Source organism: Hylobates moloch, unplaced genomic scaffold (assembly GCF_009828535.3).
Source record: "Hylobates moloch isolate HMO894 unplaced genomic scaffold, HMol_V3 SCAFFOLD_21, whole genome shotgun sequence".
In the NCBI taxonomy this organism is placed as follows: Eukaryota; Metazoa; Chordata; class Mammalia; order Primates; family Hylobatidae; genus Hylobates; species Hylobates moloch.
In genome coordinates, this window is record NW_026652296.1 from 27,606,773 (window position 1) to 27,732,750 (window position 125,978).

At 49.8% G+C, this 125,978-nt stretch overlaps 5 protein-coding genes and 1 pseudogene across 8 annotated transcripts in view; 2 read left to right on the forward strand and 4 right to left on the reverse strand.

Moving 5' to 3' along the window:
• BPIFB3 (BPI fold containing family B member 3) overlaps positions 1 to 10,380 on the reverse strand; it is a 19,714-nt gene extending 9,334 nt beyond the window's left edge. Inside the window, exons 1-8 of the mRNA XM_032143077.2 lie at positions 10,257 to 10,380; positions 9,108 to 9,264; positions 6,647 to 6,751; positions 6,098 to 6,238; positions 4,273 to 4,335; positions 2,438 to 2,499; positions 1,566 to 1,657; positions 1,269 to 1,448 (exon numbers count right to left, since the gene is read on the reverse strand). Coding sequence (XP_031998968.1) covers positions 1,269 to 1,448; positions 1,566 to 1,657; positions 2,438 to 2,499; positions 4,273 to 4,335; positions 6,098 to 6,238; positions 6,647 to 6,751; positions 9,108 to 9,264; positions 10,257 to 10,380 — 924 coding nt within the window. The remainder of the gene's footprint in view (positions 1 to 1,268; positions 1,449 to 1,565; positions 1,658 to 2,437; positions 2,500 to 4,272; positions 4,336 to 6,097; positions 6,239 to 6,646; positions 6,752 to 9,107; positions 9,265 to 10,256) is intronic.
• Positions 10,381 to 17,600: 7,220 nt separating this feature from the next.
• Positions 17,601 to 18,289, forward strand: LOC116461369 (pseudouridine-5'-phosphatase-like; annotated as a pseudogene).
• A 3,439-nt stretch (positions 18,290 to 21,728) lies between these two features.
• BPIFB6 (BPI fold containing family B member 6) lies at positions 21,729 to 34,128 on the reverse strand. Its single transcript, XM_032142833.1, has 15 exons — positions 34,032 to 34,128; positions 32,676 to 32,775; positions 31,469 to 31,573; positions 30,851 to 31,000; positions 30,619 to 30,682; positions 30,091 to 30,151; positions 29,227 to 29,318; positions 28,028 to 28,204; positions 26,810 to 26,863; positions 26,253 to 26,426; positions 25,461 to 25,528; positions 23,763 to 23,808; positions 22,899 to 22,962; positions 22,410 to 22,486; positions 21,729 to 21,761 (listed from the first exon to the last, which is right to left on the reverse strand). Exons 1-15 carry the CDS (start codon positions 34,126 to 34,128, stop codon positions 21,729 to 21,731), a joined length of 1,362 nt encoding a protein of 453 aa, XP_031998724.1.
• Positions 34,129 to 41,870: 7,742 nt separating this feature from the next.
• BPIFB2 (BPI fold containing family B member 2) lies at positions 41,871 to 57,755 on the reverse strand. Its single transcript, XM_032142385.2, has 16 exons — positions 57,699 to 57,755; positions 56,775 to 56,917; positions 54,354 to 54,447; positions 52,574 to 52,678; positions 51,525 to 51,671; positions 49,993 to 50,053; positions 48,387 to 48,447; positions 47,139 to 47,230; positions 46,667 to 46,852; positions 46,373 to 46,426; positions 45,761 to 45,931; positions 45,117 to 45,184; positions 44,925 to 44,970; positions 44,191 to 44,254; positions 43,758 to 43,834; positions 41,871 to 42,232 (listed from the first exon to the last, which is right to left on the reverse strand). The coding sequence occupies exons 2-16, from the start codon at positions 56,881 to 56,883 to the stop codon at positions 42,191 to 42,193; spliced, it is 1,377 nt and encodes a 458-aa protein (XP_031998276.1). The 5' UTR covers positions 56,884 to 56,917; positions 57,699 to 57,755; the 3' UTR covers positions 41,871 to 42,190.
• A 3,281-nt stretch (positions 57,756 to 61,036) lies between these two features.
• On the forward strand, positions 61,037 to 81,719 carry SUN5 (Sad1 and UNC84 domain containing 5). Of its 4 annotated transcripts, none has more exons than XM_032142556.1 (13): positions 61,037 to 61,207; positions 62,556 to 62,614; positions 62,815 to 62,889; positions 64,289 to 64,355; positions 65,423 to 65,484; positions 67,866 to 67,915; positions 69,177 to 69,211; positions 69,804 to 69,912; positions 75,836 to 75,914; positions 77,744 to 77,859; positions 79,618 to 79,785; positions 80,325 to 80,411; positions 81,543 to 81,719. In XM_032142556.1, the coding sequence occupies exons 1-13, from the start codon at positions 61,131 to 61,133 to the stop codon at positions 81,696 to 81,698; spliced, it is 1,140 nt and encodes a 379-aa protein (XP_031998447.1). In that variant the 5' UTR covers positions 61,037 to 61,130; the 3' UTR covers positions 81,699 to 81,719. The 4 variants fall into 4 exon arrangements, with proteins under 4 accessions (XP_031998447.1, XP_058289067.1, XP_058289069.1 ...); XM_058433084.1 differs by having other exon boundaries at positions 61,053 to 61,207; positions 77,744 to 77,847; XM_058433086.1 differs by lacking the exon at positions 80,325 to 80,411 and having other exon boundaries at positions 61,053 to 61,207.
• A 22,281-nt stretch (positions 81,720 to 104,000) lies between these two features.
• Positions 104,001 to 125,978, reverse strand: part of EFCAB8 (EF-hand calcium binding domain 8) — a 108,381-nt gene continuing 86,403 nt past the window's right edge. The window contains 6 exon segments of the mRNA XM_032143267.2: positions 104,001 to 104,020; positions 104,023 to 104,473; positions 105,441 to 105,539; positions 105,620 to 105,824; positions 107,041 to 107,170; positions 121,910 to 122,078. Coding sequence (XP_031999158.1) covers positions 104,001 to 104,020; positions 104,023 to 104,473; positions 105,441 to 105,539; positions 105,620 to 105,824; positions 107,041 to 107,170; positions 121,910 to 122,078 — 1,074 coding nt within the window.

The window sequence follows — 125,978 nt, forward strand, 5'->3', positions numbered from 1 at the left end:
TTCTTTCTTTCTTTCTTTCTTTCTTTCTTTCTTTCTTTCTTTCTTCTTCCTTTCTTTCTTTCTTTCTTTCTTCTTTTTTTTTGGGACGGAGTCTCGCTCTGTTGCCCAGGCTGGAGTGCAGTGGCTCAATCTCGGCTCACTGCAAGCTCCGCCTCCCGGGTTCAGGCCCTTCTCCTGCCTCAGCCTCTCCAAGTAGCTGGGACTACAGGCGCCCGCCACCACGCCCGGCTAATTTTTTTGTAATTTAATAGAGACCGGGTTTCACCGTGGTCTTGATCTCCTGACCTCGTGATCTGCCCACCTCGGCCTCCCAAAGTGCTGGGATTACAAGCGTGAGCCACCGCGCCCGGCCTTCTTCTTTCTTTCTTTCCTCTTTCTTTCTTTCTTTCTTTCTTTCTTTCTTTCTTTCTTTCTTTCTCTTTCTTTCTTTCTTTCTTTCTTTCTTTCTTTCTTTCTTTCTTTCTTCTTTTTCTTTCTTCCTTTTTTCTTTTCTTTTCTTTCTCTCCTTCCTTCCTTCCTTCCATCCCCTTCCTTCCTTCCTTCCTTCCTTCCTTCCTTCCTTCCTTCCTTCCTTCCTTCCTTCCTTCTTTCTCTTTTTCTGAGACAAGGTCTCATTCTGTGGCCCACACTGGAGTGTAGTGGCGTAATCACAGCTCACTTCAGCCTTGACCTCCCAGGCTCACATGATCCTTCCACCTCAGCCTCCCAAGTAACTGGGACCACAGGCATGCACCACCATGCCTGGCTAATATTTGTATTTTTTGTAGAGATGGGGTGTCTCCTGGGCTCAAGAGATCCTCCCACATCAGCCTCCCAAAGTGCTGGGATTACAGGCATGAGCCACCCTGCCTAGTTTTCTTTTCTCCCACTCAAATCTGCGCTTGAGAAAGCAGTGGAGATGTTAGTGGTTCACACTTTAGTGCTTACACTCTAGAAAGGCTCATCTGATACAGGGATGGAAAGTGGGCTTCATTCCATATGTCAGTCCTGACCAATTGAAAGTGACCTCCTGGAGTGCCAAGTTGAGAAGGATTCAGAAGTCCCAGTCAGGTTTAACCAGGTAGAGGACCACGATCGATTAGCAATGTCTCCCCTAAGTACAGGAGTGGATGACAGCAGTGTACACACTCTAAACTTGTTCAACTCCCTTTTATTATAGAGAAGAGGGCTCAGCAAGTGTTGACCTCAGGGCCTAGGTCAACACTAGCAATGCCAAGGCACAGCAGGGCAAGGAGCCCCCATCCCCATCCCCCGGGCACCACACTCACCAGCTCAGGGGTGATGTCCATGTGGAGGGCGCTGTTGGTCTGCAGGAGTCCAAACACGGTGTTGAAGAGGTACAGAGGCACTGTCACCTGGGATGTGTGGTCTTTCTTGGGGGGCACCTTGGCTGGGGCACGGGACTTGGGGAAGTCAATGATGTCACCAGCTACACTCTTCACGATAGGCTGCAGGGGCAGGAAACAGGGCCAAGGAGGGTGTTGAGGTGCTCGCCCACCTGCCTTGATCTGGCATTCCCTATGTAGCCACCCCCAGCAGGAGGAGAGGCCCCTCTGCTTACTCACGTTGATGTCCAGTTCTATGTACTGGTTGGAGATGAGAGGCAATGTGGCCAGAGAGAATTCCAGGGACCCAAGAGCCCCAAGGGGCACCAGGCCTGCATGGGGAAGGGGGGGCAAGAATGACCCCATAAGCCCAGTTCCCAATCATAATAGCCCCTATTTCCATTTCTTGAGTGTCTGCTGAATGCCTAGCACTCTACTAAGCATTCACTTGGCTGCTACTGTCATCCCCATTTTACAGATGTGGAAATTGAGGCTCAGACAAGGGAAGTCACCAGGCCAAGGCCACACAGTCACGGCGTTCAAAACCAGGATTCACGTTTTCCAGAGTTGGTGCCACTAACACACTGCTACCCTGCCTGTCTTACATAACACCACCTGTAGAGACATACCAGCCCCAAGTTTTCTATTCTTTTCCTGGTTGTGCTTTTTATATTTTCCCAAACCCATTTTATGAACACAGAGGGCACTTGTGTCTCCATAAGGCACAGGGAGACTGGGGTCTGCTGTGGCTGCGGGGCCTTGGGTTCCTTACTTGAGCTTTCTGGGCCTCAGTCATCTAGTCTGACCAGGTAATCATCGTATCTTCCCGCTGTTTCTGACAGTGCCAAGCGCACACCAGGTGCTCAGTAAATGTTGGTCTGCAGCATCCAACATAGAGAGAATGGATGGTTCTGGGTCTGTATGCCCTGCTAGGCGGCCTCAGCTCAGGCCTCCTCCATGAGGCTCCTCAAAGGGGCAGCCTGTCAGTGTGAGGAGGAACTGAAGGACCCCGAGATCCTGCCGCTTCCAGCTCCCCTTAGTACCCTACCCCACTGGGGTCATACAGAGAGGGGTAGAAGGGGCAAAGAGGAGGGCATTGAGCCCTAACTTACCCAGCACAGCCCCCAGGAGCTCATTCACCACACCCAGCACACTGTCCACCACGGGGCACAGTTGTGTCAGGGAGACAGATGTTACAGGGCAAAGAAGAGCTCGCTGTGAGGACAGCTGCATGTTCTTTAAGTGCTTTGCTCTCTGCTGCTATGTGGTGCTGGGGACCAAGGCAAGGCAGAAAGCAGAGACAGACAGAAGACACACAGGTGGGAGGCAGGGAAGGGGCTGGAGTTTGAGGTGTCAGAGGGTTGAGTGGCCCCCAAGCTGTCTTCCCTTAGTTACAAGAGCCCCATTAGAAAACCCCTAAAGGTGGCTGGGGGACAATGGGAGACATATTTCAGGGGCTGGTTTGGGCATGTGGACAAGGCCTTCACCTGAGGAGGCAAAAGCGGCTTTGGTTCCCCATAAACTCACAGGCCATCCCCTGCCATCCTACATGGGCACTGGGAAGCCTAGGATCAAGACCCCACAGAGGGGCACCTCCTCTTCTCCACCCAGAGAGTCAGGCCTGGATCTGGAATGTCCATTCTGCATATCACCACGTGTTCGTTCCTAACCCCTGTGCTAGGAGAACAGGGAGCAAGTGGTTCGACTTTCGGAATCCAAGTCAGGGAATCACAGAACCGGAATCCCATAGCCCACTGGAGTGGGAGCCTCAGAGAGGATGCAGTCCAGCCCCTTAACCTTCCAGCTGAGGCCAGAGAAGAAGGTGACCTGTCCAAGGTCACAGCTGTATTCAGAGAGACGAAAGAGGGCTGTTGCATGTCAAGTGGGGGCCCCAAACTCCAGGACTTCTGGGGTCAGGCAAGCCACAGAAATGAGAGGAGACCAGAGGCGCTCTGCTGGGGGTGGAGAAAGCAAACCCTCTGAGCACCAGCTGGGAGGTACCAGAGGCACTTCCCACTTACAGGAGGGAGGTATCAGGCAGCCAGGGTGGCTGATTGCACAACAGAATCCAGAAATCTGGACTGTTACGAGAAATCTTTAATGCTGAATGTTGGCAATGAATGCTCATTTTCAAAACGTCTTTGTATCACACAAAACCTAGCTGCTGGCCAATTGCCCCAGAGACTAAGTTAGGGGCTGCAACTGAAATGCACCCTCATGCCCTGGTGGAAACCTGCCTGACATGGTCCTGCCTGGAGGCCCCTCCTCCTGCTAAGCTGCTTTTCCCAACTGGCTTCCTCAAGCCCAGGGCAGTTTTGCCAACCCTAGGCTCCCATTCCTCTGCTGCCCCCAGCAGCGTTCACAAGAACGCACAGGGAGAGCCAGCCAGGCCGTAGGGTCAGGAGGCCTGACTGCCCTTTGCTGTCTATGTGGCAACTCCCCTCTTTCTCGGTGATATGGGGTTTGGGCCAGACCAGCTCTCTGGAGTGTGGAAGCCAGGATGTTCTGGGGCAGGCCATGGACAGGCATCCTTTAATCTGAATATGTTTAATTATGATGTAGGAATAAAGGTACATGTGTTTTTCTAGACATGATTGTCAAGCACAGGGCTCAGTTTAAAACCATCAAGTGATCCAATTTTCATTTCAAGCTAATTTAAAGAAAAACATAAAGTCAGTACTAATACAAATGGCAGAAACAGAACAGGGGGTAAGAGGAGACTCTGATTTGGGAGCAGGGGACCCAGGCCAAAAGGATCGTGTCATCCACCCCCAGACTAGCAGGCGCTCCAGGAAGGCCAGTCAGCAGGCCCGGATGGGATTACCGGGTGGGTGTGGAAGGGAAGTACAGCCTAATCCTGCCTGGCGCCGAACTTTACCCAAAACCAGGGGGGGAAGAGGCCCAGTCCTGGGAGAGGGCATGCTGGCCCACAGCCCGCACACTCACCAGTCCCGGAAGCACCTTGAAGAGCATCTGTTCCACGACCCCAAAGAGTGGCGTGGGCAGCAGCCTGAGCAGAGGGAGACACGTGTGGGTGAGGATGCCAGGTGGACGGTTCAACCCAGATGACAGGGTCGGGTGGACACTAGGGGCTCTGGATTTCTCCTGTCTCTTCTTTTGGGGGTGGGGTTGGCTGGGGCTTTGGAGACCTGAGTTAAATCCTGGCTCCTCCTCCTGAGGGGACCCAGGGGATGGCTTCATTTTCCCCAACTGTACAATGCCCACCTTAGAGAGCTGCTGCTGCCCGGGTTACATGGGAGTGTGTATATGGCTGGTGTAAAATCTGTGCTTGACAAATGTCTGTCTCCTTTGTCCCTCTAACGTTTGTAGACAAGAGACATTTAGGCCTAGGACAATGGTTGTTATTGAGCCCCCAGAGTGGGGGTTCAACAAGTATTTGTTAGATGAATGAATGAATGAATGAATGAATGATGGCCTGAGGATAAGTGCATGTAGAGGGGCTCAGGTCTGTTTGGAGACCATGGGGGTGCAGGATGGCAACCACAGAGCCCCAAACACAGGACACCAACACCATCCTGGGCTCCACTCCTCCCCAGGGCCCCTCCATCCCAGAGGAGCAGGACGGAACCACTGGAATTTAAGGAGCCCAAAGCCCTTGCCTGGAATCCCTTTCTTAGGGCCCTCGTGGAGACAGGAGCAACCCAGTTACCCTGTTCCTGGGAGCTAACGCAGAACTGCCTGATGACCCCCCACTACTCAGAGTTACCCAACAAAGATGGAGCAGGGGCTGGGATTGGGCCTGGAAGGTGGACACAGAATGGGGAGACAGAAGTGGGAGGCAGCTGTGGGCTGGCTCAGAGTGCTGGTAGAGGCCTTGGACCCAGCCAGAGCACAGCCCCTCTCCATCCCTGCCGGATCCGTGTGTGTGACCCTAGGCAAGGAGACTTCTGGGCCTCCATGGTCCCATGAAAGTGATGATTCAGAGGCCAGACATGGTGGCTCACACCTGTAATCCCAGCACTTTGTGAGGCCAAGGAGGGTGGATCACTTGAGGTCAGGAGTTCGAGACCAGCCTGGCCAACATGGTGAAACCCCGTCTCTATTAAAAATACATAAATTAGCATGGTGGTGGGCACCTGTAATCCCAGCTACTCAGGAGGCTGAGGCAGAAGAATTGCATGAACCCGGGAGGCAGAGGTTGCAGTGAGCCGAGATGGTGCCACTGCACTCCAGCCCGGGTGACAGAGTGAGACTCTGTCTCAAAAAAAAGAAAGAAAAAGAAAAAAATGATGATTCAACAAGGTGTAGGGAGGGCCACCTGGCCAGCCCCTGGGAAGAGACTGATGTCATAGCCCCTTCCAAATCATCAAATCCAGCTCCACATATACAGATGGGGACATGGGGGCCCAGAATGGGGAGATGGGGAGTGGGTCTCCCTGAGGTTACACAGCAAGTCAGAGGCAGAGCTGGGTCTCATGGGCTGAGAGCAGGGGCTGAAATCCTGCAGATGGAGGGATCCCAGCAGACCCTGGGTCCGCTCTAGGGGAGAGGGCATGGCAAGATCCCATGAACCAGACTAGGGGAATGCCCAGGAGTGGGTGGCACAAGCTATGGATTAAGCTGGAGTCCCTGTCAGTGGTGGGACTCAATCTGTCGGTCTGTGCAGCAGGTTGAAACCGGTGGGGCAGGCGGGGGTAGGATGAGTTCAGGCCCACGCAGCTGGCAGCTCCAGGGAGACCCGGGAGACACCCAGATGGGTGCGAGATGATCCTGAGCAGGTCAGGGTTGCAGGCTGGAGCCTGCAGACTCACCCTGAGAACAGGCTGATGTGGCCCAGGAGTGTGCTGCAGCGCTTGAGGATAAGGATGGGCGTGCCCCTTGAGCTCACGCCCAGAGCCACCCGTGATGTCACGTTCACCTCCGCAGCCAGCTGCAGAAGGGCCCCAAGGGGGCTGCAAGAAAGGACGCTGGGGGCATGGCCAGGCAGCCAGCCCCCACCCTTGGCCCTGTCCACCAGGGTGGCCCTGCGAGTGGCCTGGGCCCTGTGTCCCCTTCTCAGCCTCTGCCTCCCTGCCCCATGTTGCACTTCCCTGCACCCTCTTCCCCGACCATCTCAGGTGAGCCTGAGCAGTGGGGTCCGGGTCTGGAGGAAGAGCGAAATGGAAGTCCCTGGGGAAGGGCAATGTCATAGGATCCACGGGGGAATCGGTAGGATTGGGAGTCCCTTGGGGAGGAAATAGGGTGAAAGGAAATGGGGGGTACAGAGGGGTGGGAGTCGGGGGACAGCAGAGTAGGAGTCTCCAACAGGGCAGGGGGTGGGATAGGAAGCAGGAGGGTAGAGGTCCCCAGGACACACTCACCCAGAGCAATGCATGTACACTTTGGTGTGCAGGTTCAGCTGCACCCCAAATCCCGGCAGCAGCTTCAGCGACACCTTCGGCAGCGTGAGCTCCTCAATCTTCAGACTGGGATGGGAGTCAGGGAGAGGGTTGCTCACTCCCAGACACCCCCAATGCCTCCACCATCCCAGACCAGGCAGCGCCCAGAGTGGCTCTTGGTGGTGTTCCCTATCTCACCTCAAACCCACAGAGCCAGCTGCGAGCCCTTGGCCCATCACTTCATCTCTCTGGGCCTCAGTTTTCTTATCTGTAAAGTGGGGCGATACTAGTTCCTGCCTCGTGGGGTTGTTGCAAAGACAAGTGAGATAATTCCAGTGCAGAACCTGGTACGGTGTGTGCTCAACAAATGTCCTATCATCATCACCGCTAGAGGCTCAAGGAATTAAAGTTTTTCCCACTCCATCCCCACAGTCTCAGCTCTGGTTTGGTTTCTGGCCTTGACATTGCACCCAGCTATACCCCCGCACACTCACACAAATGCAACCCAAGTGGGTTCTCAAACACGACTCCTCACAAGTCATTACCCTCTGTCCTCTGGGTCTTTGCCCAGGCCATTTCCTCTGTCTGAAACACCCTTCCCTTGACCCTTCTTCCACTCCGCATCCCTCTTCAGCTTGCTGACTCCTCCCAGTTCACGTGCACTCCTCTAGGAAGCCTTCCATCCTGGTTTTCTGCCTCGGGTAGATGCCCTCTGAGCGCCTGTGCCACCCTGCCCGGGCTGCCTCCATCACTGCCCTGAGCCCATGGGCTCTTCGCTATCAGACTCCACCACCTATGAGGAGCTCTTCAAGGCACGAACAATGCCAAGCTCCTGTCTGAGACTCCAGCCTCACTGAGAAAGCGGATTTCAGAGGGGAGGGAGCGTGAATATTGTAATAATAATAATAATAATAATATCTATCCAACACTTACTCTCTCCGGCTGTATTTCAGCTGCTTGGCACAGATTAACTCACTGTCCTGGCAACCACCCCATGAGTAGCTGCTAATACTGCAGCCAGTAAAAGGTAGATGGTTCAAACTCCAGCTCTGCCACTAACTGACTGGATGGGCTTGGGCAAATCACAGCGCTGCTGTGCCTCAGTTTCCCCATCTGTAAAATAGGGACATTGACAACACCTACCACAGGATGACACACAGCGAACCTCAAGCAACATCACCATTTACCAGCCCGCTTTCCGGGCATTATGTTCCGTTTAGGGAAGTGAACACCCATCAGCCCTTCTTCTGCTCCCAGTACCCCATCGCCTGCTGTCCAGTGACTCTTCTCCATACACTGGGCTTCAGCCTTGCCTGGGCCCTGTTGTTTGACCTTCCCCTAATTTGTCCACCAGCCATAGACTGGTTTCCACTGGACTTGACCGGGCAGTATGGGCTGTGATGAAACACACGGACACATTCCCCTCTCCTACCCTAGCTGGGTGACCTTGGGCGGGTCACTTCACTGCCGGGAGCCTCTATCTCCTCACCTGTTAAATGCAGTTCATAATAGTCCTACCTCTGGGCCCAGTGAGATAATTCATTTACAATGCACAGTGCTAGACACATAGAAAACCCTGAATAGGTGGTCATTGAGTTAGTACATATTAGCTATAATGTGATGCTCTTCATTCAAAAATACTTTTTGAGGCCGGGTACAGTGGCTCACGCCTGTAATCCCAGCACTTTGGGAGGCCGAGGCAGGCAGATATCCTGAGATCAGGAGTTCAAGATCACCCTGGCCAACATGGTGTAACTCCTTCTCTACTAAAACTACAAAAATTAGCCCGTCGTGGTGGTGGGCGCCTGTAATCCCAGCTACTCGGGAGGCTGAGGCAGGAGAATCGCTTGAACCTAGGAAGTGAAGGTTGCAGTGAGCCAAGATCATGCCACCGCACTCCAGCCTGGGCAACAAAGCAAGACTCTGTCTCAAAAAAAAAAGGAAAAAAAAAAAAGGCTTTTTGAGCATACACTGTGTCCCTATTTATGATCCCGGGGACACAATAGTGAACAAGCCAGACAAAAATCCTACCCCTCCTGGGGTTTATAGTCTAGCAAAGGAGACATAAAATAAACCTGTAAAATGTATGGTGGGGATAAGAAAGGGTTAATCAGCGCACACCTCTTTTGAGCAGACACCTGGAGGAGGTGAGAAAGGGGGCCGTGCAGATAGCTAGATTAGCCCAGAGAGACTAAGCAACTTGCCCAAGGTCACACAGTGAGTAACTAATGTTGACCCCAGAGCTGGAACCCTCACCCACAGCGGCATTCTGCTGTTCTTGTCCTGCCAGGCGTACAGTAGAGTCATCATTTTTAGACCTGGATCACGACCCTCCCACACCACCTTCACTGCCTATTGGACAAATTAAAAAGATCCAATCTCTCCTCAATTCCCGGAAGCAAAGCCAAGTCTTCCTGTAGGGCATGCAGCAGGTGGGACTCACCCAGAGAGCTCCTCGACAACGCCAAAAATCCCTCCATGGCCCAGCAAGCCGCCTCCTCCAAGCGGCCTTCCTGAGCCCAGGAGGCCCTGGTTCACGGCTGTGACCGATCCCAGCACATTCTGCAGAATGGGCCCCCCAACCAGTGAGTTCTGGATGGCTGCAGAGAGAGTGGAAGTAGGAAGGTACTTGAAACTCCAACCGCACCCCCAGGACTATGGCAGCTGCCTCCTTCCTCCGAGATTGAGTAGGCTTCTTTTTAAAAATGGAATTAACCCAGAGGTTACACTCAAATGGTGGAACCCACTAAGCCATAACAGCCTCTTACTCCTGCCGCAGGGCCTGTGGCCACCCTCCCTGCCTGGCACATGGGAGGTACCCAGTAAGTGTTTGGAGAATGAGCAAATCTCATGACAATCCCTTCATTTTACCAGTGGGAAAACTAAGGCTCAGAGAGGGGCAGAGACTTGTCCAAAGTCACACAGCAAATTAAGTTGGGGTCAATAGTGTAACTTGGGCTCCTGATCCTGGACTGCCCTACAGCACTGAAAGGGAGGGCAAAGAAGGGCGAGCTTGCAGCCACCAGGGCTCAATCAAGTTGGAGGAGATGGTCCCTGCTTCTCTCCTGGGCACTCCAGGCCTGACTCTGTGCAGACTGTGGGAAGGGCAGGATGGAGGAACGGCCCTGTAGAAGTAGGGGCAGGCCAGAGGGCCTCCCTGAAGCATTTCCTGCCCATGACCGATCTACTCTATCCCTGAGACTGTCACCACAGGCCACTGGACTCTGTAGTGCCAAATGCCAAGTACAGTTCCCCTACCCTAGTAATGTGAGGCAGAGACACTGGCCCAGCTAGCACCCTCCTTTCGATCTCTTCAACCTCACCCTGTCCCTGTCCCTGAGCCACATGCAGTCCCCAAACAGCCTCAGCCCATATCACCCAGTCCACCTCCCGTAAGAGGGAATTCATCACCCATTCAAGCCTGCAAGGGAAACTTTCACTCCTGCACAGCTACTCCCAGGAGAATGTGCTCTCTAGGCAGCTGGGAATCACAACCTGCTCTTATCTGCTCTTAAAGCAGATGCTCTAAACATATAGATTGAGTCATTGACATTGCAGCAGCCCCCTCACAGACTGCCCACCTGGGGCTCACCTTTGCTGAGTTCATCCTTGTCAATCCGAGCGAGCGTGCCCACCGTCTCTAGCAGCCCTTGGCATGGAGTCGCCAGGCCCCAGAGCAGAAGCAGGGACCACAGGCCCAGCATGGCTGGCTGCATACCTATAAGAAGCAGAAGGAGGAACTCTGAGACCCTTCTCCTGCTCAAGCCTTTCCCCTCTCTGTTCCCATTATCAGCCTTCCCCCTCCCTGCCCACCTGGCACAGCCCAAATTCAGCTTCACTCCCAGGAAAGCCTTCTCCTCCCAAATGGAAGCACAGCTAACACACAGGTGGCACAGTGCAGCTGCCAATGCACTCAAGTCTCCAAGGCACTTTCCAAGCATCTCCCTCATTGGGTTCCATTTCTCAGATGGGAAAACTGAGACCAAAAGGGGTAGGGGACTAGACCAAGGCCACAGAACTAATCAGAGACAGTCAGAATTCAAGCCTGAGTCCATCTGACATAAAAGTCTTCGTCCTCAGAGGCCCAGTGACCCTGGCCGGGTGTCTGGAGTGACAGCTGTAGACAGAGCGGCTTCCCCCTCCAGGACAGCAGGATGAGAGCTTTGTTTCCAGGAGCTGCTTCCCACCGGCTCATGAGGCTGTTTCAGAAGGTCTAGCTGACTGGGGACACCCAACACTTAGACTTAACATGTCCTATCTTTCTCCTTCCCCCGCCTCCACCCCAAATCTTGTTGAAGAAGGGAATGGGGTGGCAGGTGGGGTCATGGCTAATCTGCTAAGTTCAGAGAGTGGGATTTTTCTTTAAGCAGTTCCCTATTTGCCCACCCAATCACATATCCATCTATGCCCACCTGTCACTCCTGCTTAAACCTTTCAGTGGCTCCTGGCTATCCTGGGTTGAAACCCAGGCTTCTTGCCATTACCCACAAAATCCCTGCCTGCCTCTTTGCCCTCCTTGAGCTTAAACATGCCAGGCCCCTTCCCACCCCAGGGCCTTTGCACATGCAGTTCCTTGTTAGGAAGGCTCCGCCCCAGTTCTTTGCATGGCTGACTCCTTATCATTGAGGTTCCGGATAAACATTGCCTCCCTGGAGAGGCCTCCGTCCTTCACTTTGTCTAAAGAAATCCATCTGTCACTAAACATCACCCAGAATATTTATTTTAAGGTGCTGATCTCCATTTGCAATTATGCATCTATTTGTGTCCTCATTTCTCTTCCCTGTAAACTCCACGAAGGCAGGGACCATGTCTAAGGCCTCTGTGCATGGTTGTGTGTCAGAAGGGGTCCCTGCTGAGAGGGCAGGGGATAGAAATTCAGCAGCATGTCACTGGCCAGGAGAAAAATGGGCACTCCCGTAACTCTCCTCCATAGGATCATCCTATGGACAGGGATCCCCTGCCCACCCCTCTGGCTGTGAATGTGCACAAGTCTTTGCCTCTCTCTGGGCCCCAGATCTGTAACATGGTTTTTCTCTTCATCCACCCTCTTGGTACCCCCAGTCTCCTCCTAGGGTGAGTTCTTTCCATGCCCGTCATTCATATGGGAGGGCAGAAGGCGGTGGGGTCAATGGCTGGGCTTCAGGACAAGAGCAGGGCTGCCTCAGGCTGTCTTACCCTCGCTCCTGCAGCTCCACAAGGGGTAGGTGGGGGCTCCCGGCCTCCTGTCAGTTCCTCCACCCACCCGAGCTGAGGGGTGGCCCTTATATGCCCACGCGGCTCTGAGGACACAAAGGGGCCACGGCCGCCAGAAACCCGTCAATATGTCATGTCAGAAGCAAATTGCGGTTTTCCCTGAGGGCCTGGGCTAAGCCTTCTTCCTTGGAGGCGAGTAAGGGGACTGGGGTTGGTGCCCAGGAATGGGAGTGAAGGCGTAGGGGCTGCACAGGCAGCCACCTCCCTCAGAGCCAGGGGTGAGGTATGGGGCCCTGCCACCTACCCATTCAGCCACCTATTGGGCTCCCTCCAAGCCTCCCCAAGAGCCATTCCAATGGCACAGAATCCACCCTGCCTACCCCGCCGCTTCCCCTGCAAAGGCCTAGGGAGGGAAAGAAGGGACTTAAAGCTGCTGGGTCTTCTACCCTCCGCCACCCCCACCCCAGGCCTCACATGGAGAGGGCTATGGGCCTGGAGACAGGGACTCTGGGCATACTTGGGGGAGGGGCATCAACTCCATCCCGACCTCCCAAGGCTCAGTATCCCCAGAATTCCAGAGCTTTGTCCCCTTTCCAATGCTGGTCCAGATGACAGCGATGAGAAATGCATCCATTCATTCACTCCACTGCAGGCATTTGTGAGGCACCCACTGTCTGCTAGATGCTGGGGAAATAGCTGTAAATAAAAGAGACAAACTCCCCTGCCCTGAAGGAGCCGACTAGTGGAAATGGAATGCAATTTAAAACTTTCTAGTAGACACATTTTTTGAAAAGTAAAAAGAAACAGGTGAAATTAATTATAATAGTCTAGTTTATTTACCCCCACCAAATCCAAAATATTCTCATTTAACATATAACCAACAGAAAACTATGAATGGGGTACTTTACTTTTTTTTTCTCATACTAAGTTTTCAAAATCCACTTACAGCACACCAAGATTTGGATTTGTCACGTTTCAGGCAATCGCCATGTGTGGCTATTGGCTGTCATATTGGACAGCACAGCTCTGAAAGGGACAAATAAGCACATAACACAGTAAGTCGGGGCTGGGCGTGGTGGCTCACACCTGTAATCCGAGCACTTTGGGAGGCTGAGGCAGGCAGATCACAAGGTCAGGAGTTCAAGACCAGCCTGACCAACATAGTGAAACTCTGTCTCTACTAAAAATACAAAAATTAGCTGGGCGTGGTGGCAGGTGCCTGTAGTCCCAGCTATTTGGGAGGCTGAGAGAGGAGAATGGCGTGAACCCGGGAGGTGGAGCTTGCAGTGAGCCGAGATCATACTCCAGCCTGGGTGACAGTGAGGGACTCTGTCTCAAAATAAATAAACAAATAAATAAATAATATACATATATATACACACACACACACACACACACACACACAAATTAGCCAGGCTTGGTGGCGCACACTTGTAATCCCAGCTACTTGGGAAGCTGAGGCAGGAAAATCACTTGAACCTGGGAGGCGAAGGTTGCAATGAGCCGAGATTGCCTCACTGCACTCCAGCCTGGGCGACAGAGTGAGACTCCATCTCAAAACAAATACAGTAAGCTGGAAGCTAACGACGAAAATAAAGCAGGGAAGGGGCTCGGGAGTGTGGGGAGTGGGTGCCATTTTCAATACAGTGGTCAGGGAAGGCCTCATATTGGAGCAGGGGTGACTTTTCACCGGAAGGAGAAGAGGGAAGGAGTCAGATGGCTGTCTGGGAAGAGCCTGCTGAGCAGAGGGACCCCTACACAAAGGCCTAGGGTGGTGTACTAGGAACAGCAGGGGGGCCATGTGATTGGAGGGGAGTGAGAGATAGGCGGCCAACAATGTGTGATGAAGCTCTGGAAGCCACTGTGTGGATTTACAGACTTTGGCTTTCATTGGCAGTTCTTCTGAAGGCACCAGCTCAGGCATCTCTTCCTCCAGGAAGCCTTCATGAGCCCCAAGCTGCATGAGGTATCACCTCTGAGCTCCCACAGTCCCCAGGGATTTCCTCACTCAGAATCTGTGACATGCCAAGCTGTCACTGTGTCTGTGGCTCTGTGAGTCTGTGGGTCTGTCTCCTGAGTGGGGCCCTGAACCTCTGCCTGCTAAGATGGGGAAGAAGGATGGCATTTGCCTTGTTTACCTCAATCATCTCTAAAGCCCTCACCCTACAATGTTCATTCTGATGACTTTGGGCCCTGGACCAGGTTACTCAACCACACCACACTTTTTTAAAAGGTAAACTTTTTACTAAAATCTAAACCATGTACACAAAAAGGGGCACAGATCACAAGTATACAGTGTGATGAATTTTTACAAATGGAGCCCTCTCAAAGCCCTCTTTGTGTCCCCTCCAAGTCACTGCCCGCCTGGGGGTGGCCACTGTCCTGACTGCTAACTCAGTGCTGAGTCCAGCGTGTTCCTGGGGGTCACTAAGCGCAACTGCAGTGTGCTTTATGTGCGTGGCTTCCTCGCTCCCATTGTGTGAGGCAATGACTCGGTCTTCTTTGCTGTGTACTACTTGATTGTGTGAATCCCCACAGTTTGTTTGTCCATTTTCCTGTCCAGAGGTGCCTGGGCTTTCCAGGTGTTGGCTATTATGAGTGAAGCTGCTATGAACAGTCTTGTTTGTGGACATTTTTTTTTTCTTTGAGACAGAGTCTTGCTCTGTCACCCAGGCTGGAGTGCAGTGGTGTGATCTCAGCTCACTGCAACCTCCACCTCCTGGGCTCAAGCAGTTGTCCTGACTGAGCCTTCTGAGTAGCTGGGATTACAGGCATGCACCGCCACAGCTGGCTAATTTTTGTATTTTTCATAGAGATGGAATTTCACTATGTTGGCCAGGCTGGTCTCAAACTCTTGAGCTCAAGTGATCCTCCCACCTCAGCCTCCCAAAGTGCTGGGAATACAGGCGTGAGCCACCACCCAGCTTGGGCCTATGTTTTTATTCTTCATTTCTGTTGGGTAAATAACAAGGAGCAGAATTGCTGGAGCACAGCATGCATGTGCATGTTTAGCCATACTCTCTATGGCTATGGTTCCCCCAAGCATTATGCCATTGCACGTGGTCACTGCTGCTACTCCACAGCCTCATCTGTGCTGGGTATCCCCCGTGTTTTTAAGGCATTTGTTTGAAGGAAGAGGAAAGAAAACTAACACTAGCATTTACTGAGCACATACCGTGTACAAGGCACCTGCTGTATGTGAGCACATCTAGTCACCACAAAGACCCAGTGAGATCAGTGCTGTTATTATTTCCTCCTCTTACACTCAAGGAGCCAAGTCTCAGCAAGGGTAAGCAGCTTGCCGGACGTCACACAGGAGTCCAGCCAGACCGTCTAACACTCGCTGTCTTAACCACTGCCCAGCCTAGCCTCTTGGAAGATAGGAAAATGCTACCTAGTTGTTTCTGGCCTGCCTCGTCTCTCCTCCTCCTTCCCCATCCCCACCCCACAGGGGACTCTGACACATCCGTAAGCTCCCCAGGCATCCCCATATCCCCTCATGCACCAAAGCCAGGTCAGGGATTGGGCCTGCCCACGGGAAGGGATTCATTAAAATAGATATCTCTTGGCCTCACCTTTGGCAACCCTGATTCCACTGACAAACACCTAGGGGGACGTTTAACCAACCCCCAAAGGCAATATGATATGCAGCCCTTTTGAGATCCCTGGTGAGGGTGATGGGGAGCCAAGGAAGGGATTAGAGCAAGGGAGGGACTTGATGAGGAGAAATACCCCTAGGCATTAGTTGCTAGAGTAAAGGCTCTGGAGCCAAAATTTCTAGGTCCAAATTCTGGCTCTGTCACTCACAATTGAGTGACTTAACTCACAAAGCCACAGTTCTCCCATCTGCAAAATGGGCTCATATTAAATGTGGCCCCCCTCACCTAATTGGTATGGCCATGAGGACAGCTATCCTAGAAATGAACTTTAAGGCATCAAGGGAGGGGCGCCAAGGGTGCAGATGGTGGTGAGATCCCTGGGAGGCCTCCCCATGCTACTCGAGCTGAGAGTGGGCTGAGAAGGGAGAAAGCAAGGTAGGTGGGTACTGGCATGAACACAGGTGTGGGGAACATTGTGTGGTCTCCATTTTCCCAGGGTGAGGCTGTCTGGCAGGTGCTGGCGGGTCAATAGCCATGGGCCCAGAATTGAAGACCTCACTCTGCTCTTTTCTGACTCTGTGGCCTTGAGCCTCACTTTCTTGAAAGAAGTACACTGCATTCCACTGCTGAGTGTGGTGTGAAGGAGCGAGGAAGAGACTTGGACTCAGGAAGATAGGGTTCAAGTCCAGCTCCACGTGTGCCATGTGCCCTTGGGCAGGTCACTTCATCTTTCTGGGCCTCTACTTTCTTATCTGGGATTGGAGGAGTCTGGGAGGTGATCAGTGCCCAGCAGACCTCCTGTCACTGCCTCCCCAGGGAGTGGGGTCATGGAGTAGGGCTCCCTTGCCAGTCCAGCCCCCATTTTCTGCTCAGGGTGAATCTGGAGGAACTGACCACTCAAAGACTGTTGACATCACATTAGAGGTCAGAGCATACAACCCCTTCCTTACTGTAAAGATGAGTAAACTGAGGTTGAGAGAGGAGCTGTGGCTTATTCAAGGCCACACAGTACCCAAGGCCTGGCAAGAAGCCAGGCCTTCAAACCCTAACAGCTTGTGCCTTGGTTTCCCCATCAGCACACTGAGCCTGGAGAGGGTGGCAGCAAGGCTTTAGGTAGCCATAAGTGTGCTGTGGGAACATCTAAGGGGGGGTTGGGGGCAGAGGGGCATCTTTGGCATGCTCAGGGCCAGGCATCAGCAGCCCATGGATTACCCCAGCATCTGAACCTGCCAGGCCTCCCTCAAGGCTGCCATTGTCCCAGAGCTGGGGAGACGATGAGTGACGGGATTAGAGCTCATGGTGAAGGACAAGGGAACGGCCCTGGCATCTGGGACGGGGCAAGAGGGGCCCTCCCTCCTCTGTGGCATGGGCCTGGGCCAGGCTGGGACAGGGTTTACCTGCCAGGGCCCCATGGCTAGGGGAGCACTGGCCTGATCAGGCCTCTGGCTACACCACACCACCCACAGACACATGCATGTGCCCAGACACAGACCCACTCACAAAGATGCCCCCAATCTCCCACATCCAGAGCCTCACCCCGGGGAGACAGATATTCTCACACACACACACACACACACACACACACACACACACACGCCAACAGACATATGGACACACATAGACACCACCCCCATAATTTCCAGGGCTGGGGCACCAGCTGATCATAGGAGGCCCCAATTACATTTTTCTACCCATAGTTAAAGTTTTTTTTTTTTTTTTTTTTTGATGGAGTCTCGCTCTGTCACTCAGGCTGGAGTGGTGGTGTGATCTCAGTTCACTGCGGCCTCCACCTCCCGGGTTCAAGCTATTCTCCTGCCTCAGCCTCCAGAGTAGCTGAGACTACAGGTGTGCACCACCACACCCAACCAATTTTTGTATTTTTAGTAGAGATGGAGTTTCACCATGTTGGCCAGGATGGTCTCCATCTCCTCATGATCGGCCCGCCCTTGGCCTCCCAAAGTGCTGGGATTACAGGTGTGAGCCATTGCACCCAGTCTAGATTTTTAAAAAAGACATTAAGCAAGTGACACTGATTTGTGGGCTCCACTTAGAAGTCCTTTGCAGGAACCCACAGTGCGTGTGCAGGGCTGGTGGGTGCACGCGCACCTCCTGGTTGCCCCAATGCAGCCCAAGGCAGAGGCATCATGGCTGTACCCCTGCGGCCCACCACCCACCTCCTCTTCAACGTGGATGGCCTGCTTCTGGACACTGAAAGGCTCTGTTCAGTGGTGTTTCAAGACGTATGTAATCGCTATGAAAAGGAATACACCAGGGATGTGAAGTCCCTGGCCATGGGTAAGAAGGCATTGGAGGTGGCGCAGGTGGTCATGGAGGTCCTGCAGCCCCTGGTGGTGTCCAAGGAAGAGCTGTTGGAAGAAAGCCAAGTCAGGCCGAGGGATGTGTTCCCCACCGCAGCGCTCATGCCAGGGGGCTGAGAAACTCATCCTCCACCTTTGGAAGCACAACATCCCCTTTGCCGTGGCCACCAGCTCACAGTCCGCATCCTTCGAGGTGAAGATAAGCAGGCACAAGAACTCTTCAGCCTGTTGCATCACATCGTGCTGGGAGATGACCCGAAGTGAAGAGTGGCAAGCCCGACCCTGCCATATTCCTGACTTGTGCCGGGAGGTTCTCTCCGCCTCCTCCCGTGGAGGAGTGCCTTGTCTTTGAAGATGCACCCAACGGTATGGAGGCAGCCCTGGCTGCCAGGATGCAGGTGGTCATGGTTCCAGATGGAAACTTTAGCCAAGACCTGACCAGAAAGGCCACCCTGGTGCTGAGTTCCCTGCAGGACTTCCAGCCCCAGCTGTTTGGTTTGCCCCACTATGAGTGAGAGGGAGTCTACATGGTGGTCCTCCTAGGCCACTCTCATGGTCAACACTACTGGGGGAAAGAGAGAGGAAGTTGATAACTCCCACATTGCCCCCTACGTCACTAGTGATTTTAGCCTCCTGAAGTCTGTCTTTTCATCCGTGTTGCCTTGACCCACTCTCTAAAGTATTGATAAGACGTAACTTGACAGTTGAGAGAAAACACAGTAGCCCAGAACAAAGATCAAACTTGAATTACCATCTAAAAAATCAAACGGATGTAGCATATGATAAAGTGAATGTACATGCATACATATATATTAATATGCATGTAGGCATTATATATATGTATGCACATATATATGTAAAATATATGATTTTCCTAAGACAAAATAATTATATTTGTCCTAAGACAAAATAAAATTATATTTGTGTTTGTTTCTTTTTTATTTTAGTTTTTCTGAACACTGCCTGGGAAATGTAAACTATCCATATATGTATACACTTTATGTGTGTATGTGTGTATATATATACACACATACACATATATTTCTGTCATATACCGCTTCCTCTTCTTGGTGTTAATGTTAACATTGGATAGAACTGATAAAGTGAGATGGTAGTTCTATCTGATTTACAAATAAACCTGAGTGGGAAAGCCATGTTTTTGATGAGCACTAAGAAATAATTTTCCTTATTAACTAGCATTAAAGTTATTTTGTTATCTCAAAATATCTCTGGATCTTTACTCATTGCCTGACTCTGAGCCGTATCATCAATAGTGTATTTTTCAGCTACTTTTCAACTCTGGAAGCTATAGATGAACCATAGGAATGCATGTGAAGGGCAGAACAAGCCTCTGGCAAATTCGTTTCCACATCCCTGATGGCTTGTGTATGTGTCTGCACTTTGAATTCTCTTTCAAGCCAGATGCAACATCTTACTGTTTCCTTCACAAATTGATTTAGTTTAATCTTTTGACAGAATTTTTTTTAAAAAAGAATACATTTAAGATGTATTTTAACTTGATTACATGTAAACATAATTTTTGTAAAAAATGAGTCAGTTTAAAGAATAGCATCAGTGTGAATCCCAGGAGAGGCACTGGGGACAGATATGGCAAATGTCAGGGAGCTGATCCTCACATGAATGAAAGACATAGAAACACCCTTGGCACAGACTATGTGCAAGTGAACATGGGAACACAGACACACACAGACACGGATGGACACCAGGGGCCTTTCACACACAAACCTCCACTCTTGGCCCTGCCTCTGCACAGACCCTCCCACCAGGTCACTCATCCACAGGCTGTTTATACAGTGAACTGGTTCAGGGCCACGTAGTTACCTGCCCATACACCAACACAAAAACACTTGTACACATCTCTCTGACTCAAAAACCCACCTGCGGCTAATATTTGTTGAGCACTTACTCTGTGCCAGGCACTGTACTAAGCACCTTTTAAGATTTCACTCATATGATCCTCACAACGACTCTGCTGAGGTTGGTACTGAGGTTTATCGGGGGAACCAGCCCCCAATATTTCAACGTAGGTTCTTTTCTATTTTCCCTAAGTAAAAGAGAAAGAGTACAAAAGAAAGCAATTTTACAGCTGGGTCTCCAGGGGTGACATCACATGTCGGCAGCTTCCATGATGTCCCCGAGCTGCAAAACCAGCAAGTTTTTATTAGCAATTTTCAAAGGGGAGGGAGTGTATGAATAGGTTGTAGGGTCACATAGATCACATGCTTCAATGGCAATAAAATATCACAAGACAAATGGGGGCAGAGCAAGATCACAAGGCCAGGGCAAAATTAGAATTACTAATGAGGTTCCATGTTCCACTGGGCACACATTGTCATTGATAAACATCTTAACAGGAAACAGGGTTCAAGAGCAGACAATCGGTCTGACTAGAATTTCTCCAGGCTGGAATTTCCCAATCGTAACAAGCCTGGGGGCGCTGCAGGAGACCAGGGCGTATTTCGTCCCTTATCTACAACTGCATAAGACAGACACTCCCAGAGCAGCCATTTTAGAGACCTCCCCCTGGGAATGCATTCGTTTTTCCAGGGTTATTCCTTGCCGAGAAAAGAACTCAGTGATATTTCTCCTATTTGCTTTCTGAAAGAAGAGAAATATGACTCTGTTCTGCCTGGCCCAGCAGGCAGTCAGAATTTATGATTATCTCCCTTGTTCCCTGAAAATCACTGTTATCCTGTTCTTTTCAGGGTTCCCAGATTTCATATTGTTCAAATACACATGCTTTACAAACAACTTGTGCAGATAACACAATCATCACAGGGTCCTGAGGCGACATACATCCTCAGCTTATGAAGATGACAGGATTAAGAGATTAAAGTAAAGACAGGCATAGGAAATTATAAGAGTATTGATTGGGGAAGTGATAAATGTCCATGAAATCTTCACAACTTATGTTCAGAGATTGCAGTAAAGACAGGCATGAGAAATTATAAAAGTATTAATTTGGGGAACTAACAAATGTCCATGAAATCTTCAGAATTTATGTTCTTCTGCCATGGCTTCAGCCGGTCCCCTCCTTTTGGGTTCCCTGACTTCCCACAACAGAGGTTGGTACTGCCATCATTCTCATTTTACAGGTGAGGAAACTAAGGCTCAGACTGGTGATGTGACTTGCCCAGGACACACAGCAAAGAGGAGGCAGAGGAAGGATTTGAACCCAGGCAAGCTGGCTTCACAGCCCAAATTCCAATCCCAGCTCTGCCTCCTGACTTGCCAGGTGGCTTAAGCCAGTCATTCCACCTCTCTGAGCCTCAATCTCATCAGTGAAATGGGGACCTTTCTTACCCCTGTCAACTGCTGTGAGGATTAAAGAAGGTGACACAGGGAAGGCTCCTGGGGTAACAGGTTCCAAGTGAATACAGCCATCCTCAAGTTGCCAAGATTTTGCACATAGCTAAGGTGGGAAGAGCTTTGCCACTTGCTAAACTATATGACCTTGGACAAGGGAGTTGGCCTCCCTGTGCCTCAATTTCCTCATCTGTAAGGTGGGGATAACACTTGCCCTCCACCCATAGAGTTATTGTGTAGATTAAATGAGACGGTACAAGTAAAGCCCTGGGCATGGCATTGAGCAGGTACTCAACATGTGCCCAAGAACTCCCCCAAGCTGTGACCAGCTGCCCTCCAGATTCCAAGCTGGTCTTAGACCCCAAAACCCACCAAAAGGAAAGAATTGCCACACACAGATTTGTCACTTAAAAAAATAAAGAGACCGAAGCATCAGATATTGGTAAGAGCCTTTCTCCTGTTTATTGGCAAGGCTCCAGCCTGGGCCTGACCCATTCACTCCTTGTCAAAGGAGGCAGCCACCAGTGGTAGGGGGCCAGGCCCACTTGGCTCCAATCAGCAGGTGTCCTCCATGGGGTGCAGGCGGTTGGTGGTAAGCAGGCAGCTGGCAAGGGAGTTCTGCCATGGTCAGCCCAGCTTCAAGTCCAGCATCAGGGCATTCTGGCAAAAGGCAAAGGGGTAGGAGAGCAATGACCAGGGACCACCTAGGCCCAGGGATGGAATGGAACTGGGCCCCTTGTCAGGAAATGGAAACCAGTGTGGTGTTTAAGCAAAGGTTGAAGTAGACTTGCCTTGTGACCCTGGAGAGGTCCCTTCACCTCTCTTACCTTCAATTTTCTCAACTGTTAAGTGAGGACAAGCACCCCCACCTCCCAGAGTAGAGAGATCAGATAAGAAAAATGTACATTTACCACTCCAAGCTCAAAGGCTGGCATGCAATACAAAGCTAATATTTATTGAGCACTTACTATGTGCCTTTAGGTAAATGATCTTAGTGAAGCATAATAACAGCTCTATGAGGACAATATCTGTATTATCATCTCCATTTTATGCACCGGAAAAAGGAGACACAGACAGAGGTGAAGTAATTGGCCCAAGACGGCGGAACAAGAGAGTAGCAGAGTCCAAGTATCCTTCTATGGAATCCCTGGTCAAGGAGGGTTCTAGGTTCTGAGGGGCAGGATTATACTGATGGCCACCTGCCCTCCCAGGCTCTACCCCTTCCAGTTTGAGAGAGGTAGGCTCTTGCTCATCACTCATTGGCTGACAGTGTTGATTGACATGACCTCCCCCAGCCCCTCCTCTCACCTCCACTATGTCCAGCTCAGCCAGGTTGTAATTCATGGCCAGAAAGTCCGGGAGTGGGAGCCCCACTTGGAGCACATCTGAGAAATAGAGTAAGAGTCATATCAGCCTGACTGCTGTGCAGTTGATTAAGGAGTGGCAGACTGGGGTAGGGATAGTGGGAAATAGTGCAGTGATTGATTCATGATGCCTGCCAGCTGTACCAACAAAGAGCTAATAAGCCTGATTTGCGATGTATTTACATCCCAGGTCAAGATGTGGGGTTATGATATGGGGTCAAGTGTCAGAGCCCAAATTGTGGGAGAGGCATTTGTCTTCAGACAGGTGACATTAAGACTATATTCACTTCAAAGATACAGCAATTATCTTCCACTCCCTTTTATCTTCCCCCATCTGGGCCCAGTGATAGGGCTTTGAGACCACCCAGGTGGCATCCCTTATTGCTTAAAGTGCTTCTTGGCACCATAGTCCAAAGCCTTTTGGAGCCCTCACCATTGACAACTGGGATGTAGGCTTCTTCGAGATAGCTGGTGATGAAGCCAGTTAATTCCTTCTCCTGGAGAGAAGAAAGAGAAAACATCCGCATTCCATTCAGTCCAATACCATTCAACAGATCTTTTCAGCCCTCTCTGGCTAGGCCTGGGGACCACAGAAGTGAATATTGGACATCAAATGGTTTGTCCAGCTGGCATCAAAACTGGGCCTGGCCTTGGCTCTATTTGGACTGTAGATTCGTGTCCTTCATCTCTGCTTAGTACCTATGACATGTGGGGCTTTGGGCCATGGTGCAGGAAGAGGAAAACTCATGAGACAAGAGGTGGCTCTGTGTACCCCACTTCTGATCCTACAGAAACTCAGTAGTTTGCTGAGTCACTCACTTACCACTGCTCTATAGCTGAGTTTCCCCATCTTTGAAAGTGAACTATAATTGCACCTGCTCCCAGGGTTTCCATGAGGATTAAAAGAGTTTGGGTAAAGCACATGATCGCAGAGTAAGTGGTGGTGGTGTTGGCACCTTCTGGGGTCAGGTTCTGTGTTGGGCCCTGAGGCTACAGAAACTAATAAAAATAACAGTTTGGCCAACCAAGGTCAACCCAGGCTGCCACTGTTCATGACAATGTTTTTAAAACCAATCCAGGGAGATGTCCAGATTCTATCCAGAAAAGGAAAACAGGGATTCAGAGAGGCTAAGGGAGTTTCCTAAGCTCACACGGCAAGTCAGGTGCGCCACGCCTCACAGTGGCCTTGCTCTGTTCATCTGCCTCCATTTCAGGGCCTCGGCCCTGCAGTTCCGAAGGAGAATAGGCCCAGTCTTTTCCTCATGCCGGACCAGGCAAGAGCACTTGGGACACTTACATTGAAGTTGCCAATTGATGAGGACTTCCGGGACAAGCTCAGTAATCTGTGGGGGAGTGGGGAAGCAAGCCAGGCGGGGAGGGGAAAGAATGGTCAGAACCAGTGGCCCTGGCCCTGGAGAAGGGGGTCCCAAGCACCCCAACACCTCCCTGATGCAGGAGTCCCCTCCACAGTCTTCAGAGCAGGTGTTCCTGAGTCTGCTTGCCTGCTACCTATGATGGGACACTCACCACCTTTCGTTACAGCACATGATTTCTCAAAGCTCATATCACTAGACTGGTCCTGACTCTTCCCTCTGGGACCCCCATTCGTGTCTATTGCTCCTGCCCAAGGCCAGCTATGCAGAGGTTTACAGCCCAACTGGGCAGTCTCAGATCCTTGCAGGACACAGAACAGGAGCCCTTCCCACGGCCCCCTCCCCTGCACAGCCTCCAGGAGACACTAACATATGTTGCCACCAGAACAGGCCATGCGATGGCCATCTGGTGGCTCTGCTCATCTATTCTCTATTCCAGTAACACGTCCTCCATTTTCCAACTCTGATTCCAAGTCATTCAGATGGGCTGAACCCAAAGTCCCTCGGGTGAGTCTATGACCCAGAAGCTGCCTGAGAATTTAGTCAACAAAGTGGGTAGCAAAGTCAAGAGGAAGAGGGAGATAGATTCTCGAGGAGTTCATTTGTGTGCCTGGATCCAACCACACCTGAAGGCAGAACTACCGCTAAAGTTAGGCCAGGCACAGTGGCTCACACCTGTAATCCCAGCACTTTGGGAGGCCGAGGCGGGCGGATCATGAGGTCAGAAAATCGAGACCATCCTGGCTAACAGGGTGAAACTCCATCTCTACTAAAAATACAAAAAATTAGCCAGGCATGGTGGCGGACGCCTGTAGTCTCAGCTACTCTGGAGGTTGAGGCAGGAGAATGGCATGAACCCGGGAGGCAGAGCTTGCAGTGAGCTGAGATTGCACCACTGCACTTCAGCCTGGGCAACAGAGCGAGACTCCGTCTCAAAAAAAAAAAAAAAGAGCTACCCCTAAAGTTTTCAATTATATGAGCCAAGGATTCCCTTTGGGGCTTAAGCCAGTTAAAGTTGGAATTCTCTCTCTTGCAAATGAAGGAATCCCGACATAATTAATCCTGACATGATTCATTATTAAGGCAAGTACAAGAATTAATAGGGACCGAATGTTAAGCTAAGATGTTTGTAGTACCCTCCTCCCAAAGTGTAAGAATGAAATAGGGTGATGAATATAATGTATGCAGCCAGTGCCTCACATATAGAGAGAGCTCCATAAATAAATGTTAGCTGCTATTAGTATAAGGAAAGGCTTTGTGGAGGAGGTGGCATTTGAGCTGGACTCTGACTCTCAGGTGACATTGGAATGGCATGGGTAAAGGCTTATTAATGGAAAAGGGGGCATGGGCCCATGACCAGATTCACTGTAAAAGACCTAGGGGAAGAGTGAGAGTAGAGGTGGAAGAACTTGAGAAGGGCCTCGAGTACCAGGCTAAGATTTGAGAAAAGATTATGCAGACAATAGGGAGCCACTGAAGGTTCTAGATCAGGAAGAGTAACTAGAGCAGCCTGGTAGTTGGGGGTGTGCTGGGTGGATCAGCCCGGTAGTGTGGGGTGTACTGGAGCAGAAGGCCAAATGTGAAGGTAACAGGGATGCCAGCATAGGGCAGCAGGGTCCTACCTGTCCAAAGAGGTGGCCATCTGCAGCCAGTTCTCTTGCACTGAGTACTGGACTTTCAGATTCAAGTGCTGGCATGGTGGGGAGGAAGCAGGGAGAAGGCAGTAAGTTCCCCAAAATCAGGGCTGGCAAAGCCAGAGACCACCACCCTCCAAGCACCACCACCATTGCCAAGGCAAAGCAGGGGATCGTCTCGCTGCCCATCCTCAGGAACTGAACCCAACCATCTCCCCATAGCCCCAGCCCAGGCTTCTCATCCCTCCTTGTCCTGAGCCAGGGCTGCATCCCCCAAAATACCTGGCACCGTCAGTAGGTCCCTGCACACATCATACTATTGATCCAGGCATTTGCACATGCTGGAACCTCTGCCTGGGGTGTCCTCTGTCCCCAGTCTCCCTGGTAAGACTCTCTGTCCCCAACCCTTCTCTGGCAAGCTCCTGTTCAACCTTCAAAACATAGCTCAGCTATCACCTCCTCTTGGAAGCCCTTTGTGATTTCCCCAAATTGGATTTGGGATCTCCCTAGGCACCCGTAGTCCCTTCAGTGCACCCTTCACTGCCTTTGTAGTTGCTGAAGAATGTTGGAGGGAGGAAAGAGAAAGGAAGGACTAAGCCACTGACCCTCCATTTTCTGGGCTTTCCAGCCATTCAAAGGTTCAGTGGCAGAGCCAAGGATCAGATATAATCAAGATTAACTGATCCCTCTGATCCATGACTTGGCTATCAACTAAAAATCCCATCCTCCAGCCTTGAATATCCAAGAGGTTGGGAATAAATGGGGAACGATTTCCCTCACCACTTCTAGGAGAAAGAGGGACATTGGAGCCTTGCCCCGCCGCTGAGCCGCGAACATCTCCAGGGTGCCGTGGAGGTGTAGCAGGCTCTTGCCTGTCTTCATAGTGACCTTGGGAGGCTTCTTTATCTTGATCTGGGTCATCAAGGGCTTTGACTTGGGATAAGCTACAGCCACCTACAGAAACGAGAACACTTCACTCAGGGCCAGTCCTTAGACTGGTGGCTTCAGTTGAAATAAGGGGTCCCTCAAGACATAGCTGATTTCTACGTTGGACACAGGAAGTACAACATGCAAAGGCCAGGATGTGTCTATCAGGAAATAAAAGAAACAAAATACACAATTTGGCTTTTCTCTATTGGAGAGAAAGTACAATGCACAAAAGTAGAGCTGTTTCTATGTTGGACCCAAAAAGTACTTTATGAAGAAGAAAAGATGTTTCAGCATTGGACAAGGAATATGTGGCATGAAAAGCTGTCTCCCAAGTCCCACTGCAGGACAGACTGGAGGTCAATAGGGCAGGACCGGGAGCAGTGGTGATGGGGAGGTGGGGCACTCACTTCAGGAATGAAGCCAGCCAGTGTCTCGGTGGTTTGTGGGGGCAGCTCACCAATCTACAAAATAAAAGTCAAGGTTAGGGTTGCTGGAGTCCTACCTAGCCCATCCTAACAAACATCTCCACTGACTTAATAAGGTGTACCCTTTGAGGCTCCCTTCATCACAATACTTACACTCTGAGTTTAACTAAATATTGTGCTTTCTGGGCAGCCCAGGTGATGACTTACACATTTCAATGCTCATAACTCTTAGCACAAGGTCAAATGCTAAGAAAATGTTGTTGGATGAAAAAGCAGGAAGATAGATGGGAGAATGGGTAGATGTGAGGGGTAAAGGGGATGGTAGACATATTTGGAGATGGATAGACAGATGGATGGGGAAATGGATAAACAGAGGAGTGGGTAAATGGGTGGGAGGATGATGAATGGATGGATGGGTAGGTGGAAATCTAGGGAAGAATACATAGATGGATGATGTGTGGACGGAAAGATGGGTGGGTGGATGAATGAAAGGAATGGTGGATAGGAGGATGAGTGGATGGGAAGATGGTGGAGTAGAATGATAAATGGATGGGAAAATGGATGAATGGACTGATGGGTGGGAGGATGGATGGAAAGGTACGTGGATGAATGGTAAACAGATGGTTGGGAAGATGAATGGATAGGTCAGTGGGGAATGAATGGATATGTGGGTGGATGGTTGGATGGATGGATGGCTGAATGAGTGGATGAGTAGGAGGATGGATAAAAGAAAGTTGGGTGGATGTAGTGGTGTTTGGGTAGTAAACAGCAGGTGCATACATTCATTCATTCCACAGTATCAGACTTTGTAGTAGGTGTTATGTGGATGATATGAAGGGATGGATGGATGCTAGTTGGAAGGATAGAACCTACAGCATGAACACATGACAGCTAGAAAGGTGGATGGGTGGGTGATGCTTGGATAAAAGGAAGGTGGATGGATAGCCAAGACATTAGAGATGTAGGTTGATAAATGGTTGGTTGTACAGACAGATGGATGTACAGATGAGTAGACGGTAGTTACATGGACAGAGGATGGTGGATAGTGAGATGAACTGCTGAGAGATACTCAAATCAGTCCTGCATCTTCCAGTCCTAGTGTTGCCCACAAGGCCAGGATAATTTTCATGATAGAAAAACTGGCAGGGACTGCATTGTAATGGACAGAGGCAGATGGAAATGGGGAACTGGACGGCTCACCATCGTATCCTGGACATTCACATGAAAAGACTTCTGCAGAAGGGCAAGCTCTGCGGAGAGGAGGGTGGCTGGGAGCAGCAGCTGCGACGAGCCTTTGGCATAACCTTCAGGGAATGCGAGGGCCTCCCTGGCATCAGCAAGCTTGATGGTTTTGCCCTTTTGCTGCTGCACCACAGGCTATGGGGCAGCGGGAGGGAGACACTCAGCTTTGGCCGAGAGGGATGGTGGCCAGGAGTGTCTCAGTACTCCAAGCAAATGGGGCTTCAGCCAAACCAAAAGTCAGCAAATCATTAAATGTTATTAATAGAACCACAACAGGCTACAGGGGGCCAACCCTCCCAGTGTACAGGTGGGTAGACTGAGGCCTGGGAGGATAAGGGAGTCAGTCACTAAACCACCGGCACTTTCTCCTAGCCCTGCTTTAGTAGCCTCAGTTGCTCTGAGTGGTTGGAGCCTTCATTTATTCAGAACATGATTTCTGCCTTGTTCTCAAGAGAAAGAGGCAGGCAGAAATAGACACGAGGCGTGTCAAGAATCCTGCTGGAGGAAGACTTCACAGGGAGGTGACATCTTGGCATTTTACTTCACGTTCCTGGAAGATGCATCTTACCTCTTCACCTGGAGCTCTGAAGATCTGGGTGAGGGCCCATCTCTGACACCAACTGCTGGATCCTAGCCCAGCCCTACCCTCCCCCAAGGTCTCAACATTCCCATCTGTAAAATGGCAGGGTACAACTGGGTGAGGGTGAGGTGGGGGTGGTGGGGAATGCTGTGCCCAAGATCTTAGGAGGCCAGGTAATGGAGCTGGTGAGGGATGTGGGGTCTCTTCCCTGCCTTGTGCTGTCTTGCTGTGTGGCCTTGGGTAGGTCACTACTCCTGCCTGTGCCTGGACCTCCTCAGCCATTCACTGGGGACAATATTTGCTTCACTCACTAGGAGAAGCAAACAGCCTAGCGGGGAACATGAGTGTGAAGTCAGCAGCCCCAGAAGCCAGCTGGGGCACTGAAGGTTCGCGTTTAGAACAGAAAGAGGGAGAGGCCCAGGGTCCACAAACACCCACATGACATTGGCCTCCAGGGCTTGAGGGGCCTCCCTCCCTCCACAGCCCTAGTCCAGCCACCTGTCCTGGCAGAAGCAGCACCCACTACCCAGACCAATGAGCCTAAGACCCCAGGTCCCAGGTGGCCCCAGGCGCTTACACTGAAGTCCAGTTGGATGTAGCTGGCTGTGGTGGCTGGTGTGGACCTCAGGACATATTTGATGGTGCCCATCTGGCCCATGGGCATGGGGTCTGTGTGAAAAGGAGGTTTCACTCAAAGAGGCACCAACCCCAGGAACAGCCCAGAGAAGCTGGCACCAGCCAGCTTCTACCCGCGCCTGGCCCTCCATGTGACTCAAGGCAATTTGCTTAGCACCTCTGGGCCTCTGTAACTTCATCTGTAGAATAGAGGCCATGGTTCCTGGCCTGGAAAATCACATCACTCGGCCAGCACAGAGCTTGAGAGTTCACCAAAGGCCATCACTGCTTGGCCCTTGCAACAGACTGGCATGGTCAGGATTATCAGCTCTATTTCACAGCTAAGCAGACCGAGGCTAAGAAGAGTGAAGCGACTTTTCCCATTCCACACTGCTGGGGGCATGAATGAGTTTTCTTCAGTTCCAGTCACTGAGGTTTCCTCTCTCCCACATTGGGACCCAAAATGGGACCCCAAAATGATGGAGGCAGTATATCCCCTCAGCAAAGGCGATTCAGGCATTACCACCATCGGGATTACTACATAGGCATGAGGCTTGTGGATGAGTAAAGAAGGGCTGCTGTCTTTGGAGTCTTGTGGGGTTCGGGATGCAATATTGAATAGGGAGATGAGAGAAAAGGAACCCAGATTCCCTGGGGACTTCAGGCTTCCCATCGGGACAGTGGGGAGATGAACATCATGACCTCAAGCCTCCTCTAGTCCCAAGGCTGGTCTGGAAGCAGGCACTAGGATGGGGAATGGGACATCAAAGTCCATCTATCCTGATGTCCCTAGGTAGGGGCAAGGTGTGGGTAGGGCTACACTCACCACTGAGGTTGGTCCACTTCCTGTTCACATACGTCAGGACTGCATCAATGGCGGGACACATCTGGAAGCAGAGAAGGCACTGGGCTAAGAGGGTCCCTGCATGGAGAGCCTCCACACAGCTGAATGGTACTCCATGGGCCATCCCAAGAGCCCCGGTGGGACAGGGACTGGGGAGAAAACTGAGGTCCCAAGTCCCACAAAAAGTCAATGGCAGAGCCCGGACTAGAGTCCAGATCTGTTGACCAAATCAAAGTCTGCAAAAATTAGCAGGGATTCTTTCCTTGGGACTGGACATCAAAGCACGATTGGCAAGCTGTGAATGCAGGCTGTCATTTTCTCCTCCTCTGTTCATGGCAGACATCACTAGATGATTGTGGCACTTTCTTCCACAGAGCCAGCCACAGTCTCAGAACCCTTCCCAGCCACTGTCAGCCAATCAGGGTCGGCACCCAACATGAAGTGCATTTGCCAGCCCTGGCCTAAGCAGTCCCAGCAACAAGGGGTGGAGGCTTTCTCTGGGCCACTCACCAGCCCAGGGAGGACCTTGTGCAGGGTGCTGTCCAGGAACTTGTTGACCACCTTGGGGAGCATGCTAGATGGACACAGGCACCGAGGATAGGTGGGCTGGTGCACCAGTGCAGGAATTTAGGCACAGGACATGAAGGGGCATGGTTAAGGAGGTTCCATGGCTCAGGAAGTGATATGCTGGGGGGCATAGCAATATGGACCGGCCTTCCTCCCCAGCCACAGAGCCCCTCACTTGCTAGGCAGGTTAGTCTTCACATTGACCAGGATGACCTCACAGCCCTCACTCTTGAGCACGGGGAGGCCTGTCTCCTCATCCCACAGAAGCCGGTTGGTGGCTGTGATGTTCAGGGCCACGATAATCTCCGTGTTCCCTCCCATGAAGCTGGAGGACAGAGCAGACGGGCACCATGGGCATCTCTGCCATGGTGTCCACTCTCCCTGCCTTCTCTTTGCTCACAATCTGAGCAGCTGAGAGGGAGAAAGGGTAGGAGACCACCCCTACAAGACAGAAAAGGGGATGGGACCTGCCCCAGGTCACACAACCAGCTTTTCTCCCTCCCTCCTTGTTTTGGTGAACCCCTACACATCCTTTAAAATCTGCTTTGCTGTCATTGCCTCCCCAAAACCTTTTCTGACCCCCACCACTGCTCAATGCTTCATCTGTCCTAGATCAGTCACTCAGTCTGTGATTGTGCTTAGGTCTGGTTCCTGACAAAGGTAGGGACCAAGTCTACATCATCCCAGATTACAACACTCAGATGGTACACAGTAGGCACTCAATAAATGTGCATGTAAGGATGAGACAGGAAGGCCGTTCTCCTCCCCGCTGCCCCTCCCCTGCCACACTCACCTCTTGCCAGTGATGGTCATGCCTGTGGACACACATTGGAAGATGCCCACTCCAGGTACAAAGTTCAGTGTGATGACGGGCAGCTGGACATCCTTCACCTTCAAACTGGGAAGGGACAGGCAGCCACACCAATAAGATCTGAGCAGGCAAGACCCAGGACCTCCACCCACTTCTCCACCACTTTACTGGAAGGCCTTTCGATAACCCCAGCCCCCTATCCCATGTCATAGGGGTAAGCCTGACTCATGGGGCCATTATGAAATGCAAACAAAAGGCTGGACATGAGTCAATTTGTATACAGAAAGCACTCATTATATGGGAGGTGGGACACATGGCTGACCTGTGTGACCTTGGGCTGTGTCATTTTCTTATGTGGGCCTCAATTTCCCCATCAACAAAATGGGAGGCTTGCTTAGATCAGGGTTTCTCAAAAGTGGCACTATCCACATTTTGGGCAGGATAATTCTTTGTCATGAGACTGATTTGTGCATTATTGGATGTCTAATAGCATCTCTGACCTCAGCCCACTAGATGCCAGTAGCATTCCCCCAGTCCCCGCAACTTGTGACAACGAAAAATGTCTCTGGACATTGCCAAATGTCTTCTTGGAGGCAAAATCACCCCTGTTTGAGAATCACCAGCTGAGATCCAGGGTAACAAAAGATGTGGCACACATACCCCCACTTGCCCATCCTGAGCTCTTGGCAGACATTGCTAGTTGATCACAGTCCTAGTTCCTGCCGAGTGCAGATAGTGCCTCAGAGCCCTCCCAAGTGCGTCGTTTCAGGCAGCCCCTACTGATCAATCTCATGTGGCACTGGCAGAGGAACCAATTCCCTCTTGTCATTAGATGATTGTTGATGCCTTTCCAGCTCTACCATTTGAGGATGTTTTCATTAATTTCACATACATTCAGTGAGCTCATGTTGCAAGCAGAGTTGAAATTTGACTTTCCAACCTCATTTCTGCCTCAAAATGACCCTGCTCACTACAAAGCAGAAATTGTCCCCAGTGAATGGCTGAGGAGGTCCAGGCACAGGCAGGAGTAGTGACCTACCCAAGGCCACACAGCGAGACACCACAAGGCAGGGAAGAGACCCCACATCCCTCACCAGCTCCATTACCTGGCCTCCTAAGATCTTGGGCACAGCATTCCCCATCACCCTCTGCCCTAACCACCACCCTCCAGCTCCCCTCCCCCACTCACTTGGCGATGCCCTTGATAGGTTTCATCCCTGGCTGTTTCTTGCCTGCCTCAGCTGCCATCTTCTCCAGGATATGACTCTCATCCATGGCGCTCTGGACCTCTGGAGTGGAGACACTTAGCTGGAGAGATTATCCCTGGGCCAATCACTCAGGTATCCCAGGCCACTCATAGTCACTGTGCCCCACCCTGGGCTGGACGATGGCAGAGACCCAGAGATGAGTCCCACAGCACCCCAGCCTAATAGGGGAAGATGGAGTCACCAGCAATGACAGTAACAAGCTGTAGGAGCTGCACGAGGGTTTAGGCAGGAAGAGAAGAGCTGGGGAAGGCTTCCAGGAGGTGGTGACAGATCAGTTGGTCCTTGAAAGGGGAATGGTAATTTTCAGCGGGAAGCAAAGGGATAAAAGGTATCAGTCTGGGCAGAGGGCACAGCAAGTGCAAAGGTGGGTGGGAGGGAAGGTGGCACAGTTGGGGGAAGAGGATAGATTCAGCATGGGTGGAGGGTGAGCACAGACACGACAAAGAAACTGGAGCAGTTTGCAGGGGGCATGTAGTGAAGCTCTTGAACCCTAGGGTACTGACTTTATCCTGTGGACCAGCCACTCCCAAGCCTAGGTGATTAGGGGACTCCTCTGGGGACTTGAATGCAGATTTTGGGCCTGAAGCAGAGAAATTCTGATTCCCCAAACCTAGAGGCCCCAACCCCCCAAGTAACACCCCGCCAGAAACACCTCCATTATGGTCACAAGCTAATTCCAGAGAGGGGACAAACACTGAGTTGGTAGAACAGTCATTAGCCTTTTGTACCTGGATGTGACTCAGTTTCTCTTGTGCTAGTGGAGTGGGGGATGGAGGTGGAAAACACATTTTACTAAGGTCTCCTTCAAGAGATTTTAATCTCACATTTTATTCTATCCTGCTATAGACAGACTGGTCACCCTATTTTACATTTCTTTACATTTCACCTTTACAGATGAGCAGACAGCAACACAGAGAGGCCAAGTAACTTGCCTGAGGTCACACAGCAGGTTGTTGCTGGGATTTGACCCTTGTCTGTCACTCCCACAGCCCACTTGTGGCTAAAACCCCTGCCATCAGGGCCAAGGAGAGACTCCAAAGGAGCAGGATTTTCAGCTCTGCCTCTAACTTGCCAGGGGAGCATGGGAAAATCATCCCATTTTCTCTGGTCCTTGGTTTCTCCCCTCTGTAAAGTGGGAGAATAATAATAACACTTGCTTGTAAGTTTACTCGGAGCTCACAGGATGCTCCAGGGTGTGCAACCAAGAGCAGTGACTACCTACCACCTACCCCAAGCACCACCTCCCAGCCGCATGCCCGGGCCCACAAGCTCACCGCGGTTCATGACGTCCATGCCCAACCGCGGTAGTGCCCCAGGGTCAGCTCGCGTGCCGGTCAGTAGGCTGCAGAGCGCCAGGCACAGGATCCGCAGCATGGCGCCACCTGTGCCAAGGGGCCTGAATTGCGTGCAGCCCACCAGACCCTGGTTCCCTTGGGGACCTGCTGTCTCAGAGCAGATTGAACCCCCTGGATGTTTCTGGGGTCCAAGAGCCTTTGGACTCAAGCCAGTTCAGCAAACATGAGCACTGCCTTCTCCCAAGGGATTGAGGAACCCCCAGATTAAACACAGGGCCTCGAGCCACCCCCAGGTAGCTCGTTTCCCTCTGTAAGCCTCAGTTTCCTCATGGGCATGATGTGTTCTGACCAGCCTGCAAGATGGGGTTGGAGGAAGGTTCAACTGCAGTTTTTCATGGGTTCAAGGGCGGCTCAATGCTGGAGCCACAGAGAGAATTCCAGACCTTCCTTGAGCCCCACACTGCATTGTGGGAGTGGGGAGTCCGGTGTCCCCACCTTGATCCTACAGCGAGTGGCCCTTCCTACCTCTTCCAGCTCAGCTCACTTCCATGTGGAACTCAGAAAGCTCAACTCTGAGCCCTGAAAGGCCTCTTGAGACATCGCCTAACCGATGGAGAAACTGAGGCACAGACATTAGGTCTCCTGGCATAAGGACCTCCCACCCCAGACCTTTTCAGGTTCCCAGGAAAGCCCTACCCCACCCTGGGCCCATAGAAATCCTTCCCTCTTACTTACCAAGACCTGAAACTCTCCCAACCAAGGGCCAAGTGTATATTTCAGTTTTGAGCTTTGGCTGAAAAGAATGAAGGCAGGGCCCATGGTAGCAGGGCCTGTGTCCACCCAGAGAGGGGAGGTTCCCACCAGACTCTCTCTTGCTCTCAGCGGGCTAAGTCACTGAGGGCTCCCCTAATGCACAAACTAAGATGGGCCCTTACCATGGGCCTGCCTTCCCAGTCCAAGCCGATGCCTGCATTCATTCACTCATTCACTCATTCATTCATTCATTCATTTGGCTCACATCTATTGAGTGCCTTCTATATGCCAAGCACACCGGACTTGTCACTTTTATCTCTGTGGCAGAGACAACCCTGCTCCTCCTAAATCCTAAAGTCTGGCGGGGAACAAGAAGCAATAGGGTGGGATATGGGATAAAGGGGTCAGGGACGGACTGTCTACGGAGGAGACATTTAGGCTGAGACCTGAGGGATGAAAAGGAGCTTAAGTATTGAGAAGCGTTCAAGCCAACAGTCAATATTCACTAAATGGAAGATATATCTGGGCTTAAAATAATCCACTGTAGCGCTTCTCCACAGCTGTGAATGCACAGGTGCGTGCCATGACATGTGCTCACGTCCCTGCACACCCCATGTCAAATCTCTTTGAAAATCATCCCCAAAGGGGCTGTGAAATTCTGAGCCAGGCAACAGAGCTGGGAGGGACTTGGTGAAGGTCTCCTCCAGCCCCAGCCCCATCTCACAGACGGGGTGACTGAGCCTCACCCCAGTCTCCCATCCCCAGGCCAGAACTGATGCCAGGCATTAGGGTCACTCAGGGCAGGGTCTTTTTTTGCCCTTTCAGAATAATAAGTGGCTTCAGGTAACATGGCCATGCGGGTGTCTCTGGGACAAATGGCTAATGCTAGGGTTTTGTTTCTGAATGTGCTTGTCCTAAGCTGTCCCTCCATTTTAGAATGCCTTCCCTCCATCCATCTATCACCAGCTCAACCCTCAAGTCCTAATTTCAGCCCTTGCCTCATCTACCAGGAAGCCTCCCTCAACCCCTGACTGCCCCAAGCCTCAAAAATCACAAATTGAACCTGACTGCAAATAATCCACCGTACCTGTGATGAGTGTTTCCTGCTACCCCCAACCACCCCTATCCTTTGCTCATGGTTTCCCCCACCAGAAGTCCCTTCCTCCCTCTCTCTACCTGGCACATACTCCTAGATGCCCTCCCACTCCTGGGCGCCCAGCTCGGCTCTGAGCTCTTACAAAACAGAGCCTGGGGTTTCCCTCCCTAGTCTCCCTTCAACCTCAGATGGAGCCCAAGGGAGACCCATTGGATCTACTGTCTCCTCGATCTTTCCTAACTCCTACAGCATCGGAAAATTACAATGCCCAGTGGTCACCTGTGAGGTGGGGAGCACTGGATGGGGGTCAGGACATAGATCCAAGTCCTAGCCCTGCCACCCATTTTCTGTGTGACCTCAGGCAAGTCTCTTCCCCTCTCTGGGCCCCAGTTTTCTCATCTGTAAAATGACAAAGCTGGATAAGACACTCTCTGGGGAGAGTTCCACAGGTGGGGGACTGTCCTTACCTTGCTGAGCTTAGGGAAGTTCTGCAGATGACTGACCCCTGCCTCCTGACCCTGAGCTGAGGAAGCCCTTTTATTCGGGAGCCTGATTAGTGGCTTGGAATAATTAAGGGCTTAATAAGGCCCAGATAATTATCTAGAGGCTTGAAGAACGGAGCCCCATTGCTCACGTGACGTTTCAGTCTGTTCCAATGTAAATAGCACGGAAGACAAGAGTGGCTGGGAATCCTGGTGGCCACATGAGGGCGGGTACCAGGGGCAGGATGTGGCTGCCCAAGTGACCATCAGTGCTCCCAATGTCCCCTTTCCTAGATCCAGCACCTCCCACAAGTCTGGGCACACAGAGGGCATGCGTTTGTTTCTTCAAGAAACATTTATTGAGCCCCTGCTGTGTGCCACGCCTGTGCAGGGCACTGGGTTTATCTCAGTGAACAGGCAGTTGGGGTTCCTGCCCTGAGAGAGTTCCTGGAGGCCAAAGGGGGAGACAGGCACTGTGCAAGTCAACAACCACAAAGCCTATCGTTCCCGAGGGAGGCGAGGGTGATGAAAGCCACTAAACCAGAGAGATGGGACAGAGATGGAAGAACAGGGTGCTCATCAGAACCTGGAGACCCGTGAGCAAGGGTTCTTGGAGCTGATGCCAGGGAGTGAGCAAAGCCAGCTCTGCAAGACAGGGGCAAGGTGTTTCAGGCAGGGGCCAGCAAGTGCAAAAGGCTTAGGAGATGCTGGCTAAGCCCAATGGGGCTTGTGTCCCCCAAGGTTCATTCACAGGGGACACAAGGAGCTAATGGCCACGTGAGGTGTCTTCAAAGGACCCCCTGAAGATGCTACCATGCAGTACTAGGTTGGGGGTGCTTTCTCTCAAGGTCCAAACCTGGGAGAAACGAAGGCGGGGGTGACTTCAGAGGCACAGGGGGAGCCGGCCACAGACCCGGGAGCAGGCCTTGCGGTTTCCAGCCTCTGTTCTGCCCATCATGAGCTTTTTGGGGAGCCTTGGTTCAGAGGCGCCTTGAGGGCTTTTGTACTTGAGAAACAGTCCCCGGGAGGCTGCTGGGGGCCTGGGGTTTTCCTTTCCCATCCCACACGGACTCCACAAGTCCAGAAAGATGGAGGAAGCCACGGTGCTCGTGTGCACCTGGGGCCACTGAGGCCAGAGGGGAGTGAGGGCCTGCCCGAGGTCACATGCCGCGGCTGAAGCCAGGCTGGGAAGGGCGAGAGCAGGACCCAGGGTGGCCAGATAGTCTCTACTCTGATCCAGGCCCTGAGCTGCAGGAGCCAGGTCCACAGAGAGCATCGTCTTATCCCTGCTGACCCACCCCCGACAGACAGGCAGGCCTTACATCCTCTCACCACCCACAAATCCACCCCAGTGTGCCTTGACTGCAGCTGCCTGCTCTCCCTGCCTCCCACCAGGGCGGAGCGTATTTGGGGTGGACAGCAGAAAGGACATGGGGTGGGTGAAACAGGAGAAACCCCTTGAATGGGTTTAGGGACCTGAACACCAGTCCCAGCCACTTCCCTCAGAAGCTGTGTGGCCTTGGGCAGCTCCCTCAACCTCTCTGGGCCACTTCTGTTTAATCCTCTTTATGACGGAGGAGAGGGTAGAACTCTATGCTGCTGACAATAACAGTAGGACCCATTTACTGTGCATTCCCCCTGTACCAGGCATCATGCTAAGTGTTTATTTACACTCACCCATTTAATCCTCAGAACTACCTTATGAGGCAGGCACTTAAGCAATTTCCCCCATTTTATAGCTAGAGAAACTAAGGCTCAGAGAGGTCAAGTCATTTGCCCAAGGTCATACAGCGAGTGAATGGCACAGCTAGGGGTTGAATGTGGATCCAAGGGCTCCAGAGCCCAGGCCAACACCTGCCAAGGCATACTCAACAGGGCTCTTCTCTTCTCCAGGGCCCCAGGATTGCCCTGCCTGGCTCTTTATAACGCCCTCTCTGCCCCCAGCTCTAAATTCAGCCAGCTTCCAGGACCAGCTGAGGCTCCTTCCTCCAGGGAGCCTTCCCTAGCCTCCTTTCCTCTCCCTAACTCTCAGAAGCTAGAGACTGGGCCAGTCCTGAAGCTCAGTATCATCTTTTCCCTTCCCCACTGACCCTCTGGGGACCCAACACAGGGGACTCCAAGTCTAGCAGCCCCCACCTGCCTATGAGGATGGGGCTCTCCACACGGCATGCCCAGGGCTTAGGGTTGAGGCAAGCCTGGGCCAGAGCTCCACCATGTATGTGTGCAAACAGCTCGCTTACCACACATTTATTATGCATTTGTTGTACACTGGGCTCTGGGAGGGGTCAGGGAGGTGCAGCGGGGTAGGAAGCCACAGACACCAATAACCATGGTGTGCAATCAAGGGGCATCAGAGTGATTGGGGAGGAGGGGTTTGGAGACTGAAACAAGGCAGGCAGGTCACCCCATGCTGTGGCCAGGGGAGACTGCGTCTGAGCTGCTGCATGGGGGTAAACAGGCTCCGGTAAAGAAATCCCATGTTGGGCAAAGAGCCTAGCGAGGAAATCTGCAGGGTAGACATTTAGGGCAAAGAGTGGCCATGCAAGTGGACAAGTGAGATTCGCAAAGGCTCCTGACCTGGGAAAACACCGTCCTTTTCTCCTCTGCCCCACTGTGTCAGTTAGCAATTTATCACTGCCTCTCAGCTCCAAAAGCACCCTTCAGTGTATGTTCCATGATAAGCAATGGGACTCATTTAAGCATTTCTCCTTTAAAGTGAGCAAGATGTCAACCTTTCTTTTTTTTTTATTTTATTTTATTTTATTTATTTATTTTTTTTTTTGAGACAGAGTCTCGCTCTGTCGCCCAGGCTGGAGTGCAGTGGCACAATCTCGGCTCACTGCAAGCTCCGCCTCCCGGGTTCACGCCATTCTCCTGCCTCAGCCTCTCCGAGTAGCTGGGACTATAGGCGCCCGCCACCACGCCCGGCTAATTTTTTGTATTTTTAGTAGAGACGGGGTTTCACCGTGGTCTCGATCTCCTGACCTCGTGATCCGCCCGCCTCAGCCTCCCAAAGTGCTGGGATTACAAGCGTGAGCCACCGCGCCCGGCCGTCAACCTTTCTTAGGAGAGGGCAGTGCAAGAGGAAGCGGCTTCCTGCAATTTCCAGTGTGGGTTGGAGTTGGCTATGTGAGTGTGTACAGGTGAAGCCTATCCCAGCCATGGGTCCAGAACTCAATCCCTCTGCAAACTTGCAACCTCAGCCTGCGGCCAGCCCTTCCAAACAGAAATCAGAGCTACTCCCCATGCCCCCACCCATCTGACCCAACCCCTCTGAAGGCCTCTTGCCCATGCCAGTGCCCAGACTCCTCCATAAGTAGCCCCACTTTACCTCTATCCAGTCGGCTATAGTCCAGAGAGCCACACCCTGAGCTGCTCCATGTGCAAGCCACACTCCAGCCCTCCCCTCTTTCGTCACCCCATGCTGCTTGCACACTGGTTCCCAAGGTCTTAGTCTCCTGTTGTTTGCCCAGCAACTCTAGGCCAGCTGAGGCTATCTCCAACCTGGACACACCAGCCAACATCTTTGCTATCCACTAGGCTGAGCAATGCCTTCTCCAATGAGGCCTGAAGCCCTTCCAAGTTTGTCTTTCCTTGGGTACTCTCCCTCAGCCCTAGAGGACCATATAAAGTTTCCTTATGTCTTGCAGTGACTCTTTTATCATAGTTAATAACTCTTCATATTAAACTTCCACTGTTTGAGTTCCTGTGTGGTTTCTATCTTCTAACTGGACTCAGACTGCTACACCCATCTGTCCCTCTCAGCAGCCAGAGCCCAGCAGGCACCTAACTGAATGACCAAAGGGTGTCCCTTAGCATTAGGGCAACTCTCTTTGGACAGACCACCAGCTTCCTTCTGGGCAAGGAGCTTGACTGAGGCATTTTCATCCCCCTTTCACCTTAAAGAGTATATATTATTGAAATAGGTACATCATGCGTACAAACAAAGCCTGGCAGGTTGGAGAAAATGACTGCATAAATGGGCAGATGGATGGATGGATGATGAACAAATGGATGAATGGTTATATGGATTTAGATTGATGGGTGGGTGGGTGTGTGGGTGGGTGGATGGATGGATGGGTGAATGAACAAATGGATGGTTACATGGATTGATGGGTGGATGGATGGATGGATGGGTGGATGGATGGATGGATAGATGGATCACTGGACTGACATATTGAGCTCATAATCTTTTCCTAGGTTATTAACTTCCTTATGGACTATGCCTCTGTCTTAAGTTTTTTGTCTCTCTCATACTCCAGACCACTCTGAGTGCCTGGGTCTCCCTCCCTCACTTCTAGAGCTCAGCCTATTTTAACCCTCAATAAAAGTAGGATGAATGAATTAATTAACCAAATAACCAAGTGAAATACAAGTCACATTGTCCTGAGCAAAATCTTGGGGGTGGATTTTCCAACCTGCCCCTTGCCATTCTCTCAGTACCACCCCCAACCTATTCTCCACCACCAAGACTCTGGGCTTGGTCCAGTACCTTCAATCTCTCATGCAGGAAACTTTAGGAATGAACCTGAACCCTCACAGGAAGAGTGGCTAGGGTCACACCATACCAAAGGCTTTGCTTACTGGTGGTAAAAATTGAGGCACCTTTTACTCCCCAAAGGAAACATAAACAGAACATAAACCCCATATATCTAGGCAGGAAGGAATCCTGTCTCTGGCTAAGAGATTAGCTTATCAGGGATAGAAAACCACATGGCTTTGACTTGCCGGCATTTACATCCCTTGGTGTTACTTAGGTCATCTTGTCCTGTGTGACTCACTGGGTGTGAAGGGCATTCCAAGGGAAAAGGGGTTAGACATGTTCAGTGTGACCAGAAGGGCAGAGGCCCGGGAAGCAGATGTTGCCTCCTTAGAACAAAAAACCTTGCTCGTAAAACCAAAGACGGAGAAACCAAAGACGGAGAAGCTGCCTAGAAGAACAATGAACTCCCCATCACCTGAAGTTCGTGGCTCAGGGACAAGGTCCTGCTCTGGGAGCTGGAGAATAGGAGACGGAACCAGACATCTTATGTCTGGATTGAAGGAAGGTCGTGTCACCATCCAGCTCTGAGGCACCATGCATTCCCCTCCTCAGTGGACCTTAGTCCCCACATCCATAAAATGGAACTCCAGTCTCTGCCTGCCTGATTCATGGGGCTCCTATGAGGTTCTAGTTACAAGAGGGGGCAAGCTGCCAGGCAAGGGGCACTGTGCCCAAAGTGCCACCATTGTGCTCTAACTTCAGGCTCATCCATGCGGCTCTCCAGGGTCCTCTTTCAAAACAGGAGCTCCCCCAGGCAAAGAGGTGATACAGTCAATGGATGTCATCAACAGGGATGTCATCAACAGGGATGTCATCAACAGAGATGTGGTTATGTCTTCTTCTTCTCCCAGGCAGAATTGGTGGCTCCAGGGACAGACAGAACCTGGAGACTGCATGTAGGGAACTGGCATTAGGTACGCAAAGAGTTTGCTGGGCTTGGCTGAAAGTTGCAGCTCAAGAGAAGTTGTTTAATGCAAGAGGGCAGGTCTATACAGCCTGGAGGAGCAGTCTGCTCCCCTCTGGGGTGGGGCAGAGGAAGGAGGGAGGAGGTGAGGGAAGAGGGAGGAGAAAAGGAGGAGGAAGGGATAGGGCAGAAGTGAGGGAGGGAGACCCAGGCACTCAGGGAAGATAAAACAGCCCAGCTGAGCAGTCCAGCTTCTTGGTGATGACTAAGTATGGTTTTGCCTCACTTTCCCCAGTGGCTTGAGATGAGAAGTTTGCCTGAGCAGCGAGCTGGCCCACTCTCAGGCCTCCCAGTGGTCTTGCCTCAGCTCTGGTAGAAGAGTTCACTGGATATCACCACGTAGCCCTGAAGGGCAAAGGAAACCATGGACCAGGTCAGAGGAGGCACGGGCAGGACCCCAGCCCCCCACCTCAGCCTGGCTCTGAGTTCCACTCTGCCATTCTTGCTGTGGGTTGTGAGGAGAGTCCTTTGCCTCTCTGGGCCTGTTTCCCAGTCTGTCACTTTGGGGGTAGTAACAGCCTCCACCTCACAAGACCACTGTGAGGATGCAGTGAGACCCCCCAGGAAGGCACTGGTTGCTGCTTGGTTGGTGGATACCATTGATGCTTTATGAATGGGAGCCCAGAACCATGGAGCATCTTCTCCAAGTCCAAGTCTCTCCAGCAGAGTCAGGGGCCCCCCATAGCTCCCCTATGCTACACTCCACTGCAGGAGCATTCTGGAGGGCTGCCGATCATTCATTCATTCATTCAGTAAATCTTCATCAAGCCTCTACTATAAGCCAAGCCCTGTGGCAGGTGCTGGGGAGCCAGCAGAGAACAAGCCAGACCCAGTTCCTGCCCCAGTGTAGCTCGTGGTCCAATAAGGCAGCCACAGTTAGTGGCTATGGCTAATTAATTAGTCCTATGGCTAATTAAATTGAAATTCATTAAAATGAAATAAAATAAAAAATTCAGGTCCACAGTTGCACTAGCCACATTTCAGTGCTCAGTAGCCACATGTACCTGTGGCTTATCATGGCTGCTGCTTTGGACAGTATAAATTTCCATCCTTGAAGAAAGTTCCATCGGTAACAGTACTAGACTACGGACATTTCACCTCTGACCCAGTGGCTGGGTCAAGTGCCAAGGTGGGTCAGCCACTAACCGTGCCTGTTTTGGGAAGTCCTAGGGAAATTCCCACAGAGCCCTGCTCCTCTGTGTACCAATTGTTCCTTCCCATGGGGGCAGATCACCCAAGTGCCTTGAGACAGTAGTTCTCAAGGAACAAGGGCATCCTCCCTGGAATTACATCAGCAGGTCACACTGATGGGGTATGAATAGCACATGAGACACTGGGCTTGAGAGATCTGGGTTCAGCTTTCTGTCTTAGGCATGTCTTGTTGAGTGAATTTCCTTTTACATCCCAGGTGCAGAAGAAAGCAGTTGTAGGATCTCACCCTGGGCAGTGCTGTGATTGAATCTCAACCTGGGCCCACAATTTCAGATCCAGGGAAAGCAATTTTAGAAAGTTCAGGAAGTTCCCTACTCCCATCCAGCCTGCACAGTTTGTCTACAAAGTGGAAGGAGTTCCACTGTCATCTGCCCCAGATATCAAAGGGGTTGTGCCCATTCCAGGGCACAGGATCATGGGACAAGTGAAGGCCCCAATTCTCTGAGTGTGGCCTGGTGTGATATTTTATGAGGACTAAAGGAAGGGTGAAACCTTTGACCCAGCATTTCTTGGCATCCTGGACTTTTCATTTCATTGCAGTTAAGGATTCATGGCATGGTTTTGGCAGCCACAGCAGGGGAGGGAGAGAGGTGACCCCCACCTCAGTCAGTCCCTCTGAGTGAAGGAGGTCCCTCTGGTCACACCCAAAGGCTCTCACCTCATAGACAAAGATCTCGGGGGCGACATAGTGGAGGTTGACCACGCCGGGGAGGGCAATTCCCATGGCCAAGAGGGCTGCAGGCGAGAAAGAAGAAAGGATCGTCCCCTGGAGCCAGCCTGTGCTGAAGCCCTCATGTGCATCACAGCACTGAGTCCTCGCAGGCATCTGGGAGATGGATGCCATTATTGTTATACCCATTTTACAGAAGGGGAAGCTGGGGGTCAGAGAGAAAAAGGAACTTAGTGAAGATCACACAGCTGCTACACAGATGTGTGCCAAGGGGCATGCACACATGGGCTTCTAGACTCCAGAGGCCCCCTCTCACCCCGTGAGCCTGGGAGGTGGGAAGGGGGCTGGGATTGAGCACTGAGCAGATGTGGGGTATGGTGGGGGCCAAAGGGGCCCTGCTGGGGTGGAGGGCAGGGCTTACCATTGAGATGGTCCAGCAGGGGCTTCTCAAAAACGGTGCCCATCAGTGTGCGCACCTGATCTGTCTGTGGCCATGGAGCCAGGGAGATGAGCCCGTCCCAGCCGAGGGGCCAGAAGAGATGGACAGTCAGGCACATACATAAATATACACAGAGACAGACAGACAACGGATAGATGGCAGAGGCTGAGGCACAGGGAGGAAGGCAGATCACCCATGTCCTGGGTTCAAGTGGGGCCCAGAAATGCCCCCGGGGCTGGCTCAGCCTTCGCAGGGTCACACCCAGCAGCAGTACTCATCGGCGTGGAGGCTGAGGGACAGGCACTGACTGTGGACACTCATGCACTGTGTGACTAACAGGTGGACTGGCCAGCAGACTGCCTGACACAGATGATCGACAGACAGACAGACTGACAGCTGGGTAGAAGGGGGGCATGTTGACGGCATGCCAGCTGACAAGTGGATGTATGGTGGCCGATGACCCAATCATATCACCTGGCTGAAGGGACAGCTGACATTCTTTGTCCAACTGACCAATGGACTTTTGGGGTGAGGGCTGGGTGACAAGTCATCGACTGGACTGACTGGCCACTGTCCCCAAGCAGCCCGGGGAAGCCTGACTGTAGTGGCACACACAGGCACACGGGTCAGCACACATACACTGACATGCCTTCCCCAGGCTCAAGGCGTGCCCCACCCAGGACGCGGGTTTCTAGAGGCCCCAGCCCCACACTCACATCAATGAAGCCCACGTTGGAGGAGGCCACCGTGAGCTGGACATCCCTGAAAGAGAAGCAGGAGAATTCAGGACAGGGTCTGGCACCTCCCTACCCCCAGGCTCCCTGACTAGCACCGTGACCCAGGGTGGCGATGGACCCATTGCACAGAAGAGCACACTGAGGCTGCTGGGTCCAGGTGGGCTCGCTTACCCCAGCACAGACGTGGTCCCCTGAAGCTTCACCTTGGACACAGAGAGCTGGAGGCTCAAGTTCACTACCTGGGTACATGGGGAGAGCAGGGTCAGAGGGCACAGAGCCGCAAGGGGGGCACCAGCCACCCAGCCTCCCACCCATACCCCGACTCATTCAGGCAGCAGGTGTCTGTGGAGCCCCCGCTATGTGCCAGGCCCCATGCTGAATGCTGGCAACAACACAGTGTGAACAAGCAGACCAGCTCCCTGCCCTGGGAACAAGCTGCCAGCTGTGGGAGAGGGGGACCATGACCACAGTAACCAGACGCCATCCTTTCAGAGAGTGGCAGGGGCCACAAAGGCAGAGAGGAGGTGCCGAGAAGGCTGATGGGGACCTTCTTACTCAGAGTAGGCCAGGAAGGCTGCAGCATTTAAGCTGAGACCTGGAAGAGGAGGGGGAGCTGGCCATGCCAAGAGCCAGGGTGGGAGACTCCTGGACCGAGGGCTCAGCACATGCAAAGGTCCTGGGGCAGGAGTGTCCTGACACGTTCAAGGATCAGCGAAGACATTAGTGTGACTACAGCAAAGACGAGCGGACAGCGCAGCAGGGAGGGAGGTCTCTGTGACAGTTGCCTGCCTTCTGACCGGCCCCACTGCACTCACCACATCCACGGAGAAGAGGGACTGGAAAGCTGAGTTGGAGGCTGCGGCCAGGACCTCCACAAAGGGCTGCAGACGCAGGGTGGCATTGTTCGTGTGGAGCATGGCCACAGGTGTGGCACCCAGTCGCACCTTGAGCACCACAGGCATGGGCTCGGAGAACTGGCGGGCCACCTGGGGAGGCAGAGGCAGAGGAGGCCCTGCTGGGGCAGCGGCTGGTGGGCTCTCTGGTCAGTCACTCCTCAAATGCTGATTGGGCCACCACGGTGCTGTATGTCACTAGGCACAGACGTGGGTCCCCCCCAGGCCGCTGGACAAGACGAGGGGGTTGGATCTCCCCGAGGAGGTGACCTTGAGCTTGGTCTTGAAGAAGGATAAGGGAAAGGGAGGAGAAAGACATTCCAAACAGCAGACACTGCTCAAGCAAAGGCACCGACAGACAGAGTGTGATGTCTGGGCAGAAGTTAGAGCCTCCCCAAGATGGAGGAGCAGGTTTAAAGACAGATGCTGAACTTCACTTGGGACAGATAAGAGCCAGCAGAGATCCCACGACCCAGAGAACCCCCACCCCAGTCCCCTGTCTCAGTCCCTGGAATGATCAGAAACATCACCAACCTCCGGGATGAGCCGGCCCAGCGCAGAGGTGTTCAGCAGGTTGTCATCCGACCTCTGAAATCAGCCCCCCAGGCCACAACAGGTTTTAGGGCAGCTGCTCCCCAAGACAGATCACCACTTTCCCCCTGAGTAATCACTCCCCATAGCCCCTGTTTAACCCTTCCGATAGCCACCCTGTGGCGCCAGCTTCAGCGGCCCCACCCACCCACGATTAGGCCTCTGGGGGTGTCTCCCTAGGCTGGGCCACAGGGAGGTCTTGCCCCACGGGCCCTGGGCTGCAGGTCGGGCCCTCACCAGCTGCCCTGTGATGTCCAGGTTGAGGGCACCGGACTTCTGCAGCAGCAGGAGCGCAGAGTCAAACAGGTGCTGGGAGAGGCCCACGGTGGCCATGGAGCCCTCGGTACCCACAAGCCTTGGCAACACAAAAGGGGTGGCATCCATGGGCAGGATGATGGGCTTGCCCAGCAGGAAGAGAACAGCCTGTAGGGGTGGGAGGGGGAAGTAGGAGAATTCAGCAGGGCCTCAGCACGGAGGTGGCTCCATGGCCGAACCTGGACTCCTAGATGCCACTCCCTGCCCCCCCAGCCCCTGTAAGATGCCACATGTGTAGCTCACACTTTTGCCTGTGTGGCGTGCTCCCGGCTGGGACACTATTCCAGCTCTTCCTCTCCTTTCCCACTCCCCCGCTCCTTTAGGAATCTTCTGGAACACCAAGGACTCCAGGGGCAGCAAGGCCCCAGCCCCGGGCTGGCCGGGAGGCACTTACATTGACTTCCAGGGAAATGTAGTCACTGGTGACAGTGGGCACACTGACCATGGAATAGCGGATCTGGGACTCAGGACCCACGGGGTTGAGGCCTTCAGGAAAGCAGGGTGGAGAAGAAAAGATGACATATTTAGCACTGCTCACCAACGTTTCATCTATCCAGAAAAGTTTATTTATTGTCTGATTGCCCTGATTAGCCAGAGCCAGGCCACAAAACAAAAGAGGCAGAGCAAGCGTCTGAATAAGCAAATTTAAGTGGCAAAGTGCACACGGCCGGGATTGAGCTACTCACAGCCTGCTGACTCTTAGTTTAGACACAGTTCTAACAGGTATGCTTTCTGCTTTCCCCCTCGGTGGGAGACTAGTGACCCCAAGTTAGAAGGAAGGGGAAGGGCCCAATCCAGGCACAAATATCCCCTGACAAAGGTGAGAAGCAACCACAGAAAAAGAAGAGAACTCTCACTTATCGAGGTCCAGACGTTTGACTTACAGCATCTCATTCAATCCTCGTTACAATCCTGTAGGGTTATTTTATACACACGCACGCACACACGCACACACACACGTACACACACACATGCACACACAGTCTGGTGAGGTTCAGTCTTGCCCAGGAGTGTAATACCTGGTCAGTCTGACCCCAAAGCTATGCTCTTCTCACCTCATCACACTGTCTCCTATGAGAACTCCAAGGGCACACCCCACTGGGGCCAGTTATGCAAGATCACAGAAGTCCAGCTTCCCTAACAGACCCTCCAAGCAGCCTTCAGGGAGGCATGGCTCAGAGCCCAACTCCTCTGAGCCTCAGAATACTCTTGCAGGGAAGTTTCAAAGGGCGAGGCCAGGCGCGGTGGCTCACGCCTGTGATCCCAGCACTTCGGGAGGCCGAGGCAAGAGCTGGTCTCTGGAATGATGATTCTAGATTCTTGAATGATTCCAGATTCTAAGTGTCAATGGTCCTTGGATTCTCCGATGTTAAGACTCATGATTTCAAAATTGTATTTTGTTTTTCAGATTTTTTGATCTAAGATATACAGATTCTAGAATCAAAGACGGTTTTGGTTCTAGAATTTGGAGATGCCCAGATTTCATGAATAATTACACTGTTTTGGGAGCTCACAATTCAGTCACCCTACAACTGACTCTCCTAGAGGTCAACCGTGATCCAGAGTGGAGCCTTTGGAGGGTCCTAGGGGCTTCAGGGGGTCCCAGAGGCCCCAGCCCCCTCCCCTGGCTCCCAGATCTTACCAATTAAGGTGCCCAGGTGGACATTGACACCCTGTACCAGGTTGGAGATGCTCAGGCACAGCTGTGGTAAGACAGAGAGAAGGAGGCTGGGGTTAGGGCAGCCCTCGGGCTGGAGGGCACAAGGCTGGGCGGGATCTAGAGTCCCTCTCTAGAAGCCTCCCCAACCCGTACACCATGCCTGGAATCCCTTCCTCCACCCGCCAATGGGCATCTCCTGGGACCCCTTCCAGGCACCAAAGAAACAGGGGAGAAGCAACCCAGAGGCTGATGGCAGCGTGAGCATAGGTCCCCTGGCACGGAAGAAAGAACAGGGGCCGTGGAGCCCAGCGGAGGTGGTCACAGCTGGGCCTGAGCAACTGAGGCAGGGAATCTGCTGCAACAGGGCTCAGAGCTCAGTCTTGAAGCTCAGCTGGTGAGAGGATGGTGCCCATGCAGAGGCAGGCAGTGATCAGCAAGCCAGACCAGGCCAAGCTTCAGACGCCAGGCCAGGGAGCTGCAGAGGTTTCCCCTGGGCACCATGAGCAGCCGGAGAAGTATATTATGTTGGGATCAGTGTGATAGAAGATGGGGGCAGAGGAGGAACTGCAAGGCCAGGGGCACTCACAGCCTTAACCAGGCAAGAGCTGGGGAGACTGGGCAGGGCGAGGTTGAGGGGAAGAGGAGAGGGTGGGTCTTCCTTCCTGCAGTGCTGCCTGAAGCCCCTTGCCCAGAAGAGGCTGGCTATGAAGGCAGCAGGGGGATTACAGGGAGAGGAAGAGGCTGGACCAATAGGCAAAGTCAAGCCGTCCACTTGGGCATCCCACAGGACTCTCAAGAGGAGCTGCCCCACCTTCACCCCTTGAGCCTCGGTTTTCTCATCTGTAAGGTGGGCATGCTGCAGTTGCCCTCTTGGGGGGTGTGGGGTGGCATGCAGGAGGTTGACTTCATCTCTACTACTGCCCCTTAAAGCAGTAGTGGGGTTGGGATGGGATAGGGCAGGGAGAAAATGAGCTCCCCCTGGGCAGTGGGACCCTAGCCCTTGGGCTACCCTCTCTCACCAAGTCAGCTCCATGCAGACAATGACAAGAGCTAAAATAGTAATAATAATAGCAGCAGCCACTCTGCCAACCCCTGTCCCGAACTCTTCTGAAATGTTAATGCATTTCGTGCCTGCAACCGCCCCATGGAGGAGGGGCTCTGTCTCTTTCAGTACACATGTGGAACCAGGAGCAGAGACTGCACATCTGGAAAGGACCAGGACCCATCCAGGCCACAGCTGGCCCCATGCCCACACCCTCGTTCACTCTCCTTCTGTCTTCTGTTCACAAACCACAGGCCCATGAACCCCACTCCATCCACCCTCTAGCATGAAATTGGGGCTGCCCTAAGAGGATGAACCTCCCTCTACTCCAACCCCATAAACTCTGCCCTCATTTGTGCCTCCCCATCACTCCCCTGGACCTGGCACCAGCCTTTTCCCTGCCTTCATGGGGACCATGAAGAGGCTTCTTCTTTTTTTTTTTTAATCCCAAGCAAAGTCCCCCCTGCCTGAAATCCCACTCTTTCTTCACTGTGCCTTCTCGGTGAAGCCATGCCCTCCTTTCTGAGAAATCTGCAAGCCCTTTACCTTGTTACTCAAGACAGCTTTAATGTGCTTCTGCACCAGGACCAGCAGCGCGTGGGAGGTACTGAGGGAGAAACAGAGAAAGAGTTCCTGGGCTCCCAAACATATTAGGTCCCATCGTTCAGCACAGTCGCACGTCTGGGAAGAGAAGTCTCTATCCTCAGCCAGGAGGCCAATCAATCCCATTTGATGCCCTGCCACCTGCCAGACACAGTGCTGGCATAATTGGCCCCACAGATGGGGAAATTGAGTCTCAAAAGAGAGGGTCATTTATCTCAAGGTTTGGAAATGGCCAAGAATGTGGCGAGTGAGACAGAGAGGGCGTTGCAAAAGCCAGACTTGGCCATGACCTTGGCCAGCTGGCTTCGTGGCCACTCTAAGCCCAGTGAAGGTTGGATTAGGGGGTAGAGCTGGGATCCTCGGTCTGCTTCATGCTTTGGGTCCAATTTTCTGTGACACACCTAATAAAATCCCTTCCTGACTCTGGGTCTCCATTTCCCCTCTAAACAACTCAACAGTGCTCCATAGGCACCTATGGTTCCTTGATTTGCAAAAATGTCCATCCAAGCCACAGCCCAACCTCGCTGAACCAGCTCCCTGGGGAGGTGGGAGGGTGACTTCTGTGTTTCCAAAGCCTCTGGGCTTCCATTTCCCCTTCAATAAGCTGTGAGCATCCTCTGCCTGTGAGGACGGCGAGGGGTCATGAGTCACACGTGGTGATCATGGGACACAAGTGTGAATGGGTTTATGCAGCCACATCCCTCTCTGGGGAAAAAGCTCAGTCTTGATGCATACGTTGCATTCTTCTAAGCCTCCAAGACGCTCAACACCTCAGCAAGCCCCGCTCACACTGGGAAGGTGCAGGCATCATCTAGGGGGATTTGCAAGCCATGGGATTAGTCGGGCTGCCTGGGCATGAATCTGGCTACACCATCTGTCAGCCAGTGGCCTTAGGCAAGTCACTTAACTGCTCTGGGCCTCGTTTGCTCTCCTGTAAAATGCAGGAAATACTTAACACCTACCTGGTAGGATACTGTGAGGATCAAACGAAATGACCTACCGAAAGGGCCTAAACAATCCTCAGCACACAGAAGTGCTCTGGAGGCGGGAGCTGCCATCAGCCTTTATGCAGAAGGGAGCAGCCACCTGCGAGAGCTCGCTCTTGGTGGGTCCCAGGCCCTCCCTGGCTTCCTTTCCCTCATCTCTGCTAGGAAGGGTGGGTCTCCGAGGTCCTAACAGCCAGTCTGATCCACCCAAAATCCCTCCCCAAAGAGTGCTAATAGCTAGTGTGTATTGTCAAGTGGTGCAGGGGATGGAAAGGTCCCAGGCTCTGGCTGCTCAGTTGCTGTGTGACCTCAGGCATGCCTCTCCCCCTCTCTGAGCCTCAGTGTCCTCTGACATAAAACAAGCACAATAATGGGGGCCCCTGAGGCCCCTGTGGCCATTGGTTAAAGTCCTGACTGGGCAGCTCAGGAAACAGCAGCACAGCTTTGGCATCTGAGATTCCTGTGACCCTGCCCTCGCCAGGCACCCACCTGTTACTGCCATCAAACTCGTTAGCATGGCCCGAGAATAAAGAGCAGGCAGAGATGCTGACCACAGGGGTCCTGATGGAGCTCTGGGTCACACGGCTGTCAGCCAGCAGTTCCACAGGCAGCATCAGCTCCAGGGGCTCTGGGGTGCTGTAGGGAGGCCGGTCCTGAGCCCAAGCAGCACCGCCCAGCAGAGCCCACCATGACTGACGATAGATCTTACAAATTCCCCAGCCCCTGCCTGCCCTCCACTTGGCCCAGGCAGGCCCCCCCCACCTCCCAGAGTGAGATGGCCCTACCTGGGGCAGGCCCACAGTCCCCGGCCCCAAGACTCCACTGGGGGTCATAGACGTTGCAGCAGTGGGTGTGAGCACTGGCTGTCCGGAGCCTCTCACTGTGAGACCCTGGGCCAGTCATTTACCATGCTGAGCCTCAGTTTCCTCTTCCATAAAATGGACATAAGGTTGGTGGGACCTATTTCGCAGGGCTGTGCTGAGTTTCCTGTGAGATAATCATGTGAAAACACCCAGCACAGAGCCTGGCCCACAGGAAGCACTCATAAAGTCATAGTGCCAGGGTAGAGAAGCTAGATAAGAGACCCCTCTGACTGCACAGCTCATGGAGTGAAAATTAAATGCAGTAGCATACAAGATGCCAGGCACACAAAAATAACTCTGATCGTTATGCTTATTGAGCGTCTGTCAGGTGCCTTGCCCTGGGAAAGGGAGGACAGTCATTATAATCACAGCAATGAACCCATTCACCAAACCCTCATTGGCACTCTGTAGAAGTTCACCCTATTCTACAGATGAGGAAGCTGAGGGATAAACAAGCGAAGTGACTCTGCCCAGTTGCAGAGCTGTTGAGCAGGGTTCTCAGAAATGTTCTAACTATCTTGCTCCCCTCCAAGGGTGAGGGGAGAGAGAGCACTGGACAGGGAGTCAAGAGGCCTGGATGAGGGCCCTGGAGGAGCGTCTACCCCCTTCCCCTCACTGTGCCCCTCAGAGCACCCCCAAAACCCTTCTCACCCCCTAACAAGGAGATCCACTCACCGAAAGACCTTGAAAGTAAAATTAGCTGCTGCCAGCAGGCGCACTCCGAAACCAGCAATGAATTTCAGGTGGAGGCGGGGCACATGGACATTCAGAATCCGGATCCTGCAGGGTAGTAATCAAGGTGACAGAGTGGCCCCCATTAAACCATGGGATCAACTCTGGGATGGGTGCTCTGAGCCATACCCACATGATGTTATAAAGAAGGGCTTTCTCACGATTGGAACCATGAGGTAAGGGGGAGGTGGTGAGTTCTCCATCACCATGGGGCATGCAAACCAAGGTTGGACACCAGCTGGTACGGAAAACATGCAGAGGGGCCCCCGCTTTGGGCAGGACTTCAGTGAGACGATGGCTCAGGTTTTTGAGTTTCTGACCCCTGCCTGGAAAGTTGGGAAGGTTGGAAAAGAAAAACTTCAGGAACCACGGAAGGCAGAAATCCTCTCTCTGGTATCTTAGGCAATGTCTGCAGCTCGTAGCCTACAGCAACAGAAACTCCCCCACTTCAAAGCTCCAAGCATTCTCCAGCTAATCTGTGATTTTTTTATTTCCTAAATGAAAGTCATTTCTGCACTGTACAGTTCAGATCCCCTGTACAGAAGCTGCTTCTGTGCACTCAACAATCCTGGGTTCGATCCCGTGTCTACAAACAAGAGCCCTGGGCACTGTTTTCAAACAGCCCCGTGGTGTCCATTGTGTGGCCAGAGCACAAGTGATTTAGGCATCTTTGGTCGCTAGGTATTTATGTCCAGTTCTCCACCTTTATTAACCGTGCCATGAACTGCATTTCAGCTCTACCTAAGGGATCTCAAACTGGTGGCCCCCAAACCAGATTTTTTTTTACCACCCACCCATTGTTCCAGGGTCTTAAAGTCTTACGTGTTTTTTGTTTGTTTGTTTGTTTTTTGTTTTGTTTTGAGACAGAGTTTCACTCTTGTCGCCCAGGCTGGAGTACAATGGCACGATCTCAGCTCACTGCAACCTCTGCCTCCCAGGTTCAAGAGATTCTCCCACCTCAGCCTCCTGAGTAGCTGGGATTACAGGCACCTGCCACCACGCCCAGCTAATTTTTGTATTTTTAGTTGAGATGGGGTTTCACCATGTTAGCCAGGCTGGTCTTGAACTCCTGATCTCAGGTGATCCACCTGCCTCGGCCTCCCAAAGTGCTGGGATTACAGGTGTGGGCCACCGCGCCTGGTCTTTAAATGTTTTTTAATTAGTTGCTATCATTCCAGATTTGATGGATTCTAGATGTATATCTTCTCTTGGAAACCCAAAGATCTGACAGTAGTGAGCCCTAGTTCCTATGTGGAAGGTGACTGTTGACCAGCCCGGGGGTGTCTAAGTTTGGGATGCTCCACGTCCCTATGCCTTTAGTTTCTGCATTAAGCAGAGTAGGGTGGAAGCAAAGGAGGCTCAGATTCATGTCTAAATTCAGTGTCCAGTTTCTAGAAACAGAGGTTCCTGCCAGCCCTGGGGACCCAGGAGCCAGTCTTAGCCCCTGAGGGCAGAAATTCACTAATTCAGAGGCACCAGGCCCCGGCTTCTCCACCTTGAGTCTCTCTCTTAAATCATCCTGTGACCACTCACCTTGTGGGAGGGAGCACTAACCTTCAGTGGAGAGTGCTCATCTGGTGGACTGGAACGCTTTGCCCCGTGGATAGGAGCATCTGCCCAGCAGGCAGGAACACATGCCCGGTGGACTGAAGCACCCACCTGGCAAGCAGAAACACTCCACTTGGTGGCAGGAGCACCTTCTCTGGAGGAGGGGAGCACTCACCTGGTGGGCTGAAGCACCTCTCCACTCCAGTCCAGGAAATGAGGGACAGTGACCTGCAGGGCCCGCTGGAGAGGGGCTTTCCCAATTTCAGACACTGTGGGGCCAGGGTAGAGTGAAGTCAGGGTGCCCTCGGGAGCCACCAAGTAGCAAGAACACACTGCCTGCCATCTACCCTGCACCTCGGGCAGAGGGTACTCAGACTGGAAGGGGTGGGCTTGCTCCAAGCATGTGGGGAGGGCAGCTGACTCCCCATGAGCCTGCCTTGGGTGCACCACTCGCATCAGGCCCTCTCCACCTCGGCATGACCTCCTTCCCCCACTCTGCCTCTCAAAATCCTGCTGATTTGCCCCGTCCTTCAAAAGCAACAAAATCCTTTGCCCTCTTACAAGCTTCCAACCAGATCCCACCTCCTCTGGGAGCCTTCCCTAAGTTCCCAAGCAGAAGGGGCATCTCCCAGTCATCCCTGGCCTGCTGCGGAGGCGCCCATGGGAGCAGAGGGGACATCCCTTGGGAGGGAAGGGGACAGCCTCACCTGGAGGCTGAGGATTCAAGAATCTCTCAGATCCTGGGTTCAAACCCCAGTGCTCACTGCTACTCACTGCCTGTGTGGCTACTCTGTGCCTCAGTTTCCCCATCTATACATCTGCAATGATTCTAATGGTATCTGTCACATACGATCACTGTAAACACTCAGTGCACAGCAAATGCTAGCTTCTACCATTGCTATTTATTTTTGTAATAATAGCGGCGATCACTTATGTCGTGATCCTGTAGTGCCAGGCCCTGTTCTGAGTGCTTTACTTTTCCTGTTATGGTGCCCAGTTTACAGAGAGGTGAGGGCACCTGACCAGGGGAAGCTGGCTTTGGACCAAGGGACCTGGCTCCCGAGCCTCTGGGCATCCTCACTCACCTGTGCTGCTGGGCCCCAGAGAGGTGCTAATTAAACAGGAGTTGAATTAAAATAAGAGGTAATGGTGCTGGAACGGAGCTTCAAATGAGGAGTCAAGAGGACTGCCCACTGCTCAGACTCACTGTGGGAACTTGAGAAGTCCCTGCACCTCTCTGGGTCTTAGTATCCCCCAACAAGAAGCATTAAGGCGGTGGTTTCCATGTTTCTCAGCACCCCTCTCCCATCTAACCACCTGCAGCTGAGCTGGGACTAACACCCAGACCTCAGACTCCATCTACAGTGCTCCCTTGATGCAGGGTTTGAACTCTGGGGCTTGCAGGATGGGGTGGGGAGGACACTGGAAGTGGCCAGTCAGCCCAGCCTGGGGAGCAATGCGTCCACCGTGGGCCTCCAGCCAGATTTCTGCCAAGAACAAACACAGGCAGGCAAGCTGGGGAGGGCTCCCTGGGGACAAAGGAGGCTTGCACAGGACAGGCAGAGGGCAGGAAGGCGGCGGAGGGCGCAGCCCTCATGGCCCTACCTGCAGGCATCCATGAATGGCTCCATGTCACGCTCTGGCACGGATCACTGACCCCTTTCATTGCCTGCCCATTAGCCCGGATACAAGGTCCTGGAAGGCTGCATGTACCCAGGGATGGGGAACCCTGCTACTTCCCTGAGCCACTGCTTCGTGTCCTGGGCCACTGAAAGTCCCATCTACTGTCTGACCTGACTTTCTCACACTGTAATCTGAGTTTGGCCTTGGGGGAAACAGTTTCTGATCTCCCAGCTTTGGTGGGAAACCAAATTCTCACCGGGAGGCAGCTCGAGGTGAATAAACGTTTGTGCTGGTGCCCTGGACCTTGGCAATGTCCGTCCTTCCCTGGGCCTAAGTTTCTTCATTGTGTCCTCCGTAGGGGATTGGGGCAAGATCTAGCAGCAAAGCCATAAGACAGAGCCCTCGCACAAGTGGGACCCAGAGAGCGGATGGTTCTGTCACGCTGAGCTCGGAAGGGATGTAACTTTAGAACACTCCCCGCATCACGGTGCTAGACAGACCTCTCCCAAGAACACATGTGCATGCACACACCACATACACAAACGTGTACACCCAGGGTACACAGCCATACCTGTGCACACACATCCAGGCAGCATCATGGGTTTGCACCATCCCCGACACTTAAGTACACACGTGGGCACAGCTCTATGAAATTTCAAACTCATAAGTAGACACACACAGGTAAAAATAGCCCCTCAAACTGACCTACACCCACATCACTAAAGCATGTGAGCAAGTCACGTGTGCACACTTGCACATTGGCCACGTGACGTACTCCCCCCTCGCACATTTATGTAATAAGCATTTGTTGAGCAGCGCCATGTGTCAGGCACTGTCTGGGTGCCAGGGACACAACTTCTAATTAAAATCTGGGTCCTCATGGGGCTTTTGAGTTCACAGATACACACACACACTTAGGATTGCGCACTCATGTACAGGCTCGCAGGCACTCATTGGGTGGCACACCCCTTACCGTAGCTCAGTGCTGCCTTGTTGAGTCGGACCACGGTGCCTGGCGTGGAGGCAATGACCACGGGCAGCAGCAGTGCCAGCAGCAGGCCCAGCCTATGTGCCCAAGCCATGGCTGCCCTGGCCGCTGCCCACAGGATCTGTGGGCTGGGGTAGAAATGAGCATCAGGGAGCTCAGCCAAAACAGCCTACCCCTGAGCCGCCCGAACCCCACTCCAGCCTGGAGGGAACAAGCCCTGACTGGTGATCCCAGCCCTGCCCCAGGCCCGCAGACATCAGTTTTTGCATCTCTGCATTGGGAACCATCACCTTGCCTTGCTTGCTTCATCAGGAATCATGGGGGAGTCCCTTCTGGAAATGACCCCCAATGCCCAGGGAAGAAATGGTCTTGCCTAGGGCCACACAGTGGACTGGGACCAGGTGCAGGACCCAAGCCATGGCAGAGAAGGATGGTGAGGCCCCCAAATGGGGAGGCTGAGGGTAGTTTCCTGTCCCAAGAAGACACCCAGGACTGTGTCACCTGATGCCGGAGTCCAGCCCCGTGTGACAGCCCAGCCTGGTGTCGAGCTGTCCACCAAACTCAGCCAGGGGAGGACCCAGGGTGGCTCCTGTCCTCATCCCCTCCTGGCCAGATGAGAAATGGCCTAAGAGTAGGCCTCTCACATGGCCCCCATCCACTCCTGACACAGTCTGTCCAAGTAGGCAGATCTGTGTCTGACTCAGGGAGAGGGAGCCAGGCAGGAATGAGGGACTGCTGCTCAGGTGGGCCAGCTGAGACCCAGGATGGCGGCACTTGCCCAGGTCCCACAGCAAGGCCAGGGATGGAAGGACCCTTGTGCAGAGGGTGGCTGGAGGTAGCATCCCCACTGAACAGATAGAGAAGCCGAGACTCCTTGGAGGTGGCGTACCAGCCCAGCCCCATGCCTACCTCAGGTGGTTCCTGAGACAGGTGAACTCTCAGCTCCAGGGTAGCCCTCCTCTGCCCCAGGCAGGCAGGTGCAGAGGCTACTTTATAAGGCTCCCAATGTGCAGAGTCCACTGGGAAGGGACCCAGGGAGCGGTGAGTTTGCTTGTGGTTGCAAGTGTTTTCCCTGCAAACATGGCCTCTGCCAAAGTGTCTCATCCCACATGTGCGCTGGGGCTGCCACGTAGCCAGTAGCCAGGCCCAGCTCCCAACCACTACAAGCCCCTGGGGCTAGGCAACTATGGCCTTAGGGGCCAGGGGATCTCTGGAAGGAAAGCCGCTTCTAGGAGGGTATCCTTATCATGCCCAGCCAAGGCCTGGGAGGATGCGGCCCATGAGGACCCCATCCCCCCTCCCATAGGCAAGGGGATGGCTGCAATGACCCCTCAAGCCTGGTACCTCCAAGCTCTCTCAGAAACATGACTCTTTTAGGAGGTGCAGAAGGCTACCTAAGCACCATCCTCAGTCATTGACTGAGCCCTGACCCTGTCACATATTCACGCACTGAGCCCTGACCCCAGTTACTGAGCTCTGACCCTGCTCACATGCTGAGCCCTGATCCCAGTCACAAACTGAGCCCTAACTCAGAAGGGAACAGAAGAGAAAGTGTGTGTGACCTGTCCCCACAGCTTAACAACCCAGCCTCTCTCCAAATGCACATTCCACTCACAATGAATTAGTCCACCGTCTCTTTCCACATTACAAACGTCAGCTTCCGCCTTGGCTAGATGGGACCCAGGGAACTGTGTGTGCTGTGCGCATGAAGGAATTTGCATATGCACATGTGTGGATGAGGGTTGTGTGTGTTGATACGTGAGTATGAGCGTGTGTGCATAGTCACATGTACACATGTGCAGGGAAAATGTGTGCTCTTTTGTGTGGGCATGGACATGAAATGGGCACATTGGTGTCTTGGTTTATGGTGTTGCATGTCTATTCACATGATCTGACAGGACCACAGAGGTGGGGAGTTTTGTGTACATGTATGCATGTGCGGGCTTGGCCCACTGAGTGTTTGTGGGTCTGTGAGTGTGTGGTGTTAGGTGCATGTGTGTATGTGAGTGGACTGTTTCCTGGGATGGGGAGGTACATGTGTATGTGTTCTTGTGTCTGTGCATACACGTGTGCACAGCAGGTGATGGCCTTTCCATTTTTCTTCATTGGCACAGGATGACTTGGGGCCTTTCCCCTCCAGGGCACTCCTTGACTCCCACTGACCCCACACCAGCCCAAATATCAGGCCCAGCTCCCAGGCCTACCCTGCGCTAGGCCCCCACCAGTGTCTACAAAGCTGACCACAGATACCATCAAGCCCTCCCCTGAGCAGCTGGAGCTCACTTGAACCAGCCCTGCCTCCCAACCAGTGCTCCCCTGCCCCTATTCTAGAGGCAAAGAGGAATGAGAGGAGCCTGCTGTGAGTTCCCTGACACCCTGCTCCGGGCTTTGGTCTGTCCACCAATGCATAAGAACAGGCCATCCTGCACCCTCACCATAACTGATGCAAACAGCAGACTCAGTGGACAGAGGCGCAAATATTGACCAAACCCGCTCTCAGTGTTTGCTGTTGGCCTGGACACTTCCTTTTCTTAAATATTTGCAGCACAAGAGCCATTTGGGTGACAGCCCAAGACAGTAGACATAAAAGAGGGAGATTCTCACCAGCCCATCCCAGATCTCAACCGGCTCCCGACAGCAATGGCAAGCACCATTTGGTGAGCACCTGCTATATGCAGAATGTTCTGCCAGCCACTTTGCCTGCATCTGCAGGGATGGGAGCTGGTTCTGCTCAGCCCTGTTTCCAGCGCCTGGACCATACTAGATGCATAAATATTTGTCGAATGAATAAATGAATGAGTATACATTTGAAAGACCCTTTTAACAATTGTAGTGGTGGCATTTCAGAGTTTCCCCTTCACTGAATATTCTCAGGGGTTTTGCATTGGTGTCCTGTTGCTGCAATAATGCATTATCACAAACTTAGTGACTTAAGACACAATTTATCATGTTACGATTCTGGAGGTCTGAAGTCCCAGATGGGTCTCCCTGGGCTAAAATCAAGGAAGCATTGGCAAGGCTGCATTCCTTGCTGGAGGCTGTAGGAGAGTAATTGTCCACCTGCCTTTTCCAGCTTCTAGAAGCTGCCCTTATTCCTTGGCTCCTGGTCCCTTCCTCCATCTTCAAAGCCAGCCTGTTGCTTCTTGTGCTGCCATCTCCCTGCCTCCCTCTTCCACTTATAAGGATGCTTGTCATTACATTGCACCCACATGGGTAATCTAGGGTATTCTCCCCATCTCAAGATCGACTGATTAGCAACTTAAATTGCTCTTCTAGCTTTAACTCCCCTTTGCCTTGTGACAACATATTTACATGTTCAGGTTTTAGTATGTGGGCCTCTTTGAGGGACCATCGTACCACTTCCCATTGGTAATTAGCCTGCAATTTTAAGCAACTGCCACCAGGGGGCAAAAGTGAATTCATTTTAGCTTTGTGGTCCAAATATTCAAGCTCCCTACAGGCAGGGCTAACAGAAAAAACTTAGCTCGACATTTCCACTCGGTTATGCTTTTATTTTTCCCCAGTAAAAAAGTAGAACTTTTTTTTTGAGATAGAGTCTCACTCTGTTGCCCAGGCTGGAGTGCAGTGGCGCGATTTCTGCTCACGGCAACCTCTGCCGCCTCCCGAGTTCAAGCAATTCTCAAGCCTCAGCCTCCCGAGTAGCTGGGATTACAGGCACACACCACCACGCCCAGCCGATTTTTTGTATTTTTAGTAGAGAAGGGGTTTTGCCATGTTGCCCAGGCAGGTCTCAAACTCCTGAGCTCAGGCAATCCACCCGCTTCTGCCTCCCAAAGTACTAGGATTACAGGCATCAACCACCGCGCCCAGCCAAAAAGTAGAACTTTATTAAAGAAACAACACATGCAATGTTATTTTATGTTATGCACAATGTCCACCAGTGAGAAGCTCAGCATTACAAAATGCATTCAGGTGCAACCTAAGAAGGTGAAAAGCCTGGGAAGCTTGGGGCAGGAAGGGATCTAGGGAACAAGGAAAAGCATGGCTGGGTTACTGGAGCTTCAGCTCTCCCCCCTGTCCAGCTTCTGAGACCCCTGCATGGCCCTTCCTGTCTTGATGCCTCAATTTCCCCATCTTAAAAAAGGAAAGTGGGTCACAATGGCTTCCTCTAGGGGTGGTTCTAGGGCCAAGCTGGAGACTAGCCCCCATCCCCTGCCCCTCCACCCACCTGCTCTGTGAGGTCACAGTGCCAACTGCTCCACTGATCCTGGCAGATTCCACTTGGCACTTTTCAGAGGACATTCAGAGGCATCAGCCACATCCTCCTCACCAGCTCCCAGAGATCCCCACCTCCATCCCCAGTCCTGAAGAAGGAAATCGATGCCACGGTCCTCAAGGAGCCCTGGGGACCCAGGTGCCCTACTCGAAGATGTGGCCCACAATCCCAGACCCCGGAGGTGAGGATGGCAGCCCCTCCCTTTGCCCAGCCCTTTACAGTTTACAAAATGCTGCCCTTCCACCCTGTCCTTGGAGGTGAGCGGCATTGTCAACTCTACTGTACAGAGACAGCCACCAAGACCAGACAGGTTTGGCAATGGTATTCCCAAAGTCTCCCAGCCAGGAAGTGGCAAAGCAGCCATCCTTCCAGCACGCATTTATTGACCATCTACTGTGTGCCAGGAAATGCACAGAGGACGGGGAACACAGTGTGGCACCAGTCTGATGTGCTCCGTTCCCTCATGGAGCTCACGGTCTAGTGCAGGAGACTGGTATGAAACAAGGAAACAAGTATTTCATCATCTTTATCTGTCAGAAGGCCTCTGGCTGCAGGTGACAGAAATTCCAACTCAAAATGATGCCTATCTCTGGGCACCCAAATCTGGGTGTATCTCCCAAGAGAGTATACCAAACAATCCCCAAGGGTGAGAAAAGAAATGACCAGGCTAGAATATATGTCTTTCATCCTCTTTTAATTTATATTCTTCAGGAATGTTATCACTAAATCTGTACATTTGGGAAGGGTAAACAATGTATTAGTACAATTGGGTGTATATGTAATTTATTAATAAACCAATATAAATACTCTGAGGGTATGATAAACAAAAATGTTTAGAGACCTTTGACTTAAGAAATAAGGGAAAATTTTAAATCTCACATATCAAGAGGTCCCAAGGGTGCAGGGGGCTCCGGAGTGCGTTAATTCCTCAGTTCTGCCACCCAAGACCCAGGTTCCTGTCATCATTCTGCTCTTTTAGCCCCCTCTCATGGTCACAAGATGGCCACCACAGTTTCAGGTGTCACGCAGAAATGTGGCTGTCTAGGGGAAGGAGAATAAGCATCGTTTTCTGTGGGTCTCATTTAGCTAATCCTAAACCTAACTTTTCCCCCAAGTCCCTTACCTCATAACCACCCCCCTACCCCACCCTACCTCACCCCTGCAGACTTCCTCACCCTTTAACCAATCACAGCACAGGGAATGGGAGCACGACAGCAGGCTTTGACCAATCAGAATGGCCTAAAATCACATGGCGTATGAGCAGACAAAGGAATAAAACCAAGCTTCTGCCAACCTCGGGGACATGGCGACAACCACCTGTGACTGCCACAGCAACCTGGGTGTTTTCCTTGATGGATACCTGGATTTGGGGTCAGCCAGACCTGGATCTGTCCCTGAATAACAAGCTGGTGGTGTTGGGAAACCTTCTGTGCACCTCAGTTTCCCAATCTGGAATGTGGTATGCACATTCCAAGGACACTATGTTCCTCATAATTGTAAAATGCGACTATGAATCTTATCATCCCCAGGATTGCCCAGCGAGGCAGGAACACCAGCAGGATGGCAGAGGACACCTCCTCAAACATGAGTGAGCAAGGACAGGTGCCCTGGTATTTTCATGGGCAGCTGAGGGGCTGAGGCTCAGGGATGTCAAACGGGCAACCTGGGGCTACCTGGCAAGGGGCAGGGGGCAGGGATGTTTGCACCAAGCTCTGGGTGCTCCCCAGGTCTCTGCAAGTACCAAATCTAGAGGCTGGCAGTGACATGGCAGTCCTGTGCTCTCTGCAGATGACAACTTCCTGTTGCCTGTCCGCATCAATGCCCAAGCCCTAGGCCTGACTCAGTGCATGCTGGGATGTGTGTGTACGTATATACTGAATAATCGCCTTCGTCATCAATATGGGCCTGGGGAGAGGGTCCAGCCTCAGCCCAGGCTGACCTGGGGGTGGCAAGGCCTGTCCTGGGCTGCAGGGATGGTGGGGAGCTGCAGGTTGAACTCCGGAGTTCTACCCATCGGTGGTGTCATTCCTGCCAATGTCTTTGGTGGCTGCAGAGGGGAACTGGGAGGGAGGCTTACTGTCTGGAGGAGGAGTTAACTGCCAACCCTCCTCTACCACCAGTCTGGCTGCTGGTTTCACCCATCCATCCACCTGTTGAGTTCATCAATTCACCCAGACCTTATTTCATAGGCACATCCACCCAGTCATCCCTCTTTCTATTCATCCACCCATCCTTTCAATCTCCCATTCTCTCATCTATCTCCCAATTCATCCATCTTCCAAGCCAGACAGCCATTCCCTTCTTCCTTCTTCCATCCACCCCTGTGTCCTCTCACCTTCCTGTCCATTCTGAGTCCCTACTTTTTGCCTAGCTCCATAGTGGGCATTCTGGGATGAACCAGACAAGGCCCCCACTCTTGCCAAGCTCCCAGTGTCTAGAAATGGGCATTGTTACATTCCAGGCCTTTTGTGCTCCTGAGTCACTATTAAGTGTCTATCGGCCGAGTGCAGTGGCTCACGCCTGTAATCCCAGCACTTTGGAAGGCCAAGGCGGGCGGATCACAAGGTCAGGAGTTTGACACCAACCTGGCCAATATGGTGAAACCCCATCTCTACTAAAAAATACAAAAATTAGCTGGGCGTGGTGATGCGCACCTGTAGTCCCAGCTACTCAGGAGGCTGAGGCAAGAGAATCGCTTGAACTCGGGAGGCGGAAGTTGCAGTGAGCCGAGGTCAAGCCACTGCACTCCAGCCTGGGTGACAGAGTGAGACTCTGTCAAAAAAGAAGGAAGGAAGGAAGGAAGGGAGGGAGGGAGGGAGGGAGGGAAGGGAGGGGAAGGGAAGGGAAGGGAGGGGAAGGGAAGGAGGGAGGAAGAAAAAAAGAAAAAATAAAGATAAAGAAAGAAAGAAAGAAAAAGAAAGAAAGAAACAAAGAAGAAAGAAGAAAGAAAGAAAGAAAGAAAGAAGAAAGAAAGAAAGAAAGAAAGAAAGAAAGAAAGAAAGAAAGAAAGAGAAAGAAAGAAAGAAAAAGAAAATGTCTGTTAACTGCCAGTGGCAAGCAGTGCCCACCTGTAGTGACCTGTACTCACTCCAGGCTAGTGCATACCCATAAGCAGAGCCCGGTGCTGTCCCAGGCTCGGCCAACAAGTCAAGAGGGTCTCCCAGCTCCAGGGCCTCCCCCAGCCCCGGATAGGTCAGCAGGTCCTTGCAGTGGGACAAAGATGAGGGCACAGTGACTCACTGCTTTTCTGTCTCCTGTGCAGCCTGGTTCACCTGTTTTGCTTGCTCCCTGAAAACTCAGGCCCAGCAGTTTCTGTTCAACACACGCAGGTGAGCAGGGAAGGCAGAGGGAGGGTGATGGGGAGTGGGAAATGGCAGCTGCGGACCATAACAGCCCCTCCATCCGTTTGGATCTCCCCTTGGTAGCCAGACCAGAAAAGCTATCCCAAACCTGGCTTTTATCAAACACCCCCACCCCAGAACCCACTGTGGCCCCCCATTGCTCCAGCCCCTCAGCCTGCAGTGTCCTGGAATCCTGTCCCACCCTTCCTTTCCAAGCTGCTCTCACTTGGCTTCCTGCCAGGGACCCATTGGGCCAGCAAGGCCAGGGTTCTCACTCCCTGGACACACCATTCCTGTTCCTATTCCCGCCTCCATACATTTGCATGTGCTGTTAACTTTTTTTTTTTTTTTTAGACGGGGTTTCACTCCACCGCCAGGGCTGGAGTGCAGTGGTGCCATCACGGCTCACTGCAGCCTCTACTTTTCGAGCTCAAGCAATCGTCCCACCTCAGCCTCCCAAGTAGCTGGGACTACGGGGCACACAACACCATGTCTGGCTAATTTTTGTATTTTTTGTAGAGACAGAGTTTCACCATGTTGCCCAGGCTGGTCTCAAACTCCAGTGATCCTCCCACCTCAGCCTCCCGAATTGCTGGGATTACAGGCATGAGCCGCTGCACCCAGCCCAGCACATGCTGCTCTTCCTGCCCGGAGGGCCTGCCCCGTTCTTTCCCTTTTCTTTTGTTGTCCTTGGAAATTCTTCCGAACTCCAGCAGAGATATCCACCTCATTCATTCATTCATTTGAAGTTTAAATTTTAAATGTTTTATTACCATCTATTCTGAGCCTAGCTCAGCCCTGCCACTCATGAGCTCCCAGTCAGGTAGGAAAGGCAGGCACCAAAACACTGCCAAGCTCAGAGGGTTGGGAGCGTTGCCTGTGGAGGTCTTTGGAGGAGGGGACATTTGTGCTGAATCCTGAAGGACACGTTTACCAGGGAGAGAAGAAGGGATAGGGCAAACAGCATGCCTACGGAGAAAGAGTGATGAGGAGGAGGGTGAACACTTGACCGGGCCTTGTCCACCTGACCTTGACCACCACTCCCTGCCTTCCAGATGCAAGCTGCTGTGCCAGAAGCTCATGGAGAAGACAGGCATTCTGCTCCTCTGTGCTTTCGGTGTGTCCCAGGGCCCTGCCCAGTCCTAGGTCGAGGTATCCCTGGGCCCTGGCACTGATTATAGGACACTGGGCAAGACACTGCCCCTCCACGTGACTCAGTTTCCCCATCGGCCTGATGGGTGTTGCTGTGAGAATTATGAAATGAAATGATGACCATGAAGTTATTTTAGAAGCCAAGAAATGCTTCAGAAATTATAAAGCTCTCCCCAAACCGTGTTATGAACATTGTTACTTCCGCTTTCTGGGTTTCCATGGCTTCTTTCCAGCCACCACCCCCACCTCCCACAACACAGCTTAGCTTTCCCAAGCAAAGGAATCTCCTCCCTCCACTGAAATATACTGGCTTTGGAGTGGAGGCTGGGGGTGGAGGAAGAAGGGAGAATTGGCTCCCCATGGGAAAATGAACAGTGAATCCTAGAGAACTGTCCCGCTTTAAAATCCAACAACTAGGACTTTGATAAATAACACCTTTGTTGTTGTTGTTGTTGTTGTTGTTGAGACGGAGTCTCACTCTGTTGCCAAGCTGGAGTGCAGTGGCGCAATCTCGGCTCGCTGCAACCTCCGCCTCCCAGGTTCAAGCAATTCTCTGCCTCAGTTTCCCGAGTAGCTGGGACTACAGGCGTGCACCACCATGCCCTGCTAATTTTTGTATTTTTAGTAGAGATGGGGTTTCATCATCTTGGCCAGGCTGGTCTTGAACTCCTGACCTCATGATCCACCCACCTTGGCCTCCCAAAGTGCTGGGATTACAGACGTGAGCCATCAACGCTCAGCCTAAATAACACCTTTATTGTGACGCTATTAGAAATGGGTTTCTTAATTTTGTTTTCAGGTTATCTATTGCTAGTATATAGAAATACAGCTGACTTTTTGTACCTTGATCTTGTATCCTGCAACCTTGCTGAACCCGATTTTTAGTTATAACACAAGGCAAGACACCTAACCTCGGATCCCTTAGAATTCTAATGCAAGATCATGTCATTTGCAAATAGTGGTAGTTTAACTCTTTTCTGCATGATAATCTGGACGACCTTTACTTCTTTTTTGTTTTTTAAGACAGGGTCTGTCTCTGTCACTTAGGCTGGAGTGCAGTGGTGCAATCATAGCTCACTGCAGCCTCAAACTCCTGAGTTCAAGTGATCCTCCCACCTCAGCCTCCTGAGTAGCTAGGACTATAAGTGTGCACCATCACCCCCAGCTAATTTTTTAATTTTTGTTTAATTTTTTTTGGAGAGATGGAGTCTTGTTGTGTTGCCCAGTTTGGCCTAGAACTCCCAGCCTCAAACCATCATATCTTAGCCTCCCAAAGTGCTAGGATTACAGGTGTGAGATACCACGCCTGGCCTACTTCTTTTTCTTGACTAATTGGCCTGGCTAGAACCTCCAGTACTGTGTTAAATAGAACTGGCAAGAGGAAACATCCCTGTCTCATCCCTGATCGTAGGGGAAAAGCGCCCAGTCTTTCACCATTAAATAGGATGTGAGCTGTGAGCTCTTCATAGATGGTCTTTATCACGGTGAGGAGGTTCCCTTCTATTCCTAGTTGGTCGAAGGTTTTATCAAGAACAATAAATAAATTTTAAAGGCTGTTTTTGTTTTTTGGTTTTGGGCGTTTCTTGAGACAGAGTCTCTGTCGCGCAGGCTGGAATGCAGCGTCATGATCTCGGCTCACTGCAACCTCTGCCTCCCAGGTTCGAGCAATTCTCCTGCCTCAGTAAAAGCTGTTTTTTTAAAGGCAGGGTCTCACTCTGTTGCCCAGGCTGGAGTGCAGTGGATCACAGCTCACCGCAGCCTCAACTTCCTGGCACAAGTGACCCTCCCACTTCGGCCTCCGGGTAGCTGGGACTACAGACGTGCACCACCACACCTGGCTAATTTTTGTATTTTTTTTGTAGAGACAGGGTTTCACCACATTGGCCAGGCTGGTCTTGAACTCCTAGGTTCAAGTAATCTGCCTGCCTCAGCCTTCCAAAGTGCTGGGATTACGGGCGTGAGCCACCACACCCGGCCAAGACTTTTAAATAATGGCTTGAATGGTGGCTTTTCAGCCAGCATGGAGATCATAAAATGCAGAGTGCCTTCTTCTCTTTGCCAATTATCCCCAGTAGAGTTGGGACAGGGAAGGGGGAGCCACAGATGACTTGGTTTATGTGCCATGTATTGCACATTTGATATCATCTGATCATGAAGTGGATATTATTGTTATTCTTATTTTACAGAGGAGGGAACTGAGGCATAGAGCATTAAGTAATTCCCCCAATGTTCCACATTGCTGGCAAGTGGCATAGCTGGGATTTGAACCCAGACACCCTAACTCCAGCACCTAGGCTCTTCATCTTACATGTTAAATGGCTCATTCTTATTCTCATGGCCTCACAGGATTCTGGATGGTTTCTATTCACTTACCATCAAAAATGAAAGCCTGGCAGGTGAGTGTGCACCCTCCTCAGGCCCCATGGCTGACTGGTCTCACCCTAACCAGTCACTATCACCTCCATAGCTCCACTCATTCTCACCAAATTGGGCCCCTAATCCGTTCCTGACATAACCCAGATCCAAATCTCTCCCTTCATCGTGCCACCACCCAGAACCCATCTCTTCTGCCAGAGGTGACTTTCAAAGATTGGATGCGATAGTCCCTCCTCCAAGATGGCTCTCCTGTCATTGACTCTCAGAGACGACCCATCTCTCCTTTCTCAAGGCCCTACTTAAAGTGGGGTGGTGAAAACAGGGAACACATTTCTGTACTTAAGGCAGCTTCTGCTTAACAGCAATGATACTCATTTGCTTTCGGGTTTCTGAGGAGGAAGGAGGAGGAAATAAGTGGCAAAGCTCCCTACTTGAGGTCCACAAAAAGTCTCAGAGGACCTCGGAAAGGGGATCTGAAAGGCCTGTCCCTCCCTCTCCTCTTTTCCTCCTTATGAACCCCTTCATATCCGTCAAGGTCCAGCTAAAATGTCACCTCCTCTAGAAACACCCAGGCAGAAGTGGTCACATTCCTCTTTCCTCCTATAATTTTCTGTGGTCATGACTGTCTCTCCAATTGTACTGGCAGCTTCTTGAAGGAAGGAGCCAGGTCCTATTCACCCCAGCAATGTCTAGTTTGATGCCAGCAACAGGGTTGCCACTATCAATGTTGGATGACTGGATGGCCAGATGGGAGTGTGCATGGAGAGAGAATGGATGGGAGGATGGACGGATGGAAGGTTGGATTTGATGGATGTAGGACTAGGGGAAAGAGATAGGAGGCTAGGTGAATACATGAATAGGTGAATAGATGGATGAAATAATGGGTGGATAGAAGAGCACATGGGATAGATGAGTGGGTGGCTGGGTTGGTGGATAGATGGATGAATGAAAGAGTGAGTAGATGGGTTAGGGTATATGGATTGGAGTGTAAATAGATGGGGGAGGTTGGGGAGTTGGAAGAATAGATTGATAAGGGATGGTGGGTGGGTATAAGGGTGGATGGATGAAGGTGTGGATGGATGGATAAAAGTGTGGATGGATGAATAAAAAGGACAGTAAATTAGAGTTTGGAGAAATGATAGGTGGGTAAATGGATGGAAGAGTCAACAGGAAAGTGGATGAATGTATGGTCTTATAATTGTGGGAGAATAGATGGATGAAGTTCTCCTGGGGCCAGATTAAGCTATCTGAAGGAGACCTCTTTTCTCAATACTCCACTAGGATGACAGCATAAATGGTCCGCTGCAGAGCTTGAGGTAAGAGGAATCTTCTGGGTAACCATATTATTACCTAAAAAGCAGAGCTATAGCCAGAATCTGGGGTGTATTGGCTACAAATGTAGGCTCTGCACTCAGATTAACCTGGGTTTAAATCCTAACTCCCATACCTTCTACATGGCTGACCTTAGGCAAGTCAGCTCTTCTCTCTGGGCCTTTGACTCCTCATTTATGAGATGGAGCATAACACCCATCTTGCTCTTGGCAATTATGGGTGCTAAAGAAGATGCAAAGTGTCTTGAATAGTTCCTGACCCATAGTCAGTGCTCAGCAAATGGTAGCTGAGAAGAAATTTTAACCAAGACACCACCTGATGGCAGCATCCTTAATTGCAGACAAAATAGGAATATTTGGAAGGAATGAGCTGGGCATAAAGATATTCCAAGCAGAAAGAAGAGAATGAGTAAAATTTTAGAGATAATAACCTGATGAATGGGTCCAGAGATGGGCCCAAGAGAGTAGGAGAGTCTGAAACTCATTCTTTGAGAGCCAACTAGCAAAGGGAAAATCTGGGGGTAACAACAACGCATCACAAATCAACCTGTTCTTGTTATCACTCCTTCCTGATAAGGTTGTACCAGGAGAAGGTGCGACATCACAGTGGGGAAATCCAGGACCTCCGAGGTAGCATGAACCTGCTCATTGCCAAGCTCCAGGAGATGGAAGCCATGTCCGATGAGGTGAGACGCTGGCCATTCTGCCCCAAACATCTAATTTCTCTTTGTTTGATGTCCTGTTTCCTAAACCTCAAGTCTTCTTTCTTGGTTTTATCTCTCATTTTGAGGGAGCACATCCCCCAGTGACTTTCAGGAAAACAGTGAAAGAAGTATATATCTAGTGCTTCTATATTTAAAAACATCTTTTTCTATACTTGTACTTGCTTGATAGTTTGGCTGGGTACAGAATTATAAATGTGAAATAGTTTCTCCTGAGAATTTTGAAGGAAGCCCACCACTGTATTATAGTTTATACTGTTGCTAATGAGAAGTCTAATGGCACTCTTATTATTGATCCTTTGATTATGATCTATTTTTTATCCCTGGGAGCTTGTAGAATAATCTTTTTGTCTCTGATGTTCCTCATATAACCTGGTTTGGGGTTTGCTGAGCTTATTAAATCTGTGGGTTGACATTTTTCAATAGTTTTGAGAAACCTTTACTTTTTATCTCTTAAAATATTTCTTCTTTCCATTATCTGTCTCCTTTCCTTGGATTCTAGTTACACCTATGCTAGGCCTATGCTTTGAAAGCATTTAGAGTGCTTTATATGATTCCTACACTATTACTTGGTTTGTTTTTTTATTCTTTTCCTGTATGTGCTTATGTTTTGAAATTTTCCTATTAACCCTTCTTCAGGTTTACTAATAATCTTGCATCATTCTGTCTCTCCAATTTATTATTAAATCCATGCATTTAGTTCTTTTTTTTGTTTTTTAATGGAGTCTCCCTCTGTCGCCCAGGCAGCTCACTGCAACCTCTGCCTCCTGGGTTCAAGCGAATCCTATGCCTCGGCCTCCTGAGTAGCTGGGATTGCAGGTGCACGTTACCAAGCTCAGCTAATTTTTGTATTTTTAGTGGAGACAGGGTTTCACCATGTCGACTTGGCTGGTCCTGAACTCCTGACCTCAAGTGATCCACCTGCCTTAGCCTCCTAAAGTGCTAAGATTACAGGCATGAGCCACCGCATCCAGCCTTAGTTCTTAATTTCAGATACTGCATTGTTTAGTTCTAGGATATACATTTGATTTTTTTCACAGACTTTAATTCTGTGGTGAAATTCTCCAACATTTCACCTATGTTGTCCATCTTTTCCTTTATTTTAATTAACACATTAGCAACAGTTATTTTAAAAATCCTTGTCTGCTAACTCCAATATCTGGATCATCTGTGGCCTCCCTCTGTTTTCTGCTTTTTATCTTGGGTATCAATCATATGGTCTTGTCTCTTCAAGTCTAGTAACTTTTAGTGATTTCTGAACATTGTATACAAAAGAACTGTAGCTGTTCCAAATAATTGTAATTCCACTAGAGAAAGTTCCCCTTTTCTTTATAAGGAAGATGAAATAGGCTGGTCACTTCTATCTAGACATGCATTAAGCTAGTTCAGACAGACCTGGATCACAATTTTTAAAAGATTTATCCAGAGGTTTTAAGCTTAACTCTTTCGACTCCTTCCCATGCAGCTTCAAAAATTTGGCAACTATCTTAGTGGCAAAGACTTACCATATGGTTGAGGCCTCACAGGTCTCCAAATTTGTCTCTCACCCCTGCATGAATGCAAAAATCTCTGGGCCTGGTGGCAGCCTTCTCTGCCAGGGGCACACTTGGATTCCTGGGTTCTAATTGTGCCCAGGATTGGTTTAGTGCCCCCAGGTGACGTGCAGCTGAAGCACAGTATTGACTCATCACCACCCCTTCTAGGGCAATGGATCTCAAAGTACGGCCCACATGCCTGCATCATCAGTATCACCTGGGAAAATGTTAACAATTCGAATTAATAGGCCTCACTCAGAATCAGAGGCTTTGAAGATGGAAACAAATCATCTGTGTTCCAGCAAGCCTTCCAGGTGGTTCTGACACATACCAGAGAGAATCACTGTTCTAAGGCTTTGATCTCTTGCTTGTTGTGTTTTGGGGTGCCCTCCCTCAAAGAGACTTCGTTTCCTAAGCACTGTGAAGATATGAAGTTTTATTCTGCTTTTCAGAAATGCTTGAAGTGGCCTATAGCCTCCTATAGTCTTGAAATTCAGTTAATAACTTGTGAAGAAAAGTGGCCATATTTGAGGCTCCTCAAGTCCCCAGTTTTGTTACTTTAGCTCTTTGTCACCATTAAAAACTTTGCTTCTTTCTCTTTCACCAGTAGCAGCAGCCCATAGTCTGGCCTAAGCCCAGATCCTTAGCCCACGCCTAGAATCATCAAATGCCCCCAGAGATTTAAAACAAACGGACAAAAAATGCCAGCACATCTCAGAATGGTTCTCTGCTCTGTAGAATTTTAGTTCATCTGGTCCTTGTTGCTTCCACAGATGTGCCTATGGGCTGCCCACCCTTTGGAACCTGTCAATCTGGAAACTCCTGGCCTTTGGGCCTAAGAAATGTTATTTATTCATGTGACTAAATTGGCGATTTCCCACAGCAGCATTTGCTGTATTCTCATTTTTGAAGCTCCTGTTGTTTGAATGTCAGCTCCTGAAAAATTCTAATTTTTTTCATGTCATTGGGTGAACATATATACTTATTGATCTTGGGAGTAGATATAACTAGGAGTGGAATTGCTGGATCAAAAGGTATGAGTGTGTTCATGTTATTAGATGCTGCCAAATAGTTTTTCAATTTGCACTCCCATGAAAAGTATATGCAAATTCCGATTGTCCCACATCCTCATCAACAATTGGTGTCATATGTCTTTTTTACTTGATTTTGCAGGGTGAGAAGTGGTATCTCACTATGGCTTTAATTTGCGTTTCTGGTTGTTAATAATGTGGAGTGTCTTTTCATGTATCCAGCAGCCATTTGGATTTTGTCTGTTGCCTTTTGGGGGAGAGTGCCGTTTCTTGTTGATATATAGGAGTTCTTATGTGTTCTGGGTAAACATATTTTATTGGATGTACATATTGCAAATAAATATCTTCTCCCAGGCTATAGTGTGGCTTTTCACTCTCAATGGTGACAAACAAAAATGTCTAATTTTAATTAAGTCCAGTGTATCTATCTTTTTTGTGTTGTGCTTTGGGTATCCTATTTAAGAAAACTTCACCTGTCCCAACAGAGCCCCTCTGTTTTACCCTCTCTAGAGAATAACTTCTAGTCTTCTACTGGGGAACAGAGAAGTCACTCAGCTTCTCAGAGTGACAGGGAGTCCCCAGGGAATATGCAGATTCCTCTTAACTGTCTTAACACCCAATTCTCCACCCCAATTTCAGAGGCACCTAAGGCCACCAATCCCGAGCTTTTTGAGGATGGCCAATTTCAGATTCAGATTTCTCATTTCTGCTAAATCAGTGGTTCTCAATTGGGGATTATTTTGCCCCCTGGGGAACATCTAGCAATGTCTGGAGATATTTTTGGTTGTTACAATGTGAGGAGGAGATGCTACTGGCATCTAGTGGGTAGCCAGGGATGCTGCTAAACATCCTACAAGCTTAGTATTGTGTAGGACAACTTCCAGAATATTACTGCTGGCTCCAGGGCCACTGCTGGGACACAGTGTGCCTTTTTGCAGACTGGAAAAAGCTACCTGTGCTGGGCAGATGAATTTGCAAAATGCACCTTCCTCCAAATCAAAGAACAGGTGAAGAGCTGGGTTTCAGCCTCACACAGGGCCCCTTAACTGGGAACCTTTCTGCAGTGCGCAACATGCACAACCATATGCAGCAGCCTGGTTTTCTCCTCTCCTGTACTTCCTATTCATATGGGTTTGGGTCTTTTCAAATCCCTTTACTGAAGCTGTAATGGAGTGTTGGGAGAAAGTAAAGTTAGATGATGTCTTCAATCCATCATCTTTACCTAGAAGCTGAATTTTTAAAAGAGTTCACAAAGGTAAATTCCACTGTGCAAGATTCAGCAAAATTTGCTAAAACTCATCTTTATCTTTTATTGTCCCAAAGTCCTAGGTCTCCAGTGCCCCTGAATCTCCCCTCTAAGCTCTGTTCAGACAGACCCAGGAGGAGAGACCGTGTCAGTCACTCACTATCAAGTGAGGCTCTTGGCAGGTGTTTCCTCTGCAGTGGGCAGGGAGGCCCCACTATGACTTACAAAGGCAGTAAGGCGTAGTGATTATAAGGACTGGCTCTAGATTCAGGCTGCTAGGCTTCGAATTTCATCCCCACCGCCTATAAGCTGTGTGACTCTGGTCAATTTACTTACTGTCTTTGTGCCTCAGTTTCTTCAACTAGAAGGTGAGTTGTAAGGATTAAACATGGTAATTCATGTAAACTTAGACTAATGTCTGTCCTATGGTAAGTGCTCCCTAAATGTTTGTTGTCTTTAAACAAAGGTAGAATCCAAAGGCATGCACTAATCAATGTGCAATCATTAAGTGCCTACTGCGTGCTGGGAATCCAGGATGGGGGATCAACTAGAGCTTGTCCTTGCCCTCAAGGCAGTCCCAGAACCTGTGGATCCCAGAGAAGAAGACTGCACCCAGCCTTGGGGCAGAGAAAGGGTGGGGGCCATCAGGGAAATTCCTTGGGGTTGGCGACCCAGTTTTGAAAAGTAATAGGTGAGATTATTGTCCCCAGCCAACGAGGGGAGGAGTTGGAGATTTTTTGCCTTTTGGAGCTGTGTAACCTCAGGCAGGTCATCAACCTCTCTGAGCCTCCAGTTTGCACATCAACAAAATAGAATCATAATCACTGCCTTGTAACACCTTGGCTATTGTTCTCGTTACCATTGCTGCATAGCAAACCATCCCAAAACTTAGTGGTGTAAAACAATCACTTGTGCTCAGAGATTCTGTGGGTTAGGAATTCAGACAGGACACAGTGGAGATGGCTTGTCTGTGTTCCATGGTATCTGGGGCCTCAGCTGGGAAGACTTGAAGGCTGGAGGTGACTCTACATCTGGGGCTGGAATCATCTGGATTCACTCACGTGACTGGAGATTGATGCTGTCTGTCAACTGGGACTCAGGGCTGTTGATCAAAGCACCCATCTGTGGCCTCTCTGTGTGGCCTGGGCTTCCTCTCAACATGGCAGCTGGCCTCCAGGAGTGAGTGTCCCCAGAGAACCAGGCAGTGCTGTATTGTTTTTTAGGACTTAGCCCCAGAAGTCACACAGCATCACTTCTGCCGTAGTCATTAGCCCAGACTGGTGGGAAGGGAGCTTAGACCCCAATTCTCAGTGAGAGGTCACACTGAAAGAAGAGCCTGGAATGGGAAACCTTGTTGCAGCCATTTTTGGAAAACAGAATCTTCCACCACTGTGAAGAGTCTAATAAAAAGAACAGCTGGTATTTATTGTGCACCTACTGTGCTAAGTGCTTTGCCATTTGCATCTGGCAGCAGAGTGGAGTGGTTAAGGGCCTGAACTCTGGAACCACAGTGATCGCTGTGCCTCATACCAGCTGGGTGATCTTGAACAAGCTACACATTTGTGCCTCGGTATTCTCATCTTTAATACAAGGATGATAATAGTGCATACTTCTTAGGGGTTCTGGGAGGGGATAGGGTGAGCATACGTGAAGCTGAGAATAGCCCTGGCACATAGTAGGGGCTTTATAGATCTACAGTGGGAGGTAGACACGATTATTGTCCCCGTCTTACAGGCAAGAAAATTGAGACTCAGAGGGGCAGTAACTTGCCCAAGGCCCCACAACAGTAAAGGCTGGCCTGACGTCAGAGCCCCTCCCTGAACCTCACTGAGACTCTGGGACCTCCATATGACATCCGGTCACAGTGGACTTGAAAGCACCCAGTGAACCCAGGGTGGGGTTGGGATGGCTTTGTGTCACCTGGGCTTTCACAGAGCCACAGGCTTCCACAGGCAGGGGTGGGCTGTTAGGGAGAGGACAGCGTCCTGCAGCCCCCTGTTACCTCCCGTGGACACGTGGGGACCACAGTCCGTGACAACACACCAGGGCACAACCTGTGTTTTCTGCCTTCTCAGCAAAAAATGGCCCAGAAAATAATGAAGATGATACACGGAGATTACATCGAAAAGCCAGACTTTGCCCTGAAGTCTACAGGTAGGTGACCCCCTTCCCCACCATCTGACTGCCTCAAGTGTCCTCGGAAGCTCTACACAGGGTGGGTTTCAGTTCTGGTGTGGTACTCCCTCTGCCACTGGGAAGTTCATCCTCAGAGCTGACCTCTGCTCCAAGCTGGTTTTCTTGCTACAATTTTGTTTTCTCTCAAGGGGGTCTGGGATGGGGTGGGGTATGGGGGTAGGGGTGAGGTGGGGTGGGGTGGGAGGGAACACAGGAATCCACAGACCCTCAACATTATAGAAGATCTATAAAGCCCCTACTGTGTGCTTGGGCTGTTCTCGGCTTTACCTCTCCACCACCCCCACCCACCACTCTTCTCCAAACCGTTGCTGGGCACACAGGTCAGCAGGACAGAGCCATCTCCACCCCACAGTCAAGAATCAGTGCTTTGGCCGGGCGCGATGGCTCACGCCTGTAATCCCAGCACTTTGGGAGGCCGAGGCGGATGGATCATGAGGTCAGGAGATCGAGACCATCCTGGCTAACACGGTGAAATCCCGTCTCTACTAAAAATAAAAAAAATTAGCCGAGCGTGGTGGTGGGCGCCTGTAGTCCCAGCTACTCAGGAGGCTGAAGTAGGAGAATGGAGTGAACCCGGGAGGCAGACCTTGCAGTGAGCCGAGATCACGCCACTGCACTCCAGCCTGGGCGACAGAGAGAGACTGCTTCTCACAAAAAAAAAAAAAAAAAAAAAGAATCAGTGCTTCAGGGCCGGGAGCGGTGGCTCACGCCTATAATCCCAGCACTTTGGAAGGCTGAGACAGGCGGCTCACCTGAGGTCAGGAGTTCAAAACCAGCCTGGCCAACATGGTAAAACCCCGTCTCTACTAAAAATACAAAAGTTAGCCAGGCGTGGTTGTGGGCACCTGTAATCCCAGCTACTCAGGAGGCTGAGGCAGGAAAATCGCTTGAACCTGGGGGACAGAGGTTGCGGTGAGCCGAGATCACGCCACAGCACTCCAGCCTGGGCAACAGAGCCAGACTCTGTCTCAAAAAAAAAAAAAAAAAGAATCAGTGCTTCCGGAAGAATAAGGCAGGTGGCGAGGAGGGAGGGGACCTGGGCAGAGAGGCCTCCCACTCGGGAGAACATTTGGGCTGAGACTTGGTGAGGAGAGAAAGTATTCCAGACCAAGGGATGCTGTGAGGAGGCCGGTGAGAGGCATTCAGGGACAGCCGGGAGGAGGCGAAGTATGGGCCGCAGGCTGCCCCCAGCGCAGACCCCTACCAGGCAGCACCGCCAACTCGGGCACCCCCAGAATCAGTGAGACATGGAGTCAGATACTGTCAGCCCAGCCCCTGAGTGACGCTGGGCCTCAGCCTCTCAGAGCTAGAATTTCCTCCTCTGCACAATGGGTATTGGTCGTCATCACAAGACCGTTACATGGGGAGCGCTTACCCTGTGCCAGGCACTTTGGGAAACATGCTCTGATGACTCATCTCAGCGCCACAGCAGCCCTGTGACGTGGGGGCCATTCTTCCACCACCATGGTTCTGCTAATAATAGCCACCATGAGAATTGCTTTAACCTGGGAGGTGGAGGTTGCAGTGAGCCAAGATCGTACCACTGCAATCCAGCCTGGGGACAGAGCAAGACTCCGTCTCAAGAAATATAAAATAAAATAAAATAAAAAATAATAGCCACCATGATTACCGTTATTAACATGGCTGTAATCCCATTTCCTAGAGGAGAACAGGGCTAGTGACTCATCCAAAATTCTCGCCCGGCACATAGTGAGGGCCCATCAGCGGCATCCCCTCCACCAGGCAGAAGCCCGGCTGCTTGGCTGAGACCCCCTTCTCCTATACAGGGGCCAGCATTGACTTTGAGCACACATCAGCCACCTATAACCAAGAGAAGGCCCACTCCTACTGGAACTGGATCCAGCTGTGGAACTACGCACAGCCCCCAGACGTGATCCTTGAGGCAGGGGGGATGGCGGGAGATGGGACAGCAGCAGGGGAGTGGTCCGGGCAGGGTTTGGGGACAGGAGCTGGCAGAAGAGGTAGGGGGTGGGAGCAAAGGGAGTGGGGGCAGGAGCGGGGTTAGAGGTAGGAGCAGGAGACAGATGCAGGGGCAAAGGCAGGGAGCAGAAGGAGGGGACTATTGACAAGGCGGGGGCTGGGGAGAAGGCAGGGGGCAGGAGGTAAGAACAGACAGCAGGGGCTGCTGGGGCTAGGGTAGGAGCGAAGCAGAGGGACAGCTTGCTTTGGCATTGGAAGGGACCCCACCACTCAGCCCTTAAGACTTGAGGGTCAGGGAAACCTCAGGACTACACTGGGCATGGGCACATCGTAGACCCATTTTGCAGAAAAGGAAACTGAAGTTCAAAGAGCCAGGTCACTTGACTGCGGCCACACAGCTGGTCACTAGTATGTAGCAGAGCCAGAGTTCAAACCTGAGCTCTTCACCCCTCCAAGATCCTGCCTCACAGATGAGGAAAATGAGGCACAGAGAAGGAAAGGGCTTGTCCTGGTCACAAAGCAGGTGCCTTCATTCAGTGAACACCGGCTGAGAGTCATCCCAGTGGCCGACCCCGGGTGATGCCAAAAGGTCACAGGCCACTCATCCGTGGGTTCTACCTTAAGGAGCTCCAAGATCTTGGCACTCGAGGTCAAGCTGGGGCACTGGCCTTGCTCAGCTTGGACAGGGCAAGGGGCTTCCTGGTGGACGCAGCTGAGGACTAGCAGATCCGCAGGCAGACAGAACCCAGGGGCACAGGCCAAGCACAGGGCCTGGGAGTGCAGGGTGGTGCACACATCCAGGCTGGGGCAGAGGGCGTGCGGGGCAGTGGCTGGGTTGCAAAGCGCTGGCTGCAGTCAGGTTTGGAACAGTAGTGAAAAGCAGCCCAGCCAAGACTCTGCCCCTCCTAGGCCCTCTCCCAGCTCCAGCCTGACTGAGCTCTCCAGGTCCTCACATCATCAAGCCTGGCTCGCCCCTGGTCCTTTCCCGTGCTGTTCCCTCAGTTCCCTTTCCCAGCTGGCTCCTCATCTCCCCTGGCCCCAGCTCCTCTGGAGGCCTTCCCTGACACTTACAGCCCCCTGCACCCCTGGGCTAGCATCCACTGTTCAGATAAGGACTGTTCATGCCATGGCTCCGGAAGCTCAGAACCTACCGAGTAATCGCCTTTCCTGGGTGATTTCCATCAAACCTCTTTCTCTCCCTGGGCCTGTTTCCCCCTCTGTGGGGCAGGAGATTGTGGTGGTTAATGGCAAGTTCCAAGGTCAGATTCTCTGGGCTGCACTTCCAGCTGTGCGTGGCCCTGGACCAGTCGTTGTCCTGCTCCCCCAACTCAGTTTCCTCACCTTCAAAACGGGGATAGTGATCTTGCCTAAGTCATGGGGTGATTGTGAGACCATGTAAAGAATAATGGGAGGGATGAATGAGTGAGTGAATGAATAAGTGAGTGAGTAAATGAATGAATGAATGAATGGGTGCCAATGGGGAGTGGGTAGAGGCTGGGAGGGCCCAAGCAGGCCCCTCCCTTGCTGCACTGAACTGAAGTAAGGCTTACGCTTGCATGGGTAGTCAGGAGAGCTTCCTGGAGGGGGTAGCACTTGAGCCAAGCTTTGGAAACAAGAAAGGACTGGCTCACCCAGGAGGGCCCAGGAAGTGCAGGGGATCAAAGGTGGGATGATCCCCCTACCCACCCAGCATGTCCCTTATTGTACTTGCCTCTTCTAGCCCAACGTGACACCTGGCAACTGCTGGGCCTTTGAGGGTGACCGCGGCCAGGTGACCATCCAATTGGCTCAGAAGGTCTACCTGTCCAACCTCACGCTGCAGCACATCCCCAAGACCATCTCACTGTCAGGCAGCCTGGACACCGCCCCCAAGGACCTCGTCATCTATGTGAGCACTCCCTGGCAGGGAGCTATGCTTAGCTAAAGGGACAACCTTCCAACGGTGGTATTCCAGGCCTGGGGTAAACAGTGCCTGCACAACACTTGCAGGCTGGAGGGGCTGGTTAAGGCTGGAAGTGGCCAGGGCTGGGGTCCAATTTCAGCCTTCAAGGGTAGGGGATAAACAGCTACTCTATTATAAACCAAGCTTTTCAGAGCCAAGATAATCTTCAGGGACCATGGAGCCCCCATTTTGCTAAGAAGGTCCGAAGCGTTATCTGAACTGTCTCAGTGAAATAAGGTCCAGAGAAGGATCAAGGAAACACTTTAATTCTACAAGTCAATGGCAGAGCTAGTCATAGACCCCCAGCCTCTGACTCCCAGGCCAGTGCTCTTTCCTATTCATTACACTGTGCCACAGTGAAACGGTGCCCAAAGAGGTAGTGAGCTCCCATCCTGGGGAGTGTGCAAGTCTCCACTGGAGAGAGGAGACACCCTCTGAAGGCCCTGCTTGTATCTGACACCTTCACCTTCGTTCTGGTTCCACAGGGCATGGAGGGCTCCCCCAAGGAGGAGGTGTTCCTGGGGGCATTTCAGTTTCAGCCAGAAAACATCATCCAGATGTTCCCACTCCAGGTACCTGCGAAGAGCTGCCTGTGCTGAGCACCTGCTGAATGCACAGTGTGCAGTCTGTACCCAGGGACCCCCTCTTCATCCCCCAGTAACCCCAGGAGGTGCCCAGTCATGACTAACCTGTTTGACAAGCAAGGAAACTGAGGCTCAGAGAGTAGGAGCCGCTACCCAGGGCCAAGTGGGACTCCAGGGAGATCCCACTGCCTGTGGCCATGTCCCCTTTTCCCTGATGCGCCCAGGAGCCCTCTTGCTGTGTTTCTCCCCAGGGACAGCAGACACTGAGCAAGAGGTTCCCATTGGGCAGGGGCTGCTGGCTCTAAAGGTAGAGTCTCCATAGTGGGTGGCCCCATAATCATCACCTGATCCAACCACAGGTGGGGAAACTGAGGCCTGAAGGAGAGGGGTTTGGAGACAGAAGCAGGTCCGGAGGAGTGACCACTGGAATGGCCCTGGGGCTTGATGGGGTGAATGTCAGGCTTGGGAATCAAACCCATACTGGCCCGAATCTCTGCCAACCACAAATTGTGTGTTAGCTTGGGCCAAGCCCTGCTTCTCTGGAGCCTCAGTTTCCCCTTCTGTCATTCCCTGGGAGGTTGAAACCATTCAGTGAAGGCCAAGCCCGCCCCACTTTTTACACTAGATAGGGAGAGTAATAAACACAGGCTCTACCCCCTCTTGCTTGGCAAAAACGGGGAGGGGCCTCACTTACAGAGCACTTACTGTGTGCCAGGAGTCTGTGGATGAGCTGCCTCTGAATGATTCTCTTCTAGAGAATCTCATTTTATGCCCACGGCAATCCTGGGAAGCAGATATTACCACTCCCATCTTACGGGCGGGGCAGGGCAGGAGTGGGAGACTGAGGCTCAGAAAGGGTGGAGGTTTGCCCAAGATCCCACAGCACTAAGGCCGGGACATTTCCTCACCCACAGCATGTCTGTCCTTCTGACCTCAGCACCTTCAGTAAGAGCTCCTGAATATCAACTTGTTGTGAGGCCTTGGGACGGTCCATCCTTCTCTCTGGGCCTTAGTTTTCCCACCTATGAAATGGGAAAGTTCCCCCCCCTGCTCCCCACCTTTGGAAAGGCAGGGTGGGAGTCTGTGGGTGAGCTGCCTCTGTGACTGATTCTCTTCCAGAACCAGCCGGCCCTGGCTTTCAGTGCGGTCAAGGTGAAGATCTCAAGCAACTGGGGGAACTCAGCCTTCACTTGCCTGTACCGCGTGCGAGTACATGGCTCTGTGGCCCCGCCCAGAGAGCAGCCTCACCAGAACCCCTACCCTGAGAGAGATTAAAATTCATTCTTTATCCCCAGACCAAGTCTGAGTGTCTTTTGGCCCCAAAGAGAGGGAGTGGGCTAGCCTTTGACATCTGAGCATTTGATGGTTGGCAATGATTGATCCCATTCCGGGTGCCCAGGCACCTTCTCAACAGCCCCAGGAGACCCCATTCACAGATGGGGACAGTGAAGGCTCCAAGCAGCAAACTGACTTGCTGCAGATGACAGACAACAAATGGCAGCTCCAGGATTCAAACCCAAGTAGTCTGACTCTTGTACATGAGAAGCCTTTCTTGCTTCAAGTTAAGCTCTGTCCCCATACAATGTGTGACATCAGTCAAGACCCTACCCTCTAGGAGCGTTGGTCTCCCCAGCCATAAAGTAGGGACAGGATTATGACTATTGTGTCAGACAAGGTGATAGATGAGAAGTCCCAACCCTACCCACTGTGGAGTGTTTCAACATCATACTGACAATTTACTGTGTGACCATTGGGCATGTCAGACACCCTCTCTGGACTTCAGTTTTTCCAGGTATGTAAGTATTGTTTCCCAAACTTCAGTCACTCATATTTTGTCTGTGTAATCTTTGCCGTAGCTGAGGTCCATCCTGCTCTAGCATTGTCTTGAGAGCTTATAGAGGTGCTAAAAACAGTGCCTATTCCTGGCACCTACAGCAGCTGTGTGCACAAGGCTCTCAGCACAGAGCATGACACACGATAGGTGCTGGGTAAATGACCCTCAAGGTTATTGTCAACCTCTGGCCCCAGGCAAGTGATAGGAGGCCTAGTCCTCTGGCAGGGGCTGAGCTCCAGAATAGGGCAGGCTGGCCCAGCTGGAATGGCAGCAGGAACTGGAGCCTTTCGGGGGAGGGAATTCCTAGCAGGCAGGGGCAGGGAAGTGAAGATGCTGGCACGGGGCCAGCTGGGCATTCGAAGGGTGAACAGATCAGAAATATGCTTGTCTCTGGGGAGGGCACCCTGCACCAGCCCGTCCTGCTGCAGAATCCGCCATTCTGGCCATCTGCCAGGCCTCCACGCCAGCATCTGGGGTTCCTCCAGCACCTGGCTCAGGCCCATCTCTGATGGGCCTCACAGTGGAATAGGCTTCAAGGGGTCACCTCACATCCCTGCTGCTCCCTACTCTTCCCAGTAATCAGGGCACCTGGAAGCCACACATGTCCAGCCTGGCATCATTCGGGTAGTTTTTCTGTAAACCATTCTTGTTATTAAAAAGTCAAATCAAACTGAGGTTTGCTAAAAAGCGAATCCATTGAAAAACCCCACTTCCCCCACCCCCATATGCCGCTCCCAGGCTCACTCCTCCAGCTGGTCTGTGTTTTTTCCCAATCATTTGTCTTTAAGTGTCTTTTGTTCAACAGATTTTCTTGAAAATATTATCAACTCAATGTTTCCCTTTATGGCATCTAAGTTGTGTGCATTGTTGGGAAGGACATCCCCAGTTCCAAGTTTATAGACATATGCTCCTGTATTTTCTCCTACTAATCTTTTTTTATTTTTTGGAAACAGGGTCTCACTCTGTCGTCCAGGCTGGAGTGCGGTGGTGTGATCTCGGCTCACCGCAACCTCCGCCTCCCAGGTTCAAACAATTCTCCTGCCTCAGCCTCCTGAGTAGCTGAGACTACAGGCGCCCACCACCGCACCCAGCTAATTTTTGTACTTTTTGGTAGAGATGGGGTTTCACAATGTTGGCCAGGCTGGTCTTCTATTAATTTTATTATACACACATTTTATACATACATATATATGAATATATATACACTTGTTGGTGCATAAACCCACACAAGATATAAATGTATAAAAGCTCCTTAATGCATCTGGAATTTATTTTTGTGCATGGCGTGAGGTAGGGAATCTAATTTAATTTTCGTGTATTACTACCCAAAGACCACAATATGGGATCATCATTGAATGGTTTGTCTTTTCCCGGAGCTTGGAAACACTCTCCATGCAGTACCTGGCCTCTTTTTTGTTTCACTGAGCACTGTCTCGTCCTGCATGAGCACCATGCTCTGTGACTCCAGCTTTGGAATACGTTTGGTACATGCCGGCACCCCCTCTTTCTTCCTGTTTCAAAACCTTCTTGGCCATTCTCATCCACTTTCTTTTCCAGACAAACTTGAGAATAAGCTTGTCAACTTGCATTTTTAAAATGCTGCTGAATTGGCACTGGTTTTATGCATGAAGAACAAATCTCTTGGCCATGTCAGCTCTTCTCAAAACATGGACTCCTCTCCCATTTCTTATGGTTTTCCTTCAACGTCCTTCAGTCAGGTATCCTCGCTTTTTTCATATGAATTCTGCACTTTTCTTGCCAGATTTAATCCTGGATACTTTACCAGTTTTAGGGCTATGATGAATGGGATCCTTACGCTTGGTGACATTCTCTGTAGTCAGGGCTGTTGTGGAGGTAGCTCCTGTTGCCTGACACTCATGTGGCACTTGCCCCCAACCCCATGCCACCCTCCTGAGGCTTCATGTAATTCTCCCAGGTGGACACCTGGTCCACAAACACTACATAATCCACGGTGTGTCACACCTGTCACCACATCTCCCCCCAACTATGGGGACTGAACATTCCCCTAGACAGGAGGAAACCAAGGCACAGAAAGATGTGGCAGCTTCCCAAGGTCACACAGTGAGTCACAGTGATGCTCTGACCCCCAATCCAGACCCGCCAGGCCCCAAAATGCTTGGTTCCCCCCATCAACCCTTCCCACAGCCATTCAGGTCCCAATAGGTTTGGCTGAGCCACTCTGTGGAGCCACGAGTAGAGGGTTGAACCCTCGTTCTTACAGTGATGCCCAAGGGAGCAGATGGTGGCCCACCCCCTCCCCCAACCCAGATGGCTGAGACTGTCCCACAAACAATGGACAGGAGCTCAGTGAATGGGAGTTCTGTCATATATCCGAGGAGCCCCACTGCATGCAGCTCAGCCCCCTGCCCGGATGATCAGGTACCCTTTATCCACCCACCCCTTCCCCACACTCCCTCCCGTCCTCCAAGGTCAGCAGTCCCTGGATGGAGCATTACAGTTCACAGTGCAGTCGAATAGCCCCTCTGCATAGACAAGGAGGCTGAGGTCCTGCGAGGGACCCAGTCTCACCCAAGTCCCACAACAGGACCTTGATTCAGCCCAGCAGGGGCAGGGGCTCGTTTCTGGGGCAGCAGGAGAACAAAGGTCTCCCTCCCAGCCACCCCCAGTCCAGGTCCACAATGCACAAGGCTGGCCACCTGCCCGCCACTCAGCCCACCCACTGGACTGCAACAGAGGAGTCGGCTGCCAGCCAGGGTGGGATCCAAGGCGACCAAGACAAGAACCGGAGGTGCAGAGTGCCAACCACCCACAGGGCCCCCAGAGTGGCGCCTCCGTTAAGCCCAGTTCAAGCCCTGAGGTTTTAGCCAATCCGCTAATCCCTGGAGGCCAGACCAGGCACGGCTAGGGCAGGCTGCTTCTCTGAGACTCAGAAACCCCTGGGCAGACGGTGGCGAGAGCCTTAGTGATGAGACCCCATACAGATGGTGGCAAGGACCCAGTGATGAGACCCAGAGACCCCTGGACAGACGGTGGCAAGGGCCCAGTGATGAGACTCAGAGACCCCTGCACGAGACCCCTGGACAGACAGAGGCGAGGGCCCCAGTGATGAGACAGAGCCTAGGCCCTTCCCTTGGCCTGTGCCCCTTCACTGAGTGCCCAAGGGAGTCAGTCTTTGAGCCTTACTTTCCTCATCTGCACCAGGAGATGCCTATCCTCACCTTCTCCCTGCCAGAGGTGGCCTAAGGCCCCAGGATGCCAGTGTAAAAGGCTATTGCCGGCTGTGTGATAAGTGGGGTCCCCAGAGCCTAGCACAGAGCCTGTCACGCAAGAGCTGCCCCATAAATAGAAGTCAGATGAGTGAACGGGAAGGCTCTTGACGGCACAGGAGACAGCACAGGTTCAGGTTCTGGGAATTGGAGCAAACAGCGACATTTATTTGCAACATTAGGCCCGCTGTGGATGGGCAGAGGGCTGGCACAGCCTGCCCTCACCCAAGTCCCCAGGGGACACTCCTTGAGGGTCCTCACTGAGGCTAGGGTCAGGGTCACAAGCACACCAGCAGCATTCCCTGGACAAGACAACCTCAAGGTGACAATCTCATGGTGGCTCGTCCACAAATTGGGCAGGGAGAAAAGCAAGGGCTGAGAAGTAGGAGGCCTGGGGTCCAACCAAGGCCCTCTCTGGGCCTCAGTTTCCCCATCTACACAATGGGCACACCACCTCCTACTCTATCGGCCTCACAATGGTGCCCACCAGCTGACACCCAGGACACTGGGCAGAGAGAGGGGGAAAAGAAAGAAAGAAAGAAAGAAACATCAGCCCTATTAATCCTGACCAGAGTTAGAAAGTGTAAAGCCGGCCAGCACAGTGGTTCGTATCTGTAATCCCAGAACTTTGGGAGACAGAGGCCGGCGGATCACTTGAGGCCAAGAGTTTGAGATCAGCCTGGCCAACATGGCAAAACCCGTCTCTGCTAAAAACACAAAAAATTAGCTGGGCATGGTGGTGCACACCTGTAATCCCAGCTACTCGAAAGGCTAAGGCAGGAGAATCGCTTGAACCCGAGAAGCAGAGGTTGCAGTGAGCTGAGATGGCGCCATGGCACTCCTGCCCAAGTATCAGAGTGAGACTCCATCTCGGAAAAAAAAAAAAAGTGTAAAGTCATCAAGACTTAGAACCTACCCCCACCACCATGTCCATGATACCCACTGGCCCCCAGAACATTCTAGGAATGCCCTGGCCAAGCCAGCAAGTTGGGAAGTGACACAGGGTGGCAATCTCATGCAGAGAAAGGTAAAGAAATTTACCTGTAAGTACTTAAGCAGTGTTTTCTTTCTTTTTTGTTTCTTAGATGGAGCCTCAATCTGTCGCCCAGGCTGGAGTGTAGTGGTGCGATCTCTTCTCACTGCAACCTCTGCCTCCTGGGTTCCAGCAATCCTCCCCCCTCAGCTTCCCAAGTAGCTGGGATTACAAGCATGCACCAACACGCCTGGCTAATTTTTGTATTTTTTAGTGGTGACAGGGTTTCACCATGTTGGCCAGGCTGGTCTGGAATTCCTGACCTCAAGTGATCTGCCTGCCTCAGCCTCCCAAAGTGCTGGGATTACAGGCGTTAGCCACTGCGCCCAGCTGTTAAGCAGTGTTTTCATATTAAATTATATTATGGGGTAGAAGGCCAAAATCAGGCTAATCTACGTAAAAGAATCAGAGCCTTCTGCTGCACTCTTTTGGGCTATGTCTCCAGTGGGTTCCCAGCTAGCTACCTTCAGAGAGACTGAGATCAGACCCACACTGGCCACCCTTCTCATCACCCTCCAAATACCTCTCCCTCGCCCTCATGAGCTGGGGGGACTCAGCCAGTATGTGAGGCACCGAGTCCAGGTTCTGCCTTCGGTGTCCACACCAGGCAAAGCTAGCTCATTCCCCCTTTCCCGAGACCAGAGGTCGCTACAGGATCTGGTGATCACAAGAGCCCTGCCACATGCAGGCTGCTGGGCTGCAGGAGATGAGCACTCTGGCACTGCCAGGGGGAAGCTGGGTAAGTGACACCTCAGCTCGACCACCTCCCAGCTATGTGACTGCTCACCAGTCCCTATCCCTCGCAGGGCCTTGGTTCATGCAGGAAGGACTAGACCAACGCCTGCCCTTCCGTTCAGGTGTGGATGCCTGAGTGGCCTGCTGGGCACTGTGTGGGGTCCTGAAGCCGGTGGAGCTAGCTCAGAGGTCAGCCGTGGAGCTCAGCAGGCAGGGCACTGCTATCGACCACAACCCCACCAGGAAGGCCAGGTCGGAGCTGACCATCAGTGCTGGGCACCAGGAGGTCACACTGGAGCTTGGGAGTTCACAGGCTGAGGTCTGACAGCTGGGCTGGTGAGGGAGGACACATCAGAGCGGATCTCCCTCCACCAACAACCCTTCATCCTTCAGAGAGAATGTGCCCGAATCCCCAAGCCCTGGCCTCACTCACAGCAACGTTCCTCATGAAAGGTGAGGACCCGGCGAGGGAGGCACAGCAGAGAGACAGGACATCTCTGAGGCTCTCCCCGCTGTTCCCCTGCCTTGGAACAGCCTGGGACGGGAATCCAGCACTCAGCCCTGGTCACTCGCTGTGTGGCTGAGGGCAAGTCTCAACTTCTCTGAGCCTCCGTTTCCATCAATGTGACCAGGCGCCATGGGAGCAAGGAGCGAGTGAGCTCTGGCCCTGCTAGGTATGGAGCCAGCCCCTGGATCCACAGGGAAAGAGGCAGCCTCCTGGGAACAACAGCAACAAGCGAGGACTCCCTGAGCAACTGTGAGTGCGGAGCCTGCCAGCTGCCTAACCTCTGCTCCCCAGGAAGTCTGGGTTGTGCCTGCAGCCATCCCGCTCATCTCTTTATGTCCACAGAGACTGTGAATTTGCATCCATCAACCACAAACATGGCTGTGAGGACGAGATCCTGCAAAGGGGATCGGGAGTGAGACAAAGAGGAGCTCCCAGGTGTTGGGAGCTGAAAAGGCCAAAGGAATCGTGACCAACTCAGCACTCCACTGGAGGCTATATGATAAAACAGCAAACTGTTCATCATGAATGCAGGATGTGCGCAAACTCACGACTGCGCCTACTGCTAGAAGGTTTGCTGAGGGCCCTGGCACCGTGCTCATTGAGGTTATCTACTGGGACATTTAGAACCTATTGTTCAAAGAATGCAGTCTTGCAAGCCTGCTGTAAATTAAGCCACTGACTGACAACCACCCCCACTTCTCCCTATCTCCTTTACCCAATCAAATTCGAAGGGCTCTAAAGCTCAGGGCCCTTGTTCACTAGAAGCAAGGAGCCCCCTGACCCCTTCTTCCAAATATGCTCTTTTGTCTTTATCTTTATTCCCACATTCGTCATCCTTTGTTCAGTCCCCCCAAGGTCCCTGCAGATGACACCCAGGAGTCGCCCCACCCCTCAGGGCCCTCCCAGGCCTCCACCCCCACCCCACACCTGTGATCTCTGCCTGGAAGTGCAGCTCCCTGTGGGCCTGCTGCTGAGATCATTCCATTCCCATCACGCGCCTTTGGCCTGAAGCTCTGTCCCTGTCTGTGCTGCTCTCAGTCACTCACCCCTCAGTGGGGAGGAGTCCGACAGGGCCTATGGCACAGGGACAATGAGGGGAGGAGCTGGAGGGTGAGGGTGCCTCATGCAGCACTCACCTCTTTGAGTCCGAGCAGCAGGAGGCAGCCAGCTGTTGGGTCCACACAGCAGCAGCTCCATGAGGGCGCACATCTCCACCATCCACGGGCCCTCCTCCAGTAGCACCATGGGGGCGCCCAAGTCAGCTTGAGCCCCAAGGTCACTGCTGGTGAGTTTGATAAGCACTGTGGGGTACCTGCGGCTGTCCTCAGCCCTATGAGAGCCCAAAGGCCCCGCCACCAGCCCACGTCTTCTCCCCACCAGGGAATTCAGCTGCCAATCATTCATCCCCATTTTATGAATGTGGAAACTGAAGCTCTAAGAGGTTTAGACGCTTCCTCAGGTTCACACCAGGAGTGAGTAGAGAAGCTGGGATTTGAACCCAAGTCAGTCAGTTCAAGTCCAGAGCCCACGTTCTGCAGAGCATCAGCTCAACCCTGAGACACTACCCATTCTAGGGTCCTCCCCATCCTGACAGCTCATGTTGAGAAAATGAGTCCTCATGTTAAGAAACACTGATCTAATTCAAGCCCCATGTGGCAAACGAGGCCCAGAGAGGAGCAAGGTCTTGCCTAAGGGTACCCAGCACGTCTATGGTAGAAATGGGCATAAGTGCAAGCCTCCATGGGCCTTTTCTTCCTGTGATTCTACCACTGGGATAAAGATTCAGCAGCTCTGAAAACTGAACATGCCAGGCCCTGATAGTCAAACCCTGTCTCGGCGTCAATACTAATGTTGTACCTGACTGAGTTAGAGAAAACGCCACACTTTGAGACGAATTAAGAGTCTGTTTATTTAGCCGGCGGCCAAGAGATGGCTAACGCTCAATATTCTCCGGGCCCCGAAGAAGGGGCTAGATTTTCTTTTATACTTTGGTTTAGAAAGGGGAGGGGGGTCTAGTTAAAACAATTTTACAGAAATAAAGTAGGCAAAAAAGTTAAAAGGATAAATGGTGGGCCGAGCGCGGTGGCTCACGCTTGTAATCCCAGCACTTTGGGAGGCCGAGGCGGGCGGATCACGAGGTCAGGAGATCGAGACCACGGTGAAACCCCGTCTCTACTAAAAATACAAAAAAATTAGCCAGGCGTGGTGGTGAGCGCCTGTAGTCCCAGCTACTCGGAGAGGCTGAGGCAGGAGAATGGCGTGAACCCGGGAGGCGGAGCTTGCAGTGAGCCGAGATTGTGCCACTGCACTCCAGCCTGGGCGACAGAGCGAGACTCTGTCTCAAAAAAAAAAAAGGATAAATGGTTACACCAAGCCCCCTTTCCACCCTCTGGTTTTCTTGTCAGTCTTGGGGAAAGAGCTTGGGATCTGGGGCCAGCAAGCCTGGGTTCGAGTCCTGGTTGTGTGACCTCAGGTCAGAGACAGCTCCTTGCTAGCCTCATCTGCAAAACCGGGGTGACAATACTGCCTGTCTCATGCCCGTTATGCCTAGGCATGCCGCCTGGCACATAGCAGCTGCTGGGGAAGGGCCTCTCTGGGCTCAACAGGAAAGTAAACAGTTCCAGGTGCGGAGGCTTTAAGATTATTACAAGGTGATAGACGCAGGGCTTTTTGGGAGTTATCAATCAGATGAATTCCTGGGAACTGCGGATATTGCTCACCACAGGATTTTATCAGTTAATTGCATTCTTGGATGTGCTGGGAGTCAGCTTGCACAAGTTAAGTCCTTGAGGAAGGGGCTGCCAGTGAAAGAGCCAAGATGGAGTCTGTCTGGCTCTCTTAGCTAAGGGAGAGTCAATTCAGGTGGAAACAAGGCTAGATGATTAAAGGAAAGAGGGAGAGTCTAAAAACAGGGTTAGTAAAAACAAGGTTGGGCATTACACTAACAGTTTACACGGGAAGCCATGTTTGACTTCTCTATCCACCCCAGGCCTGTGAAACCAGGATCACAGTTTCACTCACATCTGTGTGAAGAGACCACCAAACAGGCTTTGTGTGAGCAACAAGGCTGTTTATTTCACCTGGGTGCAGGCGGGCTGAGTCTGAAAAGAGAGTCAGCGAAGGGAGATAGGGACAGAACCGTTTATAAGATTTGGGTAGGTAGTGGAAATTTACAGTCAAAGGGGGTTGTTCTCTAGCTGGCAGGGGTGGGGTCACAAGGTGTTCAGTGGGGGAGTTTTTGAGCCAGGATGAGCCAGGAGAAGGAATTTCACAAGGTAATGTCATCAGTTAAGGCAGGAACAGGCCATTTTCACTTCTTTTGTGATTCTTCAGTTACTTCAGGCCATCTGGATGTATACGTGCAGGTCACGGGATATGATGGCTTAGCTTGGGCTCAGAGGCCTGACACACAGTGCCCACCTTTGGGTGTGTGAGCATTCCAGCCTGGGGTTGGAGCTCAGCACAGGAGCCAGTGTGCCATTGAGCAAGTCACAGCTCCCCTCTGAGCCTCAGTTTTCTAATCTATAAAACAGAGCAGTCATTTTGCCTGACAGGGACCATTCTGAGGCTCAAATGGGACTGCAGCCATGAGGCTATGGAAAGAGGCACAGAGTTCTCAGCAAACATCAGAGCGGCGTTGGCAGTCACCACTTCATGGCTACGTCCCCCATGTCAATTTCTTGTCCTCATGGGCCCACTCTGATGGTGTCACATCTCTGTTTGTTCTCCCTATCTTGATGGAAGTCTTTCCAGAAAGGACGTAGCTCCTTCAGCCATGAAGAAGAGCTGTTAACCCCTTCACCTGCTGAGCTGTGGGACCATGTCCAGCATATGCACCTGAGCTCTGCTCTTAGTTTTCCATGCTCTCCTGTCAGCATGCCCCTCCCCTCAAAGCCTCCTGCACCTTCTTCCAGCTTCTTGTCTATAATAATGATAATAATAACAGCTCATAATTCTTGGGCATTAGGTACCCTCAGAGGATCGAGATAAAGGCAGGCTGTTTTAAAAGAAAAAACAGTGTGGTTAAAAACATCGCCTAAAAAAACGAAAAAAGAAAAACAGTCTCTGCAGCTAGGCTTCTTCCTGGGTTCAAATCCCAGCTTCACCACTAACCAGCTATGTGACCCTTTGGCAAGACTCTACCTCCCCGTGCCTCAGTTTCCTTGTCTAACTGATTGGAATAATATTAGTACCTACCTCTTAGAATTGTGAGGATTAAAAGTAAAATCTTTAGAACATATCAAGCCTTTTGAATAGTGCTTGGTACATAACAACTGCTCCTTAAATGTTAGTCGTTACTACTGCAGAGGCAGGATAGCCTGCTGGTTAGGGATGTAGCTTCCTCCTAACTGTGTGACCTTAGACCAATTACCCGACCTCTCTGAATCCCATAGATGTGGGGGTTAAATGTAGTCATGCCTTGCATAAAACAACTACTCAATAGAAAGTTGTTTTTCCATGCCAGTCACTGTGATGATCTCACTGAATACTCACAACGTCTCGTGGGGTAGGTAATATCACTGAACCCATTTTATAGATGACAAAACTGAGGCTTAGAAAAAAGGGTCTAATACAGGGCAGAATTCGAATTCATATTCAGGCCATCTGGGTCCATGCCCTTAACCTAATATGCTTTGAGCTTTGAAAAACCCGTATCTAACGTGGTTAGAACTCTGTGAACATATTGAGCAAATTGGCACCGAGAGAGGACTTAAAACACATCTCACCTACATCATGCATGAGGACCTGTGGAGCTCAGAGGCCATGATCCGTGGCCCCAGCCAAAGTCTAGAAGCCTGAGGTTGCAGCAAGCGTGAGCTCCTGATGAGTGAGGAGTTTGTGGTTGGGCTATGATTGCTGCGTGGAGAATCTAGGGGCCGAAGCGCAGGGCCAGTCCCTCACCACCAACTCCTGCATGCAGGGAGGGATCTGCAGGGGGACGTTGATCAGGACAGAGAACACAGCCAACAGGAAGGCCTGGAAATGCCCAGGGAGGGCACATATTCTTGGAGCCATGGCTGGGCCACTGTCAGAGGACCAAGCTGTAGTGCAATGGCTGTGTTCCTTGACATCAAGTGCAGAGCCACCTGGGGACAGGGGACATACCGAAGGCACATCAGGCACAGCAGGGGCTTCGGGCCCCCCATCCCCCAACCGCCTTTAGCCTGAGCCCTGCACCATGGCCCATGAAGACAGGCCATCCAGCCAGGGTGCCCTGGACAGTGTCCGGGATGCCCAGGTGCCAGCACTGAGGGCAAGAGTGGGTGGGAAGGGCAGGGAGGGACGAGTTACCAGCCCATCCCACAGCGGGACCCCCAGGGCCTCTCCTTGGACACCACTTAGCAGGTGAGGCCCAGAGAAAAGCAGGCAGGATATGCCCCACCCCATTCACAGCAACAGTCTGGCCAACCATTCTGGTTTGCCCAGGACTGGGGAGTGCCCAGGATGTGGAACTTTACGTTTGAAAACCAGGACAGTTCCAAGCAAACCAGGACAAGCTGGTCACCATCTACAACAGGAAATAGGGGCTCGTGAGACAGGCAGGCTGACTGGTTTCCTGGTTTTGATGTGGTTTAGAGAAAAAGTACAAAAACTCCTTATCAGGCTGTAGCTCACCTAACTTCCAGCCAATCAGCAGCCAAAGACCCAGGAAACTATTCACCACGAGTTCCTGCTTTAGGGGGCTATGGACTTCCCCGGGGCCCCGCATGTGCAGTTAGACTTAAACTTCAACTTACCCTCTTCCTCATTTTAATGCTGCAAATCATGCCCAAGGTGGAGATTTAAAACGCTGATGTTACATGCAATGTTTGAAAAAGTGTGTTGAGCCACTGCAAGTGCTAGAGAAACCCCTCCTCCTGTCCATGCCCTGGCAAAACCCGTCCCTATAGAAAGGCCCTGGAAATCTAACCCACACACTCCACTGGGGAGCAGCCTGCCCTTTTCCTTTCACGTTGCTGACTTCGCTCGTGCACAAGCTAAATAAAGCTCTTTCTCTTTGCTGCTATGTCTGGTGATCGCTCTTGATTTCCTGGCAGATTACAAGAACCCAGGGCGCCGATAACACTAGAACCCCCGGATGCCTGAGAGGAGAGAGAATCAGGGTGAGAAGCAGCGCGTGAGAGAGCAGAGAGGTGGAGACAGAGAAAACACAAGGCCAAAGACAGGAGGCAATGAGACTGAAGCAGAAAGAGAATGGATGGAGAAACAGGAAGACAGAGTCACAACTAGAGACACAGAGACGGGGGAAAGAGAGGCAGGAAGTGGAACGGGACAGGGAGATGGCGTTAATGGTGGAAGGTGTCCTGGTTCTTGGCATCTTGAGCAAAGAATTGGACAAAATACACAAACAAAGCAAGGAAGGAATGAAGGGATTTATTGAAAATCAAAGTACACTCCACAGTGAGGGAGCAGGCCCTAGCGTAGGGGCTCAAGGGCCCCGTTACAGAATTTTTGGGAGTTTACTCTCTAGAGGATTCCACTGGTCACTTGGGGGTACACCCTATGTAAATAGAGACAATGAAGTAAAATTACTAAGTTATTTACTTGGCCTACACCCCATGGAGAGGATATTTCCTGTCCTAGCTGAAGTGAGAATTGGCCTTATGTTCCCTGCCTTCAGACCCTATTTTCCTGCCTCACTGGGGGCACTCCAAAGACCCTGTGGCTGCCTCCCTGTCCCAGCTGAGCCCTCAGCCCCTCACCTCCCGCTCTGGGCCTCCCACCTGGTCTCCCACCCCCATCCCATGCCCACGCTGGTTCACAGTTGAGCACAGAGGCCCCCACCTGCTGGTACCCCATCTAGGGAGACAGAGGTTCAGGGAGGGAAGGGCCTCATAGGGGTCCCACAGCACCTCAAACGGGTAGCTGGAGCCTGCAGCCTGGCCCACTCTGTGCTGCCCATGGCACTGGGAGGAAGGGAAACCACCTCATGGCCCTTCCCCAGCAGCCGATGTGTGCCAGGCAGCATGCCCAGGCATAACGGGCATGAGACAGGCAGTATTGTCACCTCGGTTTTGCAGATGAGGCTAGCAAGGAGCTGTCTCTGACCTGAGGTCACACAACCAGGACTCGAACCCAGGCTTGCTGGCCCCAGATCCCAAGCTCTTTCCCCAAGACTGACAAGAAAACCAGAGGGTGGAAAGGGGGCTTGGTGTCCCCTGGACCCTGCAGCTCAGCACTTTAGCCCCACCCAGACCAGGACAAGCCCACTGTGGAAGAGGGATCCCACCCCCAAGCCTCCCCAACCCAGCCTCAAGCCAGGGGCTCAGGAGGCCGGAGACAGGGCTGGGGTCTGAACGGGGGAGCCAGGATGGGGTTGAGACCTGGACCCACCCCTGCCATTGATTTGTTGTGTGGCCCCTGCCTGGTCCCATTCCATCTCTGGGCCATTGCCCTGACCTGCAGTGTTGCTGTGAACTCTGATGAAATGGGGGTAGGGTGTTAGGCCAGGCCATCAACACAAAGCACAGCTCTCTTCCCACCTGAGAACCAGGCGAGCGAGCAAGAGTTTTGCCTACGTCTCTGGGCCCCTGGGTCTGCTCAGTTTCCCTACTTTCCAAAATATCCATGCCCCCAGAACACCTGATCCTTATCACCTCCTGATCCTCAGTTTCCTCATCTGAATAATAGGCACAGCTCAGCCCACTGCAGTATTCTCCTCCTTCCTTGCAGTATTCTGGGGGACCGAGCCCAGTCTCTGGGTGCCTCGAGCAGTTTCTGGGTCCTGGGATGTTTCTCTTTCCACAAGCGGCACCACCAGCCAGGGCAAAGTAGGAGTGTGTCCCTGGTCATGGTGGCCTGCCGGGCACTCTCCAGTGTGCTCTATGACCCCTGGCCATGGCTCAGCCTGTCCGGGCTCAAAAGGAATGAGTGGAATTGCAAAGGCCCCAGGGCTCACCAGGCAGGACAGCAGCTCCCGGATGCTTTTGGAGACCAGGATTTATATGCGTGGCCCAGAGGCTGCCATGAGACAGGATATAGGCTAAGTCAGCCGGCCACCCCCTGCCTTACCACTGCTTTCTGTGGGTGATAGGCAATGCCAGGCTTCTAGCTGACCTACCCCATGGACTGTCTGCAACTGGCGAGAACTTCCTGTATGCCCAGGCACCTTCATGAGCCACCTTCCCTCCCCCACCCCCATCCTATCTAAAGTCAGGGCTTATCAGAGGATAAAGTAGGCCAGGGGTGACAGGGTATTTGAGGGGATATCTAAGCAGAACCTGAGGGAGAGGCATTCCATCTGGGGGAAGCCCTTCTCAGGCAGAGAATAGGGTCCTGTTCTCCAGACACAAAGGTCCTGACCGGCCCTGGGCTTATAGACCCCCCCTCCTCCAGGAAGCCGTCTTGGATTGCTTCTTCCACGTCTGCCCACTCTCCCGTGAGATTTGCCTGGCTGGCACAGAGGAGTGGGTATGCATTCAGGACAGATAATCTGCTGGATAAGCTAACAAGAAGCTGCATCCATGCTGCAGAGAAATAATCTGTGTCCCAACAGGAAAGGGCAGGGTCTTCCTCACTCTGGTGTCCCGGGTGCCCCACACACAGTAGATGCTTAACAAGAGTTGATCACATGTGAAATTTGGAAGTGGCACCAGAAAATGAGGTCAAGGGTGGCTTCTTTCTGAGGACAAAGCTGTCCCCACACTCTCCTCAGTGCCCTCATGTCCCATGTCCTGGTGGAGGGACTCCCGTCCTTGGGCTGCCAGCCTGTGGCCATGACCCCTCAGCCCAGCCGGGCCCAAGGAGACAGTTCTGCTCCACCGCAGAGAGATGGCTGCCCGTCCCTTTGTCTGGTGGCAGAAGTACATTGTTAGGGGCAGGCAAGATGCCGTCATGCGTGTCTTCCTGCTCCTTTCAAGAGCAGCTGGGCGGCAGCTCTAGATCCTGGAGAAGGTTCAGACCCCAAGGAGCAGCCATCGTGGGCGAGGCCTCCAAGAATTGCAGCATGGAGGCGTTTACTTATCACATGAAGAATGATGTGTATGAAGTGTCGATTTTGGGATTGTGAGTTGTGCATGTGTGTGAGTATATAAATGAGTGAATGAGTGTGAGTCTGAGTGTGCGTGTGTGTGAGTGTAAGGGTATGCATGGGTGTGTATGTGGGTGTGTGCACGAATTCACATAAAAACAGAAAAGTCTCTGTACACAGCCAGGGAGGGTTCCAGGGACGATAGGAATTTCATGATCAACTTGGCAGTCAGCCTGTTGGACAGTCTCCCACTCTGCAGCCCGTTTTCCTCCTAAACCCTGTGTAGGGCCAGATGCGGTGGCTCACACGCCTGTAATCCCAGCACTTTGGGAGGCCGAGGTGGGTGGATCTCTTGAGGTCAGGAGTTCAAGACCAGCCTGGCCACCATGGTGAAACCCCATCTCTACCAAAAATACAAAAATTAGCAGGGTGTGGTGACATACGCCTGTAGTCCCAGCTACTCAGGAGGCTGAGGCAGGAGAATCGCTTGGACCCAAGAAGCAGAGGTTGTGGTGAGCCGAGATTGTGCCATCACACTCCAGCCTGGGTGATGAGAGCAAGACTCCGTCTCAAAAAAAAACCCTATGTGGGATGCAATCACCTAGTTGGTTAAAACAGGCACCCCACAGACACTGGCAACTTATGGATGAACCCCAGTGAACTTTGTCATGACTGTGCTGAAGTCTCCCGCCCGGAAGGAGCTGTAGCCTCATCACCAGGACATGAGACCTATGTGCCGCATGATGACTCACTGCATCTGTGCCACTGGGACCCCTCTTCTGTATGCTGTGATGCACCCCTTCCCCTCTCCATCACCCAGAAAGCCCCCGTCAGTTTCCCTCAGGGAGACCATGCTTTGGAGAATACACCCAGCACCCTCCTTACTTGTGCCAAGTAATGAAGCTCCTATTGATCAAAACCCGAGTTCTCACGGCAAGTGGTTTGTGGCTCGCCAGGCAAATGAACCCTGGTTTTTTTTGGCAGGGGTAAGAAATCTAGAAGAAAAATGCACTAAAATGATCTCTGGGTGATGGAATCCAGGTGGTTTTTATTGACTTTGATGCTTTTCTATGTCTTTCTAATTTTCTATACTCAGTCCGTGCTACTTTTAGAATCAGAAAAGAGCTAAATCCAAGTGGGGTTTATGCCATTGGTGCAAAAAGCAGAGAGCAGGCGAGGAGGGACGTAGGCACTAGAGGACGCACCAGGGTGACCGGTGACCAGCAGGCAGGGCCTCCATCCAGCTTCGTCATGCCGGCTCCTGCGGGATGTTGGCTTCCATTTCCCCATCTGGGTTCTAAGCTCCTTCTGACTCTGGTGTTCTGGAATGATCTACCCGGCATCCCAGGTAGGGCCTGGGTGGGAGAGGCTGGGTGTGGGCAGTGGGGCAGACGTGGCTGCTCACTCGCTATTGGTGGAGCTCAACCCTGCCTGTCATGCTGAAGCCTGTGACGGCTGCATCTTGGGCACCTGCTGCCTGGAGGGACGGCCTGTGGGCTCTGGCACCTGAGGCAAATCTCCAGGGTTGGCTGAAGTCAGAGTAGGAGATGAGATTCAGACCTTACAATTATTTAAGTGTCTACAGTTCACTAGATCTACAGCGTGTGAGAAACACAGTGAAAGTGTCACTGCATCATGATCTTAGTTCTTTCAGAAAAGCCCCACAACCTGCAAAATTAACCTGTGCTTGCAGCTGTGCTTGCAGAAGTGAAGGCTGAAAGCCAATAACCACGAACCAGCCACAGGATGAGTTGAACCAAGCAGTGCCGCCTTGACTGAACTCTTGTCTCATTACCCTGCGAAAATATCCACCCAGGGGGAGCAATGCACCTTGCTAGGCACAAAAAGTGCTGGGTGCAAAAGACAAGACTGTGCAGGGTCCAGCCTCTCCCGGAAGAACCCACCTTTCTCCAGGAATCCCTGGCCCAGTCTCCACCTACCTGCCCTAAAAGCCCTTAAAATCCCCCTTTGCCCTGTGCTTTAGGGAGAAGGTGCTTTGAACACGAGCTCCCCTTCCCCATTCCATGATCAACAAATGACGTTTGACTCTGCTTTGCCCAACCTGGTTTTGTCCTCATGGCACAAACAGCACCGGGCAGGGAAAGGACGCATTAGGGTCAACTGACCCCTTCAAGGGTGGATCACAGAAGGTTATTGTAATGGGGCTGGGTGCACTGAGGGGAGGTTTGAAGAGTCCCAGAGTCAGGGGGTTGGGGACAGGTTGGCCTGTCCTGGTCCATGGTATCCAGCCAGGTGGCCCCAAGTCAGGATCTTGGGTCTCTAAAGGAAACCCTGAATCACCCTCCAGGTCAGGGCTATGCAGAGGCCTCTAAGAAAATCCCCCGAAGCCTGGTAGCTACCACCCCCATCTCCCCCACTCCCCAGCCCCAGTGTCCTTCCTCTGGGCAGAGGAGGGGCCAGCCTTAGGCCTGGCCTCAAGCCTTTTCACCAGCCTCGCCACACACCTCCCCACTTCCTGAGTTCTCCACCTGAGATGCTGCGCAGAGCAGGATGTAACGGAAGGATCGAGGGCTTTAGCTCAGAAAACCCTGGGTTCGAATCCTAGCTCTACCAGTTTCTAGCTATGAAACCTTACTCCTTGCTAAGCCTCAGTTTGCCCTGTTGTAAAATGGGGCAAATGCCTAAGAAGACTGTTGTCCAGCTCAAGTGAGCTCATGGGCAGGAGAGGGTTCTGGAAATAGAGTCTGGACTGGTGAGGAGCACCTCACTTATCCCCCTCAAGAGAGCCCATGGCCGCCCCAGGCCTTGCCTGTCCTGCCTTTCCTTCCCAATCCCAGTTGCGCCCCTGCCCAGGCCCACAACTCATTTTCCAAACCTGCACAGACGACACCGGGGCTCAGCGCTGGAGAGGCAGGACCCTGAGGTGCTGGCAACCAGGACTGGGCGCATCAGCCGGGTACCTTGGTTAAATGAGGCTGATTTCTGGCATCAGCCAATGAGACTTTGGCAGGGACACTCCCCTCCCACCTCAAGTGGTGGCCAAGGTCACCAAGCCCTTCGCAGGCTGGGCTAAACTGGACAGACACTAGGACAGCACAGTCAGGAGGGACCAGGGGTCCTTCCTCCCAAGGGAGCAAGGCCAGAGCCTAGGACAGGCCCCAGAGCCAACTCCACTGGACATAGCTTTGTGGGGGTTGAGTTATCTGGGACAGCCCAGCAGTTACACTCAGAGCAGCTGAGCCTGGCCAGCGTTCAAACACTGACTCCCCCACTTCCTGGCAGGATCATGGGCAAGTAATTTCACCTCTCTGAGCCTCTCTTTCTCTGCAAAATGAGGTAATATCAGCACCCACCTCATGGAATGCTGTGAGGATTACTGCACTTTTAGTATCTGGTTCGGGGCCTGACGCTTGGAATGTGTCTAATAAAGGTTGTCTCTCACTTCCTTCAACTTTGAGAAAGAGGGAATGCTGGAAATTCCATCCTTTTGCAGAAGGGAAAATGATTTCAAGCCCCTTCCTTCTCGGATAAGTCAACGAGGGAAATCTGGTGAAGGTGGAAGAGAGGAATCAAACACAGCCACCCCTGTTCCGTGCCTGGCTCGGAAACACCGGTCGCTGGGTCAGTGAGGAGGTGGCAGGTAACTTAGAGTTCATCATTGGTTTGCGGGACTCTAGCTGAAATTTTCTGGGAGAACAAGCTGGGATTTAAGAAGTGGGCGTCAGCTACAAAGCTGAAAGCTCTAGAAACTGGGAAAATCGGCAGGGCCTGGTGGCTCATGCCTGTAATCCCAGGCTTTGGGAGGCCGAGGTGGGTGAATCACCAGAGGTCAGGGGTTCGAGACCAGCCTGGCCAACATGGTGAAACCCCATATCTACTAAAAATACAAAATTAGCCAGGCATGGTGCCTGTAATCCCAGTTACTTGGGAGGCTGAAGCAGGAGAATCGCTTGAACCCAGGAGGTGGAGGTTGCAGTGAGCCGAGATCACGCCACTGCACTCCAGCCTGGGTGACAGAGTGAGACTCTATCTCAAAAAAAAAAAAAAAAAAAGAAACTAGAAACTGGGAAAAATCTTCAGTACAGCCACACTCTCTTCTTCTCCGACCTCGGGGGCTGTTATGGGTTGACCTGTGTCCTCCAAAAAGATACGCTGAAGCCCACAGGCCCAGTACCCCAGAATGTGGCCTGATTTGGAAATACAGTCATGCAGAAGTCATCAGTTAAGGTGAAGTCATACTGGAGTAGGGCGGGCCCTTAACCCTATATGCCTGGTGTCCTTATGAGAAGACGCTGTGGTCGGGTGCAGTGGCTCATGCCTATAATCCCAGCACTTTGGGAGTCTGAGGCAGGAGGATCCCTTGAGCCCAGGAGTTTGAGACCAGCCTGGGCAACATAGCAAGATCTTGTATCTACAAAAGTTTTATTTATTTTTATTTATTTTTTTGAGACACAGCCTTGCTCTGTTGCCCAGGCTAGAGTGCAGTGGCACAACCTCGGCTCACTGCAACCTCCGCCTCCCAGATTCAAGCAATTCTCCTGTCTCAGCCTCCCGAGTGGCTGGGATTACAGGCATGCACTACCATGCCCAGCTAATTTTTGTATTTTTAGTAGAGACAGGGTTTCGCCATGTTGGCCAGGCTGGTCTCAAACTCCTGACCTCAAGCAATCCTCCCGTGTCGGCCTCCCAAAGTGCTGGGATTACAGGCACGAGCCACTGCGCTCGGCCTCTACAAAAAATTCTAAAAAGTAGCCAGACATAGTGGTGTGCACCTGTGGTCTCAGCTACTTGGGAGGCTGAGGTGGGAGGATCGCTGGAGCCTGGGGGGTTGAGGCTGCAGTGAGCCATGATCATCACACCACTGCACTCCAGCCTTGGTGACAGAGTGAGACCCTGTCTGTAAGGAAGAGAAGAAGAGGAGGAAGGAAGGAAGAAAGAAGAAGAAGAAAGAAGGAGGAGGAGGAGGAGGAGGAGGAGGAGGAGGAGGAGGAGGAGAAGAAGAAGAAGAAGAAGAAGAAGAAGAAGAAGAAGAAGAAGAAGAAGGAAGGAAGGAAGGAAGGAAGGAAGGAAGGAAGGAAGGAAGGAAAAAGAAAAGAAAAGAGGCATCATGGAGACCCACGAAGGAGATGCCCGTGTGACAATGGAGGCAGAGTGAGGAGCGGGGCGGGGAATGCATCTTTAAGCCAAGGAACACCAAGCAAGGATTACCAGCAAACACCAGAAGCTGGAAGAGGCAAGGAAGGGTCCTCCCCTACCAGGTTCAAGGTGCCCTGTTGACACCTTGATTTTGGGCTTCTGGCCTCCAGAACTGTGAAAAAATTAATGTCTATTGTTTGAAGGCCCCTGTGTGGGGTGCTCTGTTACCAACTTCCAGGGGCATCCAGAAGCCCTAGGACGCAAACGCAGGGGTCTAAAATGAGAAGCCCCTTCCCAGGGGAAGTGGTATGAAGGGCAGGTCAGGGGAGGCACTGTTTGGGGTCTGCGTGGCCTGGGCAGGGCCCCATCACCTGTGCCCCCAACCCCGACCACAAAGGTGTCTGATCCCCAGCACCTCCTCCTGGGGACACATGCCAAGATCCTCTGTGGCCCAGACAGCAGGCTTCTCCTCAGCCCTAGACAGACGCCTTTTTCAGCTCCACCATAAGGAAGAGTTCTCTAGATTAGAAGGCACTTAATAGGTGTTTGTTGTGAAGGTGAAAATCAACAAGGGCTGCTGGGTGGGTTTACTGGGAAGCTACTGACACATAAGCTGCAGCCTCTTCCAAGCTGACACCTTGACCTCCAGGCTCCAGAGCTGAGACAATTAGTTTCTGTTGTTTTAAGACATCAAGTGTGTTACTTTTTTTCCAGCAGCACTAGGAAACGGATACAGAGATGGTATTGGGATACAGCCTGCAGATGGATTTTGGCCTCAATAATGCCTGGCTCCTGGGTGCCCCTGACTCCTTAATGCAAGAACCAAGCTGGGAGGGCTTAGATCATAGTTTCTTCATACAGGAGAGGATGCAGTGACCCCAGGAAGGAGGCACAGGTGACGCAGAAACTCCCAGCAGACAGGGCGTGGTGGCTCACGCCTGTAATCCCAGCACTTTGGGAGTCCGAGGCAGGTGGCTTATTTTGGGTCAGGAGTTCGAGACCAACCTGGCCAACATGACAAAACTCTGTCTCTACTAAAAACACAAAAATTAGCCGGGCATGGTGGCACATGCCTGTAATCCCAGCTACTCGAGAGGCTGAGACAGGAGAATCACCTGAACCTGGGAGGCGGAGGTTGCAGTGAGCTGAGATCGTGCCACTGCACTCCAGCCTGGGTGACAGAGCGAGACTCTGTCTCAAAAACAAAAAAAAACAAACCTCCCAGCAGAGTGGTGGTGAGGAGCCCGTGCTTCCACCCCTGTGAAGTGTGAAGGGAAATGGAAGGAGAAACAGCGAGATGAGAAACGACACATGCACCCCTCAGGGCTGAGCCTCGGACTGGACAGGAGGGTCAGTGGGGACACTGAGACAGTTAGAGAGATCCCCCAAGAACCCCAGCCTATAGCCCACCTCCTCCTTGCTCAGCAGCAGTGGGCTGCCCCAGCTCCCTTCAGGCTGCAGGTGATGTGTCCAGAGGGCCCCACATGCCCCAGAATGGGATCTCCAGCTGCCGAGAGGGCTGATGGCCCAGCAGAGGTCTGGACAGGTGCCTCTGGGCCAGAGGGGAAGGACACATGGGACTCCATAGCCTGACAGCAGCAGAGCCAGGAGGCGTGCTGCCCACCACGCTTCCAGCCCTCTCTGCACACGGGACAGAACAGCGTGCTTGGGGTGGAGTGTTTGATGATGGGGGAAGACTGACAGATAGCAGAGGCAGAAGACAAACAGCCATGAGCCTCACCAGATGGCTGCCGGGCCTCACTCTTGCCATGAGGCTGAACCGAGTTTCCAAGCCAACCAGCCATGCCCAGGTGTCCTTGGAAAGGGACTCTCCTCTCTGCCTCTGCCAGGGCCAGGGGATGTGACTGGTATCAGATAAGGAAGGACCTAAGGGGGCAGGGAACACACAGCCCAACCTCATCATCTGTGGATGCCCACAGCTGAGAACATTGATTTTCTGCCCCAGGGCTCTGTGCGGGGCCAGAGAGAAGACAAGATTAGGAGACAGGTGGACTTCCCCAGAGAGGCCGAGTGGGGTGGCTGGGGGAAGGGCCACATCCTCTGGGTGTGGTAGGGAATAAGCTGGGAACATGCAGGACCGCCATGGGCCTGGTTGCCCTGCTGGAGGACTAGAGAAGACAGTGGAGCACCTCAGAACCTGGCGTGGGAGCCCCCTTCACAGAGGACATGAAGGTGGCCTTCAGAGGTCTTGGGGGCCGCTCGGAGGAGGAGACAATGTGCCTGGGGGTCACTGACCTCTGCAGGGTGGACTTGGACACCGGGGATGGGACCGAGGGGGTGGAATGGGCCGTGGAGGCCGACTGGGGCCGCAGCAAGAAGGAGAACTGGGGCCTCAGGAAGGCAGGCAAGCTGGAGTCCAGCAGCCTAGAGGCTGAGGCAGTGACAGATAACAAGGAAGATGGGGAGGAGGGGGTCGCAGGTGTGCTGTCCATGGTATCCAGCACAGCCTGCTCCCTGCTGGGCACCAGGTCCTTCTGGACATGGTGGGCCACCAGGCAGACGTGCTGGTCTTGCTGGTCTGGGCCCCTGCTGGTCGGGAAGTCGGGCTGCTGAGTGGGCATCAGATCACTGAAGTGCAGGCTTTGGTAGACCTGAGGCGAGATCTGCAGGGAACAGAGTGGGGAGCGGGAACGGGGCACCAGTTGGAGCCGGGGACACCCAGGATCAAGAGTAGACTCGCAGGAAGGAGGCACCCTGAGGTCTTCCCATGCCAAGGTGTGTCCAAAGGACTGTGGCTGCCACTAACCACCGTGGCCTGCGGGCCCATGCATCCACCCTGCACCAGGCCAGGTGCCCAGCCCTGCTCTCCACCCAGTTACAGTGCTTGTGGCAACTCTGTGAGCTGGCGAGCAGACTGCCCGCTTCTGAGAATGAGGCCTCGAGCTGGACCCTGGGTGAGGCCCAGGTGCAAAGAGCTCCTTGGAGCAATCCATCTCACACCAGCCTCTCCCCAGCCTGGGACAGGGGGCCCTGCAGGGACATGGCCTTCAGTGTTATCTCATTTATTCCTAAGGGGACCACAGGGAGGAGGGAGCTCCCACAAACGGCAGACAAGGACGGGGAGGCTGGGAGAGGCTGGGATCTCAAATCTGGAGCTCAATCTGCTCTTTTGAACATCCCCTGCTCCTTTCTGTCCCTGATGGAGAGCCACTCCTTCCGTTTACCCTGTCTCTTACTATGGGCCTGGCATGATGCCCTGGTCTGCTGTTTGAGCACCAAGGTAGTGGGGACACAGGTGGGAAATATGCTAACCAGCAAATAGACAGTCATACGAAATGCTTGGAGGCTATAGACAGGGTCCCCGCCCAAGGGGACCTTGTCCCACAGGTCCTTGAGGCTTGTCCTCAAGGACAAAAGCTGCACCACTGACCTCAGCCAGGGCCTTGGCAAACAAACAAGCCACGTCAGTCTCATCCCAGACCCATCCATGGCCCAGAATCCCGTTAGAGGACAAAGGCTCCTGTCCACCCCCACTGAAGGGCTGTGTGGGCACAAGGGTGGCTGCTGGTGGACATGGGATCCCCTGGCCCCTGACCCAGCCTCCTGGGGAGCTGCCCCATCCCGCCTCACCTGATGCTTCATCCAGCCATACGGCACCCTGGTGGACAGGAACCTGGTATTCCGCAAGCGTTCCTTGGGCTTATACGCCACTCCCAAGACTTTGCTCACCTGCAGGAGCCATGCCCAAGAATGAAGGCTGCGAGTTGGGGGTCCCTGCACCCCTCCCTGTGCTCCCCTCCCAGCCTCACCTGCTTGTCCCTGGACTCCCACTTGTTCCAGCTGTCCTCAATGTCTTCCAGGGGGTGCTCTCCGGCCCACGGGGACATCAGGGCTATCTTCTGCAGCTTGGCCCAAGCGTCTGCCTCCTTATCTGTCTTCCCATGCAGGAGGGCCATCAGCACCGCCTGCTCTCACCGCTGGTATATCAGGGCCTCAGCCAGATCCCGCTGCTCCCTAGTGTGGGGGGCTTTCCTTCACAAGATGTCCCCCCACCGCAAAGCAGGGTGACCCTCCCAGAAACCCTGAAAGGCTCTCCCCTTCCTGGTCTGATCCTTTCCAATCTTCCATCCCTCCCTCATGCCAAACTCCCCAGAGCCCATCACTGAGCAAGTATGGAATTAACATTTGCAAAGCCTGGATCCAGCTGGCCCAGCAGTCCTGCCACTCTCCCACCACTCTGTCCTCTCCACCATGCAGACCTGATACCCAGTCTGACTTTATCTGGACCTCCCCTTGTGGACTATTTAAACATGTCTGCCCCCTGCCCCAGGGAAACCCTGCCTTTGCCTTGTTTGATGTCCCTCCACTGTACTGTCAAGATGGAAGCATAGGAGTCACAAAGATTCTGTGGATGCCTGACAGACTCCTACTTAAATGTCAAAACCCGACTCCAAAATCACCTCTCCTATGAAGCCTCCCTTACTTGATCCACTGAATCACGTAGATTGTCCTCTGAGCCATCCCTGTTCCTAATACTCTCATTACTTATCACATAAAACTGCAGCCATGAGTCTGCATGTCCACCTCCCCGAGTAAACTGTGAGTTCTCTGAGGCAGGACTGTGTCTGGATGTCTTGTATTTCTAGAACCTAGCATAAGGTCTGTCAGTCAGTAGGATCTCAATACACATTTTCTTGAATGAACCAGAATTACTGGAGACTTGGTCAGGAATAAAGATGGAGTGGATGGAGTGGGTAGGAGATGAACCTGCAGGGGGATGAACAAGTAGCCAGCAGCCTGCTGTTCCCTGCAAATCAGGAAAATAACACAAATGTCCTCTCAGGATCAGGGCCTTGGGCCTGGGCCTGAGCACTCCTCTGCCAGGGACCTCTGGCCATGCAGCAATGACCTCTGCAGGGAAGCCAGCTGCAGCAAATCTGGGCCTGGCTGGGGGACAGGGCCCCATCCAAGCACTTGGGTTTTTGTATTTTCCCCTTTCACTGCTCAACCTTTCAGCTGAGCTGGGCTAAAATAGGGCCCGGGCTCTCCAGCCATAGCTGCCACTGTGGAATAGAGCTGCCTGCAACCGTCAAGCCTCTGGCCTTCTAAGGGTCCTCCCCATCCATGCCTAGCTCTACCCAACCCAGGTAGAGGCTTCCCAGGACCTGGGAAGACTCACAGCCTCTCCCTCCTCAGGCCAGAGAAGATCAAGCAGGCTGTGCTCACTCACTGCAGCTCCAGATGTAAGGCCTTCTGGGTGGTGCCAGTGGAGTCACCCTCTTCCTCTAAGCTTGCTCTGTTTTCATGAGGACCATCACGGGCATCCTGTAGTCTTTTCCACACACTCAGGCCAAACGTTCCTGTGATTTGACCAGACACTGCTCAGAACCACAACTGGCATAACCCCTCCTCCAAGCCCTCTGCCCCTTATCCTCTACCTTCAAGGAGTTGTTATCCTCAGCCCCCACACTCACTCAAATGTTGAGTGCCCACCATACACCAGGCATGACACCGAGTACTCAACAAATATGTGGACGAGCCAGACAGAAGCCTTAGGACACACTCGGAGCTCAGGCCTAAAGCATCCTACCCCACATGTGAACTGAGATGGGGAGAGTACTATGGCAGTGATACTATGGAATGATCCTCAGCTGGGCTTCAGGTAGCTTGTGTGTAAAATAGCAATCGCATAAAACAGTCAGACACCCATCAGATATGAGATTTGGGGTGGTGGGGGAAGGAATGGGGCTGGAGTAAAAAGTAGGCACTTAAAACAGAATTAAGTCCTGCTCCTGGGCAGAGAATAGTGAGTAGTAGGCCATTCTCCTGCTGCAGGATTTTTAAAGTTAAGAAAAATAAAACAGATAGGTAACAAAATCATTTAAGAAAAAAAATCACTGGAGAGCAGTAGAAGCAAAGAGGGCCAGGTGAACTAAGATGACAGAAAGGGATGAGTCTTTCCAAGAAGAGCTGGGAGTGGGAGCTGCTTTCTTGTCTCGGGGGCACTCCTGAGTCTACACACAGGCTGAATGAGAATCAGACTTGGCTTAGAGAGAGAGAAACCAGCAGAGCTTCTGACATCCACTGTGGCTGGCGTGATTAATTAAGTCTCGTCTGAATGCACAGCTGTTTTTCTTGTTAGGACATCTGCTGAGCACCAGGGAGGCTGGGGTTGTAGGTGCTGGTATAGAAAAGCAGAATGAGATCATTGGGAGACAGAGTCCCACTGAAGAAGGAGCCTGAAACAGACGCAGATTTCAATCTTGAGACAACTGAACACAGAGGCAAACTGAGTCCTCCTAAAGCTGCTATCCAGCCCCAACCCAGTTCAATCCCCAACTGGATGGAGATGCTCAGCCCTATACAGAGGAAAGAGCAAATGCTCTGGGGGAAATAATATCAACTAAAGTCTTTACAGTCCATTTACAGCCCAGAAAAGTTTTGGGTTTTTTTTTATTTTATTTTGTATATATGACATGTGAAAAGGCAAATATAACCAATAATCAAGAGAAGAAATAGGCATTAGAAGTGGACCCTCCAGAAGATTCAGACATTGGAGTTAGCAGATTAAAACTTCAAATAACTGTTACAAATAATGTTAAGTAAAATTAAGCAAAATTGAATAAAATGGTGGAACAAATTGTAATCTATAGAAAAGAATCAAATGGACATTCTAAAACTAAAAAAAAAAAATCTAAAATTAAGAACTAATTCAATAGATTTAATAGCAAGCTGCATACAGAAGAGGACAGGATTCGTGAACTGGAAGGCAGGTCAGCAAAAAAATAGTCTGGAATTCAGAGATTGAAAAAAATTGAAAAAACAAAAAAAGAATAGGGCATGAGAGACCTATGAGACAAAGTCAAATAGTCTAGTATATATACATATAGTTAGTACCCCCACAATGAGAGGAGAGAGAGAATAATGCAGAAGTAATAGTGAAGAGATAATATCTGAATGCTTTTCAAAACTGATGAAAGACATCAACCTCTAGATTTAAAAGATCAGTGAACTCCAAGCAGGGTAAATACAAACAAAACCACACTTAGGCACATCATAGTCAAACTGCTGAAAACTAAAAGCAGCCAGAGGAAAAAAAAGACAAATTACCTTCAAAGAAGCAACTTGCAACTGACTTTTCAACAGAAAATATGAACACCAGAAGACCATTGAATGATTTTTTTCAATGCTGAAAGAAAAGAAACTGCTAGCTGAGAATTCTATACCCAGTAAAATAGTCTTAAATTTTACGGCAAAATAAAGATATTTTCAGATCAATAAACTATCAATAAACTATTGATCTGAAAATTTGATTAGAAAATTTGATCAGAAAAGTATTAATCTGGGAATTTATTAGTGGCAGATAACACTATAAGAAATAGGAAGTTCTTCAGACTAAAGGAAAACAATTGCAGACAGAATCCTAGAACTTCAAGAATGAAGAGCACCAGAAGTGGTAAACATGTGAGTAACCATAAAAAGAAATTGACTGCTGAAAGAAATAATAATAACAATGTCTTATAGGAAGACATAGCTTATGTAGAAATAAAATATATAATAATAACATAAACATGGTGGGATGTAAGATTCTTGCATAGGAAGTAGCACTAGGTCAAGAATACATATAATCTCTAAGGTAATCACTAAAAGAATAATATAAAAGATACCATTTAAAAAGCAAATAGAGGACATAAAACAACAATTTTTAAAATATTTGATTAATCCAAAAGAAATAAGAAAAGGAAGAAAAAAGAAACCAAGAATAGATAGGATAAACAGAAAAAATAAATAGCAAGATGACTGACTTTAACCCAACTACATAAGTAACTGTTGATATTTAAATGGACTAAATATCCAATTAAAAGGTAAAGATTGTCAGACAGGATGAAAAAAATAAGACTCAATTATACATTGTTTAAAAGAGGCACACAAATATACGAACAGAGATGAGCTGAAAGGGTTGTTTTTAACAAAAAATAGAGAAACAGCTTTTTCCCTCCCTTACATGGGCAGGCAGCATTTGCACATGTGAGGCAGGGCCTTTATTCCAGTTGGGTTAGAGGCCACCTATACCCTCGCTCAGGACACGGAACAGAAGATATATACTTGCTGTTTGGAGGTGGGGATGGCTCCCAGCCCCCTTCTCAAGCCCTTCTTGGGGTTTCTTCAAGAATAGAACATTTACTAATCCAAACAGGACTCTCGAATACTGAGACGGCATGCTTTTTAGATAATTTGTTTTATTTTATTTTATTTTATTTTACTTTATTTTATTTTTATTTTTATTTTTTGAGACAGGGTCTTGTTCTGTTCCCCAGGCTGGAGTACAGTAGCACAGTCATAACTCACTGCAGCCTCGAACACCTGGGCTCTAGCAATCCTCCTGCCTCAGCCTCCTGAGTCAGTGGGACTACAGGTGCACACTTCCATGCCCAGCTAAGTTTTTAATTTTTTGTAGAGACAGGGTCTCACGTTGTTGCCCATGCTGGCCTCAAACTCCTGGGTTCAAGTAATCCTCCCACCTTGGTCTCTCAAAGTGCTGGGATTACAGGCATGAGCCACTGAGCCCAGCAGGGATCACTTGTTATAAATGCACTTGGAGGAGCCATTCTGTTTTTCACTTGTGTTCTTGTCTCTAATGGCCAGCTAGGGTTAAATCTGGGTTTGGCTTTAGGGGGAGGGAGGGGCCTGCCTTAAGCAAAATCATACAGCTCTATCTCCACTTACCAGAAAAATGCTGCATTTTTTAAGGCAAAACCAAGAAAACCAAAGTAAAATGGTATTTTGAATTCCCATTGGCCACTCTACTCATGGGAGAATAAATGTCCAGGACCAAGAAGGTTTTAGGCACTCAAGGGTTCCTGGCCATAATACAATGAAGTTCCATTAAGGAGTAAAATATAATTCAATAATATATTAAAAGAATAATACATCTTGACTAAGTGGGGTTTACTCCAGGAATGCAAGGTTGAACATTCATTCAAAAAAGGTAAAATTCAAAAAGTGTAATTTACCACATCAACAGGATAAAGGACAAAAACTATATGATTATCACAGTAGAAGCAGAAAAAGCATTTGACAGAATTCAACACCTCTTTATGATTTTTTTAACTCTCTTGGCTAATTAGAAATAGAGAAAACATCCTCTCTACACAACAATTAATTGAAGATGGATCATAGACCTAAATTAAAAGCCAAAATCTCTAGTTTCTAGAGGGAAATCTAAGAGAATATCTTTGTAATTTTAATGTAAGTAAAAATTTATTAGAGAACAAAAACATCTACTTTCTGATTTCAAAACATATTACAAAGCTACAATAATCAAGACAGTGTGGTACAGGCATAAAAACAGACATATAAACCAATGGAATAGAAGAAAGTATCCAAAAATAAAGCCTCACATATATAGTCAAATGATATTTAACAAAAGTGCCAAGACCACTCAATTGGGAAAGACAGTCTCTACAATAAATGGTGCTGGGAAAACCGAATTGCCACATGCAAAAGAGTAAAACTGGACCGTTATTTTACACCGTATACAAAAATGAACTCAAAATGAATTAAATACCGAAACATAATACCCCAAACTGTAAAAACTCCTAGAAAAAATATGGAGGGAAAGCTTCATAACATTGGATTAGGCCATTATTTCTTGGATATGACACTAAAAAAACAGGCAATGAAAGCAAAAATAGACATTAAACTTGAAAACCTCTGTGTATCAAAAAACATAATCATGCTGGGTGTGGTGGCTCACACCTAAAATCCCAGCACTTTGGGAGGCTGAGGCAGGTGGATCACCTGAGGTCAGCAGTTCGAGACCAGCCTGGCCAAAATGATGAAACTCCATCTCTACTAAAAATACAAAAATTAGATAGGTGTGGTGGGCCTATAAGCCCAGCTACTTGGGAGGCTGAGGCAGGAGGATCGCTTGAACCCGGGAGGTGAAGGTTGCAGTGAGCTGAGATCGCACCATTGCACTCCAGCCTGGGTAACAAGAGCAAGCCTCCATTTCAAAACAAACAAACAAACAAACAAAAACCACAATCAACAATCAACCCAATGAAAAGGAAGCTTACAGAATGGGAGAAAGTATCCGAAAATCATATCCCTGATAAGAGGTTAATATCCATAATATATAAAGAACTCCTACAACTTAAAAACAACAACACCCAATTTGAAAATGGGCAAAAGACTTGAATAGATATTTATTTCTCCAAAGATGATATACAATGGCCAACAAGCACATGAAAAGATGATTGCCAACCTCATGAATCATTAGAAAACTGCAGATCAAAACCACAACATCATCCCATTAGAATGGTTGTTTCAAACAAAAACAAAAACAAAAACAAAACAACAAATGTTGGCAAGGTTGCAGAAAAATTGGAACCCTTGTGCATGTTTGGTGGGATTATAAAATGGTACATGTGCTATGGAAAACAGTATGGAGGTTCCTCAAAAAATAAAAAGTACAACTACCATATGATCCACCAATCCCACTACTGGGTAGTTATCCAAAAGAATTGAAAGCAGGGTCTCAAAGAGATAGATATTTGCACACCTATGTTCACAGAAGCACAATTCACAACAGCCAAGAAGTGGAGTCAACTAAAGTGTCCACTAATGGATGAATGGATAAAGAAAATGCTGCATATACATACAATGAAATATTATTCGATGTTAAAAAAGAAAGGATATCTTGTCACATGTTACAATATTAATAAATATTGAGGCCATTATGCTAAGTGTAAGATGCCAGTCACAAAAAGATGACTATTGTATTATTCTACTTAGGTGGGTAACTAAAGTAGTTAAATTCATAGAAACAGAAAGTTGAATGATGGTTACCAGGGGCTGGAGGCAAGGGGAAATGGAGGAGTATGTTCAACGGCTGTAAAGCTTCAGATTTGCAAAATGAAAAAGTTCCAGAGATCTATGGCACAACAGTGTGAATATACTTAACACTACTGAACTGTAGACTTAAAAATGGTTAAGATGGTAAGTTTTATGCTATATATTTTTACCACAATTTTTAAGTACCTAACATGTTCTTTAACTTGGTAAGGTGGACTTCATCAAAATTAAAAATTTCTGCTCATCAAAAGATGCCATGAGGAAAATGAATGGGCAAGCGATACACTGATAAAAGTACTCACAATGCAGATACCTGTTAAAAGTCTCACATCCAGGACACAAAGAATTTCTACAAATCAAGAATACAAAGACAAGCAACCAAATTTCTTAAAAACAACAAAATACTCAGAGACACTTCACAGAAGTAGATGTATGAGTGGCCAATAACAAATTGATTTTTGACAAAAGTACAAAAGGAACTCAAAGGAGAAAGGATAAAAATAGTGCTGGAACAAGTGGCTATCTCCATGCAAAATTTAAATTTTGTCTCATATTTCACAACATATACAAAAATTAACTCAAAATGATTATAGACCAAAAAGTAAGAGTGAAAACTATAAAACTTATAGAAGAAAATATAGCAGAAACATTTGTGACCTTGGGTTAGGCAAAAATTTCTTGCATACAATGCCAAAATTTAAAACTTCTGATTTTTTTTTCTTTTTTTGAGACAGGGTCTTATTCTGTTGCCCAGGCTGTAGTGCAGTGGCTCAGTCACAGATTACTGCATCCTCAACCTCTCGGGCTCAAGCAATCTTCCTGCCTCAGCCTCCCGAGTAGCTGGAACTATAGGCATGCACCACCACACCTGGCTAATTTTTATTTATTTATTTATTTTTGTAGAAACAGAGTCTCACTATGTTGCCCAGGCTGGTCTCAAACTCCTGAGCTCAAGCAATCCACCCACCTTGGCCTCCCAAAGTGCTGGTATTACAGGTGTGAGCCACCATGTCTGGCCACTGATCTTCAAAATGCACTGTGAAGGAATGCAAACACAAGCCACAGTAATGGAGAAAAATATTTTCAAAACCTCATATCTGATCAAGAACTTGTATCCAGAATAAAGCATTTTTAAAACTCAATAAGAAAACAACACAATTTTTTTTAATGGCAAAAGATCTGAACAGGCATTTCATCAAAGAAGATATGTGGATAACTAATAAGTGCAAGAAAATATTTCAACATCATTAGTCACTAGAGGAATGCAAATTAAAATCACAGTAAGATACCACTATAAACCTAGTAGGATGACTATTTTTAACAGTTTTATTGAAGTATAATTGACATGCAATAACCGGTTTTTATTTAATGTGTACATATCCATCACCTGCAAAAGTTTCTTCCTGCTTCTTTGAGCTCCCACCCTTCCAACCCTCATCAGCCCCTTATCCTCAACCAGTTATCTGCTGTCACACTATAAATTTGTTTGCATTTCCTAAAATTTTATATAAATAGTGCAGTTGTAAATGGTTGGGAAAAAATAAATAGAATCATACAATATGTACAGGTTTTCATTTGGCTTCTCTCACTAAGCATAATTATTTTGAGATCCAACCACGTTATATAACATATCAATTCTTCATTGTGTTTTATTGCTGAGTGATATTCCATAAACCATAGTTTATCAACTCAACTATTAATGGACATTTGAATCGCTTCTAGTTTGAGGCTGTCACAAAAAAATACTGCTGTGAACATTTATGTATGTAGTCTTTACCTGGGCATATGCTTTCATAGAAGTGGAACAGCTGATTCATATCATAGGGGCACATTTAACTTTTTAAGAAACTGCCAAAATGCTTTCCAAAGTGGTTGAATCATTTTATATTCCCATTAGCCGTGCAGGAGAGTTTCAGCTCCCTCATATACCATCTTAGTATGATCAATATTGTTTAATTTTAGCCATTCTAATAAGATAAATGGTATGTTACAGCGGTTTTAATTAGTATTTCTCTTCTAATGAATAAATATTGAGCATTGTTTTCCATGCTTCTATATATTTCCTTTGGTGAATGACAGAGCAGGAGCACCGTCATCTCGGACAAACACCGCCACTTTAAGTTCCAGCTCCCTTTCCAGCCTCATGCATTTCAAGGAAATCACTTCTTTTCTAACTACAAGCAGCCAAAAAGAGCAGACAGTAAAACACAGATAAGACAGCTTGGGCACAGAGGGAGGTGGAGGGAAAGTCTCTTGGGTAACTGCTGAACTTCACCCTCATACAGTGGGGTCCAGTAAAACAGTGGGTCTTAATAAGCACATTCCTTTCCCTTCAGGTGCACTAAGATAGGGAAGCTAAAAGCAGACCCGGGGGATATGCCTGCAGCTGCAGAAAGATGGCAGAACAGACACACAACTCTCCCTCCCAGATAAGCACAACAAAGAGACACAGAAGCAGTCCAAGCCTCTAATAAACTCTCCCACCCCGAATCCTTAAAAACTCTTAGTCTGTAAGAGAGTGTGGCTCTAACCTAACTCAGCCGGCCGCCCCTCTCAGGTTTATTTAAAATAAACCTGTCCCTGTTGACTGTCGAGCTGTCCTTCGTGTTTCCTCTTTAATTCTCACAGTGAAGTCTCTTCAAATTTGGTGAAGTGTCTATCCAAACCTTTTTCTAATGTTTTTATTGTATTACTTATTTTCTTGTTGAGTTCTGAGAGTTTATATATTCTAAATAGGAGCTTTATCAGATATAGGATTTGCAAATATCTTCTCCCAGTCTGTGGTTTATCTTTGTTCTCTTAACAATGTCTTTTGAAGAGCAGAAGTTTTTAAGTTTGATAAACTGTTATTAACTTGATATTTTATGAATCATGCTCTATCGGTGTTGCATCCAAACGATCTTTGCCTAAACCAAGGTCACAAAGGTTTTCTCCTACGATTTCTTCTGAAGTTTTAGTTTTAACTTTTGCCTTTAATTCTATGTTCCATTTTTTGTTGTTGTTGTTTTGTTTTTTGTTTTGTTTGTTTTTTGAGACAGAGTCTTGCTCTGTCGCCCAGGCTGCAGTGCAGTGGCACGATCTTGGCTCACTGCAGCCTCCACCTCCCAGGTTCAAGCGATTCTTGTGCCTCAGCCTCCCGAGTAGCTGGGATTGCAGGCGGGCACCGCCACGCCTGGCTAATTTTTTGTATGTTTAGCAGAGATGTGGTTTTGCTATGTTGGCCAGGCTGGTCTCGAACTCCTGGCCTCAAGTGATCTTCCCACCTCAGCCTCCCAAAGTGCTTGGATTACAGGTGTGAACCATCATGCACAGCCCATTTTGAATTGCTTTTTGTATGTGGTGTGAGGTATGGATCCAAGTTCCTTGCTTTAAGACTGTCTTTTCTCCACTGAATTGCCTTTGCACCTTTGTCAGAAACAGATGTCCATATATGTATGGATATATCTCTGGACTTTCTGTGTCATTCCACTGATCTGTTTGTCTGTCTCTCTGCCATTACCACACTGTCTTGATTACCATGGCTTCACAATAAGTCTTGAAATCAGGCAATGTTAGCTCTTCATCTTAGTTTCCTTTTGCCAAAGCTATTTTGACTGGCCTAAATAAATTTTAGAATCAGTGTGTCAATTTCTACAAAAATTCTTCTGGGATATTGATTGGTATTTCAGTTAACCTATAAATCAATTTGGAGATAATTTTATTCTTAATCAGAGAGTCTTCTACCCATTAACAGTAAATCTTCTTTGTCTCAGCAATGTTTTGTAGTACTTTTCTGTGTACTTACATCTCTTGGTATTTATGTTTTATGTTTTCGTAAATGTATCTTTTACTTCAATTTCTGACTGTTCATTGCTAGTATATAGAAATACAATTGCTTTTTATATTGATCTTGTATCCTGCAACCTTGTTAAACTCCTTACTAACTCTTTTTAGTAAAATCCACTGGATTTTCTATATAGACAATTAGTCAACTACAAATAAAAACAGTTTTATTTCTTCCTTTCCAATCTGAATGCCTTTTTTTTTCCTCCTCTAATTGCCCTCTACACTTCTAGTACAATTTCGAATCGAAGTGACATGTCTTATTCCTGGTCAGGGGAAAGTACTCAGCCTTTCACCATTAGGTGTGAAGTTAGTTTTAGGTTTTTTCACAGATGCACTTCCTCAGGTTGAGAAAGTTTTTTCTATTTTGCTAAATGTTTTTATCAGAAAAATGGATGTTGAATTTTGTCAAATTATTTTATTGTATCAAGATAATCACATAGGTTTTCACTTTATTAATATAATAAATTACATTGATTTTCAAATATTAAACCAACATTGTATATCTGGGGTAAACCCTATTTGATCATGATATATTACCCTTCTTATATATTGCTGGATTTTATTTGCAAAATTTTGTTAAGATATTTTGCATTTATGCTTATGAGGGATATTAATCGATAGTTTGTTTTCTTTCTTTCTTTCTTTCTTTCTTTCTTTCTTTCTTTCTTTCTTCTTTCTCGCTTTCTTCTTATAATGTCTTTGTCAGGTTTTGGTACTAAGTTGCCTCGTGAGTTGGGAAGTATTGTACCCTTTTCAACTTTCTGGAAGAGTTTCTGTAGAACTTATATTATTTCCCCTTCAAATATTTGGTAAAATTCACCATGGAAGTCATTTAGGCCTGGAGGTATCTTTGTGAGGAGAGTTTTAAACTACAAATTTAATTTCTTTGATATAAGGATATTCAGGTTATCTGTTTCTTCTTGTGTAAGCTTTAGTAGTTTGTTTCTTTCAAGGAGTTTATTTCATATAAGTTGCCAAATTTATTGTATAAAGTTGTTTATAGTATTTCATTGTTATCCTTTTAACATCTGTAGAATCATTGAGTGATGTCATCTCACTCATTCCTGATATTGGTAATTTGTGTTTTCTCTCTCTTCTTCCTGCCCAGTCTAGCTGGAGGTTTATCAATTTAATTTATCTTTTCAAAGAACCAGGTTTTGGGTTCATTGATTTTCCTTATTATTTTTTACTTTTCTGTTTCATCGATTTCCATTCTAATCTTTATTATTTCCTTTCTTCTATTTACTTTGGGTTCAATTTGCTCTTTCTTTCTAGTTTCTTTTCTCTTTCTTTCTTTTTTTTTTTTTTTTAATTGAGATGGGGTCTTGTTATGTTGCCTAGGCTGGTCTTGAACTCCTGGGTTCAAATGATCCTCCCACCTGCCTCCCAAAGGCGTGAGCCACCACACCAGACCTCTTTCTAGTTTCTTAATGTGGAAGTTGAGGCTGGTGATTTGAACTTTTTTCTTTCCAATATAGGCAGTTAGTGCTATAAATTTCCCCCTTACTACTGTTTTTTGTGGCATCTCATAAATTTTGAAATGTTACATTTTCATTTTCATTCAGTTCAAAATATTTTCTAATTTCCCTCTGGATTTCTTTTTTGGCCCATGGGTTATTTAGAAATGTGTCATTTAGCTTCCAAATATTTAGGGATATTTCAAAGATATTTCTGTTTTTGATTTATAATTCAGTTTCATTGGGATCAGAGAACGTACTTTGTATGGCATAAATCCTTTTGAAATTATTGAGATTTGTTTTGTGGCCCAGAATATGGACTGTTTGAATTAATGTTCTGTGTGCACTTAAAAATAATGTTTATTTTGTTTATGAATGATCTATAAATGTTAATTAAGTATAATTGTTTGATAGTGTTATTCAAGTATTCTATGTCATTAATGATTTTCTGTATAGTTGTTTTATAAATTATTGAGAGAAGAGTATTGAAATCTCATGCTATAATCATAGATTATTAAAATTTAAAATAATAACAGATCAAACACCAAATGTTGATGAAGACACAAAGGTAGAAATGTAAAACAGTTTGGTCATTTTTCATAAAGTTTCAATACACTTACCATACAACCCAGCCATTCTGCTTCTAAATACTTACTCAACAGAAATGAAAACAATGTTTAAAGCAGCTTCATTCATAATCACCCAAAACTGACAATGATCCAAATGTCCTATAATTGGTGAATGGATCAACAAACTATGACAGAGCCATACAGTGGAATAATACTCAGCAATAAAAAGAACAAACTACTGATACATTCAACAACAAAGATGAATCTCGAATTGATTATGCTAAGTGAAAGACTCACTCAGCTACATGTGTACGTTTCCATTTATGATAATCCGGAAAAGGCAAAACTATAGAGACAAACAGATCAATGGCTGCCAGGGGTTAGGAGAAGGAAATAGAGTTTGCTATGAGGAGACGTGAGGTCGCTTTTTAGGGTAATGTCTATGTCTTGATTGTGATACCAATTACACAATTGTATGCATTCATGAAACCTCATAAAACTATATACTTTTAAAAGGTGCTTTTATTGGATGTAAATTATACTTCAGAAATCTGATTTTTAAAACAAGCTTCTAAAAGATAACACTAGATATTATATTTAGGGGATAGTCAAAGATGTCTTTGAAAGATACAAAAAATGGGTGACATCAGCAAGATGGTAGAATAGGAAGATCCAGAACCTCCTTCCCCCTATGGAGACACTGACTGAACAACAGTACACAGACCAGAAACCAGGACTATTCATCCCAGATGAATGGGAAAAAACAAAAAAACAAAAAACAGCTCCACTGAAGCCAGTAGGAAAATTCATGGTGCTCACTTGTAATCCCTCCTCCTGGCTCAGTGAAGCAGATTGGGAAGGAACCACCAGCTTCCAGCTTCTACCTGGGAGGGAAAGACTGAGATGTACATCCAACATGCAGACTTTTCAGAGGGCTGCATGATGAACCAGTTTCTGTCTTGCCTGAATCTAAGCACTGACGGGAAAAGGCACCAGACTGGGCTACTAAGAACAAAGGTGACAATTTAGACTAGCATACACTCACTATCAGAGTCCCTCCTGCCACTCTGTGGAATGAGTACAGAAAACAACCCAACTTCCAGCTCCTCCCTGAGGAGGCAGATTTGGAGCATACATATCCAATGTTAGCCTTTGAGGGGTACCCAAGAAACTGGTTTCTGTCTTGCCTCTCTCAGACTATCGAAGGACCCAGCATATTCCAGAGGCCTGGGGGAAGCTTGTAGCAGCTCTAGAGAACTTGCAGTACTGCAAATAGACACCAGAGAGAGCAAGGGATAATGGACTCCTAAAAAAAAAAAACCTGTAGATTCCTGTAATTGCAAATTTACATGCATAAGTCTGGTGAAAGTATCTACAAAAAAAAGACTGGAGAGGCCCCCAGAACTTTAGCCAAGCTGATTGGTACAGAATTTTCCCTGAATGAAGCCAGTATATAAAGACTGGGAGAGGCAGCTGATTTTACAAATGCATGGATCCCAATATAAAGTTACAAGGCACACAAAAAAATAGGAAAGCATGGCCCAAAGGAACAAAATAAATCTCCAGAAACTGCCACTAAAGAAATTGAGGTATGTGAATTATTTGACAAAGAGTTCTAAGTAACCATAATAAAAATGCTCAACAAGCTCAGGGAAACAATACATGAACAAAATGAGAATATTAGTGAAGACACAGAAAATATAGAAAAGAACCAAACAGAGGCCAGCCATGGTGGCCCACACCTATAATCCCAACACTTTGGGAAGCTTAGGCGGGCAATCACTTGAGCTCAAGAATTCAAGGCCAGCCTGGGCAACATGGTGAAACTCTGTCTCAACAAAAAATACAAAAAATTAGCCAGGCATGATGGCATGCACCTGTAGTCCCAGCTACGCAGGAGGCTGAAGTGGGAAGATCACTTGAGGCTGGGAGGTCAAGGCTTCAATGAGCTGAATTCGTGTCACTGCACTCAACCCTGGGTGGCAGAGCAAGACCCTGTCTTGAAAAATAAAAAAAACAGAAATTCTAGAACTGAAGATGAAGAGTAAAACAATTGAATTCAAAAGTCATCTACAGTAGGCTTGATCAAGTAGAAGGAAAAATCAGCAGACTTGAAGATATCCAGTCAGAGAAGCAAAAAAGCAAAAAGAAAAAAGAATTTTAAACAGTAAAGAAAGCTTAAGGGATTTATGAGACATTGTCAAATGGACAATATATGCATTATGGTAGTATCAGAAGGAGGAGAGAGAGAGAGAGAGAAAGGGACAAAAAGCTTATCTGAATATATAATAGCTGAAAATGTTTCAAATCTTAAAAAGGAAAAGAAACCTATATTCAAGAAGCTCAAGGGATTCCAACTAGGATAAAGTCAAAGAAATCCACAAGGAGACACATTATAAAAAGAACAAAAACTCTCATCCAAAAATACTATATCCAGGAAAGCTGTCCTTTAAAAATGAAGGAAAAATAAAAATTTTCCCAGATAAATAAAAACAAGAGGAGTTCATCACCATTAGACCTGCCTTTAAAGAAATGCTAAAGGGACCCCTTCAAGTTGAAACAAAAGGATGCTAGGCAGGAACGTGAAAGCATATGAAAATACAAAGCTTTCTGATAAATGTAAACACATAGAAAAATACAGAATGCTGTAATACTGTAATGGTGGTACATAAGTCACTTTTAATTCTTTTCTTTTTTTTTAGACAGAGTCTCACTCTGTTGCCCAGGCTGGAGTGCAGTGACACGATCTCGGCTCACTGCAACCTCTGCCTCCCAGGTTCAAATGATTCTCCTGCCTCAGCCTCTCAAGTAGCTGGGATTACAGGCATGCACCACCATGCCCGGCTAATTTTTGTATTTTCAGTAGAGACAGGTCACTAAAACAAACAAACAAACAAACAAACAAACAAACAAACAAACAAACAAACACATAGGAAGACAGCACAGGAGGAAAAGGGGACAAAAAAGTGTTGGGATTACAGTAGTGAGCCACCACGCCTGGCCCTAATTATTTCTTGACATGAACGGTGGCTATATGGGTATGTATTTACTTTCTCAAAATTCACCAAGCTGAACGCTTCTGGTTTGTATGTTTTTCTTTATATACAATGCAACAATTAAGTTTATTTTTTAAAAGGGAAAGGAATATGCTTTATCAGATATATGATTTGCAAAAATATACATAAGTGAATAATATTGGGTGGACGGGTGAATGGATGGACCGTTTGCTGAATGGACAATTGGACAGACTGTAATATTATTTAAGCAAAGGCAGTTGCTGTGGCCTGAGAGTCCCTCCCCACAGAGTACAAAGTTCATACCAGCTTATGTTCAGACAGGGACAGAGACAAGAAGGGCCATGGGCATGGCTGAGCTTCAGCGGGACCCATACCAATGGCATCACCGGAGAGTTTCCAAGCCTTGATGTCCCGGTCCTGGCCAGCGCTGATAACCAGCTGGAAGTTGTCCACATACAGGATGTCTTCCACACTATCCAGATGGCCCTTCCAGGTAATCAGGAGCGTGGGGGGAACCAGGGAAATGGTATGGCCAGCCACAACCTGTAGGGGACAGTACAGGAGAAACACTTATACCAAGACCACTACACAGGCTAATTAGAAGGCACCCAGGACTGCAGGCAGCAGAGCCCAGTTGGAAGGGCTCTGGGACACAGGCTAGGGTTCTAGTTCTAGATGCATTCCACATGAACTTGCTTGTGACCTTACATAGGTCCCGGCACTTCTCTGGCCCTCACTGGCCCCTTAGGTAAAACCATAAAAAGCACCTGCATATGACTACATTGCTTACCAAGTGCCTCTATACACATTATTCCATTTGAACCTCACAACCTTATAGGAAGTATATAATTCTCACTGACTTACAGAGGAGAAAAGTGAGAGTCAGACATGTTCAATAACTAGCCTAAGCCCACATAGCTAGAAAGTGATGGGGCCAGGGCAAGAGCCTCAGTCTTCTAAAGTTTTTCAGTTGGGAACTGGGAGATGAATAGGGTGAGCAATGGGGTGATAAATCACATTACACTGAGAGAATAAAACTACTGAACTGGAAAATGAGTGAAAATGACCATTTTTAAATAAAACAAGATTAATAAAGGGGGACTTATTTGACCATATTCAAGTATGGAAAGTCAGAATAATAAACTTTAAATTTTAAACAAAGCAATGGAAGACAATAGAAAGCTCAGGAACCAACCCAAATGTATGTAAAACTTTGGTATATAATAAGAGTGGTAACAGAAAACATGACTCAATAAACAGTAGTAGGATACCTGATGAAGTATAAGAGAAACCTGCATTGTTATCTTTTATCTTACAACCAAATGAATACTAGATGCGTTGAAGATTTTATTTTCAATGAAATCATAAAACGCCTACAAAAGAATGAATCAGTATTTATCTTTTCTCTAAGAAAGTGATAAACAGGCAAAGGAAAATATCACAATGGGAACAAAAACTGATTTGAACACCAAAAAATATATTGTAATTTTTAAGTCATCATAAATAAAATTAACAAGCAAATGACAAATTGGGGGGAATATTTGTAATCCATATGATAGACAATGACTGAATCTTTTAATATATTTTTATTGTTTTTTTTTTTTAGAGATGGGGTCTCACTATGTTGCCCAGGCTGGTCTCGAACTCTTAGGCTCAAGCGATCTGCCCACCTTGGCCTCCCAGAGAGCTGGGATTACAGGCATGATCTACCATGCCCAGACTAATGTATTTTTAAATAATTATACAACATTTATAAAAGATAGTTACCACAATAGAAAAGTAGGCAAAGGACATGAAGAGACAATCCACAAAGTTATACAAAGCCAATAGAATAAGAAAAGATGTCAACATCACTAATAAAGGCATCTTAATTAAAATCAAAAGAAACTATTTGCACCTAAAAATCAACCAAAAATGTTTTGCTCAGTTAGGACATTTATTTATTGAATGCCTTCTATAAGAAAGACACTCTGATAGACCTAGAGGATCCTCAGATGAATACCACTAATAAATTCTTTAGGTTGTCAAAGATAAAAAAAAACAGGCTAATGAAATGCAAAACTGTATAAACCTTCTAGAGTGCAATTTTGTAGTATACATTAAAGGCCTTAAAGTGACTTATGTTCTTTTACATACTCTTTCCTTGGGACAAATTACTAGATGTACAAATAAACAACTATAAACAACAACAAAAAACATTTGTGAAAAAGAATATTTGCACCATCATTTTTAGTGCTATCTAGACACAACTTTATTGAAACATAATTTGCATATAATTTACCAATTTAAAGTGCTCATTCAATGGTTTTTAGTATATTCAGAGTTGTGCAACCACCACCACATTCTATTTTAGACCATTTCATCACCCCAGAAAGAAACTCTTTACCCAGTAGTCACTACCCAATTCCCCCAACTCCCTCCCCCAGCCTCAGGAAACCACTAATCTACTTTCTATCTCTATAGAAAGTATAATATGGACATTCTGGACATGTCATTTAAGCGGAATCACACAATACGTGGTATTTTGTGGTTGGCTTCTTTCACTTAGCATAGTATTTTCAAGGTTCATCCATGTTGTTGCATGCATCGGTACTTTATTCCTTTTTATTATTAAATAACATTTCATTGTATAACCATACCATACTTTATCCATTTGGAAGTTGACATTTGGGTTGTTTCCACTTTTTTATTATTATATATAATGCTACTATAAACATTCATGTACAAGATTTTATGTGGACATATGTTTTCATTTCTCTTAGGTATACACTTGGGAGCAGAACTGTTGGGTAATATGGTAACTCTACATTTAATTTTTGAGGAACTGCCAGACTGTTTTCCAAAGTGACTGCAGCTTTCTACATTCTTTTTTTTTTTTCTTTTTAAATGGAGTTCAGAGTTTTGCTCTTGTTGCCCAGACTGGAGTGCAATGGCGTGATCTCTGCTCACTGCAACCTCCGCCTCCCAGGTTCAAGCGATTCCCCTGCCTCAGCCTCCCGAGTAGCTGGAATTACAGGCACCCACCACCGTGCCCTGCTAATTTTTGTATTTTTAGTAGAGACAGGGTTCCACCATGTTGGCCAGGCTGGTCTCAAACTCCTGACCTCGTGATCTCCCCACCTCAGCCTCCCAAAGTGCTGGGATTACAGGCGTGAGCCACCGTACCCGGCCAGCTTTCTACATTCTATCCAGCAATGTGTAAGAGTCCCAGTTTATCCACATCCCAGCCAACCATTGCTATTATCTATAGTTATCCTGGCAAGTGTAAAGTGGGATCTCATTATAGTTTTAATATGCATTTCCCTGATAGCTAATGATATTCAGCATCATTTAATATACTTATTAGCCATTTGTACATCTTCTTTGAAGAAATGTTTATTTAGATCCTTTACCCATATTTTAATTCAGTTATGTATCTTTTTTATCAAGTTGTTAGGAGTTCTTTATATATTCTAGATACTAGTCCCTTATCAGATATATGATTTACAAGTATTTTCTCTAAGGTTATCCTTTCACTTTCTTGATGGTATCCTTTGCAGCCCAAAAGTTTTTAATTTTGACAAAGTCCAATTTATCTGTTTTTTCTTTTGTAGCTTGTTTTTGGTGTCATATCTAAGACACACTGTCTAAGGTCACAAATATTTTCCATTTATTTTCTTCTAAAAGTCTTATAATTTTAGCTCTTACATTTAGGTCTATGATCCACTTGGAGTTAATTTTTGTGTGTGTTATGAGGTAGGAGTCTAACTTCATTCTTCTAATACAGATAAAGTTATCCCTATTGTCCCAGCAGGACATGTTTTAAAAAATATATTATTTCTCCCCATTTGATTGTCTCAGCATTCTTGTCACAAATCAATTGATCATAATGTGAAAATTTATTTTTTAACTCTAAATTCTACTCCATTGATTTACATGTCTTTCTTTATGCCAGTATCACATTGCCTTGATTACTTAACTTCATTTTCAGTTCTGAACTTGGGAATTGTGAGTCCTTCAACTCTGTTCTTTCTCAAGATTTTTTTCTTACTATCTAGATCCCTTGTATCTCCAAAAAGCATAGAGGGAAGGAAGGAAGGAAGGAAGGAAGGAAGGAAGGAAGGAAGGAAGGAAGGAAGAAAGGAAGGAAGGAAGGAAGGAAGGAAGGAAAGCAGGCAGGCAGGCAGGCAGGCAGGCTTATGCCTGTAATCCTAGCACTTTGGGAGGCTGAGGCAAGTGGATCACCTGAGGTCAGGAGTTCGAGCCCAGCTTGGCCAACATGGCAAAACCCCATCTCTACTGAAAATACAAAAATTAGCCAGGCATGGCAGTGGGTACCTGTAATCCCAGCTATTCAGGAGGCTGAGGCAGGAGAATCGCTTGAACCTGGGAGGCGGAGGTTGCAGTGAACCAAGATGGCGCCACTGCACTCCAGCCTGGGTACCAGAGCAAGACTCTGTCAAA

Coding starts and splice junctions, on each gene's coding strand:
- BPIFB6 (XM_032142833.1), bottom strand. CDS start 34,128: ATGCTGCGGATCCTGTGCCTGGCGCTCTGCAGCCTACTGACCGGCACG. Junction 31,574..32,675: donor CCTATCAAGGGCATCGCCAA/GTGAGTGGGGGA, acceptor GTCCCTTCCCAG/TTTGAAGGTGAAGGATGTCC. Junction 28,205..29,226: donor ACATCCAACTGGACTTCAGT/GTAAGCGCCTGG, acceptor GCTGCCCCATAG/CCTGTGGTGCAGCAGCAAAA.
- BPIFB2 (XM_032142385.2), bottom strand. CDS start 56,883: ATGGCTTGGGCACATAGGCTGGGCCTGCTGCTGGCACTGCTGCTGCCC. Junction 51,672..52,573: donor TTTACTTTCAAGGTCTTTCG/GTGAGTGGATCT, acceptor GCCTCCCTACAG/CACCCCAGAGCCCCTGGAGC. Junction 43,835..44,190: donor CCTGCTGGACCATCTCAATG/GTAAGCCCTGCC, acceptor TCTCGCCTGCAG/CCCTCTTGGCCATGGGAATT.
- SUN5 (XM_032142556.1), top strand. CDS start 61,131: ATGCCACGGTCCTCAAGGAGCCCTGGGGACCCAGGTGCCCTACTCGAA. Junction 67,916..69,176: donor CAAAAATGAAAGCCTGGCAG/GTGAGTGTGCAC, acceptor ATACTCCACTAG/GATGACAGCATAAATGGTCC. Junction 75,915..77,743: donor CTTTGCCCTGAAGTCTACAG/GTAGGTGACCCC, acceptor TCTCCTATACAG/GGGCCAGCATTGACTTTGAG.